This window comes from Syzygium oleosum, unplaced genomic scaffold (genome assembly GCF_021117445.2).
Source record: "Syzygium oleosum isolate NSW1041296 unplaced genomic scaffold, Sole_v2.1 Sole_v2.40, whole genome shotgun sequence".
NCBI lineage: Eukaryota > Viridiplantae > Streptophyta > Magnoliopsida > Myrtales > Myrtaceae > Syzygium > Syzygium oleosum.
This window is the reverse complement of record NW_026607524.1, coordinates 2,250,248-2,394,426: the sequence shown is the minus strand read 5'-3', so window position 1 is coordinate 2,394,426 and position 144,179 is coordinate 2,250,248. Positions and strand designations below refer to the sequence as shown.

The 144,179-nt window shown below is 39.7% G+C and overlaps 6 protein-coding genes, 1 long non-coding RNA gene and 3 pseudogenes across 10 annotated transcripts; 6 read left to right on the top strand and 4 right to left on the bottom strand.

Moving 5' to 3' along the window:
* Window positions 1–164: 164 nt before the first annotated feature.
* On the top strand, window positions 165–8,890 carry LOC115662536 (disease resistance protein RPV1-like; annotated as a pseudogene).
* Window positions 8,891–10,633: 1,743 nt separating this feature from the next.
* On the top strand, window positions 10,634–21,106 carry LOC115668174 (disease resistance protein RPV1-like). Its single transcript, XM_056305901.1, has 5 exons — window positions 10,634–11,492; window positions 14,671–15,790; window positions 15,889–16,167; window positions 16,220–17,792; window positions 19,852–21,106. The coding sequence occupies exons 1-4, from the start codon at window positions 10,969–10,971 to the stop codon at window positions 17,789–17,791; spliced, it is 3,495 nt and encodes a 1,164-aa protein (XP_056161876.1). The 5' UTR covers window positions 10,634–10,968; the 3' UTR covers window position 17,792; window positions 19,852–21,106.
* A 16,360-nt stretch (window positions 21,107–37,466) lies between these two features.
* Window positions 37,467–39,831, bottom strand: LOC130136002 (uncharacterized). The gene is made up of 2 exons (XR_008815098.1): window positions 39,705–39,831; window positions 37,467–37,777 (listed from the first exon to the last, which is right to left on the bottom strand). It is a non-coding gene; the product is annotated as an uncharacterized LOC130136002 (long non-coding RNA).
* Window positions 39,832–52,140: 12,309 nt separating this feature from the next.
* On the bottom strand, window positions 52,141–67,254 carry LOC115664516 (B3 domain-containing transcription factor VRN1-like). Of its 3 annotated transcripts, XM_056305869.1 has the most exons (5): window positions 66,691–67,254; window positions 66,498–66,570; window positions 53,172–53,601; window positions 52,858–53,021; window positions 52,141–52,641 (listed from the first exon to the last, which is right to left on the bottom strand). In XM_056305869.1, exons 2-5 carry the CDS (start codon window positions 66,507–66,509, stop codon window positions 52,393–52,395), a joined length of 855 nt encoding a protein of 284 aa, XP_056161844.1. In that variant the 5' UTR covers window positions 66,510–66,570; window positions 66,691–67,254; the 3' UTR covers window positions 52,141–52,392. The 3 variants fall into 3 exon arrangements, with proteins under 3 accessions (XP_056161844.1, XP_056161845.1, XP_056161843.1); XM_056305870.1 differs by having other exon boundaries at window positions 66,498–67,254; XM_056305868.1 differs by lacking the exons at window positions 66,498–66,570; window positions 66,691–67,254 and adding an exon at window positions 54,517–54,827 and having other exon boundaries at window positions 52,144–52,641.
* On the top strand, window positions 58,833–63,691 carry LOC115664440 (bifunctional aspartate aminotransferase and glutamate/aspartate-prephenate aminotransferase-like). The gene is made up of 9 exons (XM_030586370.2): window positions 58,833–59,055; window positions 59,141–59,234; window positions 59,367–59,470; window positions 61,765–62,013; window positions 62,107–62,220; window positions 62,378–62,461; window positions 62,785–62,955; window positions 63,048–63,161; window positions 63,317–63,691. Exons 1-9 carry the CDS (start codon window positions 58,864–58,866, stop codon window positions 63,455–63,457), a joined length of 1,263 nt encoding a protein of 420 aa, XP_030442230.2. The 5' UTR covers window positions 58,833–58,863; the 3' UTR covers window positions 63,458–63,691.
* LOC115664441 (B3 domain-containing transcription factor VRN1-like) lies at window positions 65,036–67,772 on the bottom strand (annotated as a pseudogene).
* A 20,216-nt stretch (window positions 67,773–87,988) lies between these two features.
* On the bottom strand, window positions 87,989–89,962 carry LOC115664629 (acyl-CoA--sterol O-acyltransferase 1-like; annotated as a pseudogene).
* An 11,808-nt stretch (window positions 89,963–101,770) lies between these two features.
* On the top strand, window positions 101,771–111,330 carry LOC115665915 (disease resistance protein L6-like). Its single transcript, XM_056305943.1, has 7 exons — window positions 101,771–102,127; window positions 102,746–103,330; window positions 104,540–105,647; window positions 105,748–106,020; window positions 106,108–107,484; window positions 109,605–109,606; window positions 110,223–111,330. Exons 2-7 carry the CDS (start codon window positions 102,837–102,839, stop codon window positions 110,392–110,394), a joined length of 3,426 nt encoding a protein of 1,141 aa, XP_056161918.1. The 5' UTR covers window positions 101,771–102,127; window positions 102,746–102,836; the 3' UTR covers window positions 110,395–111,330.
* On the top strand, window positions 108,241–112,506 carry LOC115663843 (uncharacterized). Of its 2 annotated transcripts, XM_056305940.1 has the most exons (5): window positions 108,253–108,376; window positions 109,328–109,417; window positions 111,337–111,456; window positions 111,644–111,941; window positions 112,089–112,506. In XM_056305940.1, exons 2-5 carry the CDS (start codon window positions 109,373–109,375, stop codon window positions 112,106–112,108), a joined length of 483 nt encoding a protein of 160 aa, XP_056161915.1. In that variant the 5' UTR covers window positions 108,253–108,376; window positions 109,328–109,372; the 3' UTR covers window positions 112,109–112,506. The 2 variants fall into 2 exon arrangements, with proteins under 2 accessions (XP_056161916.1, XP_056161915.1); XM_056305941.1 differs by lacking the exon at window positions 109,328–109,417 and having other exon boundaries at window positions 108,241–108,376.
* Window positions 112,507–121,729: 9,223 nt separating this feature from the next.
* On the top strand, window positions 121,730–132,207 carry LOC115663842 (disease resistance protein L6-like). Its single transcript, XM_056305942.1, has 7 exons — window positions 121,730–121,976; window positions 122,425–122,989; window positions 124,207–125,314; window positions 125,415–125,687; window positions 125,775–127,403; window positions 129,250–129,369; window positions 131,920–132,207. Exons 2-7 carry the CDS (start codon window positions 122,496–122,498, stop codon window positions 132,019–132,021), a joined length of 3,726 nt encoding a protein of 1,241 aa, XP_056161917.1. The 5' UTR covers window positions 121,730–121,976; window positions 122,425–122,495; the 3' UTR covers window positions 132,022–132,207.
* The last annotated feature ends 11,972 nt before the right edge of the window (window positions 132,208–144,179 follow it).

The following is a 144,179-nucleotide window of genomic DNA, read 5'->3' as shown; positions in this document are numbered from 1 at the left end:
CATGTGTTTACGGGCGTGTGAATTACGTACGAGCCATCTGTTTCCATATGGCCAATGTTGTACTCCAGCTAAAATTAACGTCTCCGAGACGACCTCCTCCCCTTCGAAGACCTTGATCAATTATTGCCTCAACTTAACCTCCTATTTTGTGCGAGTCTGAATGGTCTTTTTTACGTATGAAGGAAGGCTGGAGGTGACTTCCAGGCGAGCGTAGCGGAAGTAAGCGAGCGATCTCACTCGGTTGCATTTTGTCAAGTTGTTACAAGGATTAGACTCAGACTTCCCCAGTCACTGGGCGGACTGAATTCAGAGATCAATCTCTCCATTGTCCTCACGGAATGAAGAGAAAGAGGGAGGGAAAAGAAACGGAAATGGCACCTTCGACAAGCAGTAGCCGTGATGACGGATCAGGGAGGGGCTACGAGGTGTTTCTAAGCTTTAGAGGGCCCGACACCCGCTTGACCATTATTGATTCTCTTTACAATGACTTGATCCGTGCGGGGATCCGCACTTTCAAAGACAACGAAGAGCTCCGATTTGGTGAAGAGATTGAAGGCAGCCTCTTGCAAGCGATCAATGACTCCAGAATTTACATCCCCATTTTCTCAAAAACTATGCTTCAAGTAAGTGGTGTCTCCGTGAGCTAGCACGCATAGTGGAGTTATCAAGTGATAATGATGAGAAAGTGATCCTCCCTATCTTCTACGATGTGGATGTGAATGATGTCAAGCTTAAGACTCAGTTATATCGGAAAGCCTTCCGAAAGCACAAGAGTGACTCCTGGAAGGATTTAGCAAAGGAGTGGAAGAAGGCTTTAAGAGAGGTTGCCAAAATTAAAGGAAGGAATCTAAAAGATAATGGGTATTGTTTGCTTTTCCATTGACTTTTTTCTTATTGACATTTTCGATTTCTTGTTAACAATTAGATTTAGGTGGCTGCTGTCCAACCTTATGTAATGTATGGTTGGAGTTGACGCAATGAGGGAGCTAGAAATTTTGCTCAGAGGGCGAAGTTGTTTGCACAAATTGACTTTTCACTTTTAAGATCAAGTTTTGATAACAATTAGTGTTAAGGTATATCAACTTAATTAATTAATCCATAATGCCAAAAAACCAAGATATCCATGAAGATCTAAGATTTGATAAAATAGTAAGGCCATATATGTGTGAAAAAAAATTAAGTTTCTCAACTTCACTTGTATTCAGTACATAAAGTTAAGGACTTTGGGTGCAATTTCCCGACCCTATGCCTATAATGTTTTCCTGAAAAATTGGACTGAGTTTGATGTTAGATTTCCTTTTGTTAATTATACTAATGAAAGCTGAGGAAGAATTAGCCCAAAATAAGAGAGCTCAATAAGGAGCTTCTTTATGTGTTCCGAGCTATCAATGGTTGTAGTTAGTTCATACTTGTTAGTGTTTGATGTACTTTAGGGAGACGTAAAAATGCGCAGGAATCATAAAGAAATTATAGCATAGACTAAGGCTCCTATCGTTTCACGGAAAATAACTTCCAAGAAAACATTTTTCGAGTTTCCCGGCGTTTGTTTCACGAAAAATAAACTAGCCATGGAAAACATTTTCCCTCAATGGACAAATCACCTTCAAAAGCGAGGAAAATGTTTTCCTCTTTTTGAAAAGAGGAAAACATTTCCCCCCTCCTTCTTTCATCATTCATTATAATTATTTTATTTATTTATTTTTTAAATTCTAATTTTTTTTATTTTTTAATTATCTTTTTATTTTTCTTTTTTCTTTTTTATTTTTCTTTCTCTTTTCTATCTTCTTTTCCGGCTGGTTGCCGGCCATGGCAGCAGCTGGTGACTGGCAACAAGCGAGGTCGAGCCTCGCCGACCTCTGGCGATGTCGGGCGAGGCTCGAGCCTTACGCAGCTCGCCGGAGCCTTGCCACAGGCCGGCAAGGCTCGATCTCGCCTGTGGCCGATCGACGGTGGCCGGCGACCGGATGGAGAAGAAGAAGGAGGAGGAAAAAAAAGAAAAAGAAAAAAAGAAAAAAATTAAAATTAAAAATATTTTTTAAAAATAAAAAATTATTGAAATAGTGCAAGAAGGAGAATCTTTTCCATACCGAACAACAGAAAATATTTTCCGAGACTTTTTCATATTTCAGCCGAATATTGAAAAATTGTGCCATTTTCCAGTAAAATGGCTTCCCAGAAAACATTTTCGAAAAATGTAACATTTTTCGCGAAATGAATGGAGCCTAAGTCTATGCAATATCCAAGAACTTACGGCCAAGAAGAAGAAACCAATCCTTGTGGATTTGGTTTTGGCCTTATGGAATTCATATGCCTAGCTACTATTTCCCTTGAGGTAACCGGCTAATTATGGTCGCACCCCGGAGCTACACAAAAATAATAGAGCTTCTTTATAACGATAGTTTTACAAGCCCATAAGAGGAAGCTACACGTCATGGTTTTAATAACTTAACATATTGTTTACTCCACATTTCAAAATTACCAGTACTTTTACCAAATTAGTAACTCTAATACTCAAGGTAATTGCTTTGTGAGATTTTCTCTTTTACGTTAACCTTCAAACTCATCCCAAATGCTTGAAGAGATGATCAAGACGGGTTTATCGAGGACTTGATATTTAGCCCAATTTCTAGAGGTCTCGGTATCAGATATATGTGACAAGAAGAAACCAACTGGTATAAAAGAATAAAAATGAAATGGAGGATAATTATGAAATCTGTCCTAAATTAAAGTGTACTGATGTCAATTCAGTTTTAAACTTTTAGTTTTGCCAATATAGTCCTAAACCTTTGCGTGATATTCTACAACATTGGAATTTTATGTGAAGGTTTATGACTATATTGTTAATAGTAGAAAGTTGAGGACTAATTAGTATATGATAGAATTAAGAATGATTTGGTATATTTCCATGAGATGTAAGAGAATGGAATGGAATGGAGGTGCACAACCTGTTCAAACACAACTGCGCGTAGCACTAGTTAGGTGACAACATGCTGGAGCGACTTCTAGTCGAAGCCCAATTAGACCTTTAGTCACGAAATAACCTTTTCCCACCGTCTACTGGACCAAAGAACCCCGATTGCAGTAGCTTTCAATTGTGAATAAGGTCCCTCCTCCTCCTCTTGAATACATCTGTTTTTTCATTTTTTTTTTGTTTTCAAATGGCTCACGGCTTGAAAGATCACTTTTGTATGTTGGTTGCTTTTAAAGTAAATTACTTTAAACATGATGATGATCTTCCGTGCCACGTGATGCGTGCAAAGTTTCCATATATGTGGTTTTTGAATCAGAGATGGTTGCATGTTATGTATGTGGCAGCCTAGATGAACTTAAGAATCTCACGGTCAAAGAGGTTTCTAGTTTGTTATGGACTAGATGGACGGACGTGCCTGATCATTCGGTGGGAATTAAGGATCGGATGGATGAGATTATGAAGCGGTTAGATCCAGGATCTTTTGATGTGCGATTTATCGTGATTCATGGTATGGGTGGCATTGGAAAGACGACACTGGCCGAGGCTGTCTTCAGGAAAATCTCCCATCAGTTTCAGGGTCATTGCTGCTTTCTTAAAGATGTCCGGACCCATGATATAATAAACTTACAAAATAAATTGTTGTCCGACTTTCTCAAACTCAGTTGTACAAACCTCTCCTTCATTGATGAGGGGGCTGACGTGATCAAGACGAGGTTCCATGGTAAGAAAGTCCTCATTGTTCTAGATGACATCAACAACCGAGACCAAATCACGAGACTTGCTGGCGAGCCCAACTGGTATGGTGGGGGTAGTAGAATCATCATAACAACAAGGAATATTGAATTCCTAGTAAAGGAAGGTGAAGAGGACAATGTCCCAGCCTCAGATACTTCGCATTTTTCATTCTACACCATGCCGGAGATGAATTGGGATGATGCTCTTCAACTTTTCTGTGAGCGTGCCTTGGGATGTGCCAAGCCTCCACCTGATTACATAGATATTTCAGAAAAGGTAATCAATGCACTTGGAAGACTTCCATTGGCTCTCGATGTCGTAGGTTCCACACTCCGTGGAAAATGCCATAGTACATGGAAAAACGTTCTATATAAGTTAAAGAAGGTGATGAATGAGGATGTCAAGAAGAAGTTGATGATAAGCTACGAAGCATTGAACCCTAATCAACAACAAATTTATCTTGATATCGCATGTTTCTTCATTAATAAAGAGAAAACAACTGCAATTAAATATTGGGACGCAGTTTTTGGGTATCCCACCGAAATCGAAGTCAAGATCCTCACACGTATGTCTCTAATAAAGATCACGGACTACGATGAATTATGGATGCACGACCAACTTAGAGATCTCGGAAGGGATATCGTCCACCCAAAAAGCTGCAACATACGTCTAAGGGGTAGCAGACTGTGGTTACCCAAGGATGCCTTCCATGCAGTGCAGAGAAAAAAGGTAAACTTCTACCTCTAAATGTTTTCCTGTCCATCCATTAGTATCATTACCTTTTAAATCTAACTTCATGTCAAACCAACACCTGTACTCATTCGTTGCTACTTTTATCTTCTAGGGAACTAAGAACATAGTAGCGCTCAATCTTGGTACACCTGAACCAAATGCAACTTATAGATTTAAACACAAGGAATTTGGGAGGTTGGTCAATCTTAGATTCCTTCAATTGGACCATGGAAACTTCCAAGGAGACTTTAATGATCATTTCTCCGAGTTAAGATGGCTCTCTTGGAGCAATTGCCCTTGAAAATTCCTTGCTACCAACTTTGGGTTGGAGAACCTAGCAGTTCTTGAGCTTTCTGGGAATAACATTACTGAAGACTGGGGAGGATGACGTCAAATCAAGGTATGATATCATGATATACTTTTGCATTACATTTACTCTTCTTCTTTTCTGAGTTTCAACTTAATTGCTTTATAGGTAGCAAAACAGTTAAAAGTCCTAAAACTCATGGATTGTCCATTACTTAGAAAGACGCCAAAGTTCTCCGCAATCTTAGGATTGGAGAGATTGATTCTTAGATGCACTCAACTAGGAAAGATTGACTAGTCCATCGGCTATCTACAACATCTTGATTACCTAGAAATATTTTCTCAGGAACTGATAATGTTGCCTCACTCAATTGGTAATCTAGTGAATGTGAAGCATCTAATCTTGTCATGCTGGGAATTGCGAAAGCTTCCTGAATCTATTGGACAATTGGAGTCACTACTTGAGTTGGATGTCAAACATACTAGTGTGAGAGAATTACCTTATTCCATCGGGAACCTAGAAAGGTTGAAAATTTTTATGATCCCAAAATGGCTATTTAAAAAAGCTACCAGACTCGATTGGGAGGCTCCAGTCATTGGTCAAGTTGGATTTGAGTCTTTCATGCATAAGGAGCTTACCTGATTGTATTGGAAATCTCAAAAAGTTGAAGGCACTGAATCTGGATCATAGCCGCATAAGTGAACTTTCGAAAACCATAGGAATGTTGGAAAATTTGGAAGAGTTGAGTGCCTTATGCGAACACTTGGAGGGGGAAATTCCAAGTGAAATTGGGGGACTATCCTCGTTGAAAATTCTAGAGTTATCAGGTGGCTGCTTTAGTGCATTGCCAATAACCATCAATCAGCTTACAAATCTCCAAAAACTTAATTTATGGGATTGTAGGTCAATTCAACATTTGCCAGAGCTTCCTAAGAGTCTAAGGTCGTTAAGCTTTTCATTGGACTCACTGACCACAATCCCTAACTTCTCAAACCTAACCAATTTAGTTCATCTTGATATAAGCGGAACACTTGTACAAGCCAACTTAGAGGGGCTTTCGAGACTACGTGCTCTGAGGAAGTTGACCCTGTGGGTTGGAAAAATGACCTTGCCTCCAAGCGATTTGAGTTCCCTCTCTGAGCTACAAGAACTCTTTGTAAGTTATGTTGACCCCGATCTCTTACCAGGCTTCCATTCAGCCTTCAACAGTTGACTTTAATCGATGTCCAATCACCAATAGATTGGTCACTCTTTTCCAACTTGGAGAATTTGTCAAGGCTAATTATTGAAAGATATTCGCTAGGTGAGATTCGATTCGATGGATTTGGAAAGCTAAGGAGTTTCAATGAATTGAAGATGTTTGACTGTCCGTTGCTTAAGACGTTGCCCATTCTACCTTGTTTGAAGGAGATCCAGCATTTGTATCTACGCCAATTCCCTCAGCTAATTGAGATTCAGGGTTTGGGAGAATTGAAATTATTACGGACATTATGGATCTGGAACTGCAATTCCCTCAAAAGCTTAAACGAATCCGATCTATCTAATTTATAGAACCTAAAAAGATTGGATTTCAATCGGTGTGAATCACTGGAGAGCGTGTTGGGTGTGCCAAAATCTTGTGAACTCACTATAAGTTACTGCCCTAGGTTCAACAAAGATGGATAAGGTATGTATCATATGTTTGCTAATACTTTGCTTAATTAAAAGATTTAGGTGACTTAGCTGCCTTGTTCAGTTCATGAAATTGTTAATATGGAAACTTCTTAAGGTTATCATGGTGAGAAAAGGAATGAATAATTCCCTTTGATCCATAAAAATATTTAAGTAATGTCAGGTATAATAAGAAGGTATACAAAATTAGGTTTGACAAGAGGTATTTTGAGCAATCAACTAATTCAATTTTTCTCTACATCTTTTCTCTTTGATGTTCATCTCCAGAGAGAGTGAAATTACATTTTTCTTCTCCGTTTGTTTGCCATTCGTTCATTCTCTCCCATCTTAAATTACCAAACATAGTTATGGAAGATGTTGCAATTTGCCCGAGAAGTCATATACATTCTTGAAGTCTTATTTGTTGGGCTGATGACATGTCTTTTTCTTTTTCCTTTAATGCTTTGAGTTGGGTCTGGTAATTTGATGACTCTACCCATCGTCGATGGATTCAATAAGGCAAATGCTATAAGCTGGGTTGCTCACTTTTGTATCATTTTTGTTCCCTGCAGTTCCAGAGATTGAGCAGGGTTTATCTGATGCTACACAATCAAAGATCACTGTCAGCTTTACTCCACATTTGATGCCAATGGTTATAGTTGCAATTTTCATTCTTAAAGTTGAAGTTCTGCTTGTCCAGCTATAATTATTAGCTTTCTTCATTTATTTATGCCGAATCCTGGACTGCAGTCAACTATTCATGCTAAAATGTCTTCAAGTGTAACGGTGGGGATCTATTTGAGCAACTTAAAGTTGCTGGCTAGGCAAACTTTTTTCTTGCTAATAGCCTTATTCTGCTTAGGTATTCAATGGCTCAATGTACTAAGTATTAGCCTGAGCTTTTTTTTTACTGAAGTAGTTATTTTCAGTACTAATTAGGTTAATCAAAGTACATATTTATTTTAAAGATCTAGGTAAGTCAGTCAAGTAGTAAACATGTTAGGTGACTGAAACTTGAAAGATCCACGACTTCCTTTCATATTCTCAAGTGTGCTTCCCACATACTTCATGCTGTTTGATCGCTTAATTCACTTTATCATGCTGGATGAGGAAAATCTAGAAAAATTGTGTGCCTCAATGTGTGAATGCCTAGAGGGGGAAATTCCAAGTGAAATTGGGTTGCTATCCTCGTTGAGAATTTTAGATTTATCACTTTGTAGATGTAGTAGATTGCCGACAACCATCAATCGACTTACAAATCTCCAAGAACTTCGTTTAGCGCAATGTGATTGGATTGAACAATTGCTAGAGCTTCCTAAGAGTTCAGAGTTTTTAAGTTTTTTAGTTACATCACTGACCGCAATCCCTAACCTCTCAAGCCTGACCAATTTAGATTGTCTTGTAATGGACGGAAGTCCAGTGCATGAACCCAACATAGATTGGCTTATAAGGCTACGTTCTCTGAGGAGTTTGACCTTGGTTTTTGAAGGTATCACCTTGCCTCCCACCGATTTGAGTTCCCTCTGGCTACTAAACTACCTCTATATAAATTGTGTTAACCCCCAATCTCTTACTGGGCTTCCAGCCAGCCTTGAATATTTGATTTTAATAGATGTCCATTCACCGATAGATTGGTCACTCTTTTCCAATTTAGAGAACTTGTCAATGCTGTATCCCCCTAAATATCAGCTAGGAGAGATTCAATTCGATGTGCTTGAAAAGCTCTGGAAATTCGATGATTTCACAATGTGTGAGTGTCCATTGCTCAAGACGTTGCCCCTTCTGCCATGTTTGAGGGAGATCTCAAGTCTCTGTTTTTGGTGGAATTGCGTCAGCTATTTGAAATTCAGGGTTTGGGAGCATTGAAATTATTATGAACGTTATGTTTTGAAGATTGTGATTCCATTAAAAAGTTAACCGAAACTCGTTTGTCTAATTTACAGAATCTGAATATTGTGGAGATCTATGGATGTGAATCACTGGAGAGCGTGTCGGATGTGCCACACACGAAAACATCATGCTGTCTCGCTATAAAAGGATGCTTGAGGTTACGTGATTTTGATGGCCCTTACCAGCTCTACAGAGACGGATAATGTATTTATCATTTGTATGGCAAAGTCAGTCGATGATAGCATCTTTTTGCACCCAATTTGCGTGCATTTGAGATTGCTAAAACTTGGCTTAATTAAAAGAATTAAGTGACTGACTTACCTTGTTTAGTTCCGGATATTGTCAACATTGAAACTTCTTATGGGTTATCATGAATGGAAAATGAATGAATATAATTGTTCCCTTTAATCCATAAAATTATTTAAATAATGTCAGGTATACTAAGATAAGATGGTATACAAAATCTGATTTGAACAATCAGCTAACTCAAATTTCCTATACATTATTTCTCTTTAATGTTCATCTCCAGAAGAGAATGAAAATACATTATTCTTCTCTGTTTGTTTTCCTTTTCGTTCATTCCCTCTCCCATCTTAGATTACCAAACAGAGTTAGGGAAGAAGATGTGGCAAATTGCTTATTTTGCATTAAATGTAATGAAATATCTTGGAGAAATTTTAAAGTGCAGGGATTTATAAAGTGAGATCAATTAGTGTTTTCTATTATAAGGATGCATGTGTCACACTCGCCATAAACTTGATTAAAAAATCAATTTCTCCTCAAAAGACTAGGACCATGAGAATAATTCCATGAAAGCTAGATGAATTTCAGCTTAAAACTTGATAAAACGTAACCTCAATTTGAACTCAACCTTAATGAGACTTCATCTACCAAACATGGACTCCCAAAAGTTGCCGAGAAATGGTGCAAATATCCTCAAGTTTCGCACCAAAGTTCTGCGGGACAGCTTTGTCCCACCCTTTTTTCTCACTTTTTTCTCTCTAGTGGCCGGCCAAACCGAAAGGGTGAAGATGAATGGGTGGAATCCACGTGCCAAACTTATAGTCGCTAACTTTTCTTGAATAAAGGAAAGTGGTCGGCCACTAGTAAAATTTACAATTTGGTCTGCTGGAGGATCCAATTTTATGAGGCCTTTTTTCATTTTTGTCGGGTCAACTCGATCTTAGATGCGTAGGCAATCTTTCGTATCTCTGGGGTTGATTTACTGGATGATGAGGAGTGTGAACTGAGGTTATTCCCTCTGGAGCTTGTGATAATTCGAATCAAATTGACATCAAATCGGCCTAATTAATCCCTCAGTAGTAGTTCATGTCCATATTGCCACAGTTCGCATTAGAAAGTATAATACGTTCATGATACTTATGATGAGCTATGACTGGAATTGATCCATCAAGGAACCATTGAAGGGAAGTAGTTCATAGATCATGGTCCCTGGATCAGATGCAATTACATCCATTGATTTTTGTGATATCCATGTGAAATTTATTCAACTAATGATTTTGATAGATCCGATTTTACGGGGATTTGAATACTGACAAGTCTAATTTAATGAAGCCTATTTGAGTTAGGAGAGAAACTTCCTTAAGAAACAAAGATGAGCCTACCTTTTCTTTTTTGCTTATAATGTCCACAAGTCAATCCTCAAGTCTTTGTCCGACCCTCTTGTGAAGGCAAAAGAGAAAGCACCGAAGTATGTTTTGTCTAGTCAATTCACTCGTTATGCATTGGTCTGAATATTGACAAATTGCACCTCAAATAGGCTCGCAATTCGTGTGTTCACACTAGTACACACACAAAGCTATCAATACTTACAAGTTCCGATTGGAGATTGGCAACTCACTCGCACAACCGGCGAAGTGTGTTTTGAAATTTCGGGCCTTGAAAATACCAGGAAACTGAGGTTGATATTATAAAAAAATCATAAAAGTCACAACTTTGAGAATAAAATGTTTGAAAAATCTCAGCTTTACTGGAATCAATGTGAAGGAGGAACCACATTTTCTTCGCAATTTCCATAAGAGATCAATGTCCATTTAAACGAATATGAGTCCAATGCCAAATCAACCAATAAACATATGATAGAGACGAATCAAATCCTGACAAATCAGCATTTGATTTAAATATCAGTGCAATTTTATTCGGTGTACAATTTCAATCGGCAAGCAATTTCATTTTATCATCGTTCAATCTACCATGGAAGTGCAATCATAACGTGCAATCTTAGTCTATATTCAATTTCATGTAACTTTTTCGCAATAGCTAATAGTTTCTGAGTATGAATGGCTTTTTGGGTTCTTCTATTTATGAAGGAAGGCTGCAGGTGGCTTCCAGGCAAATGGCGCGTAGTACCAAAGTAATGGCAAGTGAAACTCATTTTAAGTTGTCCATATACATCCAACATCTAACCATTCATCAACACGCAACTCATATTTCCGAGACCACCTCCTCCTTTTCGACGACTTTCATCAATTATTTCCTCAACTTAGCCTGAATGCTTTTGTTTGCTTATGAAGGAAGGTCGCAGGTGATTTCCAAGCAAACGCAGTGGAAGTGAGCGATTTCACTCTGTTGCTTTGTCAAGTTGTTGCAAGGATCAGACTCAAACTTCCCGAGTCACCGGGCGGACTCAATTCGGAGATCAATACTCCATCGTCCTCTCGGAATGAAGAGAAAGTGGGAGGGAGAAGAGACGGCTCTGACAGCTCCGGCAAGTAGTAGTCGTGATGATGGATCGGGGAGGGGCTACGAGGTGTTCCTGAGCTTCAGAGGACCCGAAACCCGCTTAACCATCGCTGATTGTCTCTACAATGACATGATTCGTGTGGGGATCCGTGCTTTTAAAGACAATGAAGAGCTCCGATTTGGCGAAGAGATTGAAGGCGGCCTCTTGCAAGCAATCAATGACTCCAGAATTTACATCCCGATTTTCTCCAAAGACTACGCTTCAAGTAAGTGGTGCCTCCGTGAGCTGGCACGCATAGCGGAGTTATCGAGAGATAACGATGAGAAAGTGATCCTCCCTATCTTCTATGACGTGGACGCGGATGATGTCAAGCTTAAGACCGAGTTATATCGGAAAGCCCTCCAAAAGCACGAGAGCAACTCCGGGAAGGATTTAGCAAAGAAGTGGGAGGAGGCTTTAAGAGAGGTTGCCAGAATTAGAGGAAGGAATCTAAAAGATCACGGGTATTGTTTGCTTCTCCATTGACTTTATTTTCTTATTGACATTTTCGATTTCTTGTTCCTTCAAAGAATAATTAGATTCAGTTTGCTGCTGTCCAACCATGTGTAATGTTTGGTTGGATTTGACGCAATGAGGGAGCCCAGAATTTTGCATAGAGGGCGAGGTTTCTTGCACAAATTGACTTTTCATTTTTAATTCCGAGTTTTGATAATAATTAGTGTTAAGGTATTTCAACTTAATTAATTAATCTATAATGGAAAACAACCAAGATATCCCTGAAGATCTAAGATGTGATAAAACAGTATGACCTATGTGTGAAAAATAAAAAAAAAATTAAGTTTCTTAGCTTCAATTGCATACTGTACATAAAGTTAAGGACTCCTGGTATCTCGACCTTATGCCCATGATGTTTGCCTAAAAAATTAGATTGAGTTTGACATTAGATTTTTTTTTCTTTTGTTATACTAATGAAAGCTGAGGAAGAATCAGCCCAAAATAGGAGAGCTCAGTAAGGAGCTTCTTTATGTGTTCCGAGCTATTAATGGTTATAGTTAGTTCATTCATGTTAGTGTATGGTGTACTCTAGGGAGACGAAAAAGTGCGCGGGAAACTTACGGCCAAGAGGAAGAAATGATGGAGCTGACCCCCTTTGGGATTGACCCAGTGACGAGGACGTTCCCATACTTTTAGCTGAGGAACCGATCGTTGTGGATTCGGTTTTGGCCTTAAGGAGTTCATATGTTTTGCTACTGTTTCCCTTGAGGTCATCGGTCAAATACGGTCATACCCCTGAGTTACACAGAAAATAATGAAGCTTTTGTATGATGGTTTTTCTAGTTGGTTTGAGTATACAAGACCGAGCACTACAAAGATCTTGGCATCCCTTTATCCGAAAGAACATAAAAAAGATCTCTACCTGTTTTAGAGGCTCAATCCTCCGTTCTATTTCTAGTTACAGGAAACCTGAGTTAATTTGCAAAGGACTGACTTAAGTTTAGGAGGATTATGGATTTTGGGCTTTTACTTTCATCGTGGTGGGGCAGGAGTCATAGGCTCCTCTAGTGGCTGTGCATACGGAAAATCTGCGGCCTTAAATTGAACATTCTTCTATAGGTGATCTATATTTTGTCACCGTCAAACACCCTTTATGCTAGTAAAAAATTTAAAAAAAAATTTGGTTCATGCTCTTGCTTTAACCATGGAACTATTCATGGCCCCGGGTCTAAATTAGCCAAAAATTCACCTATGGGACTTCTGGGTAGTTATAGTTATGGTTAGACGAATCTAGGAACCTCCAGAAAATGGATAAGTAATTTAACAATTCTAATTACCTTGAGATATGTAGCTATTCTGTACCCTAGTTTGTGGTGGTTTTTCTACAAACCCTAGTCGTTACTCTCTGCTTACCAACATCCTTCTTCATTAATACTTACTGTTTCTGTTCTGCTCACTATATCCGCCAACATCATTGCCAATGGAGGAAGAAGAACGGGTGGATCCGAGAATGGGGAAGGGCAGGCCCATGACCGACCATGCCCAACCCGTGCCGTGCAAATTTTAAAGTTATCAATTTTAAATTACCAATTTTAATTTGTGCTTCACCAACTTCTTTTTCAATTATTTTACCAACTAGTTTTAACTTACCGTCTTTTATTTGGGTCATTTACTAAGTTTATTACATCATTTACCGATGTACAACTTTTGTACGACTTAACATATCGTTTACTTCACATTTCAAAATTACCAAGTCTAGTACCAAATTACTAACTCTAATATAAGTGTCGTATTAACTAATCTCTAAGTAAGTTACTAACTAGTCTAAGTTTTTATTTTGTCAAAACTAACTAGTTTAAGTTACTCATTCTTATTTGAGCCATTTATCATTATTTAAATTTGTTTCAAAATCACCAATCTTTATAATAATATTTGTTAATAATTCACCAACTTTTATTTGTAAGGTTACATTATTAGGCTCCGAATTCTGTTATTAAATTACCAACCATAATTTAAGTTACTTACCAATTTATGTCGATTAAAGTACCCAATAGTTTATTGTTATCAATAAAGAATTGGTAACCTCAAATTAGTTGTAACTTATTTGGAGATATGTTTGTTGGTAACTCAAATTAAGGTTGATATATATTCTAGAAAGTATTCCTCGTCGTCGTGTACATTAAGAAAAATGCTTTTGAGCTAATATTCTTGTTCCTTCAAGGTAATTGCTTAGCGAGATTTTTTCTTTTGCCACCTTCAAACTCATCCCAAGTGCTTGAGGAGATAGATGATTAGGACCGGGTTTACCAAGGACTTGATATCTAGGCAAACCTCTAGAGGTCTCGCTATGTGTGACAAGAAGAAACCAACCACTGTAAAAAAAGTATAAAGTGAAATGGAGGCATAATTATTGAAGCAATTCTAAATTTATTGTATGGAAGCCAATTCACTCTTAAACATTTCAATTTTATCAACGTAGTTATAAACCTTTGTGTAAAATTTCAATATAATCATTTTGGCCAATTGTTGCAGAAAAGTATTAATGTGGTGTCCAATCATCATTGGCCATCCTACGTGACACACTAACGTGAACAATTTTACTCAAAATGACGTCCTACGTAGATTGCCACATTAGTCATTTCTGAAAGAAATTGGTCAGAATGACTATATTATAATTTCATGTATAGTTTTAGGATCACATTATTAAAATTGAAAAATTTATGAATGAATTGGCATATGTTGAATAGATTTAGGAATGATTTGGTAATTTTCCCCTGAAATGGAAGGGAAAGGAATGAAACCGAGGTGCACAACCTGTTGAAACCCAACTGCGCGGCAATTATTAGGTGACAATATGTCGGAGCGACTTCTAGTCTAAGCCTAATTAGACCCTCAGTCATGAAATAACCTTTTCCCGCCATTTACTGGACCAATGAACCTTGATAGTAGTAGCTTTCAATTGTGATGAAGGTCCCTCCTCCGCCTCCTCCCCTTGAAAGAATCTGTTTTTCTGGTTTTTTGTTTTCAAATGGCTCACAGCTACATGATCACTTTTTCTGTGTTGGTTGCTTTAAAAGCAAATTACTTGGAACTTGATGATAACCTTCCAGTGCCACGTAATGCATGCACGGTTTCCATATATTTGGTTTTTTAATTTGAGATGATTGCATCTTATGTATGTGGCAGCCTAGATGAACTTAAAAATCTCACGGTCAAAGAGGTTTCTAGTTTGTTATGGACAAGACGGACAGACGTGCCTGATCATTTGGTGGGAATTAAGGGCCCAATGGATGACATTATGAAGAAGTTAGATCTAGGAGCTTTGGATGTACGGTTTATCGTGATTCATGGTATGGGTGGCATCGGAAAGACGACGCTAGCTGATGTCGTCTTCAGGCAAATCTCCCCTCAATTTCAAGGTCATTGCTGCTTTATTAAAGATGTTCGGACTCATGATATAATAAACTTACAAAAGAAATTATTGTTTGATATTCTCAATCCGAGCTGCATAAACCTCTCCTTCGTTGATGAAGGGGCTGACATGATCAAGACGAGGTTTCATGACAAAAAAGTCCTCATTGTTCTTGATGACATCGACAATCGGGACCAAATCATGAGACTTGCAGGCGAGCCCAATTGGTTTGGTGGAGGAAGTAGAATCATCATAACAACAAGGAACATTGAATTCCTAGTAATGGAAGGTGAGGATGAAAATGTCCAAGCCTCTAGAGGTGGACAATTTTCATTCTATGATATGCCAGAGATGAATTCACACAATGCTCTTAAACTTTTCTGTGAGCGTGCCTTGGGATGTGCCGAGCCTCCGGCTGATTACATAGATATTTCAAATAAGTTAGTCAATGTGCTTGGACGACTTCCGTTGGCTCTTGATGTCGTAGGTTCCACACTCCGTGGAAAATGCCATAGAACATGGGAAGCCGTCCTATGTAAGTTAAAGAAAGTGATGAACGAGGATGTCAAGAAGAAGTTGATGATAAGCTATGAGGCCTTGGACTCTTGTCAACAACAGATTTTTCTTGATATCGCATGTTTCTTCATTAACCAAGAGAAAATAACTGCAATTAAATATTGGGACGCGGTTTTTGGGTATCCCACCGAAATTGAAGTCAAGATCCTCACACGTATGTCACTGATAAAGATCATGGACTATGATAAATTATGGATGCACGACCAACTTAGAGACCTCGGAAGGGATGTCGTCCGCTCGGAAAGTTGCAATATACTTTTAAGGGGTAGCAGATTGTGGTCACCCAAGGATGCCTTCCATGCAGTGCAGAGAAAGAAGGTAATTTTTACCTCTAAATGTTTTTTTGTTTATTCAAATAGTAACATAACCTTTTCAATCTAACTTAGTACTCATTGGTTGCCACTTTGATCTTCCAGTTAACGGAGAACATAGTAGCGCTCAATCTTGGCATACATGAACCTGATGCGACGTACAGATTTAAACGCAAGGAATTTGCGATGTTGGTCAACCTTAGGTTCCTTCAATTGGACCATGGAAGCTTGGAAGGAAACTTTAAGGATCTTTTCTCCGAGTTAAGATGGCTCTCTTGGAGCAATTGCCCTTTGGAATTCCGAGCTACCAATTTAGGAATGAAGAACCTAGCAGTTCTTAAGCTTTCTGGGAATAATATTACTATGATCTCACGACATACTTTTGCATTACATTTACTCTTCCTCTTTTCTGAGTTTCAACTCAATTGCTTTATAGGTAGCAAAACAGTTGAAGGTCCTAAAACTCGTGGATTGTTGGTCCCTTACAAAGACGCCCCCATTCTCCACAATCTCGAAACTGGAGATATTGATTCTCACAAGATGCACTAAACTACGTATGATTGACGAGTCCATCGGCAATCTACAACATCTTAATCAGCTAAAAATAGAATATACAGATATCGAGTCACTACCAGAGTCCATTGGCAGTCTACAATCTATAACAAAGCTAATAATATATTCTCAGAGACTCTCGGTGTTGCCTTACTCAATTGGTAATTTAGTGAAGTTGAAGCATCTAATCTTGACATGCCATGAACTTCGAAAGCTTCCCGACTCTATTGGACAACTGGAGTCGCTGCTTGAGCTAAATGTCACATGGACAAGCATTAGAGAATTACCTTATTCCATTGGAAACCTAGAAAGGTTGAAATTTTTTATGATCCCAAGTTGCGGATTAGAAAAGCTACCAGACTCGATTGGGAGGCTCCATTCATTGGTCAAGTTGGTTCTGAAAGAATCAAACATCAGGATCTTACCTGATTGTATTGGAAATCTCAAAAACTTAAAAGTACTAGATCTGAATCGTAGCTATATAAGTGAACTTCCGAAAACCATAGGAATGTTGGAAAATCTGGAAGAGTTACATGCCTCCTCTACACATCTGGAGGGGGAAATTCCAAGTGAAATTGGGGCACTATCCTCGTTGAAAATTCTAAACTTATCCTTTAGCCGCTTTAGTGGATTGCCAACAACCATCAATCAGCTTACAAATCTCCAAACACTTGATTTACGGGAGTGTCATTCAATTCGACAGCTGCCGGAGCTTCCAAAGAGTCTAACGGTGTTACGCTTATCATCGAAGTCGTTGACCAATATCCCCGACTTCTCAAATTTAACCAATTTAGTTGAGCTTTCTATAATCGGAACATTAGTGCAAGAAGCCCAAATAGAGGGGCTCGGGAGATTACGTGCTCTGAGGCAATTGACCCTCCGCGTTGGAAAAATGGCCTTGCCTCCAACCGATTTCAGTTCCCTCTCTCAGCTACAACGCCTCCAGGTAAGTTGTGCCGACTCCCGATCTCTTATCAAGCTTCCATCCAGCCTTCGAGAATTGTCTTTAGAGGATCTCCAGTCACCGATTGATTGGTCACTTTTTTCCAACTTGGAGAATTTGTCAACACTGTGTATTAGAGGATATACGCTCGGAGAGATTCGATTCGAGGTCCTTGGAAAGCTACCGAAATTCAATGAATTGGGGATGTCCGACTGTCCATTGCTCGAGACGCTGTCCGTTCCGCCAGGTCTGAAGGAGATCCAGTGTTTATATTTGTTACAGTTGCCTCGGCTAACTGAGATTCAGGGTTTGGGAGAATTGAAATCATTGCGGACATTGCGGATCTGGACTTGCGATTCCATCAAAAGCTTAAACGAATCTGATCTGTCTAATTTACATAATCTGAAAAGATTGGAGATCTATTCGTGTGCATCACTGGAGAGCGTGCTGGGTGTGCCAAAATCTTGCCAACTCGACGTCCGTGGTTGCCCGAGGTTCAACAGAGACGGATAAGGTATGTATCATTTGATTGGCAAAGACAGTCGATGATAGTAAGTCCATAGGATTAGTGAGGCTTCTTAAGTAGACGGTCTTTGTTTTTTCTTTCAATGTGTTAGAGATGAAACCTAAATGTTGCTGCGTCCTGTTTTGTGAGTTTTCCTTTAGCTAACCTTTCATCTTTGTTCTGGAACCACCTCTTGTATTCATTCGTCCTGTTATCTCTGAGGGAAAATCCTTTTTCATGTTTGGTGAACATGCGATACTTTCGCTCACCTCGACGGTGGTGATTCTTAGTTGGTTTATGCTGCGCATCAGCATAATGTCGAGGTTGACATGCTTCACGGCACCTAACTTGTTGTAAGTTAGAGGTGGTTGAGAGTACTGGTCTCACCTTATGGAGTGTTTTTTTAATTTCACTCGAGAACAATCATGATTTGTGAGGAATGAAATATTGGAATTAATGCCTGGTTAGCGGAAGAGTGAAGCCTCAAGTCTTGAGTCACGGTGTGCTTTGTGAAGTCTCTTTCTCCATTCTATTATTTAGCCATTTATGCGTGAAATTTGCGCTAGGAGACCATTGATATTGGAGTAAACTGGTCGATATGGTCAAGCCACCATGTTGTTGAAGACTAGGTTAGTTGCATTGAATTGTGCATTCTGCAATTTCTGGTGCTAGGAATGAGTAACTTTGTGCCGTACAGGAAAATGTGAAAGAGATGTTCTTTGACATGAGCTGAAGGGGTTGTAATATGTTATGCTTCTTCGTCATAACTGTGGCATTATCCATACATGTTAGTTTTCAGTGCTAGAGGCTATGTACTAGTTTAAATGTGAATTTCAGTTTCGAAACAGACTATAGGGTCGTGCATTCGACACACTCCCATATTCATAAGATTTATCACCTGGAAAAATTTCAGATAGAATCTTTTTGCATTCAATTTGCGTGCACTTGAGTTTGCTAATACTTTGCTTAATTACAAGATTTAAGTGACTGGCCTGCCTTGTTCAGCTCCTGCATTTTGTCAATAACGAAACTCCTTATGGGTTATCATGGAGAGAAAAGGAATGAACATAATTATTCCCTTTGATCTATAAAAATATTTAAATAATGTTAGGTTTACTAAGAAGGTATACAGAATTTGGTTTGACAAGAGGTATTTTCAACAATCAACTAACTCAATTTTCCTCTACATCATTTCTCTTTAATGCTCGTTCTCAAAAGAGAGTGAAATCACATTTTTCTTCTCTTGTTGTTTGCTATTCGTTCATTCCCTCCCATCTTAAATTACCAAACACAGTTGGGGAAGATGTTGCAATTTGTCCATAAGGCATTTACATTCTTGAATTCTTATTTGTTGTGCTGATGACATGTCTTTTTCTTTTTCCTTTGCTGTTTTGAGCTGGGTCTATGAATTTGATGACTTTGACTCATCGATGGATTAAATTAGGCAAATGTAATAATTATTAGCTTTCTTCATCTATTTATGCAATCAACTATTCATGTTGAAATGTCTACAGGTGTAATGGTTGGGTATCTATATGAGCAACTTTTAGTTGCTTATAGGGTAGACCTTTTCTGGCTAACAATCCTATTCCGCTAAGGCATTCAGTGGCTTAATGTACCCAGTATTAACCTTAGCTTTTGTTTACTGGGGTACTTATTTTCAGTACTCATAATTAGCTTAATCAAAGTACATTATTATTTCATAGATCTTGGTAAGTCAGTCAAGTAGTAGACATGTTGGGGGACTGAAACTTGAAAGATCTGCGACTTGCTTTCATACTCTCGAGTGTGCTTCCCACATACTTCATGCTATCTATCGCTTAATTCACTTCATCTTGTTGGATGAGGAATTTGTTATTTTCTTTGAAAAAGGGGTTGTTCCTCATACTCAACATGTGCGAGGATCCTATTATTGTTTTATGAGTGTCTTTCCTGATCGAGTATCTGGACGAGCAATACTAATCTATGTCGTAGGTTCCCAAGTGTCTGTTTTTTGTTAAGTGCTTTACTTTTCGTGTAACATCAAAGTCATCTTTAGGTGGTAAGCTGTCTAAACCTCTTTTTGCAGATTGACAATCTAGCGAAGGGAGCTTATGGTCAGGCTCTGCAGAATCTCAATGAGATGAGGCTTAACTACCTACCATTGTTTCCCTGATTCATTCTTGTGAGTGAGCGAGATTATGCATGGATTTTGTTCAACAAAGTTTATTTAAGTGCATTGGTTTTGTCTGAGCTGTAGCTTTTGTTTATTCTTTCCGGTGACTCATTCTCTCTGTCTCTGCTAATAATGTGGTTAATGTTAACTTGTTAAATAAACCTACTCATCCTCTCTATCTCAGCTGATAATGTGGTTAATGTTAACTTGTTAAATAAACCTATTTGATCTTCGTGTCTATCATTCTTACATTTGCTGATGAAATGTTTTTGCACGAGCTCCTCTAAGGCCATGGTCAAATGTTTTTTTAAATGGACTTCTGGGCTTTGGCACGACACACATTGTTGGTGCTGCAGCAGCAGCTTGTTCTCTTCAATCCATCTCAGTGAAAGGCTGAGATGTTGAATAAGTACATTGGTACTTCTGAGCCAGCTATTAGAGGCTTCTTTTCAACTACACTTATGATGATTGAATTCCATTGTGCAATCTTGTATTAAGCTTTGTTATTTCCAAACACTTCACAATTTTGTGCTTTCTTCTGTTTGTTTTGGATGCATTTAATAGAGGTCCCTTCAGGTATGCTAGCAATCGAAATAGGATAACTAACAGGACCAATGAGGATCCTCCTGCTGCGGCCAAGGTGTTCTGATTAAATTATTTTCAACAACAGCAACGAGGATCCTCCCATAACCATTGACGTGGCCAAGTTAAAACGGTTGATGAGTTTCCTCACGCATGAATGAGAGGTTCCTCTATGACCATTTGATTAAGAGTGAGATTAAGATGTAAAATATTTGAAGCTTTTCTCTACTAGATATTTGAAATTGGTGATGAAATGTCTACTGGATTTTCTATTCTGCATGTTGATGGCATTGATCTTGTCAGCAAAATGGAGAGATTTTGAATATTTGAGAGTAACGACAATTAGAAAAATACAGGTTTGGATATATTCTCGAAGGCAGCAGCTGCAGCACCTTGCCTTCTCTTTTTCGATGAATTTGATTCCATTGCTCCAAAAAGGGGGCATGATAATATGGGGTCACTGACCATGTCGTCAATCAAGTTAGTTTCTTGCATTCAATGGCACTTATAAGGTGGTCATGTGAAATCTATCTAATGGTATGACTCACTACTGGTATGTTATTCTTTGGTGCAGTTTTTTACTGAATTCGGTGGTGTCTCAGTTTAACCGGTGTGTTTGTGTTTGCGGAAACAAGGTAATAATTTTGTTTTAAATGATAACAAAAAGTACTCTCTTCCAATAGCACACTAACTGTCAACTGCTATTGAAAATTGCATGGCCATTATGAATGCTTTGACAAACATTTTCTACGAAGCATGTAGTATGGATACTATGTAATAACCTTCAAGGCAGACTATAAAATGCTAGACATGACTTTTCCTTGATTTAGAACTGTTTAACTTCGGATACACAGTATTGGTTAAACTACATATGTATCAAAATGAAGGTAACAAAAGATGGGATTGCATGAATTACTTTTTAGTTGCTGAAGTAGCTTACAAGAAGTGTATTATCCTGGTCTTGAGCCTCTACAACGGCATCAACTGATGCTGATTGTTTGAGTCTTGTGACATCGAGCATGTGCAATTTCTCAGTCATCATGAAATCTCTGCTGCATGAGGTGCTCTTTTGTTTTGCTCAGGGTTCATCTATCTCCTAATAATTCTAATTCACTTTTCTTTCTAAGGATGCTTTTTCTTTATTTTCTTTCTAAGGATGCCAACTGAGTTGAATTTGATGTGAAGCAGTAGAGCGCACTTACTTGATGCTGCACTTCTGAGACCTGGCTGGCTCAACTTATGTTCTGTGATTTTCCTTCTATTCAGAAGAGGCTGGATATTCTTAGACTTTTATCCAGGAAGGTAGAAACTTAGCTTCCATCCATCTGCCAGTGCTTTTGCTTTTAGCATTTCATCTTTGACATGGTCTGAAATAGGTGGTACATATTGAAATTTATGGGATTACTTGTTAAAGAACTATATAACTGCAATCCTACTTTTTCAAGAAAGATGCATCGGAAAGATTACATATGAACAGAGAATTGCTTAAAAAGAAACAAAAAGAGTTAGAAACAGAGTCAATTTGAGCGGCTAAAGATCCTGTTTAGAACTTATGGCATCTGACAGAGTACATTTGGTGAAACACGTTAAGTTAAAGGTTAAAACCCCTTCTCCGATGGAGTTCTCTAAAAGTCCTTCCGCCCCAAATCACCCCAAACATTGTAAATAACAAGAGAACATTGTAAAAGGCGTTGTGGGTTGGATCTGCAACCCGCTCAGCTGAGGCTTGGGTATGTTTAGATGTCCAATAGTAAATCACTTTCAACCTCGAACCTTGAGACTGGTAGATTCAACATCTACTGATGTTGCTCAGAAAAAAAAAAAGAAAAAGAAAAGAGGAAGGCCTTTATAGCTGATTCCATGAAACGGGACTAAGACTTACCTTTGGGTATCATTTAGTATAACCTTTCTAAGACTTCGTCATCCTCTCCTTTTCTTTTCTTTTCGCTAATTAGGAAGCTATTGGGTGGATTCAATTAATTATATTAATCCGATTCTGTATAATCAGTCAGTAAAAATGGCAACCATTGGGCAACGCTGAGGTTTTGCTGAGTGTATGCTCTAATGCCCTTGTGCAGCTTCCTTTGGCTAGTGACGTGGACTTCGATGCTATAGCTCATATGACAAAAGGATTCAGCAGAGCTGATCTTCAAGCTCTGCTTCTAGATGCACAGCTTCAAGCTGTTCACGATCTTCTAGACAACAACGAGGGCGGTCAGCATAGGATAAAGCCAATTATAACCGACTCTCTTCCAAAGTCCGTTCCTTCAAAGGCGAGGCCATCAGCCTCAAATGTCGAGAAGAGAAGACTCCATACAAATTCTTTTCATCCGTCGAATTCTATCGTCTCTCCCCAAAAACATGAATTGGGTATCACCAATCAGAATTTCGACTTGGATTCTGATGGTGGCTTATTATCCCATCTGTTGTAGCTAGTCATTGCAGTGATCTCATTCTAGTATAGGATAATTCACCAGGTGGGTTTTCAATTGCTAGTCACGAATATCGACCGGTGAGCAGTTGCATCGCTTTGCGTTCGAAAATTGAAGAAATGGGGATGAAATGATTGCCTTTTGGTAGCAGCTGCTATTTCCACAGCTTCTTTGGCTTTGAGCACCGCATTCAAAGTGAGGAGACAATTTTACCCCTCAGCAAGAAATCGACCAAAGTTGTGGAACCCCATCTTTAAAACCTTTCATCTCTGATTATAATTAGCTTCTGCCCCTACCCAAATGTTGTTCATTTGAGAAACTACAAAGCCTAACAAATCGTGGGCTCAAGATTCGGCGATGAGGAACAATGGAAAATCATGAGCCTAAGTAATGCTAGCTTCGTAGAACAGTCTCTCCGCCAAGTCAACGGTATGGTCCACCATTTAGTTTCCAGAAACTGCATATCAATGAAATTCTAGAGAATCATCCGCACTAGATCAATTTCGCATGCTTTGGACTCCTTGGCCAATAACAGAGCAGAAAAGAGTACTTTGCTGTACGGCTTGAAGATGCCTACGGTGACGGTAGAGGTGGCCACGGGCCGGTTTTGGCCCGGTCAAACCCGGGCCCGGCCCGTTGACCGGGCCCGCGGTTCGGAACCGAAATCGGCCCGTGGCATACGGTCCCGGTTCCGGTTCCAGAAAAATTTGAACCGGCCCGGAACCGCCGGTTCCGGGCCGGTTCTGCGAAAAAAAAAAAAAAAAAAATTAAAAAAAAGAAAAAAAAAGCTGCAGGCAGGCTGCAGCACAGGCCATGCTGCAGCGCTGCATGGCAACGGGCCAACGGCCAAACCCAAAAAAAAAAAAGTTTATTCGCAGCCGGGCCTGCAGACGTGCAGGCCCTGCTGCGGGCTTGCACCTTGCGCCTTGCGGCCCGTTGGGGCAACGGCTACGCCCCAACGGGCGTTTTTATAAAAAACAAAAAAAAAGCACATAACCGTTGCAATTTTGCAACGGTTATGTTTTATTTTTTTTAATTCTAAATTTTCTTCTATTTTTTCCTATAAATTCTCTCAAATTCTCACAATACACACACAATTCTCTCAAATTCTCTTCTCTCAAGTCTCAAATTTTCTCAATACTCGAAATTCTCTCAAATTCTCCGAAATTCTCTCAATTTTCTCAATCCACGCAATTCTTTCTTAATTTTCCCAATTAATCCGCTCAATTCTCTCAATCCATTCGAAAAATGGCAAGTGGAAGTCGAGTGCCAACTGGCAAAGGCAAGAATATCGCGACGGAATCCCATCATTCTTTTGATCCTCGTGAATATGCAGATTTTCAAGATGATGAAATCAACATTTTTTACGATGTGGAGCGCGTCCCGACGCAAGAAAGTTTTCATCCTCCTGCTGAAATATCTACAACAAAGGAAGCGGAACGGGAATTTACGTCTGACATTTGGAATCACTTCACGAAAATGGAAAGGTTTGATATCGGTCAAAAAAGGTATGATATAATTTGTAAATATTGTGGAAAAATATATAAATATACATGTGGACAAGGATATGGAACATTTAAACAACATCTTATGAGCAAACATCCAACCGAAACGGGAATCGATATCGGGCAACAACAAATTTCCGGGTACGTCAATCCTAACACTTCCCCTTTATTTCGTTTTAATGAAAAAACTTATAAGGAAGAATTAGGCAAATTTATTTCCGTTGAGCATTTAGCATTTAATTTTGGAGAAAGATTTGGTTTTAATGAATTTGTACAAAAAGCATGTGCTCCACAAGCAAAACGTGTTCCTAGAAATTCAATTAAACGAGTAATTAAAGATCTTTACAAAAATGGAAAAAATGATTTACAAAACTTTTTTATGCAATTTAATGGATGCGTGCATATAGGTAGTGATATTTGGAGTGATCATTGGCAAAATCATTCTTACATGGGCATAACGTGTCATTGGATAGATGACGAGTGGACTATTCAAAAAAGAGTTATTGCATTTAGAGTTTTCGATGATCATCGTACGGCAAATAATATTTATAGAATAATTAGGCAAGTTTTAGAAGAATATTATTTGCTTAACAAAATTTTTTCAATTGGTTTTGATAATGCCGCAGCAAATACCGCTTCAATTGCCGAGTTAGAAAATATTTGTAAACCCTCTTTTGGCAGAAAATTTTTTCACATTAGATGTGCTTGTCATGTTTTAAATTTATGTGTACAAGATGGTTTGAAAACTCTTGATATTTTTCTTCAACCAATAAAAACGGCGATTCAATTTTTATGGAAACATCCCAAAAAAATGAAAGAATGGGGTAGATTTTGTAGAGATAATGGCAAAAAGCCAAAAAGATTTCCAAGAGATGTTCCAACTCGTTGGAATTCTACTTTCCACTTGCTTAGTGAATCTTTAGCATATAAAGATTTATTATGTGCATTCATTTCTAATAATATACCTGAAATTAATTTATACCCACAAGAGTGGCATATTTGCCAAAAAATTTTAAATCTTTTAAAGGTTTTTAATGATGCAACTTATACTTTGTCTGGTGTTTATTATCCTACTACACATTTATTTTTAGTAGAGTGTACTAATATTGTCGGAATTTTTTATGAATATGAAAATGATGTTGAATTACAACATACTATAGTTGCAATGAAAATGAAATGGCTTCATTATTATAGTGAAATTCCCATGATTTATTTAGTTGCTTGTGTTTTTTATCCGCGTTGCAAATTGGATGGCTTAAATGATTTTTTGCGTGCGTATTATCAATGTTTACATTATGATGTGACAAATGTTATAACCATAGTACGTGAGGTTAAAAACGTAGTAATAGAATTATATAATGAATTTTATACTAAATATAATTTAGGTGATATTAGATCTTCTCAATCTACGGAGATACAAAATGACAGTACAGGTAAAATTAGTAGAGGGTACCAACTTTTATTACATAGAAAAAAAAAACAAAAGGGAGTAATAGGAAATATTTCTGAATTAGAGAGTTATCTAACCATTTTATTTGAGTTTACTGAAGCCGAATGTGGTACAGATTTTTTTATTTTGGATTGGTGGAAGAGGCACGCAAGCCAATACCCAATCCTTTCTCTTATTGCAAAACAGATTTTTTCAACCCCTTGTTCCACAGTTGCGGTCGAACAAGCATTCAATGCGGAGGTAATATTTTGAACGAACATCGTTCAAGATTAGATCCAGGAATCGGTGGAGATGCAAGCTTGTGTTGCTGATTGGACGAAGGCTCAATACCGGCAACAAGAGATAGATCGGAATAATGAATCCGAATTCTTTAACGACGGAGATACTACCGCTACCAGTATCGGTACTGGAACGGGTAGTGACGATTGAGGGTAAAAGAACTATTGGAGTTGGCAAATATTTCGGGAACTCTTGTTTCTCATACCGGGTACGCCACGTGAGCTTAGGGAAACCGAAATATAATCCGACGATATGTGACCTCTCGTCCCCTAGCGCATGAGAATGCTTAGGTTTTGGGATAATTTTAGGGTATATATATTGTACTCCTTTTTTTTAAGATCGTTGTAACGAATTGTAATGTGCTTAATGATAATTTATTAAGTTGAAGCCCTCTCTTTCTCTCTTGTCTTTTTGTCCCCAAATTTGAGTACAATTTACATTTTAATCACAATTTATATTGAATAATGTTCTATCACAAGAATAGTATTTTTTTAATTTTTTTTTATTTTCATTTCTGTTTTTCCTTTTCTGTTTTTCTTCTTTTTCTTTTTCTTTTCCTTTTCTGTTTTTCCTTTTTCTCTTTTGTCTTTTTTCCTTGTTTCTGTTTTTTAAAATTATAATTTATATTTTATTTTATTTTTCTTCCTCCGCGGCCGCCGGCCGGCCATGGTCGGGGCCGGCGCGGAGGTCGTCGGCGTCCGGGCGAGGGGGCCTCGCGGGCGTCGGGCGAGGGCGGCCCTCGCACAGGGCCGGGCGAGGCCGGCCTCGCCCGACGCCGGCGAGGCGAGGCTCGGCCTCGCCTCGCAACCGGCGAGGCTCGACCTCGCCGGCGTCGGCGAGGCCGGCCCTCCGGCGAGGCTCAACCTCGCCGCCGTCGGGCGAGGCCGGCCTCGCCCAGCCCGGGCGAGGGCCGGCCTCGCCCGACGCCGGCGAGGACCGCCTTGCCTAGAGGCCGGCGACCTCCGCGCCGGCCCCGGCTATGGCCGGCCGCGGAGGAAGAAAAAAAAAAGAAAAGGAAAAGGAAAAGAAAAAAAACATAAAAAAATAGGAACCGGCCCGGAACCGGCCGGCTCCGGTTCACACTTGGCCACGAACCGGAACCGCCGGTTCCGAACCGTGGCCACCTCTAGGTGACGGCAATAACCACAATGAGTGGCCCGAAATTGATAGAAATAGATCTATGAGCGGATTTTCTGTGAACTTTTTGTAGCTGAAGAATAAGGCTTTGTTTTTATGTCCGACCCTCTTTGTTTTAGGATTTGATCGCACTTTTTGAAAGGTTTAGAATTCAATTACACTTTCGTGATAAATTTTAAGATCTAATCACACTTTTGTGATATGAAACTGAGAGGAAGGAGACGGACGAAGGGTAGCGATTGTGGCTGTCGCATGCTTAGGCCAGTGGTTGCTTTGCTGAAGACGGAGATGGCAAATGAAGATAGAGACCGTGGGAGCCATGGTGGCTATGGGAAGAGCTACAAGAAAAGGAGCAAAGGACGACAGTGACCAACACTTCGGAACTTTCAAGGGAGACAACTAAAGGCACCAATTTTTGCGGTTGGGACAAATCTGGCCAACTGTTATTTACTGTTCAAAAAATTTCTTTTCGTTGCTTTTTTTGCCCTTCACAGTTTGAGTATTTACATAATTGCCACTGGAGCTGTACATTCTTTAAGAAACCTAATTTTCATTCTTTCTTCGTATGAAAAATAAAAGAAACGTATCTAACAGTACATAAAGATAGTTCACATTAAGGCAGATACTTAGTTCTGGTGCTTTTTGCTAATCTAGATGGTGAAAAACATGCACTGAAACGATAAATGGATGGGTCACATTGATTTGTCTCCCAGCAAAAGTTAGAGTATACACTCCATATGCTAAGTTGCAATTATGCGAATTGTAGAAAAAGAAAATTATGCAAATTGTAGGTAATGCTCAAATGCTTTGGAAATTCTGGGGAAATAGTAGAAAAGGAGTAGTTTTTAAATGCTCTGACGAAATTACAGATTTGTGACATGCTGTTTTGACAGCTATACCTATGAAGTTTACATTTCAGTTTGGATAGAGTTGTTCAAAGAAGGAAGTTTCAAATTATGGCAAAGGAAAAACTTACCTTATAAATCTGGAAAGCCATCAAGTTATAAGGAAATAGACTAACCTTAACGATAAAGAGAGAATCAGAGCCTTTAAAAGGAAAAATGGAAGAGAACCTCATTGTCCTTTGGATTTTAGGGTTTTGGTTTTCATCTCGCATGTTAAATGACATGAGAGGACTAGAATTAGCCGCATAGTAGTGTAGAAAGATTCGTATATTTCCTTGTACCATTCTAGTTATAATTCTCATTGTAATTAATGTAATGTAACAAGTCGTATTGTATAATAATACAAACAATACGGGTGAAATATAGATTAATATACAGTATGCATCTTTTTTATATACATAGGATATGATACCGAGAGGAAGGAGAGGGACGAGGGGTGGCGATTGTGGTTGTCGCATGCCTAGGCCAGTGGTTGGTTTGCCGAAGACGGTGATGGCAAATGGGAGCCTTGGCGGCTATGGGAAGAGCAACGAGGAAAGGAGCAAAGAGCGACAACTAAAGAGCGAATGGTAACCATTCTGTTCCAGAATGAATTCCTGAAACAAAAATAAATTTTTCTATTTCTGTTTTCAGGATGAGTTTCTGAGAAAAGAAACCGTTTGATAACAATAAAAAATTTCTAATTCTGGAATAGAAACCCGTTTGATAATAGCATAAAATTTCTATTTCCTGAAACAAAAACCCGTTTAATAACAACACAAATTTCTATTTCCCAAAATAGAAATCCATTTTTTTTAGAAATGGAATAAAAAATTAGAAAATCCGGAAAATTCCTAAAAATCTCAAAAAAATTCAGAAAATCCATAAAAATTGAAAATTTCCAAAAAAAATCATAAAAATTTCCAAAAAATTAAAAATAGTTAGATTTCGGGAAAATGGGAAATTTGTTGAATTTTTAAAACAAATCAAAAAATAAAAAATTTCAAAACTTCACAGAATGGCTTTAGAATACCTGTGGCCACCCACTTTGAGTGAAATTTAAATTTTTTGAGGTACTCAAAAAAATAAAATTTTCAAAACTTCACATAATATCTTTAAAATATCTGTGGCCACCCACTTTGAGTGAAATTTAAATTTTTTGAGGCGCCCAAAAAAATCAAAAAATAAAAAATTTCAAAACTTCACAAAATGGCTTTAGAATACCTTTGGCCACCCACTTTGAGTGAAATTTAAATTTTTTGAGGTGCAAAAAAAAAAAAAAAAAAAACTTCAAAACTTCACAGAATGGCTTTGAATACCTTTGGCCACCCACTTTGAGTGAAATTGAAATTTTTTAAGGTGCCCAAAAAAAATAAAAAAAATAAAAAATTTTAAAACTTCACAAGATGGCTTAGAATATCTTTGGCCACCCACTTTGAGTGAAAATTAAGTTTTTTGAGGTGCCCCAAAATAATCAAAAAATAAAAAATCTCCAAAATTTTAAATTTCACTCAAAGTGGGTGGCCACAGGTATTCTAAGCCATTCTGTGAAGTTTTGAAATTTTTTATTTTTTTATTTTTTTTGGGCATCTCAAAATATTCAAATCTCACTCAAAATGGGTGGCCACAGGTATTCTAAGCTATTCTGTGAAGTTTTGAAATTTTTTATTTTTTTATTTTTTTTGGGTACCTTAAAAAATTTAAATTTCACACAATGTGGGTGGGCACAAGTATTCTAAGCCATTCTATGAAGTTTTGAAATTTTTTATTTTTTTTTTATTTTTTTGGGCACCTCAAAAAATTTAAATTTCACTCAAAGTGGGTGGCCACAAGTATTCTAAGCCATTCTGTAAAGTTTTGAAATTTTTTTATATTTTTGGGTACCTAAAAAAATTTAAATTTCACTCAAAGTGGATGGCCATATGTATTTTAAGCCATTCTGTAAAGTTTTGAAATTTTTGAATTTTTGAATTTTTTGAAAAAATTCACCAAATTTTCTATTTTCCCGAAATCTTACTTTTTTTTGGAAATTTTTATGAATTTTTCTGAAATTTTTATGGATTTTCTGAAAAAAAAATTGAGATTTTTAGGACTTTTTCCGGATTTTTTAATTTTTTATGAATTTTCTAAATTTTTTTATTTTTTCTGAATTTTCTAATTTTATTTATTTTCCCATCGGGAATGAACCGGACCGAATTGGTTCGGACCGGTCTGACCAAGTCAGATCGAGGCCAAATTTAGGAAGAGATGTGTTTTGAAGAGAGAAATAGGTTCTTTAGAAATGTTTCTCATTTTTGGTCTAGAAATAGAAAACCTACTTCTTTTTTTTGTTCTGATTTCTGGTTCAGAACTAGTTCTGGGACAAAAAGTTGTCCCAGAAATAGAAAAATGGAATTACGTTACCAAACGGATTTCTGGTCCAAAACTGTTTCTGGGAACAGAAAACTAGTTCTGGACAAAACCAAAACCGTTACCATGCGCATCCTTAGTTTCTGTTAAAAAATTTTCTTTTTTATTACCTTTTTTTTTCGGCCGTTCACAGTTTCAAGTATTTACACAATTGCCGCTAGAGCTGTATTTTCTTTAAAAAGCCTAACTTTCATTCTTTCTTCGCATGCAAAATAAAATAAACATTTCTAACAATTAAAGATGGTTAACATTAAGGCAGATACTTAGTTCTGGTGCGTTTGCTAATCTTGATTGCGAAAAACATGCACTGAAAGGATTATTGAATGGATCACATTGATCTATTTGCCAGCAAAAGTTGGAGTATATACTCCAAATGCTACGTTTCAATTATGTTAATTGTAGGTAATGCTCAAATGCTTTGGAAATTCTATGGAAATAGTAGAAAAAGAGTAGTTTTTAAATGCTCTGATGAAATTAGAGATTTGTGACATGTGCTGTTTTGACAACTTCACCTAAGAACTTTAAATTTCAATTCGGATAGAGTTGTTCGAAATTGTGGCAAAGGAAAAACTTTAGACCATATAAATCTGGAAAGCCGTCAAGTTATAAAAAAAAAAAAGACAAACCTTAAGGACAAAGAGAGAGTCAGATCCTTTAAAAGGAAACATGGAAGAGAACCTCGTTGTCCTTTGGGTAAAGCTTTCAGGGCATTTACTATTGTGTGAAGATGAGAGGGAGAGGAGAAAAGTCTATGGAGGAGAGAGAAAAAGAATTTGACATAGACCGTTTACTGATTGAAGGAATTCCCAGTTCAATTAGCTTGAGTATCAACAGAGACAAGATATGCAAAGATATCCATTGGAGATGCTCTTTCTTCTTTCAGATAAGTCGTGACAACATCTTGCCATTCTCTTTGAAGCATCGACTCTCAAATTCAGCTTTCATAAGTCGTGTCAAATGACCAAAACTAGTATCCTCAGAATGGGCTTGTGAAAGTCGCGCCGAAAGACAAGTGTGATTTATCGCAACATCTTCTCACAATCATGTGATAACGACATGTAGGGGATGTAACTCAGCATAAGAATGAGCACAGCACCTACTCTTCACTAGTATAGAAAGTTATCTGCACATGCATGGCTATATAACAATATGCAACTCGATCCCCTCGAGATAGACCTTAAGTTAATGTTCCTATAAAATCTCATTTCAATGGCAATTAGCAACGGCTGCAACTAAAAGGACTTGCTGCAGGAGCAGAAATGAAATGGAACGGCAACTCCTCTTTCATTCTGCGGTTTTCTTAGGTATACCTGGAAATGAATAACGTTCAAAGTTAAGAATAAGAATGAATTCGTGATACTGGTTTTTTTAGGGCATTCCCAATATCTTGGACTGTTCGAAAGGAAAATCTATGTCAGATCTCGACAAAACGCCAGAAGACCCCAAGTAAAACAGAGGAAATTATACTTCTAGACATCCACCGATTAATGAGAAAACCCAGTCACAAAAATTGGATAGAAAAATGGTTCGTCACAAGATTTCAAATCGATCACTCAAGTAGGACCCTTTTCTCGTTTTCTAAGACACTTTTGCTTATCTTCTTTTAGTTAATTAATAGTGTCACTAATTAACACATGTATTTTATTTGGGGTTGTTAACCATTATATGTAGAATAATACCAAGTGGATTGACAAATTGGCAATAGAAAAATGCTCTCTAGTTAGTTATTTACCATTCGAAGGTCGGTTTTATCTCCATTTATTTAGATTGATTACAAAATTAAAGATAAGATATCATTTGTGCGCTTTAGTCTGTTGTACTGCTACCTTAATATTTTTTCGTACAATTCTGAAATAACATTGGACTAGTGGAGAAAGACAGGATATTCTATCACGTTTAAAGTTTACATCCCAATAGATCTATAAGAGAGCTTTTGAATATTGACTCTCATTTATATTGTGTTATATTCTTGATATATAATTGATCATATTATTCCAAATGATAGTTTTATTTCGGCAAAAGGACACCAGAAGTGTCACAACTTGTGTACAGAGATTACTTTGGTGCCATAACTTTTTTTCGGATCACTTTTTTTTGTGAGGATTTTTCGGATCACTTTGGTGCCAACTTTTTTGAAAAACGATCATTTTAGTGCCAATGCTGACATGGCTCGCCGGAAATCCAATGTGGCGCTGACACGGCTCGCCGGAGAGGACCAGTCAGCATTAAAAAGCAAAAACAACGCCGTTTAGCCCGCTAACGGGTACTTTTTTAAAAAAATAAAATTTCAATTATATTATAAAAAAAAAAGGTTGCAGCAGCGGCGAGGGAGCCCTCGCCATTGCTGCCGCCAACCTACCACCATTGGAAATAGTCATGGCCATGAGCCGGTTTTGGCCCGGAACCGGCCCAGGTCAAACCCGGGACCGGCCCGTTGACCGGGCCCACGGTTCAGAATCGGAACCGGCCCGTGGCCTACGGGCCCGGTTCCGGTTCCAAAAAAAAAAAGAAAAAAAAGAAAAAACCTACTGCTGCACAGCAGCCCCACCCTCACGTTCCCACCCCCAGGGCCCCACCTCTAGTCCTCCTCCAAATCCCTCCTTCCCCCCTCTCCCCTGCGTCTCCTCCGGTCTTCCCCTTTTTTCCTCCGCCCACCCCCCGTCTTTCCAGATCTGACCCCTGCCGCCGTCGCCCCCGCCCATGGCCGCAGCAAACGACGCCGACGCCGATGCCCCCTCCTCCTCCCCCCTCGCTACCCTGCGCCTCCTTCCCTTTTCTCCTCCGCCCGCCCCCCGTCTCCCCAGATCTGACCCCCGCCACCGCCCATGGCCGCAGCTGCCGACGCCGACGCCCCCTCCTCCTCCCCTCCTCACGACCCCGCCCAGCCCCCAGAGGAGGAGGACCCCCTGCTCCTCCTCCCCGTCCCCGTCCCCGTCCTCGGCCCCCTCCTTCTCCCCCTCGCCGTCGCCCCCGTCTGCCGTTTCATCTCCTCGCCGCCTTGAACCCTGCCTCCGCCACCGTGGCCAAGGCCGCGAAGCCCGAGCGACGATCGACGGAGGACCAGGCCTGCAATTTTTATTTTATAATTTATTTTATTAATTTTTAAATTACGAACCGAAACCGAAACCGGAACTGGTCCGGAACCGCCGGTTCCGAACCGGAGCCGGAACCACCCCGTTGTGGTTCCGGTTCCTGAACCGTGGCCATGTCTAGTTGAGAAGGGCTGGCGGTGGTGGGTTGGCGGCAGCAGCGGTGAGGGCTCCCTTGCCGCTGCTGCAACCTTTTTTTTTCTAAAAATTAAAAAATTGGAAAACAAGCCACAAAATTTCCACGTGTATAAGTCGGATCATTTTTTTTAATATAAATGCCATGTCAGCTTTTTGGCCGGAGTCACTAAAGTGATCTATTTTCCTCCGACTTGGCACCAAAGTGATCCGAAAAAAAGTTATGGCACTAAAGTGATCTCCGTACACAAGTTGTGGTACTTTTGGTGTCCTTTTGCCATTTTATTTCTTTTAAATTCAGACTGAAAAAATAGAAAAAAAAATACGACAAAGTTAATAGGGTTTTAATTTGTCATACGACAACCGTACTCATTTATCTTACAATTCAAAAAGATTTGATTAATGAAAAAAAAATCATCTTCTACTACTTATTTCTTTAAATGTCAAATCAAAGAATCTAAAAACACATTAAGCTGATAATGCAAGAATTTATTGAAGAAGCTTACACATATATTGAAGAAAATGCAGAAGATCTTTACAATGTGTAGTAATGCAACTGATCAACATCAATAAAGTGCTTATTCAGATACATCAACAAGGGAAAATATCGTACTATAGCAAAAGATGAATGCAAGGCTGATCAAAAGAAAGACGACAATTATTGCATAATATGATTATTTCCCTTAGAACATTTATCAGGTAAATATTGCATAAATAAAATACTTTGCAAGAAAGTTACCTTTGCTATTTAGATTTTTTTTTCTGCACAACATTTTATTTTGTGAATATTATGTCCACTGCAAAAAAATAAGAATTTTGCCATGAATTTTGCCACGAAAAATTTGGCAAAATTCGTTGCTAGATGAATTTGCGACAAAAAAAATTTCAACAAATTTTGCGACGAATTCAGTTTGTCGCCAATTAGCGATGACCTTTTAACAATTCAACAAATAAAAATGTCGCAAATGTCATTACTAATTTTGCGACGAATTCTGTTTGTCGCCATTTAGCGACAACCCACCATATAAACAATCCATCGGAAGAAAATGTCGCAAATATCGTCACTAATTTTGCGATGAACACTATTTGTCGCCAATTAGCCACGAATAAGTTTTCGTCGCAAAAATAACGACGGCTTTTTTGCAATGATTAGCGATGAAATTAGCGACGATCCAAATCCAGTGGAAAATAAAATATCGCAAATGTCATCGAATAGTATTTGACTTGTTGCCATTTAGCGACGAATTTTACGATGACCTATTACATTAATAATAATAACAATAATAATAATAATAATAACAACAATAATAATTATGACGACAACAATAACATATGTCGCAATAATAATAATAATTACACATAATTAGTAAAAAGTATAAAAAATCATAATCTTCATTTTCATCTTCACCTTCTTCTTTGTCGTCTTGATCTTCATCTTTTTCATGAGCATCATCTTCATCCTCTGTCTCAAAATCAGATTCTTCAACACCTTCTAAATTTAATTCGCAAATTTCAATTGGATCCACATCTATCATTGCTCCACATGGATCTCGTAAAGTTGGAATGTTATATTCCTTAGTTCCAACCATGTTACAAACTTTCTCTTGTTGATATACTGTATCCTTCCGGTGTTCCTCGATTTTTCTTCGTGCTTTAGTTTTACATTCAGCCCACCAATCAGCTTTGTCACATTTCAAACTAGGATATGATGCATAATATACTTGAATTGCTTGTTGTGCCAAGACAAATAGTTCATATTTCATATATCTTTTCTTGTGATTTATTTAAACCAAATTGAACTTCGTATGCATATTTCATATATCATTCCTTTGATGGGGTCGAACCACATGCACTTAAATAACACAACCCGCATTAATGGTCCAGGGTACTCTATCTCTATGATTTCATCTAACAAGCCATAAAAATCATTTTTTCAACTGCCACCATTGGATGACCGAACACACACACACCACTATTCATTGTGGCTTTTTCCATTCCATATTCTTGAGTGTGAAAATTATACTCGTTTATGAAATATGCTGGCTAACTTCGTACTCTTGAATTTGGACCCCATAACAGATGATATAGCAATCCTTGCTCTTCAACTTGATCATGATTACTGTGAACCTAAAGTTACACACTCAAAGTCAATAATATATATTTTAATAAATGATGTATAAAATATTAATAACTTGGTTTTGGTCCATAGATAACTTACCTATGTTTTGAATCATGTTGCAAATTCTTGATCACATAAACGGTCAAACTCATTTGGTGGTAGTCCATATATTGAAGTTTGAAAAATCCTATTAACAAATACCATTTATATATTAGCAAATATTTGACACACAATACATATATTTGCAAATGTACACTTACTCGAAATACAGCTCTACTTCTGGATAGTTCAGTAAAATATATGTATGGGCTGCCCGCCATTCTTCGCATGTTAAGTAACGAAACTTACATGCGCCACTTGGTCGACCAAGATAATTGAAAATAGAGAATGATTTGCAATTGGAATCAATGGGGCCCTCATCATTTCTTCTTGTTCTCCGCCTCTTGCACTGCACGTGCGGCTCAAAATAGTGTGATGCAAATGTTGTCACTTCTTCCACAATATATGCATTACAAATTGAAGCTTCAATACATGCCTTATTCTTCACTTTTTTCTTCAAATGATATAAGAACCTAGTTGCAATAGAAAGAAGTTTATCAGAATATAATATATAATAAAGTAATTTGAAATTTATTAAAAAATATATATTACCTCTCAAATGGATACATCCATCGAAATTGGACGGGACCTGCAACTTTGGCATCATAAGGCAAGTGAACTAAGAGATGCTCCATTGAATCAAAAAAAGATAGAGAAAATATTCTTTCTAAGTTGCAAAGAATGATTGGAATATCTCTCTCTAGTTTCTTCATGTGTGATGCTTTTAACACTATTGAACAAATATCATGAAAGAAATTACTTAACTCTGTAATGGCGCCCCATACAAAGTTTGGTAGAAGTTGCTTGAAAGCTATTGGAATTAGTCTTTTAAAAAATATGTGACAAACATGACTCTTTAAACCTGTCAACTTGCATTCATTCAAATCAACACATCTCCCGAGGTTCGAAGCATATCCGTCAAGAAATCGCATAAATTTCAATCATTGACAAATAACCTGTCTATGCTCCTTGTCCAATGTATAAATTGCTTTTGGTTTGGTCCCCTGCTGCTTGCATCCACATCTAGTGTTGACGGATCACAAATATCTCTTATATCTTTTATTGCATTCAAGTTGTCTTTTGTTTTTCCAGTGACATCCATCATAGTATTTATGACATTGTCGAAAACATTCTTTTATATGTGCATGACGTTAAGATTATGATGAATAAGATGAGCCTTTCAATATGATAGATCTCAAAATATACTGTGTTTAGTCCATTTATGTGTATTTCCATACGCAATAGTTGTCACGCCCCGAACCCCCGTCGAGCCCGCAGCATCCCGTCTCCGGTCGAACAGAGTGCGACGTCCCAGGAACAACGTCGCCGACCCAACGATCCATCAGAGTTAACTCGCGGCGGAAGCAATAAAAAATCCCGGACATTAAAATTGGAGAACACCACGAAGGAACAAATCGTCAAACCACCAAGCATATATTACACTTCCAAATATTTACATCATCCGCCAATACAAACCACAAAATAATTTATAAGCACACCGAACTATAAACTCCAAACCACCAAAATATCAAGATCAGCTCTCTAGGTCAGCACTATCCAAAAATGGGGCGCATCCTCCTCCCAGAACTATCTCCTACGCCCTCTCGAAGGCGTCCACTCTGACTCACTGTCCTCGGCATCACCACCTGAATCCTCCGCAGCTATCTGCTCACCTGACGACTCCGAGTCGACCTCAATCTCGACATTCAGGCAGGGGCTCTGAAATGGTTTGGTTGAAACAACCATGAGATCACATCTCAATAAGTCACAACCTAAGCCCCACCTAGGCTATCACGTAATTCCAGACACATCCAAATGCGCAACCAAACAACCACACAACCAGCAATCAAACATTCACACATACCTGGACTCTCTGCATACGCACCATGCACGTTAGCCCACAATCCCAACATACAATTCTTGCACAAATGCCATCACACACTTTCCACATATCAATACACGCGCCAATCATACCACAGCAATACATCACAGCCGCGCGCGTGCCTCGATTATAAAGCAAAACCCACTTGGGCACGTCCCATACCATGCCTAGCAGATTTTACCCCATAATCGCGCACTGCATCACGCGATACAAACACACTCGCACACTAACTCACACCATGCATCACTTTCACAATCCTCACATGTCAAGCCAAATCCCGCTCGTTCTCAACCTTTCCACCACTACCGCGCCCGCGTAAAACGCATCAGGCCAACAGTCTTCTGACCTCGTCAGGCATCGATACCCCGTCGGGCCGGGCATCGTCACCTCGTCAGGGACGGCATCGTCCCGCGTAAACGAACACGCCTTAGGACGGAATCCTACACACACTTTCCTTCTACCGCGCCCGCGTAAAACGCATCAGGCCAACGGTCTTCTGACCACGTCAGGCATCGTCACCCCGTCGGGCCGGGCATCGTCACCTCGTCAGGGACGGCATCGTCCCGCGTAAACGAACACGCCTCAGGACGGACCTTACCCCGCGTAAACGAACACGCCTCAGGGTATCACTTTTCCCATCAATCCTACATTCCCGTACCTTCGTTCCACACTCTCCACACGTACCACACGGCCACACATACACACGGTCACACACACAAATTCACATATCGCACACACTATTCACAATTACCCATCCTCATCACGCGAACACCACACAAACACCCAAGCTTGGCATGCGAACTCAATGCGCAATCATGCCACCACAACTCACAGCCACACAATCACACATACGAGCTCATTCAAGCATCAAACTACCCATCAAAATGCCACGATAACACCGAATAATTCTCGAGAGAGAGAAAAACCGAGAATATGTAAAATCGGGTCCAAACTGGGCAGTTGCGCAGTGACAGAAATCCATTTGAAATAAATAGTAAAACAACTCCAAAAATTATGAAATTTTAATATGTTGTACAAAACATCTCAATGAACATTTTCCGTGAAGAACTAGAAACCCAGTTCAAACCATAAACACCTCTTTTTGACACTCAAAGTCAGACGAAATCCGGTTCGCTCGGACAGCCCCTCAGGCCATCAAAATACAACTCATTCAGTATCCAAATCATTTTGGAAAGCCTTGAAATTTTTATATGTTATAACCACAAATGTCCCCAACAATTTTGGTGAAGGAAGTATTTTGAAAATAGGCCTGGAAAAATTTGTAAAAATTCGAACAGACCCGAAGGTCGGGTGAACAGTAAATCGGGCAGTTTTATTTCGGTCCAAAGATGGACTTCCGAATGGCATCAAATGATTTCCAAAAATTCCCAAATTAAATTATGTTATACCTCAAGATGTTGGAAACAACTTTTATGAAGAAACTTTCCTCAAATTCGGCCCACAAAATTCTCTACAAAAATAGCAAACCGGCCAGGTACAGTAACCGCGAATCCGCGATTCACCCCTAACCTCACGGATTCAAACCCGAACCGATTCCTACCGAATTCCAACCGCCTAAACTCATTTCCCGACGTCTAATCCAACCCGCAACACCAGCTAACAGTCACGATCAGCCATCAACAACCACGATCAGCCACCAAAAACCATTATCGACACCTTAATCACCCTCTAAATCCTCTAAACCATACCCGAACGAGTCCGAAAATACCCGACGTCCTAAATAGGGATTAGATCGCGACTTACCCGAACTCTAGGCTAACTCGGCTAGAGCGGGAAGGGGGAACGGCTGGCTGGCGGCTCACGGCGGCACACGGCGGCAGCGACGGTCTCCCGGCGGTGATCGGCGTCCACGCGGCCGAGAGAGGGGAAGGGGAAATCGGTATGGGGGAGAGGATGGGGAAGGAAACTGGTTCTGTGAGGGGGAGGGGCTGCCGTGGAGGGAGAGTGAGAGGAATGAGGAGAGAGAGAAGGTTTCTTGACTTAAATAATCAAATTTGACCAAACTTTCCAAATTCCAATTTTGCCCTTCCTTACTTGGCCAATATTCTCCTAAGCCAAAATATCCAAGGGCATTTTGGTCCAATATTTTGGGACTGATATTTATCCACAATTAATCCCCAAATTTAATTTCCAAAATTCCCAAAATTCGGAATACCCAAAAATAGGCCTAGGGGCAAAGTCGTAATTTTCCGGTCCCAGGGCGAAATTCCAATTTTCGCACATACGTGTTCCATATGTGCGTGGCCAACATAATATGGCGTCAGAATCGCGAAATTCACTTTCTAAGTCCTCGAAAATCGACTGCGAAGTTCCGGGAATAAAATAATATTATTTTTCCAATTTTTGTCGAAATTCCAATTTTTGGCCAAAACCACTCTAAATGTGCGTGGCCACCCCAAAATGACCTTGGCCGCGAAAAATAACCTCAAATGGCCTCCGAATCCAGCCTCGGTGCCCACAAGGGCAAAACTGTAATTTCTGAGTTCTGGGTCGAAATTCCATTTTTCGACCGTACTTACCCCAAATATCATTGGCCACACTAAAATGACGTCATCCTCGTAAAAATAGTCGCGCACGACCTCGAAAATCGACATCCAAGTCCGGATCCAATTTCGCGATCAAAATCGCCCAATCTCAATTTTAGGGTCTCTCACTAACGGGCGGCTGTTTAGGGATTACGCGTATCGACCTAGGGTTATTCGAGTCATGGCGACCTCGATCGTCACCGAAGGTCGACTCATGATCGAGTTCTTAGGTCCACGTACATTTCCCTAGGTAGCCATTCCCTAAAGGTTAGTATCCCGAGAATGATCAGTTCCGGGCGAGACTTACTAAAATGAAATGAGAAATAACATCTATTTCATTGATTCCGGAAATAGGTCGAAATTCAGGATGTTACAATAGTTGTGCCATAAAGGTTTTTAACAACAGTTGGAAAGTCATGCATTCGCTCCCAAATTTGATCACCGGTCAACCTAAATGGTGGAGGTGTTCTTTCAATCTTATTCTTGATGAACTCTTTTTTATTCCTTCTAAATATATGATTTATCGGCAAAAATTGTCTGTGACAGTTAAAATAGCTGGCCTTCTTACCATGTTTTAATTTGAATGACTTTGATCTCTCCAGATATATTGGACATCCTAAGATCCCAGTTGTACACCATCCAGATAACATTCCATAAGCTGGAAAGTCATTAATCGTCCAAAGAAGAATAACATTCATTACAAATGTTTCATCAGTAGAAACATCATACATAACTCTGCAATTAATGGCTGCATATAAACATTTATCAACTTTTTCGAATTTTGCGGGCCAGTTACAATCAATGTCAAAAAATATAAGGTGTTTTCATGTACATATAAGGTGAAAGATTGTACGGAGTTAAGATAACTGGCCAACATGAATAACTTTTTTCTGATTTCCCAAATGGGGCAAATCCATCAGCACAGAGACCTAACATGATGTGTCAAGGCTCCATCACAAACTTAAGGTATGTTCTATCAAAATGTTTCCATGCCTTTGCATATGAAGGATGACACATTAGACCCTCTTCTGTTTCATGATTTGCATGCTAAGTCATGTGTTTAGCAGTGGCTTGAGACGCATCAAGCCTTTGCAATATGAGAATTAAGGGCAGATAAAACATTTGTTTATATGGTTTACACTTCTGATTATAACCCTGCCTCTTATTAATCTTGTACCTAGGTTGGCTACAGAATTTACAAGATTCTGCATTTTCATCGTATCTCCAATATAACATACAACCCCTAATACATACATCAATCCTTATAACTAGAAGACCTAAGTTATCCATTAACTTCTTCATATCGTAAAAATCACTTGGCATGATGTTATCACGAGGCATTGTTTCCCGCATTACTTTAACAAAAGAGTTGAAGCAATTCTCATACACATTATGCTCTACCTTGATATTTAACAGTCTTGTTGTCACTGATAACTTAGTGTGGTTATCACAACTTGCCCATAAAGGTTCATCTGCTTCTTTCAACACTTTCCAGAACTGATTAGATGGAAAAGTTCCATCACACTCATTCTCATCAAAACCTATTACTCCTACCTCTTCCAATTGTGATGCATGACTAGTACCCACTTGTTCAAGTGTAGGAGTAAAACTAGTACTTCCATGGTTCGATTCTGAAACAAAATTCTGACCAGCTGCATCAATCACCATCCTCTTGTATGGGTTCAATTGGTTATAATAGCTACATTCTTCCCTAACTAAAAATTGGTCACTTTTTTTTATATCTTTCATCAGATATAAATGGTTCACCATGGCAAGTCCATTTATAGTAGTTCGGAGTAAACCCAAATCTACAAAGACGTTCTCTAACTTTATCACACACATGAAATTTACCATTACTACACTTTTTACACAGACACCTTAATTTATTTCCATCCATGAACTCAAATTTACTACTAGCAAAGTCCAAAAACTGTTCCAACCCAGTACGAAACTCATTGGTCAATCCTCGATGTCTAGGTAAGTTCTTATTATACATTCAAGCCCTGTCTCTTTGCATTGTGTCCGTATAAAAATTAAAAAATCTCATAAAATATTAAAAATATAATATCTACTGTTTAATATTCTTAATTCAAACCATAAAATTCTAAAAATTAAAATTTTGTTTGTGACGAAACAATTACTTTGAAATTGGAAAAAACGAAAAAATTACCATGGCAATATTTTAATAATTTTCTATTTTTTTCGAATTTTTTTGACTTTTTTTTCTCTTTCTTTTTTTTTCCCTATCTTCTTCCCCGATCGTCGGTCCAACGATCGGCGTCCAGCAAGAGGCTGAGGCCAGCGAGTTCGACCTCGCCGGCCATGGCGAGGCCGCTCGACCTCGCCGTCGCCCAGATCTAGGCGACGGTGAGGTCGAGCAGCCATGGGCGAGGCCGTTCGACCTCGCCCAGATCTAGGGCGACGGCCGAGCGGCCTCGCCATGGCCGCTGCTCGGCCGTCGCCCCAGATCTGGGCAAGGTCCAGTGGCCTCGCCCATGGCCGGCCTTAGCCTCTCGCCGGTCGCCGGACAGGCGACCGGGGAAGAAGATAGGAAAAAAAAAGAAAGAAAGAAAAGTCAAAATTAACGACGAATTTAGCGACGAACCGTCTTCGTTGCCAATTAGTTACGAAATTAGCTACGACACTTACAGGCAGAAAAGCTTTACGAGATTGATTTGTGCGCGCGTGAAGAGATTTATCGAGACAAATGAAAGAGGGAGAGGGAAGGAGAACAGCGAGTGGGGATATGAGGAATCAGCAGAGAGAGCAAGAGAAATTGGGGGTGAGGGTGGGTAGATTAGCCACAAATAAGTTTTCGTCACAAAGTTAGCAACGAATTTTTTGTGACGACCAATTAGCAACGAATAAAGTTTGTCGCTGATTTTGCGACGAATTCTTTTTCATCGCTATTTCCGTCTCTAATTTTGCGACGAATTTGCTTTCATCGCTAATTTTCAATTAAGTTCGTCGCAAAATTTTTTATTTGCGGAATTAGTAAATTAGCGACGAAATTAGCAACGAACGTATTACATTAAAAATTCAGCAAATAAAAAATTTAGCGACGAATTTTGCGATGAATGTGCCACAAAAGTTATTTCCATCGCAAATTAGGGACGAATTATTTTTCGACGCAAAATTTTTTATTTGCGGAATTAGTAAATTAGCGACGAATAGTGTCCGTCGCTAATTAGCGACGAATGTGCCACGAAAGTTATTTTCGTCCCAAATTCCATCGCAAATTAGCGACGAATTATTTTCGTTGCAAATTAGCGACATATTATTTTTCGTCGCAAATTCTGTCGCTAATTTACTACGAATTCTTTTTCATAAAAAATTCCATCGCAAATTAGCGACGAATTGTTTTTCGTCGCAAATTAGCAACGAATTCTTTTTCGTCGCACATTCTGTCACAAATTAGCGACGAATTTTTTTTTCGTTACAAATTAGCGACAAATTCTTTTTCGTCGCTAATTTTTCGTGGATAAATCCTTGTTTTTTGTAGTGCCTCCATCAGCCTCCGTGATGGCTGACGGCAGTCGCTGGCTACCAGCGTGGGTAAGGCCTAAGACGCTCTCATCGGCCACAAGCGAGACCAACCCTCGCTGGCCTTTGGTGAGGGCCAGACGAGGCCACCCCTTACCAAATCCGGCGAGGGATGCCCTCGCCTAAATGAGGTCCCTCACCAACGCTAGAGGCCAGCGAGGCCACCCCTCGCCACATGTGGCCGGGGGACCCTGCAGCAAGGGCGGCCTCGTCCAGATGGCCAGGGGCCTCTTCCAGGAGAGGAGTGGCCTCGCCAGCCCTTGCTAGCCTTTGGCGTAGGGGAGGGGCCTCGTGCGAGTGAGGCTGGCCCTTGCTAGAGGCCGGCGAGGGCTTCTCAATGCTCGTCGGCTTTAAGCAAGGATCCCCTCGCCAAATCTGGTGAGGGACGACCTCGCCCAGCCCCCCTCGGCCCTCTCCAAAGGCTGCGAGGGCTGGTCTCGCCTATGGCCGGTGAGGCCGTCCCGAGCCTCGCCCTCGCCGACAGCCAACAATCGCCATCGGTAATTACATAGGCTGGCGGAGGAAATAAGAAAGAAAGAAAAAAAAAAAAAAAAGAAACGGAAAAAAAGAAAAGAAGGAAAGAAGGAAAAGAGAAGGAAACAAAGAAAAAGGAAAAATTTAAAAAAAACTCGAAAAAATTAGTAAATATTATTAAAAATGTCCACATCAGTGCCGATCGGCCGACTAGTGTCCACGTGAGCAAATTCTGGTCTAAATTGGCCAGATAGACTGAATTGGTATAAATGTTAAAATGTTTATGATTAAATTGATTTAATTAAAATGTTTAGAACTGAATTGGAACCGATGCAATAGGTTTAGAACTTTTTTGGTACTTTTCTAGTCATTTTTCTTGAGGACTGAGAAAAAAGATTTTTCTTTTAGTCTTCACGTTTTATTTATTCCAAAAGGTAGAAAACTTTCTGTTGTGTAAGGTTGCAAAGTAGGGTTCAGTGTTATAAAATACATTTTATTTTTTGGAATTATTTGATGGATGTACAATTGTTTTTGTTGTGCTTTCTGTAAAGTTGGGACCCGTGGTGTTTGAGATAGTTACTTATTCATGGGGTGGGGTGGGCAAGCATTTAACTACTTTGTTCTTAGTAAAATGCATATTATAAACCGAAAAAATGAGAAGGTGACGGAGCCGTTACCGGGAGACAAGCAACGGTGATTTCGTCATTGCAAAAGTTCATAGATTCTAGCCCATTATTACATTATTGTTCCTGGCCCATTGATCGTCTTTCGGTGTGAACAAAACTCGTCTTCCAAGTCGTAATTTTCAATACAAGTTCATGGTATCGAATATCCCACGGATCCCATAAATGGGGAAAATTCGAAAGCCTAATGCAGATTTCCCCGGCCCAAGAAGGAAGAAACTGACGATATCTTGGTCGAAATGGTGGAGGATTGTTAGCCTAGCCGAATAAGGAGTGAAAAACCAATATGGGCTTCTGGGGGGTGAGTTCTGGTCTGGTTGGTGAAGATACCGGCAATTCCCAGGAACATCTAAAATCCGCAGGCTCTCGATCAGGAGGCAGCGAGTTTTCAAGTTCGAAGAAGAGCAAACCTCTGATTCATTCTTCAAAAAACTGTGAAGGCATTGACTGTAATCAAGGATTATCAGTTTCATTGGTGTCATTTTCTTCTCTCGAGTTCTCATTTTGCACCCTTTTGAGACTCTACTTCTTGCCTTGTTTGTTCTTTGGTTCTACTACAATGTCCTCTAGGAGAGATTCTGTTGGTGAATGGAGGATCAGTTCCTGTGCTCATTCATCTATGAACTGTGGTTCAGGCATACAGTCCGTCATTTCCGAATTTGATGGATGTTCCTGATGATTCTTAAGACCTAACTGTAGAGGATCCAGTGGAAACTAACTTACAATAAACGCTCACTTGTTGAAGATCACTTGACACCACTCATTATTTTGGTTGGGAACTTCGCAAGACACTCTCTCCCAATGTTCACACAAGAGTGTATGCCTCACTGTTGTTTCCTCTTTGCGCGCTCTGCCACTCATAAGACACCGCGCGCACTCTTCCACACGCTCTTCCACACAACACTCTTTCTTATCCTCTCTACACACACATGTCAAGAAGGTGGGCTGCCTATTTATGGAGAGTTCCTCACCAAATACAAAAGTGGTGTACTGCAAGGGTTCAACGTGGACTCATGCAATACAAACTTCAATTACTCCCTAGGTGATTTTTAACCACACAACTTACCCAACGCTAAGGACACGCATAATAATCATTTTATTTTTGTTCAAAAACTATTTTTTTAATCCAAATTTGTTTTTGAAATAGAAATTTGTTTAGTAAAATAATTTCATTTTTTCTATTTCTAGAATAAATTTTTATTCCAGAAATAGGTTTGGAATAGAAATGAGAAGTAAAAATTTTCTACTTCTTTATTTCTGGAACATAAATGTGAAATAAAAATTCTTTTTATTGCTTGTCCTTGCTACTAGTCGATCACCCACCTCCCATTCGCCGCCACTGGTTGCCGCCGACCCCATTGCCGCTTGTCGTCTGTTGCCACCGGCCACCTCCCTCACCAGTCATCGTCAGCGCCGCCACTGCTGCAGCCTTCCGCCACCTCGGTCGATCGCCGCCGTTCACCACCACCACCGTCCACCCCGCCGCCATCTGCCGCCACCTATCGTAGCCAGCCCTGTCGTCGCCGGCCGCCCCCCTCGCCAGATGCCGCCATCCACAGCTGCTGCCACCGCCTTTCGCCACCACCACCGTCCGTTGCCACCTTCTGCCATCGCCGCCAATCACCACTGTCCGCCGCCACCGTTCGTACCCGACCCCGTCACCGGCCGCCCCCTTCGCCGGTTGTCGTCGCCATCATCGCTGCCGCCATCGCTTAGGAGAAAAATTTTGTGTCGTTATCAAATGAATTTCTATTCTGGGAATAGAAATTTTGTGTCATTATCAAACACGTTTTTTTGCTTAAACACTCATCCAAGAATAGAAATAAAAAAATCAATTTCTGGTCAGAATGGTTATCATTCGCGCTCTAAGAAACTTCAACACCACAGTTACTAACTAGCTATTGTATATATTTGTTTCTAGACAAGTAGAGGGAGAGGCGGTGATTCCTCACTAACTGCACATGAAAAACTTCGAAAGTACATGTTTTTAGGTTTGAATTGTTTACCCATGCTTCCTCCTAAGAATATTTGCCATGTCGTGTCCATGCCCTCAATTCATTTTGTTACGGCTGATCTTGGTTCCTCAAACTTAACTATAGAATGTACCTGCCAGATTTATGGGGAGTCATATCTAGAAAAGCTCATAGTTTGTGACGCTTAAGTATATGAAAAGATCACGGTCAGTGAAGTTATTCAAGCATTCAGAGAACTGCTGCTCTGGGAAATTATCTGAAGGTCGGTCCGTGTTCGCAAAGCAAACTTTTCCGGGAGAAGGAGACGCTCACGTGTTCGAACTGGTTGAGAGAAACCGTTGCTGTGACCGAAGTCTCTATTTGCAGGGGTTCTGATTACACTAAAAAAAGTGCAACAACCAGTATTCTGATTCGCATGATCTTTTGGAGAATGATAGTAGTACAGATGTATTATTAGCTAGAAGTGTAATCTTATGAAGTTTTGATTCTCCTTTTGCACTTTGTTGACGTCGAATCAGCCATTGTAGTTGTTAATTACCGTGCTTTTGGCCAATGAAAGTGGTTCTAAAGTTTCTAATCACTCTCTCTTCTTCATTCGCTCTTGGGGAAATTTTCAAAAAAGGGCCCGAAGTGCCCTGATTTTCTCAAATAATGGCCCGAAGTGGACCTTGTTTCAAATAAGTACATGAAGTACCATCACTTTTTCAAATAAGGGCCTAAAGTTCATCTTGTTTCAAATAAGGGCCTGAAGTAGTTATGTTTGTTTCAAATAAGGGTCTAAAGTGGCTATGTCTGTTTCAAATAAGGGCCGGACTTTTTAGCAGTCAAGGGCGTTTTCGTCATTTCTCCTTTTTTTCTTTTTTTTTTTCTAGTTCTTCTTCCTTGTTGCTGGGGTCGGCCAGCCGGCCACCAGTGATGCCCACAGAGGGCTGGGCGAGGTTCGCCCTTGCCCGATCCGGCGAGGGCCACCCTCGCCGGCCACAGGCGAGGGACGGCCTCCATTAGGTAAGCCGGGTCAGGCCACTCCTCGCGACCACCAGCAAGGGTCAGCCCTTGCCAAATCTAGCGAGGGTGGCCTCGCCAGCGGCCAGGGAGGGCTTGATGCCCCTCGCCTGCTGCCGGCGAGGGCCATCCGCATCCATCTGAATCTTCGCCTGGACCCCATCGCTCAAGCTTTGCACATCACCTGCCTATGGCTAGTAAGGGTGGCCTCGCCAGATTGGGTGAGGGCGACCCTCACCCAGCCCTTTGCGAACATCACCGGTGGCCGGCCGCCAGCCACCAACAACAAGGAAGAAGAACCAGAAACAAAAAAGGAAGGAGAAATGACGAAAATGCCCTTGATCGGTTGGAAAATTTAGCCGACCGGTGACCGGCAAAGTAAGGCCCTTATTTGAAATAACCATGGCCACTTTAGGCCCTTATTTGAAACAACTATGGCCACTTCAGGCCCTTACTTGAAATAAGGTCCATTTCATGCCCTTATTTGAGAAAATTAGGGTACTTCGAGCCATTTTTTGGAATTTTCCCTTCGCTCCTATTATGGTTTATCAGCAGAACTTATTTGAACAGGAAGGTGTATTTGATTCCAGATATCTGATTCCAATAAGAAGATTACATCTAAAAATTGTGCGTCACGCGCGGATACTTACTAATGGACGAATGCTGATCACACAGTTTTGGTCCTCTAAGTTTCACTGTTTAAACGATTCGACCTTTGAAATTTATTTCTATGCCAATTAAGTCCTCTTATCTCTTTTGATTTGTCCAATCAAGAAAATTTTTTTTTATCACTATGAGTAGCTGGCTTCTGATTTTGTGTACCTTCCAAGAAACTGATAAAATCATGGAGTGATACTGGAGATACCAAGACTCCCATTCACACAGTATGTTGTAACCAATGGGTATTAGGTTGACAAGTCGATTACAAGACACTATGCAAAGCTCTTGTCAACCTAGCAAGTTCCTTAGCAGGAACCACCTCCTCACTCCAAGCGCGGAAGGCTGCTACACCATTCTACCCGACAATAGCAAGTACCGTAGTATTGATGTGTATCTACCTTCACCACTGAAGTACCCCCTCCGTTCTGTTGGGAAAAAGAACAATATTTGTGGAGAAGGTCGGATAATTTTGCCACTACTATTTCTGTGAAAATTAAATAGAATAAAATATCGGATAAAAGCAATAAAGATGAATAGTAAATAACACTAGAATTTTAACGTGGAAAACCCTTCAAGGCGAAGGGAAAAACCACGGGACCGTAGTCCACTTCAAACTTCCACCATGATAAATAATGGGATACAACTTCACCCTATGGTGGATCTCTCACTGTCTTCAATTTGTGGATCTGAACCTCTCACAAACTGGATAACTCACTCAAAGATAGCTCTCTTGGAAGAAGAAGACTCTTTCTTCCGCTATGCTACACTGCCTTGCTTTTTGTGTATTCTTCTCCGTTGAGGACTCCTATTTATAGGAGCAAATGCAATCCCCAATTGGACTTGTACGATATGAAAATCACGTTGATTTATCTCCTAATCTCTCGTGATTTTCTAGATGTGGGAAGATGACTTAGATTTGTTTCCCAATCTCCCTTGATTTTCTGGATGTGGAAGATCATGTTGATTATCTTCCGATCTCTCTTGATTTAGTTTCCTCCTCCCTTTTTTTTTTCTTTTTCTTTTTACACACTCACCACTACACATATTCTACTATAGATATATACAATTGCGTTGGTCTCTCCAATTGGTAGTGACCTACTCAACACGTTCCTAGGTGGATCTTTTTCTTCCCCATCTAGGAGGAAATACGGAAGGTAACATTGCAAAATCTCTCACCCCATGACAGATCTCCTACCTGATTCTTCTCGCTTGAGCCTTTTAAGGACCTGCTTAGGTCCAAGCTTCTGATTTTGTGTACCTTCCAAGAAACTGATATAATCATGGAGTGATACTAGAGATAGACTCTCATGCTAATGGCTTTACTAAATGATGCGAAAAAGCATGTGATTATTTAAATTAGTGGGTCCATTTAAAATTCCGAATCCTATTAGTATATCAATTTGAATATATTTAGCATTGTTCAAATTAATCCCGTTGGTAGACAGAATGATGGTAAGAAAAGAAAACAGTTTGGGAAGAATTATGGCACTAACCTTCAAGTATTTTATGAGATAGACGTGTGTAACACTTTAAGTTCAATGGCAAACACAGGAAAAAAATTTCATGCCGCCTAGAGATATATGAGCCAATGAACTGTCTCAAATATTACTAGGAAATCAGTGTTCATACGAATAATCATCTTCACCAAACGTACCAGCTTTCGCCTTTTGAGAAGCCGAAGCTGATGCTGATTTCGACTTTTTCATCATTTTGAGATCGACATTCACTGTCATCGTATCAATGGTAAGTCTCCACAATCTCAAGGAGGATCTTCACTCCTGCCACTGAATAAGTCTGAAGAAACGTTTGAGGACGGATTCGAATTTAGCATTGTAAGCACGAGATGGAAGCAACATCGGCACTAGAGCATCCCCTCTGGGGCCTCGAAAAATCTCAAGACCCACTGGCAGGAGCAAAGCTAACCTAGGAATGGCCTCCACCCGTCACCCATTTGCACATAATTCTTCATGTCTCACCGAGAGCCCAATGCAAAGGAAAAGATATCACCCGAATGACCGGGTTCGGTTTGTTATAATAATTTTAATGTGATCCCACATTCAGTTTAAAATTGCCCACATTAGAATATTTATTATCTAAATCTAATTGTTGATAACTATGGAAATTGCCCATATACTAGAACTAGTCTTGATGGAATACTATATCTACTAGAATTTATATGGGCATTTGAATATAAATAAGTTATCTAAGCCAAACCCTCACGGTATTCTGATATATCCGATTATTCTGATTATCTGTGAATCGGAGAACACACCATCAATGTAGAGAGGGCAATTGGCTAGAAGTGCCTATTCTCGATCGTTCAAGCTTTGCGCATCTATTCTCGTTTTCATTAATGGTTGGAGGTTAGTACACAATGCTACACGTTTCCGCATTCGATCCCGATTATTGGGATCATGGTTTTCCACAAATTTATCTTACACAGTTCACATTCACAGTTGAATGAATGAGCAAGACTCTCTAGTACAAACAAGAGGTGATTGGTTTCGAAATAGGTAAGTTTCAGACTAAGAAACTGTAACCTACCCTCATAGACCGGTTCCCAGTTTTTGGAACCTGAAATTTACTTTGCTTGCACTGAAATCAATCTTTGATCCTATTCTGTTTTTTCGATTCGATTTCAAGGTCTATCTAAGAACCTATTTTTCTTTTATTTAGTGGCAAGAGTGAAATTCCTCCTTGAGATTGTGGAGACTTACCATTGATACAAGGATAGTGTATGTTGATCTCAAGAGTCTTATAAAAAAATGAAGCAAAAAAATTTAAAGTTTCCCATTGAAGAGTCATCCTAGTCATTTGTTGAGAGGTTAATTGAAATTTTTTTTTTAGTTTTCAATGCACGATCTTAATATGGTAGGAGCGTTGTATCCAAAGGCACTATACTTCATACTCTATTCCAATATTTTTCTTTTTTTGGTATAAAATGTCGGTATTATAAATCGAGTGAAGTACAACAGCTTAGGGGTATCCCCAGCATTACAAATGGTGCAAATAGTTCGAGAAGATGGAGGTAGGAAGTCTCCACATAGTAGCCAATACAACATTTGTCTGAGAAGGTCTAATGTTTTGGTAGAGTGAAGCTCTACCTCTTACATTTTTACGCACGTTGGCCAAAATAATATGGACATCAGTTGACTTGTTTTGAAACCGTCTTCGGTTGCACTCCATCCATATGCCATAAATGGTTGCTAGAAAGGAAACCTTAAGGAGTCTAGCCGCCAAATCTTTGCCCTTTGTTGCCCTAATCATCCATTGAAGAGAGAAAAACAATGTACAACTGAAGAAGATAGAGTAATTAGAAACTTTACAATCAATTTCATTCACCATCACCATAGCACAGTTCCAAAGCACATTAGAAAATTTTACAGTCACTTTCATTCACCATCGCTAAAGCCCAGTTCTTAGGACATTTCAATTTACAGATCCATCGGTCGTCAAAAAGAGACAAAAAAACAAGGAAAAAAAACTTGGTAACATTGTATGTCTAGTTGATTACACTACTGATATCATTCTCCAAAATGATGCCAAGCATAATGGTGGCAATAAACCACTTCTAAGTGTAATCAGAACTCCTGAAAATGGAGACTTCAAGCACGGTGGGACTTTGCTTAGTCAGTTCGAACACACAGACATCCCCTTCACACAGAGTTGCTCTTGCGAACGCGATCCAACCTTGAGATAACTTTCCTCGGTCCCTCGGAAACTTGATCAACTTCACCGGCCACAAATCCTTCTTGTGCTTAAGTGTCACGACCTGCATGCTTCCCTTGATATGAGTCCGCATAAATTTCACTGGTACATTCTGCATAAGAGTTTTATAAACCGATATTCGATATTAGCCTTCTCAAAGTAAATTGGTTCCATGATCATGTCAAAACATAAACATTCTAAGTAGGAGGATAAGGAAAAATAATAACCCAAAACATGTACTCTCCAATGTTTTCATGAACTGAGGAAACAACGCGGTCTCAGAGTTACACAGATGTCAATGATGAAACTAGGTCACCGAGAATCTCACCGCACAAGAATTTTTAAGATAACAAGGGTACACCACGAGTATGAACATGGGATGCTTCGATTTGAAATCTTGTGCCATTTCAAGAGCAGCAGGACATGGCACATAACATCTACGAGCAACCGGCGTAGCAGGGCTTGCTCTGCTTGCACACTTTCTGATCATGCCTGTAGATAGTTAATAAAAGGAAAAATATTTCATCTTAAAATCCAAAATTAGATGATACAATTCAGAAAGGATATGAGCCAATGAACTGACTCAAATGTTACTAGGAAATTGGTGTCCGTAGGAATAATCATCATTTTCACTACCCATACCAGAGTTCACCTTTCGAGAAGCCGAAGCCAATCCTGACTTTGATTTTTTCCTAATTTTTGGGCTAGGCTGACAATCCTCCGAGATTTTGGCCGAGATATCATCAGTTTCTTCCTTCTTGAGCAGAGGAAGTTCACATTCTGGTTCTGTTTTGTCCATAATCACAGGATCGGTGGGATATTCAATCTCTGAAGCGCTCATGTCAAAGATCATGACATGGAAGACAGAGCTCGGTTCGTATCTGAAAACTAGGAATTGGCCAAAACCAATGGAGTAATAGTCTGTGAACTTCTGCCAACCTTGGCCAAGCCGAGCCTTGCCACCACTCCACTCCAACTCCACTGGCCAAACTGTTGTGCTGCTCGGGACCTTGAGAAACACTGAACCAGGGAGGTCACTACCATGTCTCTGCAGAAACCTCTTTGGTATCTCCTATTGAGCAAAAGAAAAAAAAGCAGATTCAATAAATAGTTCAATCATTTTTTCACTTAAATTTATGATATTAAGGTTCTTGCTCAAAACAAGTAGACTCAATAACATAGTGAACCACAACCTTAGTTAACACTGTCACCAGAAATTTTTGGATTCAGGTAGTGAACAAGTAAGTTTTACAACTTCTTTTCAGGCTCCCCGCAAAAATATCTACGACTCCATCAGCAACTTTTTGTATGCAACATGCAAATGCAATTACCGTGTTCAGTAATTCTCAGTGTGACACAAGGGAATGAGCTTGTGATAAGAAGTACCTACACCACCCAATTAGAGTAACTTGGGTTGCCTGCATCCGGGGAATTAGTCACACTGCGGGCTTGGATACCAGTATTACTCTAAGGGGGCAAAAGAATTACCGGCCCTACATTTTGCTCAAATTCAAAATCACATAGAAGAAGCTTCAGTATATGATTCGCATATGAGCAAGCAATAGCATGAATTCTATTCTCCTTCACAAGAAACTTCTTCTCAGTTGAACATTGGTTCTGGTAAATTAATGTCATTTCCTGAACGAAATTCAACATAATTAGGAAAAAGAAAAAAACTCAGGAACATATTCTAATGGGTCGAAGTCATGCGGGTTTCAATCCAAGGACTAGTCCAGAGACTACACTGAAAAACAGAACAGTTTTCCTGCAAGTGAAACACCTTGCATGGATGTATTTTGCTCACTTGGTCACATACAACTGTCAACTCAGTCACACAATTAGCCAGTAAGGAGGACCCTTCACAGTCAAGAAATACATCGAGCAGCTGGTGGGCAAAGAAGAATAAAAAGAAAATCAAGAATCACTTGGAGAGAGAGAGAGAGAGAAGAGAGAGAGAGAGAGAGAGAGGGAGGGAGGGCATGCTCACAAGCTTTCCGCTCTGAAGGGTATCGGAGGAGAGTACGAACTTGAAAAAATGAGGAGACTCGGGCGGTTCAAAACCCTTCGGACGACGCGAAGTCATCCTCTTGAAAGAACCTCCGTTCAAGGTCATGCAGTCGCCGTTGTCTCCCCTGCTTCAGGAGTCGTGCCATCCACTGTCATTAGCGTTTTAATCGGTCAGAGCAACCAAACAGCTGCATTAGAGCAGTTTGTACTAGAGCTGAGCAATTGGATCAGTTCTATTTGAGAATCGGATTGGACCGGTCTGATTTCCGATTTTGAGTAAAGAACCGTTTGGAAACCGGACTGACTGGACCGAATTTAGAATTAGTTACATAAAGCCTATAAAGCCTAGTTTCTTTTGGCATCTTTTGTTTTTTCTATCTCCCTCTTTTTCTCCATTCTCTCTAACTTTATCCAGACACGCTCTCTCTCTCACTCGCAACTCGCTCGCTTGTGGCTTGCCCTCACTCGTTCGAGCCTTGCACCCCTCCTGATTCGCCTTCACTTGTTCGCCCACATTCATTTTTTACTTTGAACTGTTTTGTTACTCATATATTTTGCTGTAAAAAATAAAACAAAAAAAGGAATAAAAGAAAACAAGTTATTATATAGACTTTAAAACCGAACTAGAAAAACAGAATAGGTTCCAAGATTTGTTCCAGGACAAACAAGGCAGATTTCAAGTTCCAAAAATTGGGCACCGGTTCTAAAAGAGTAGGTTCCATTTTCCTAGTTTGAAATTTGCCCACCTTGAAACTGATCACCTCTAGTTTGTACTAGAGAATCCTGATGATTCATTCAACTGTGATATCTTTTCCTTCGCATTGGGCTTTGGGTGAGCGAAGAAGAATTGTCTGCAAATGGGTGACGGGTGGAAGCCATTCCTAGGTTAATTTTTGCTCCCACCAGTGGGATTTGAGAAAATCTTTGAGGCCCCGAAGGCGATGTTGCTTCCATCTCGTGCTTGCAATGCTGTGTCAAATCCGTCCTGAGACATTCCTTCAGACTTATTCAGTGGCAGGAGCGAAGATCCTCCTTGAGATTATGGAGACTTACCATTGATCCAAGGAGAAAAGTATTAGAAAAGCCCTAAACCTATTGCATTTGAGACAATTTAGTCCTAAACCTTTTAATTATGTCAATTTAATCATAAACATTGTGAACTAGTGTCAATTTAGTTTCCAACTTGAGGCTTGTTAGAGGGTCATGGGCTCACAATTAATCGAAGTTGGAGTCGTCTTCACCGGCCTATCCTTCTCCAGGAGTGTTTGCACCTACGAGAGCTACCAACGGTAGTCCCTCAAGTAAGGGCGCCCAGCCTGGTTACGTTATTTATTTTAACGTATCGGTACCCACTCGCCTCGCACCCCTTGTTCCAAGTTGTATATTTTTTTCCCCGACAAGGTGGGAATACCTCTGTATTTTACGTTCCAAAGTTCAGACAAAGCAGTTTAAGGACTTACTCAAGTCTAAAGAGAGACTTACCTTTGATCCAAGGGGAAATGTCAAAAAAGTCTCAAGTCTATTGCATTGGTAACAATTTAGTCATAAACCTTTTAATTGTGCCAATTTAGTCATAAACCTTTTGACTTAGTGTCAATTTAGTCATTTTGGCTAATTTTGGCTTGATATTGCTGATGTGGACGCTAGTTAGCTTATGTGGCATCGTCGGTGCTGACATGAATAATTTTTAATAATATTTTAATTATTTTTTTGATTTTTTGTTTCTTTTTTCCTCTCCTTTCTTCTTCCTTTTACCGGTGACTTGTCACCGGCCATAGTTGGGCGGGTTGGCCTTGCTTGGCCATAGTGAGGCTGAGCCCCGGCGAGGGTTGGCCTCGCCAGATTTGGCTTGGGTGAGGCTGACCATTGACTGGGCGAGGGTAGCGTCAGCGAAGGGAAGCCCTAGCGAAGGCTCTCCTCGCCAAATCTAGTGAGGCCAGCCCTCACCCAAGCTAGGGCAACCTCACCGGGGCTCGCCCTCGCCTAGGTGAGGCTTAGCAAGGGTTGACCTAGCTAGGCCAAATTTGGGGAGGCTGACCCTCATCAAGGCCAGCTCGCGCATCCATCATCTATGACTAGCACTGATCACAGGAAAAAGTAAGAAGAAAGAAGAAGAAATAAATAATAATAATAAATTGAAAAATTATTAAAATATTATTAAAAATTGTCCACGTCAGCGCCGACGATACCACGTAAGTCGGCCAACATTCCTATCGGCAATATTTTGGCCGGAAAGATTGAATTGACACAAGGTCAAAAGATTTAAGATTAAATTGTCATCTTTAAAAAATTTAAAACTAAATTGGCACCAATACAATAGATTTATGACTTTTCTAACACTTTTCTCTTGATTCAAGGATAGTGCATGTTGATCTCAAAAGTCCTATAGAAAAAAAAAAGCAAGAAATTTTAGAGTCACCCATAGAAGAGTCATCCTAGTCATTTGTTGAGAGAGTAATTGATTTTTTTTTATAGCTTTCAATGCGCGATCTTATAACAAGGCAATCCATAAAGCTCCAAAACAAATAAAAAAAACCAGAAATTAAGGTACATCTTAGAGTCTAGTTGGCAAATATAGCCACACACTCGTCCTTCAAGCATAAATCTATGACTGCAAATTGATAGGGTCGGAGTATGATTCCACATTACTTAAATGTGTGTGATAATGTGTCTTATATACACATAGTCTCCTCTGCTAGGCTTAAGGGTTAGAAATTCTAACATAGCATCATATCACAAGTCAATAGTTCGAAACCTGGCACTCCAGCTGGCTGACACAAAATAACATTTATGCCCATTGTATAATAACCGAGTTGAATCAAGGAAATGTAAGGGAGCGACTTACATTCGATGGGGAGCATTAATATAATCCCATAGTAGTAGTTGTGGCCTGCAACCATCGCGACAAATGTGACCACCACGACGATGGTCGCTGCAGACGAGCAACCACCATCATCGAGCCAACCATCACGACAATAGTAGCTGGCTCTGTTCAGCCACCCACAATTCCCTCCCTATGTTTTTTATTTCTAGTTCTTTTTCTTTTAATGATATTAAGTAGCTTTTTGATTTATAATTTTTATTTATTTCTATAGTTATATCTGACATGATATTCAATGTTTTACCTAACAAAAAATAAGTGATAACAATTCCCCGCATTCTTGATCCTATTTTATCATATCCTATTACTATTCTACAACCAAATGCAATCTAAAACTTTATCATATCATCTTTTTAATTAATTTTGTTTGGAGATTCTTTGCAACCTTCTTTGAATAGAACATTTTTCCAAGTCTACTTCTCGATGGACGCCCAGCACATTCATGGACTTGCCATTTTCAAATTACCTGCAAAAGAGTGCTTGTGCCCAAGAGCTCACTGTAATCTTCTGGGAATGACGGAACGGTTAGCCGGGTTCCTAGTTGTGATATGCATTTTACTTGGAAAAAAAGAAGTTAAGTGCTTGCCCATCCCATGAATAAATAATTAGCTGAAACACCTCGGGCCCCAACTTTTCACAATGCCCAACAAAAACAAACGTGCATATCCATAAACATAATTTCAAAATATGCCACCGCTTGAAAAGGTTGAGAACTCAAAACAGTAGTCCCCCAATTTCATAGTCTGCAAAGTCAGCTCCTCTGCTGAGCAAGCTGATCACTTGCTCAGCAGGTAAACAGATAACCTAAACTAAGTATTGGATGTATTTTCAGCAAAGATCCAGTAAATAATTTGGTGGCAAATTATAAGTAAAAAACTTAAGATTCGCTTTCCCACTAACTCCTCTAAATTCTTTATGAGCGAATATGATTAAAATGGTGCTTTTCCTTCACATTTGCACACAAATCCATCAACTGCACCAGCGAGCTCAAGCTGAACGCACCATTCTCCCATGGCTGCTAGTGCTGGTGCTCCCTCTGACATTGGCTTTTCACAGTCTCGTGCTCATCTGAAGCAGCTATCTCTTGGGTTTAGCTGTTCGATTACAAGCAGTGCCTCTAAGTTCGTTTCCTTCCCTTCCAATTTCTCCCTCAGGTACCTCTAGTTCATCTTTTGCTTGTCGTTTTCGCTGGGATATTTCTAGTTTTGATTCTGGGTTTGTGTAGAAACGCAATCATCTTCTGTTATATTTCGAAGTTGATTTGATCCTTGTGTTGTATGATTGTGGTTGGTTCTGGATCTCCTCCTGCAAATATGAATATACGTTTACTCTTGAAAACTTTCATCTTGCCGTATTTGAGTCATTCGGTTTCACTGCTGATGATCCTTGTCACTTGCCAGAGGTGTAGTTAATACTAAGGAATTCAAGTCGCCTAGACTAACTCCAATGGTGAAAGCACAAGGTGGTCCAGGACAAATGGACGTTGACCTCACTCTGAGTCCAAGAGTGAATGCTGTGAAGCCTTCGAAAACGTTGGCTATCATTGACCAGGCGACTGCTCTCTTAAAGGCTGGTGTACCTGTTATTTCCTTAGCAATTGGAGAACCTGATTTTGATACACCTTCTGCCATAGCAGATGTAAGAAATTTTCAGGTCCCTTCATCATCTGATATCTATAAGACCGAGAGAATTGATAATAGCTTCTTTCACTTTTGTTCCTAAGGCTGGAATTAAAGCTATTTTGGAAGGTTATACAAGATATACACCAAATGCTGGCACATTGGAACTCCGCACAGCGATCTGCCAGAAGTTAAAAGGTTTTTCTCTGTTACTCAGTTCATTAGCATCAGAGAGGGCTGACCAATGGGTTGACAGTAAGTCCTAAGCAATAGTTATGACAATTTCTGGTTATTGCTTTGCTTATTTTTGCTTTCTATATCTGTTGTAAGAGGAGAATGGGATCTCATATACACCGGATCAGATTGTTGTTAGTAATGGTGCCAAACAGAGCATTCTTCAGGCAGTTTTGGCGGTCTGTTCTCCGGGAGATGAGGTGTGCCCGCTGCTTAAGAAAATCATGCCAGTGAAATTTCTTTGATTATGATACATGTTCTGTTATTTCCTGTTTTAATTCCAATTCCAAAAGCCATAAACGTTGAAGCGTGGCAATTTTGCCTATTAGAGGAATCTATAGATATATTTGAACTGTTGGAGTCAAATAACAGTTGAGAGCAGCTTTAAGCCACATCTTGTTTCATGCAAAGTCTTCTGATAGGTGACTTGACTTTGCATCTGTGAGGTTGTTTTGAGTGATGACATCTTGGCTATATAGTCATAGTAGTTATTTATGAATCTGGCTGAAGAAATAATTCCCCACTTTTGTTATTGAATGTTGTAATTGAATTAGTGAAATTAACACTAACAGTCTCTAAACTTTGGCCCAATATGCAATGTCATCTTTGGACTTTTAATTCATCAAATGCGGTTTTTGAGCAATTTCTAAATGTTCAATCTAGTTTGTAAACTTTCAATTTGTTCAATCCAATCCCTCAACTTTACACAACAATGTGAAATCATTCTTTCATACTATTCACAAGTTTATGTAATTACACTATTACCCAAATTTTTTAATATTTTTTTCATTTCAATCCATTTCCTATATCAACAAAAAAATGTGCCATCTTTTTACTAACCTTGTACTTTTTGGTTTTTCTAAATATTACATTAGTTCCATTAAGATATATTTCAACTTTGATCTTTATGATAGTAAAAATAGACTCTAATCTCATGTTATATTAAGTTGACATTCATGTTGTTTTAGTAAAAAGTTTTTTCATAAGGAATTCTAACAATGATATTAACTATTTATAAATACTCATGCTTATATTAATGTAAATCTCCTAACTAGTTTTTTAGATAGATAAAATTTTCAAGTTTTTTGTATTTCTTGTTCTCTTAACTAAATTCAGTTAAATTTGTGAATTTGAAAATTAAAACAGCGAGAATATTTAGAGATATTGATGAGGTTCTACTTTTACTATAATAGAGTTCATTAACTAAAATATAATTAAATGAAACTATTATAATATTCACAAATACCAAAAAGGTAAAAAAAAGTAATACAAAGATAGCATATTTTTGGTTTATTAAGGAAATGGATGGACATGAAAAGGTATCATAAAATTCGAGCAATATTGTAATTATGAAAACGTGTGAATATTACTGAATGGCTTATTTGGCTTTGTTATTAATAGTTGAGGAATTAAATTGAAAAAATTGAAGGTTTAGGACTAGATTGAACATTTAGGAATAATTTAAGGACCACATTGAACAAATTAAAAGTTCCAATAATGGACAAAAAAAAGTTTCAATGATGAAATTGAACAATTGCTAAAATTTGAGGACTAATGATGTCATTTTCATAGTGGATTATAAACTTTTTGTCTTGAGTCTCGCTCCTGTCACCTATACATCCTCTTGAAGACATATAATTAGATCTCAACCTATGATTGAGCATGTCATGAATGGCCGGACATGGAAGTCTACTGCATGCTTTAGGCATGTGATTTGGCATAGTTTACTTCTAATATCCTTGCAGTTCTGTGAGAACTCTGTGATGTTGTTGGGTTTTCGTTTATCGATGAAAACTATATTCTAGAAGGATGTGCAATTGGGGCCTTGGCGTAGATCTCGTTTGCTGTGGTGCTGCAAGTAATGAATCAATCTATACTTCCATTTTTTAAATTGCAATGCAAGGTGATGAAAAAGGATAGTGGCAATGGCTATATGTTCATAGTAAGAGAAAGGTGTGTAAACCATGAAGTTTAAATAGTTGAATATGGTGGAAGTTCAATCTTATCAATTTCTCTGGTGAAGTTAGAGCAAAATGGCGGATACATATCTTGTATCAGTTAGGCATCAGAACCCTCATTTTCAATCATCCAGTCTAGGCAGCTACGCATTTAGTTTGATCCAAAGTACATGCATTCTGTTACTCTAATTCTTCTGCAATGCTCGGCTTTTTGCTTTGTATTTTGCCTGTCAATTTTGGACTTGCCACCATTATTTTCCCTTATAAACTCTCCATTGCTATCGTCTTGGCCAGTGCATTGATTTCATCAGCCTTTCTCCTTAAATCATGTTGATCATTCTAACCAATTTTTTCACCCTTGGCTATGGTTAAATCAGTTTGTTGCATCGTTATTTTTTTCATTTTCTTACACCTGTACTTTCGCACTTGCATAACATTTCCTTGCATAATGCTTCTTGGAGGAACTTTAAGTGCTGTTCTTCTAATTATGGTTGTGTTTTTCCCTTGTGTATTTACGGACCAGATTCTTGTCCCAGGTCATAATTCCAGCTCCCTGTTGGGTGAGTTACCCTGAAATGGCAAGGCTTGCTGACGCCACCCCTGTAATTGTTCCAACAAGCATCTCTGAGAATTTCTTGATGGACCATAAGCTTCTTGAAGCCACGCTTACTGAGAAATCAAGGCTTCTGATTCTTTGTTCTCCGTCAAATCCCTCAGGGTCTGTTTACCCCAAAAAATTGCTCGAACAGATCGCTGCAATCGTAGCAAAGCATCCCAGGCTTCTGGTACTAGAAGCAAATTAATATTTTTTTCCTGCTCCTTATGTATGTCAGATTGACTTGACAAGTTATGGAAAAATTCCATGGCAAACTTTTCAGGTACTGTCTGATGAAACATATAAACACATCACGTATGCCCCAGCTACGCATACAAGTTTTGCATCTTTGCCAGGCATGTGGGAGAGGACACTCACTATCAATGGGTTTTCTAAGGTAATTGGAAGCCTTTCCTTCTCAATAACTATTCGCATCCTAAATTTCGATCTCATGAAATTCATCTTTTTCAACTAGTTTTGCTTCTTTGCTAGACTATATTCTACCTCATGCTCGTTAAAAAATATCTAATTTTAAGATATTGGAACATCTGTAGGCCTTTGCAATGACTGGCTGGAGGCTTGGTTATATTGCTGGTTCGAAACACTTCGTTTCAGCTTGTGCAAAGATCCAGAGCCAGGTATGGTGCAGCGTCAAAATCTAATCGCGCAAATGATGAAGCTTTCAACAGAGGTTGCCTAGAGTTGACTGAAATTAAACTTGGTATAGAAGAAATTTTATGTCAATGAAAGAAATTTATATCTGGGAGAGAAAGCATTGGTTTCTGATGCCCAATATGTTGAAGTACACTAAATATTGGATGAAGCAAGTTATTAAGGTGAAACCAGCATGTGTAAACAACCTGTTGAAGTGATTGCTTTCTGATTCAATTTCCCGAGTTTTGTGTCTGGCACTATCTATCAGCGTTGGCCAACTGGTTGAATTTGTTTTGCGTTGTGGCAGCTTACTTCAGGTGCCAGTAGCATAGCTCAGGAGGCTGCATTTGCCGCTCTGTCGATGGGTTATGCTGGAGGTGAAACTGTCGCAACTATGGTAAAAGATTTTAGGGAACGGCGAGATTTCTTGGTTAAAAGCTTTGGGGAACTGGAGGGTGTGAAGATTTCAGAACCTCAGGTACTAAATCAGAGATTGACCCGGCATACAAACTAATGATTCTCATTTGGTCTTCCATCGCAATTTCGAATTCCACATGCTTCTATATGCAGGGAGCCTTCCATATTTTCATCGACTTCAGTTGTTACTATGGAGCTGAGGTCAAAGGCTTTGGTGTAATCGACGGCTCGGAGTCACTTTGCCGCTACCTGCTTGACTTGGCGCAGGTATGCATCATTGAAGTGCTTGTTTTTATCTTCCTCTAGATGCAGGAGAAAAAGAAAAGCTCTTGCAGATGTGTTCGTACCAACTTCCTTTGTCGTCCCTCACCAAAACTTTAACATCTCATATGCTGAGATTGTCAATGCTATATCTTGTGTAGGTTGTGTTGGTCCCAGGGGTTGCATTTGGGGATGACACTTGCATCCGCATCTCTTACGCCGCTTCCCTCGCGACTCTAAAAGAGGCTTTTGGGAGGATTAAGAAAGCACTTGTCACACTGAGACCCGCCGCCCCTGTTTGATGGTCACAATGCTGCCGCAGCATTGGGGACACCTTACTCCAATTAGCCGCCGCTGTTCTACTTCCTATCATACTTATTTGTTTGGATAGACTCTGTCATAGTAATTTATTTGTGCTTGTCTCCTTGTTTTGTTCATCATAATCAGCAAAGACGAGAGCAATGATTAGATGCAGATTTACGATATATTTCATTCCAAAGGAAAATATCAATGCGAATTGTTATTTCATTGGTTTTTATTGGGAGCAGCCCAACATGTTCGGGAGTCGATTTGAAGTATCCAGATAATTGCTCATTAAGAATACCTAATAGAAAGGAGTCCTATTATGGTAGGAAAAATACCAGGACGGAATCAATTTTGGTGATTGCCCAAATGAGAGGAATACCGGTCAATTAGGGAGGATTCCTAACTTGGATGGAGATCTACCACTATAAACAAGAGGGCTTGGGTACCCCAAGCCAGACCCATAAGGGTCATGTGAAATAGTGAACATCCATCATATTCTGAAATGACACAATGTATGCCTGTACCACAAGTTCATAGATGAATGAGCACATGAACTGATTGATAAGAGCTCAGCACATCCGCCTTTCAATTACAAAATCTCTTCTTGAGGACATTGTAGTAGTACCAAAGAGCAAACAAGGCAAGAAGTAGAATTTCAGAAGGTTGCAAAAATAGAACTCGAGAGAAGAAGATGACATAAGTGAAACTGATAATGCTTGATCACAGTCACTACCTTCACAATTTTTTGAAGAACTAATCAGAGGTATGTTCTTGTTTGAACTTGAGAACTATCTGCCTCCCCGATCGAGAGCGCGTAAATGTTATGCGTTCACGAGAATTGTTAGTATCTTCGCCAACCAGACCAGAATTCGCCTTCCCAGGAACCCATTTCGGTTTTTCACTCTTTACTTGGCTTAGCCGACAATCCTCCAGGATTTTAACCGAGATATCATCAGTTTCTTCCTTCTTGGGCAGGGAAAATTTGCATTCAGCTTTCAATTTATCACCAATTATGGGATTCGTGGAATATTCAATCTCTGGTGAACTCGTATCGAAAATTACAGCTTGGAAGGTGGGGTTCTGTTCGCATCTAAAGAGCATCGATTGACCAGGAACAATAGAGCAATGATCTACGAACTTTTGCCATCCTTCCCCAAGCAAAAGCCTGCCATCACTCCATTCTAGCTGTACTGGCCAAATTTCACCATCTGGAAACTTAAGAAAACACTAAGCTCGAGAGGTCATTTCCATGCTTTTGCAGAAACCTCTTTGGTATGCCCTGAGGAAGCCTTTCAAAATCTATCACTAGAAATGAGAAAAGGATTAGTATAGGTTATGATTAACTAATTGATGCCATAGGTCCGTTAGTCATCCCAAGGCATTTGCAAAGTGATGAATGGAGAAAAGTTTGCGATCAAAAAATAAAAAATTGAGAAAAGTTTGTAATTTTTCAATACATGGTTTTATATGATATGAGGGTTGTATCCCTTAAGCACTATATTGTATTTTTTGTATTTCAAGTATGATCAAAACTTAGAAAGAGAACAACAAGAAACAACTAAAGAAGATAAGAGTAGCTAGAAGTTTTTACTATCACCTTCATTCACCATCGCTGAAGCTCAGTTCGTAAGACATTTCAATTTACAGATCCATCGTTCGTCAAAAAGAGACAAAAAAACAAGAACGAAAAACTTGGTACCATTGTATGTCCAGCTTATAACACAACTGATATCATTTTCCAAAACGATGCCAAGCATAATGGTGGTGATAAACCACTCCTAAGTGTAATCAGAACTCCTGAAAATTAAGATTTCAAGCACGGTGGGACTCTGGTTAGTCAGTTCGAACACACAGACGTCCCCTTCACACAGAGAAGTTGCTCTTGCAAACACGAACCAACCTTGAGATAACTTTCCTTGGTCCCCCGGAAACTTGGTTAACTTCGCCGACCACGTATCCTTCTTGTGCTTAAGTGTCACGACCTGCACGATTCTCTTGATATAAGTCCGCATAAATTTGACTGGTACACTCTGCGTAAATGTTTTACAAACCGATATTCGACATTAGCATTCTCAAAGTAAATTGGTTCCATGATCATGTCAAGGCATAAAAATTCTAAGTAGGAGGATAAGGAAAAATAATAACCCAAAACATGTACTCTCCAAGGTTTTCATGAACTAAGGAAACAATGCAACTAGGGTACACCACGACTATGAACGTGGGATGCTTCGATTTGAAATCACGTGCCATTTCAAGAGCAGCAGGACATGGCACATCACATCTACGAGCACCAGCGTAGCAGGGCTTGCTCTGCTTGCACACTTTCTGATCATGCCTGTAGATAGTTAATAAAAGGAAAAATATTTCATTTTAAAATCCAAAATTAGATGATACAATTCAGAAAGGATAAGAGCCAATGAACTGAATCAAATGTTACTGGGAAATTTGTGTTCATAGGAATAATCATCATTTTCACTACCCATACCAGAGTTCACCTTTCGAGAAGCCGAAGCCAATGCTGACTTTAATTTTTTCCTAATTTTTGGGCTAGGCCGACAATCCTCTGAGATTGTGGCTGAGATATCATCAGTTTCTTCCTTCTTGAGCGGAGGAAGTTCACATTCTGGTTCTGTTTTGTCCATGATCACAGGATCGGTGGGATATTCGATCTCTGAAGCACTCGTGTCAAAGATCACAACATGGAAGACAGAGCTCCGTTCATATCTGAAAACTAGGAATTGGCCAAAACCAATGGAGTAATGGTCTGTGAACTTCTGCCAACCTTGGCCAAGCCGAGCCATGCCACCACTCCACTCCAACTCCACTGGCCAAACGGTTGTACTGCTTGGAACCTTGAGAAACACTGAGCCAGGGAGGTCACTACCATGTCTCTGCAGAAACTTCTTTGGTATCTCCTATTGAGCAGAAGAAAGAAAAGCAGATTCAATAAATAGTTCAATCATTTTTTCACTTAAATTTATGATATTAAGGTTCTTGCCCAAAGCAAGTAGACTCAATAGCATGGTGAACCACAACCTTAGTTAACATTGTCACCAGAAATTTTTGGATTCAGGTAGTGAACAAGTAAGTTTTACAACTTCTTTTCAGGCTCCCCGCAAAAATATCTACAACTCCATCCACAACTTTTTGTATGTGACATGCAAATGCAATTACCGTGTTCAGTAATTCTCAATGTTACACAAGGGAATTAGATTGTGATAAGAAGTACCTACCTCACCCAATTAGAGTAACTTGGGTTGCCTGCATCCGGGGAATTAGTCACACGGCAGGCTTGGATACTGGTATTATTCTAAGGGGGAAAAAGAATTACCGGCCCTACATTTTGCTCAAATTCACATTCACATAGAAGAAGCTTCAGTACATGATTCGCATATGAGCAAGCAATAGCATGAATTCTACTCTACTTCACAAGAAAATTCTTCTCAGTTCAACATTAATTCTGGTAAATTAATGTCATTTCCTGAACAAAATTCAACATTGTTAGGAAAAAGAAAAAAAAATCCAGGAACATATTCTAATGGGTCAAAGTCATGCGGGTTTCAATCCAAGGACTAGTCCAGAGACTAAAAACTGAAAAACAGAACAGTTTTCCTGCAAGTGAAACACCTTGCGTGGCATGGATGTATTTTGCTCACTTGGTCGCATACAACTGTCAACTCAGTCACACAATTAGCCAGAAAGGAGGATCTTTCACAATCAAGAAATACATCGAGCAGCTGGTGGGCAAAGAAGAATAAAAAAGAAAATCAAGAATCACTTGGAGAGAGAGAGAGAGAGAGAGAGAGAGAGAGAGAGAGAGAGAGAGAGAGAGGGAGGGAGGGTATGCTCACAAGCTTTCTGCTAGGAAGGGCATCGGAGGAGAGTATGAACTTGAAAAAATGAACAGACTGGGGCGGTTCAAAACCCTTCGGACGACGGGAGGTCATCCTCTTGAAAGAAGCTCCTTTCAAGGTCATGCGGTCGCCTGTGTCTCACCTGCTTCAGGAGTCGTGTTGTCCACTCTGTTATTAGCTTTTCAGTCGGTCAGAGCAGCCAAACCGCCGCCTTAAAGTAGTTTGCACTGAGGCTGGGCAATCAAATCGGTTCTACCTAGGAAATGAATTGGATCATCCTGAAAACCGGTCTGATTTCCAATTTTGAGTAAGAATCACCAGAAACCGAATTAAATTTGGAATCAGTTACATAATGTCACACCCCAAAATCATTACGAATGGGGATGACACGATCGTCCTTCCATCCGAAAGACACAACCTCAAACCATCAAAATCCAACTCTCAAAAGTCCCATCTTCGCTATCACTCTCATACTACTTATCGCTCATTGAAAGAACCTAAAAAAAATTAGAAAATAAAGGGGTGAACAACCACAGCTCAGTGAGTAATGCATCGCTTCAAAGTGGATCGAACATTCACTATGCACATTTATAAACACGATATCACTATTTATCAATCCCAAAAGCAAGAGTACTATATACACAAAATATCAAAAGTAGCGTATGAATCAATAATAATATCAATTATCAATGGTTTATTTCATTGGTTAATCTCATTTAACTACACACTAATGGTCCATTCAATCGACTAATCTCAAATTGCATGTCAATAGTCTCCTCCATTGACCAAATCCAAATCACATGTCAATGGTCCACTCTATTGACTAAACTCAGCTCAAATATCTAGCCATGGTCACAAATAACGCCCCATGACAAGGCGACCAAGATTCCTCCCTTGATTAGGTCTCCAACTATTATTAGCCGGTGGCTCGACTCACAAGAATATTTTATACTAGTATGCGTATACCAACAAGTCCCTCACTGGGCTCACAGCTATATTAAGCATCAATACCAACCCATAACAACATCCTCCATCGTATTTACAAAGCCAAATTCAAAAGTCATTTCATATATCACTAAAAGCTTTCGCTATTCAACTCATCCGCTATAAATACTTTTAATAAAATATTCTCAAATCATTTCAAGGCTCGTCCAATAAACTGGTTTTACAAATCGAATCACATCAAATACATGTCATAAAGCATTTCCCAAATCGATATCATTCCATAAACCGTACTCAAAGTCAACAGCTTTTCATAAGAAGGTTTTGCAAACCCAAAGTATATAATACTTCTTAACTTTGTTCATCAAACAAAATACAAGTTTCCACCAAACAATTCTCGTACCATTCACAAATACGAAAATGTAATAGATGCTCAAACCAAATTTTATGCAACAAACATGCTTATTCATAACTCATAATATCATATCTTTATCATCTTGAAGACATGAGTTTATAAATTTTTAGAAAAGATAGCACCACTCACCTCGGAACGACAATGACCAAACAAGCGTTACTCGAATCGTTGAACTCGCGACCCTATCAAATAAGTGAGAAACAACGTTAAAATTGAATAACGCACGACTTCAACTACGAAATGGCTATACTATGCCACTCCTACGCACTAACGAATCGCATACCCCAAAGCGATTATTCAAGCTGTTCGTTACACGGAGCTTGAGCGCGAAACTTTGTCACACCTTAACTCTTTTCACTGAATCTCGTTCCAAACATACTTGTAGTCAAAAGAAGCTCTTTCAACGTACTACAAGAACCCTTACTTGACCCTTCCAAAATCAAGCAAAAAACCAACGAAATATGGCCCCGAATTAACTGGACATGCACTGATCATCGCGCGCAAGAAACTTTAAAATTTTGTTACGGGCAAACCGTAAACTCAAATTAAGATCTGTAAGATCCTACAGCTCCACAATACCACAAACTATCATTTCTATATAAATACGCAGCTCAACGATTCAAAAATTGGACTTCGCCGCTCGAATCTCCAATAATTATGAATTTCAAGCCCTAAATGCGAAACTACTCCGATTGAACAAATGAGGGACACAAGCGATACGGTGTTGAGTTGGCTTGGCGAGGCTCCCATGATGAGAATGCATGAAGCCCTCTCTCTTTCCTTTCTTTTTCTTATTCTCTCCTCTCTCTTCTTATCTTTTGCCCAAACGTGCTTCTTTCTTCTCCCTTTATCTCCTCCTTTTTCTTTTCCTTTCTTTTTTTTCTTTCTTTTTCCTCTCTCCCTGAAAGCTCTTAGTTTATGCTGAAGCTTCCACTCTTTTCCTCTTCTTTTTACCGTTCAACTCTCCTTTTTTCTTTTCTTGACTGGGTCAAAAACCCATATTTTACACATAAAGCCTAAAAAGCCTAGTTTCTCTTGGCATCTTTTTTTTTCTCTCTTTTTCAATTCTCTCTAACCTCATTCACACACTGTACCACTCTCTCTTGCTCGCGACTCACCCTCCTTGCTCGTTTGTGGCTCGCCCTCACTCGTTCGAGCCTCCCAAACCTTGCTTGTTCTGACTCATCTTCGCCCTTGTTTATCTTTTACTTTAAACTGTTTTTTTCCTCATATTATCTTGCTGTACAAAATGAATCAGAAAAAGGAATTAAAGAAAAAAAACGTTCTTGGATAGACCTACCGGACCAGAAAAATAAAATAGGTTCAAGATTGGTTTCAAGACAAGCATGGTAGATTTCAAACTCCAAAAACTGGGAACCATTTCTAAGAGGATAAGTTCTAATTTCCTAATTTGAAACTTACCCACCCTAAAAGAAAGGATAACTTTTAGTTTGTACTAGAAAATCCTGCTCATTCATTCAAACTGTGAATGTGAACTGAACTCAGTCATCCCAATGATATCTTTTACTTCGCATTGGGCTCTCGGTGAGAGAAGAAGAATAGTCTGCAAATGGGTGACCGGCGGAAGCCATTCCTAGCTTGGTCTTTGCTCCAGCCAGTGGGTCTTGAGAAAATTATCGAGGCCCCGGAGGTGATGCTGCAGCGGCGACCTTGCTTCCATCTCGTGCTCCCAATGATGTATTCGAATCCGTCCTCAAACATCCCTTTGGACTTATTCAGTGGCACGAGTGAAGATCTCCTTGAGATTGTGGAGACTTGCCATTGATCCAAGGATAGTGCATGTTGATCTCAAGTCGTATAAAAAAAAGAAAGAAATTTTAGAGTCCCCCATTGAAGAGTAATCCTAGTCATTTGTTGAGAGATTAATTGAAATTTTTTTTATAGTTTTCAATGCACGATCTTAATATGGTAGGAGGGTTGTATCCCAAAAGCACCTACGATCAATACTCCATTCCAAAAATTAATTTAAGCATGCTTAAAGAGAGAGAAACAAAGTACAACTAAAGATGGAGTAACTAGAAACTTTACAATAACTTTCATTCACCATCACCAGAGCACAGTTCTTAAGCACCCTTGAGTTTACAGATCCAGCGAATGTCAAACTCATAAAATTGTATGTCTAGCTGTTAATACTACTAAAACAATGGATTGTGATAGCTAATTGTGATTGTGGTGGCTTAATTATACTTAATCTCTATTTAGTTCTAATTATTGAATTAAATTGGTTTATGTTAAATTATGCTATTAGTCTTGAGCTATGGCTAATTTGCTTATAAGTGTGGTTTAATTAAAGCAATGGTGGTTTTGTATTAAATAATGGTGATTATGTATTTTTGGATATTATTGATAATTATCTATTTATTAATAATTATTTATTTCTAGTAAATAATAATTATTAAATAAATTTAGAAATTATTGGGAACAATTATTTGTGAGTAAGAAATTTTTATTTATGTGGAAAGTTAATTGGTTAATTATTTTTATGGAATTATATATTTTTTGGAAACTAATTAATTATTATGGGATGATAATTAATTATTTATTTTGAGTAATAATTGAATTTCGAAAATTGGAAATTAATTATTTTGTGAGAGAAAAATAATTAATTCCTTTTGGAAATGGAAATGATTAATTAGTTTTTGGGCAATAAATAATTAATCATTTTGGATGAGAATTCATTAGTTAATTGAGTTTTAATTAATGAATGATTTTGACGAAAAGTATTATTTTTGCAAAGTAAATCAGGAATTACTTTGAATAAGAATGAGTTATTTTTAGTGGATAAACGATGGTTCACCTTGGAACGTTATCCAGTTGATAGTTCTATTGGGTTGCTCGTATTTGATTATTTGAAAGGACAAGAATTACGATTGAAATGTCAATTGGATTGATTACAACTTATTCACTGTCAAAAGAGATGGTTTCTGCAAGTTAATATGTGGTCATTATGTTTGGCATGATCATATGGCCGCATGGGAAGTATTCTGGCATTGTGCATGTGAAAGATGCAATAAATTGTCATGTGCAAGCACGGATCATGTCTGCATCAGCTAAAATGCAAGATAATGAAATGATCATGAGTGATTGATGTGTTTGCGTGATCAATTAATCTACCGTCACCTAGTAGGAGATATGTGGTGGACGAAGTCCGTTTTAACGGAAACTGAATGCTTGATCAATTAATCTGTCGTCACCCAATGGGGATCAGTGGTGGACGTAGTTCGTTTTAACGGAATCCGATCCCGGTGTTTGATCTGGAAGTCGAGTCGTGGTAGAGGCCGGACCGATGCTTCTGCTCCATATGAAATGCAGTGGGCGGGTGTGACATCCTGAAAAAAAATTAGTCCATTTGGGATTTATGAAATACTGGATTTTATGAATGTACTCGTAGTCAGTTCTCACCCGGAACTGATCATTCCTGGGAATGCTAACCATTAGGGAAAGGCTAATAGGGGAAATTAAATTCGCGCGACTAAAGGAAATTCGATCGTGAATGGATTTCGACCATTAAATCGCGGAAGTGATATTTTGAGCTACTGTTGGCCGATCCAAGGATAGTTAGGGGTCAGTTCGCCACTGTCCTAGTAGTGGATCGCGGGTGATTCTGTTGGACCACGAAACGACTTGACGAATGATTCTGAAATTATACCGAACGATCGTACCCCTCGGATCAAGTGATTGATCTTCGCGATTTTAATGACAACCGAGGTCGTCACGCACCGAACGGACTTGCACGTGACTCGATTTAGTATCAGTCATGAGTCGATTTCGCGAATTTCCCCAGCAAGCCGCCCGTTAGCTCGAGAAACGCTCGAGTTGCGTTTAATAGAATTTAATTATTGAAATTTTGCCCAAATTGGACACCGGAAAATTAGGAAGTCACGACGGAACGTTAGGACGACGTTGCACGTGACACGTGCGAATTTTTGGTGCGCTCAAATCCTTCGGAAAAATTCGATTTGGACAAGAAACGGAGAAAGTGACCAAAATACCCCTAGGATTTATTAAAGGACAAGCTTTAAGGGTAAAGGGCATTTTGGTAATTTTTGCCCTCAAATTTTGATTGGACAATTTTACCCTTGGATATTTTGGAAATTACAAGTATGCCCTTGGATATTTTTGTGCAAGAATCGATCTTGGCCGTCGGATCAATATAAGATCGAATCGGGACCATCAGATCAAAAATGTGAGAAAGGGGCATTTTGGTAAATTGACAAAAAGTGGTCAAATTGGACATATTATCTTTGACCCATTCCTTCTCTCTCCTCCATTTCTCTTCCCCTTTCTGCCGTGAGCATCCCCCCAACCGTAGACACTCTCTCTCTCTCTCTCTCTCTCTCTCTCTCTCTCTCTCTCTCTCTCTCTCTCTCTCACGTGAGGCAAGACCCACGGCCAAGCAAGCCCCTCGCCGCGGCGCAAGCCGGACCGCCCTCTAGCCGCCGCTTAGCCGTCGTACCAGCCCCAAACCACCACCACCAGCCACCGTTTCTCTCTCTTTTCTCTCTTTCCCCCAAGTGGCCGTGAGCCCAAATCAAGAGCCGGACCGCCGCCGCAAGCCGATCGCCGTCGCCGAGCTTCGCCGCCGTCGCCGCCGTGTCCGTTTAAGTGCCGCCGCTTTCCGTTCTAGCCGCGATAGTCTAGAACGCGGGTAAGTCGCGCTCTAAACCCAATTTAGGACTTCGGGTATCGACGGGCGATTTTGGGCGAAATCTGTATAAAGCTAGGTGCGGAATTGTATGAATTGGTAGTGGAAATTTTATGGCGGGCCTTGGGATTTAATTCGGGCATTAATTATTGGAAATTAGAAAATAACAGTGGCTGTGATCTACTGTTCATGGGGCCGTGATGGGCCGATCGGGACGCAAGTTGGATTTTTAGAACCAAGAAATTATGGTGAAAAAGTCCCGTGAAGGACCGGAATCGATTTGACGTCGTTTGGTGGAAGAAAAATAATGATTTCGGTATTAATGGACTAGTGTTCGGCAAATTTTGGGGTTTGTTTCATGGACGAATTTATCGAGTTCATCTTGGGTGAAATTATGGCTGGAATTATGATGGTTTGGGGGTTATTTAGAGAGTAAATAAGGGCTGCCTACGAGAAGTATACATGCTGGAATTTGTGGTTCGGAATAATGTGTTTATGGCTTGATTTGCGATGTATATGTGTCGGATTGTTGTGTGATATCGTGGCTGAATTGTGAGGGTCCCTGTGACTGAAATTACTCGCGATTGTGATGGTTATATGTGTGTTTATAAGCTGCGAAATACTGTTCACAAGCTGTCATTTACTGTTCACGGGGCTGTGATGATTTGTTCGGGACACAAGTTGGGTTTTTAGAACCGGCATTTAATGGCGAGAAAGTGTCGTGAAGGATCGGAATTGATCCGACGCCATCTAGTTAGAGAAAATTGGCAATTTACATGTTTTAGGCGTGTTTGGAATTATTCTGGATGGAGTTGATTTAATTGGGTGCTTAGTTGTGTAATTATATAATAGAATTATGCATGTTTGGTGCACGCGTGGACCAGATTGAATTAATTGTTGACAGTGGCCATGTGAATTGCTGAGTGAGCGTGTTTTATGTGTGAAGTGATGCGTGCACGGGCCACGTGTGATGGGCCAGTTGGGTGTGGTATATGCGTGTCGAGCATGCGCATGAGTAAGAAAGAAATGTGGTGTGGCATGTGATTGTGGAATTTATGTGAAGGTGTGGAATTACGAGTATTGGGATCGGGCCGAGTATCATAAGCTCGGGCAGCGATCACGTAGGTCTGCTGCATTTGGCACAGGCTGAGGCTTGAAAAAGCAAGGTTGAGAATCGGTCCGAGGCACGATCAGCTCGGGTGAGACCGGGATCGGACCGAGGCATTATAAGCTCGGGTTTCGATCATGTAGGCCTGTCGCATTTGGCGCGGGCTGAGGAAAGTGTGAATGTGGGATCGGACCAAGGCGTGTGATGCTCGGGGCGCGATCGAGTGGGAATGTGGGATCGGACCGAGGCGTGTGATGCTCGGGGCGGGATCGAGTGGGAATGTGGGATCGGACCGAGGCGTGTGATGCTCGGGGTGCGATCGAGAGGCCTGAGGCGTGTACGGGTACGCGGGCCGAAAGTGTGGTGATGAATGGTCGCAGTGTACCTGAGGCGTGTACTTCAACGCGGGTCACTGGCGAGGAATGAGAAAGAGGAAATGAGAATGGAAGGAATAGTGGAATGAGAATCGGTACACGCGTGTGTTGCATACGGCGTGATTGTGATTGAGTACGGGTGTACGCATGTTTGAGTTTGACTATATTATTTGAGGTGCCTGCGATGTGATGACTTGATGTGTACGAATGCACGTGTGTCTGTGTGATTGTCTGGAGGTACGTGATAGCCTAGGTGGGGTTTAGAGGTGTACTTACTGAGAAGTGTCTCACGGTTGTTTCAACCAAACCATTTCAGAGCCCCCACCTGAGCCATGATCATATTGAGGCTGACTCGGAGCCGTCGGGTGAACAGACAGCTGAGGAGGATTCATGTGGTGATGCCGAGGACAGTGAGTCAGAGTGGACGCCTCCGAGAGGGCGTAGGGACTAGTTCTGGGAGCGAGGCAATAAATTGAGAGGGCCCCATTTTTGGATAATGCTGATCTAGGATGCTGATCCTTTTTGTATTTTGGAAGTTAATAATTACTGGTTCGGTGTGCTTGTAATAATAATGGATATTGTAAATATTATGGTGTAAGTTTGGCAATGAGAACGAATATGTTCATTCTCCCTGATTGATTCCCTAGTTTTAATTGTCCGGGATTATTTGTTAGTATCCGCTGTGGTTGTAAATCTCTGATGGTTATTTGAGGTCGGCGACATTCCTGGGACGTCGCACTTATCGACCAGGTAAGGGGTGTCGCGTGCCCGTTGGGGTTCGGGGCGTGACATCCCTGTTTGAATTGGTATCAGAGCAAGGTCAGCTCGATCTAGAATTGGTCGAAACTTGGAGTGATAAGGAGCGGAAACCTTGGGGTAGTAATTGGGGAGATCTTAGTGGGGTGTAGGGTAGAGTGAGCTACACGTGCCTCCAGATTGTTTGTTATGATTGTTTGTGTAAGTCAATTGTGTGTGGTAATTGAATTGCAGGCGCGTTTGGACTTGAGGTAAGTGTTCAGACTTTGATGATGGTGATTTCGCGATGGGTAGTGGGGAAATGCTTGCTGAGCGAGCTTTCGTGTTAATTTGCTGCTTAGAATTTAATTGAGCTAGTTGGTTTAGACCGTAAATTCCTGAGTGGAATTACAGCAGGTAGGAGAGTGGTAGAATTGCAACAATGAGCAGTGAAGAAAGAGGTGTAGGAAGAGTCCCAAGAAGGGGCGCTGGAAGAGGAACGAGAGGTCGAGGTCGTGCTCGAGCTAGGGCCGTTGAGGACCTCGGAATGGGTGCTAGAGCAGTAGAGAATCCAGGAGTGGATGTTGGAGCTGCAGTGGACCCTAGAGTGGAAGTTAGACGTGTTGAGGATCCTCGAATGGAAGTCGTTATTAGGACGTTGGAACGGATCGGAAATTTGTTGGAACAGCAGACTCAGGAAAGAGCTGCTCCGATTGCCCAAGCTGCCGAGGCCGTTGCTGCTGTCAATCATAATAATGAGAACCAAGGGCAGGGGCAAGTGGTTGTAAATAGACCGATGCATCAACTGGTAGAGCAGTTCATCAAGCTTAAACCGCCTAAGTTTGCTGGGAAATGTGACCCTGAGGCTGCACCTCGATGGGTAGAGGAACTTGATAAGGCTTTTGAGGTGCTAGAGTGTACTGATCATGAGAAAGTAACGCTTGAGAAAGTAACGCTGGCGGTTTACCAGTTGCAGGATAACGCGAGCGATTGGTGGAAGGCCACCAAAGATCAGGTTTTTCCGGAAGGTACAGCTCGGACTTGGGCTGTTTTTACTGAAAAGTTTTATGAAAAATATTTCTCGGCAAGTGCTAGGGAGAAGAAACTAGCAGAGCTTATGAGACTCCGCCAGGGTCAGATGACTGTGGAACGATATGAAACGGAGTCCATTTAACTGGTTGAGAATCCACGGGACAAGGTTCAGAAATCCCAAGACGGACTGAAGTCGAATCTCTGAAACCTAATGATTTCACTGAACATCAGCAATGATGGGGAAGTGTATGAATGAGCTCAAGTGATAGAGCGAGATCAGTTGGAAAGTGCAACTACTTCTGGATAGTGATTTGCTCAAATTAAGGATAATCGCCGCCTCGAGAAGAGGCAGATGGCGGGGAAACAGGCGATTCGTCCCACCGGTTAGGAAGGATATTAGAAAGCCGAATCGTCAAACGAGCCGTTTTGAGGCTTGCATCGAAAGTGGGAGTCGGAACAACTAGTTAAACTAGATGGGATTGAGTCTGTTGTGCTTGAGTCACGTTTGGTGTGACGATTCCTCGATTGATAAGGTGATGGTGTCGTTAAAGTATCTTAACTGTGAGATAGTAATCGAGAGTAGAGAAAAGAGTGTCAACTTGACAGTATTGGTCAGGTGCGATTTTGAGTGGGGAATTGAAATGGATTAGCTAATAAGACAGAAGGCCGTTATGGACTGCGACTAAAGGATGATCCAGTTCAACCCAGTTGAACGTCTTAGGTTTGATCTTCAGGAAAATCGAGGAGGAATCTCGATTCCTTGAATGCCTTCGTTTGAGGTGACTAGATATCCGATGATAGTTGTGAAGGATACGAGGTGAATGTGGTTGACTCGACCGTGACGGAATTAAAGTTGAAAGAGTAAACGAGGTGTGTAACCTTTCGAGGTCTTTCCTCAGGAATTGCCGGGTTGCCACTAGAACGGGAAGTGGAATTGTGAAAGAATTGGCCCCGAGATGAAGCTGATTTCGAGGGCGCGATGTTAAATGTTCTTATTGAAAGTTTAAGGAATTGAAAGTCCAAATGTACGGACTCGTGGATAAAACTTTATCTGCCCTAGTGTGTCTCCATGGAAAGTTCCTGTATTTAGTATGAGGAAAAAGGACAGGACATTGAGATGGTACGTAAATTACCGGCAGCAGGACCAGGCGACAAAAAGGAATGAGTACCCATTACCGAGGATCGATAGCCTGTTCGATTGATTGCAAGGAACTTTAGTGCCCTCTAAGGTTGAATTATGAACGGATGTCACCGGTAAGGAATTCAGAAAGCGAATGTTCCTAAGATTGTGTTACGGATTGGAAATTTTCCGTTAAGGACATGAAAAGCGGATGTAATTACGACTGCTTAACAGACGAGGTATGGGCACTAGGCATTCATAGTAATGCCCATTGAGCTAAGGGATGCCTCGCTGCTTCTGTAGACCTAATGAACCGAATGTTCCAAGAATTATGGGATTAGTTCATAACGATCTTCGTTGATGATGTATTGGGAGACTCGAAGAGCCTGGGAACAAGAAGCAAGTCCGACTAAGGTGCTGCGAATCTTGAGAGAACACGCACTCTACGCCAAGTATGGCAAGTGCGAATTTTGGCTCAATAGAACAATATTCCCTGGACATATAATCTAGGGGAAATGGAATTACAGTGAACTCGACTAAGGTTGAGGTGATGACTAAGTGGCCAAGATTAATGCCAATAGCGGAGGTTGGCAGTGTCTTAGATTTGGCTGATGATTATCGATGTTTTGTGGAAGATTTTTGTCGATAGCCGTGCTATGGGCACGACTGATTGAGAAGGAAATCCGTTTGAATGGAAATGTGACATGATCCCAAGGATGTTGTAGTAGGATCAAAGGGGAGCCGGAGAAAACCCGATTCCATCAGAATAGCAATTGATAAACTGACTAAGTCAGTGCGCTTTCTGACATTGTGAACGGACTTTGAGTCGGACAGATAAGTAGAGTCGTCAGAAAGGTCACCCGATCGAAGACGACGACTTTTAGAGCTTGAGATTGGGAACTAAGTGACAGCACAAGTGTTCCTCAATGGAAAGATTATCCTAATTTGACAGAAAAGGGAAGTTGAGCCAAGGCATGTCAAATTATTCGATATTCGGGAAAAGATCAGAGATATGATCTAACAAATTGCCTCGTTGCCTAATCTGTCCTAAGTATATGATGTATCTCGCGTGACAACGTTGAAGAAGTATGAGCCAAATATGACCCACGTTAAGGGAAAACGGACGTGGACGATAAAGTGTCGTACGTGGAAAGGGCCGATGAAGCTTGAGGACAAAAAGGATCATGGGCCGCATAATAAGTCAGTCCCAGTGATCCAAGTGTATGGGAGCACCGAAGGACAAAAGGTGCCATTTGGGAAAGCGAAAAGATGATGCAACGTCAATACCCCCAGCTATTTGAGCAGTAGTAAGATTGTAAATCTTGAGTAGTGGTGGGATTTGTAAATTTCGAGGACGAAATTTTTATAAGGGGGGAAGATTGTGACATCCTGAAAAAAAAATTAGTCCATTTGGGAATTATGAAATACTGGATTTTATGAATGTACTCGTAGTCAGTTCTCGCCCGGAACTGATCATTCCTGGGAATGCTAACCATTAGGGAAAGGCTGATAGGGGAAATTAAATTCGCGCGATTAAAGGAAATTCGATCGTGAATGGATTTCGACCATTAAATCGCGGAAGTGATATTTTGAGCCACTGTTGGCCGATCCAAGGATAGTTAGGGGTCAGTTCGCCACTGTCCTAGTAGTGGATCGCGGGTGATTCTGTTGGACCACGAAACGACTTGACGAATGATTCTGAAATTATACCGAACGATCGTACCCCTCGGATCAAGTGATTGATCTTTGCGATTTTAATGACAACCGAGGTCGTCACGCACCGAACGGACTTTGCACGAGACTCGATTTAGTATCAGTCATGAGTCGATTTCGCGAATTTCCCCAGCAAGCCGCCCGTTAGCTCGAGAAACGCTCGAGTTGCGTTTAATAGAATTTAATTATTGAAATTTTGCCCAAATTGGACACCGGAAAATTAGGAAGTCACGACGGAACGTTAAGACGACGTTGCACGTGACACGTGCGAATTTTTGGTGAGCTCAAATCCTTCGGAAAAATTCGATTTGGACAAGAAACAGAGAAAGTGACCAAAATACCCCTAGGATTTATTAAAGGACAAGCTTTAAGGGTAAAGGGCATTTTGGTAATTTTTGCCCTCAAATTTTGATTGGACAATTTTACCCTTGGATATTTTGGAAATTACAAGTATGCCCTTGGATATTTTTGTGCAAGAATCGATCTCGGCCGTCGGATCAAGATAAGATCGAATCGGGACCGTCGGATCAAAAATGTGAGAAAGGGGCATTTTGGTAAATTGACAAAAAGTGGTCAAATTGGACATATTATCTTTGACCCATTCCTTCTCTCTCCTCTATTTCTCTTCCCCTTTCTGCCGTGAGCATCCCTCCCCCCAACCGTAGACACCCTCTCTCTCTCTCTCTCTCTCTCTCTCTCTCTCTCTCTCTCTCTCTCTCTCTCTCTCTCTCTCTCTCTCTCTCACGTGAGGCAAGACCCACGGCCAAGCAAGCCCTCACCGCGGCGCAAGCCGGACCGCCCTCTAGCCGCCGCTTAGCCGCCGTACCAGCCCCAAACCACCACCACCAGCCACCGTTTCTCTCTCTTTTCTCTCTTTCCCCCAAGTGGCCATGAGCCCAAATCAAGAGCCGGACCGCCGCCGCAAGCCGATCGCCGTTGCCGAGCTTCGCCGCCGTCGCCGCCGTGTCCGTTTAAGTGCCGCCGCTTTCCGTTCTAGCCGCGATAGTCTAGAACGCGGGTAAGTCGCGCTCTAAACCCAATTTAGGACTTCGGGTATCGACGGGCGATTTTGGGCGAAATCTATATAAAGCTAGGTGCGGAATTGTATGAATTGGTAGTGGAAATTTTATGGCTGACCTTGGGATTTAATTCGGGCATTAATTATTGGAAATTAGAAAATAACAGTGGCTGTGATCTACTGGTCATGGGGCCGTGATGAGCCGATCGGGACGCAAGTTGGATTTTTAGAACCAAGAAATTATGGTGAAAAAGTCCCGTGAAGGACCGAAATCGATTTGACGTCGTTTGGTGGAAGAAAAATAATGATTTCGGTATTAATGGACTAGTGTTCGGCAAATTTTGGGGTTTGTTTCATGGACGAATTTATCGAGTTCATCTTGGGTGAAATTATGGCTGGAATTATGATGGTTTGGGGGTTATTTAGAGAGTAAATAAGGGCTGCCTACGAGAAGTATACATGCTGGAATTTGTGGTTCGGAATAATGTGTTTATGGCTTGATTTGTGGTGTATATGTGTCGGATTGTTGTGTGATATCGTGGCTGAATTGTGAGGGTCCCTGTGACTGAAATTACTCGCGATTGTGATGGTTATATGTGTGTTTATAAGCTGCGAAATACTGTTCAGAAGCTGTCATTTACTGTTCACGGGGCTGTGATGATTTGTTCGGGACACAAGTTGGGTTTTTAGAACCGGCATTTAATGGCGAGAAAGTGTCGTGATGGATCGGAATTGATCCGACGCCATCTGGTTAGAGAAAATTGGCAATTTACATGTTTTAGGCGTGTTTGGAATTATTCTGGATGGAGTTGATTTAATTGGGTGCTTAGTTGTGTAATTATATAATAGAATTATGCATGTTTGGTGCACGCGTGGACCAGATTGAATTAATTGTTGACAGTGGCCATGTGAATTGCTGAGTGAGCGTGTTTTATGTGTGAAGTGATGCGTGCACGGGCCACGTGTGATGGGCCAGTTGGGTGTGGTATATGCGTGTCGAGCATGCGCATGAGTAAGAAAGAAATGTGGTGTGGCATGTGATTGTGGAATTTATGTGAAGGTGTGGAATTACGAGTATTGGGATCGGGCCGAGTATCATAAGCTCGGGCAGCGATCACGTAGGTCTGCTGCATTTGGCACAGGCTGAGGCTTGAAAAAGCAAGGTTGAGAATCGGTCCGAGGCACGATCAGCTCGGGTGAGACCGGGATCGGACCGAGGCATTATAAGCTCGGGTTTCGATCATGTAGGCCTGTCGCATTTGGCGCGGGCTGAGGAAAGTGTGAATGTGGGATCGGACCAAGGTGTGTGATGCTCGGGGCGCGATCGAGTGGGAATGTGGGATCGGACCGAGGCGTGTGATGCTCGGGGCGGGATCGAGTGGGAATGTGGGATCGGACCGAGGCGTGTGATGCTCGGGGCGCGATCGAGAGGCCTGAGGCGTGTACGGGTACGCGGGCCGAAAGTGTGGTGATGAATGGTCGCAGTGTACCTGAGGCGTGTACTTCAACGCGGGTCACTGGCGAGGAATGAGAAAGAGGAAATGAGAATGGAAGGAATAGTGGAATGAGAATCGGTACATGCGTGTGTTGCATACGGCGTGATTGTGATTGAGTACGGGTGTACGCATGTTTGAGTTTGACTATATTATTTGAGGTGCCTGCGATGTGATGACTTGATGTGTACGAATGCACGTGTGTCTGTGTGATTGTCTGGAGGTACGTGATAGCCTAGATGGGGTTTAGGGGTGTACTTACTAAGAAGTGTCTCACGGTTGTTTCAACCAAACCATTTCAGAGCCCCTGCGTGAGCCATGATCATATTGAGGCTGACTCGGAGCCGTCGGGTGAACAGACAGCTGAGGAGGATTCATGTGGTGATGCTGAGGACAGTGAGTCAGAGTGGACGCCTCCGAGAGAGCGTAGGGACTAGTTCTGGGAGCGAGGCAATAAATTGAGAGGGCCCCATTTTTGGATAATGCTGATCTAGGATGCTGATCCTTTTTGTATTTTGGAAGTTAATAATTACTGGTTCGGTGTGCTTGTAATAATAATGGATATTGTAAATATTATGGTGTAAGTTTGGCAATGAGAACGAATATGTTCATTCTCCCTGATTGATTTCCCAGTTTTAATTGTCCGGGATTATTTGTTAGTATCCGCTGTGGTTGTAAATCTCTGATGGTTATTTGAGGTCGGCGACATTCCTGGGACGTCGCACTTATCGACCAGGTAAGGGGTGTCGCGTGCCCATTGGGGTTCGGGGCGTGACAGCGGGAGCCCCATGACGTCCTATTGATTGCTCCATTGCTCCCTATAATTTGCCGTCTGGGCGAGAACCCCATGACGTGGAAATGGAATGCCGTGCCCAAAGGTTGTGGGACGACGCCCAGCTATGCTGAAAGATAGTACCCCCCCCCCCCCCCCCCCGCGCCTCATATGTACAGTAATTAATCGGAACATGACTGAATGCATTATGCATGAGAAAGCATATGACGTGTTCTGGTTAAATGTCTGATGTGCCTTTGCATTGAAATGTGCCATGAGATAGACTGTATCATGCAGGTCGTGTATGGCAAGAAAGGGTAAGGACGCCTGTGATTGCATTTACTGGTTGTAAATGACTGTGTCTGGGGCTATAGTCTCTATGTACATTAAATAATGGCAAATTGAGTATTCATCACTGATGATTTGTTGCCGCTAGAAAGGATTGCACGTTTAGGGCGCACCTTAGGCGAGTTGGTTTCCTAGCCGAGGTTTAGGACTTGACTTGCTGAGTTTATCTCAACCCGTCGTGGTTAAACATTTTCAGGTCCATAACATGGAAAACCAGCTCGTGGTGCAGTTCATGGCTGTGTTAGGATGGAGTAGATTAACCCTGGCCTTACTGGTTTTATTGGCTTGTTAGGAGGTGCCCGTTTGAAGGGCTCGTACTTATACACTTTCCAGGGATTAATCAGATATGAAAAAGGTGGTGCTTTTGGAATGTATATGTTGATGTCTTTCTACTATCCCTGTTATTGATATTGGTCAGGTGATGTTTGAATTGCTTCCGCATGTGTTTAATACGAAAGATAAAATGAATGGTCGGCGACACATCCTGGGATGTCGCATTCAAATGATCGAGTTGAAATGGAGGTTGTCGCGTGCTCGAGGGTCGGGCGTGACAAAGTTGATGAGACCATATTAATTCAAGTTTTGAAGCAAAGGCCATTAGAAACAAGGATTAATACCATTAGAACTCCAAATCGGTATATCTTTGACAAATTTACCCCAAATTGGTACACTTACGACCAATTTATCCTCCGTTAGTTTCCGTTAAATTTTACTGTTAAATTGCTGAGTTTGATGACCCATGACATTAGTGTGTCAGTTTGGGATTTTACTTTCTGTTTGTCATAGTTGTATCAATTTGGTGGCATTAATCCAATTTAATGGAGGGTATATTTGTCACAAATGTACCGGTTTTGGGTTTTTAAAGGTCAAAAAAATAATTTTGGGATAAATTTGTCACATGTGTACCAGTTTGGATTTTTTATGGTTATTTGGAGTAAATTTATCACAGGTGTACCGGTTTGAGATTTTTTGTGGTAAAAGAATTAATTTGGAATAAATTTATCACAGGTGTATCGGCTTAGAGTTTTTTATGGTATTAACTCTATAAACAAAACAACTGCGTAGGAAAAAAAATTAGAGGGTTTAAGGTTGTTCTGTCCATCCAATTGTGATGTGATCTCTTTTTTTTCTTTTCCGCCGCCTTAAACTAATAAAACAAACTCATTTGTCGTTTGCTGATGATTTTATCTTTTTGGTGAATTTTCAAATGTAGTTGTTATGTTAAATCAATATTATTATGCCACAGGTCATGTTATTAATCTGAATAAGTCAAGAATCCTTTTCAGCTCAAGATGCCCTAAGAGATTAAGCCAAAATATGGCCCATGCATTGTGTGCTTTGGAAATTGGCAAAACAAAAAAAACATTTGGGAATACACCCAGCTTGATTGCGTTACTTATTTTAACGTATCAGTGTCCGCATGCCTCACATCCCTTGTGTTTTACATCCTATAGCTTAGACGAAACAATTTAGGGACTTATTTAGGTCCGAAACTCATTTGTTGTTTGCCGATGATTTTATCTTTTTTCGTCAGTGAATTTTCAAATCTAGTTGTTATGTTAAATCAATATTATTATACCATGGGTCAGGTTATTAATCTGAATAAGTCAAGAATCCTTTTCGGCTCAAGATGCCCTAAGAGATTAAGCCAAAACATGGCCCATGCATTGTCTACTTCGGAAATTGGCAAAACAAAAAAATATTTGAGAATGCGCTCAGATTAGGGAGCATCAGATAAACAAATGATTGCGTTGATCCTTGCTAGGGTGAATATAAAACTGGAAGGGTGGGAATAAAGTTTGACATTAAAGGCAGGAAAAGAAGTCCTACTAAAGGCGGCGATTCAAATTTTACCATAATATGCCATGTCGATCTATAATTCCCTTATCCATATCTCATGCTATAGAGCAAAATACTTAACTGCTTTTTAGTATAAGAATGGGGGACCGAAAGTTGGAATACATTGGAGACAATGGGATTTACTTAAAATAAGGAATGACAAAGGAGGCTTGGGCTTCAAAGGCTTAACCACCTTCGATAAGGCCATGCTGGGTAAAAAGCTTGGAGAATTGCCCAGTCTTTATTAGCGTAAGGGAGCAAACTCATGAGCTCCATTTGTTTCGTGAAAAATATTTTTGAAATTTTTTTTCTCATTTTCTAGTATTTGGATTGCTTAGGAAAATGAATCAATGGAAAACCTATGTTTAAATTCAAGAAAATGACTTCCTCTTTAAAAAATCGAAAAACCCAAGTCACATGGGTTCCTGAAAAGTTTGTCGATTATTGAGCATTTATGTCTTTGATTTGTTGGTGATACAATGACTTGGAAGATGTCATCGAGAGACTTGGTGACTACAAAAGGAGTTGAAGAGGGGATGTGGTCTAATGGCTTGGTTAGTGATGTTAATGTGTGACATTCAATTAATATGGTGTCCAATAGAAGCCAAAGATATCATTGGAGAGCCGAGCTCCTCAGTTTCCGGAATTTCCGTGTTAGATATATCATGTCAGGAGAGGATGTGACCGTAATGTCTGTAATTGTTAAGCGTCATTGAGCGTTGGGAGAGCTAAGATGGATAATGGGCACTATGCCGTGGCTTGAACGTAGAGCCAACATGGATATTGTTGAGACTACGTCTTTAGTTTGAGTAGGTTTCCTAGTTTGAGTAGATTTTCCTAAAAAAAAGTTTTCTATTTTGGCTAAGAACAACATATCTACTCTAATATTAGCTACAATAAAACAAATAAGAGGAGTATCAGATTTTCTCACTATTATTTTTCTGAGTGAGTTTTTTTATGATAATTTGTGAGAAAATACTTATGAGTTTGTTTTGGGCTTAATCATGGTGTGGAAAACACTCGATTGTATGAGCGATTGTAACCCTGTAATTTTTCGATTGATTAATGGGTTATTTGCTGCTGGCTCTTTCTGTGGAGTAGGTATTAACTATTAACACTCGAACCGACCACATAAATCTCCAGTATTTTTTATTGTTACTCGTTTATTTCTCTAGTGATTTCGTATTAATTTAATTGCAAAATCTGTTTGCATTTCCGCGTTATATCACACCAGTTTTAAACGAGTATTCACTTCCTTTTTGAAATCTTTTAGATGCAAAGATTACCTATAACAATTGACACCGAGCAGGTATCAGCACTTCTTCCACTCCTTCCCTCCTATTTTCTTCTCTGAGTAATCATTTCACCTAACTTGCTCCATTTTCCTATTTTTCACTGCATAAATGCACATATTACCACCTTTCTTCCTTGTTTTAGCACACATGTCATGTGGGTGCCTGATGGAACCTTTTAATCTCAGGATTAGGCCTAAATTTCCCTGAAGGCCCTTACGACAGCAGAGATATATCAAATATCGTTTACTTTCAAATGAATAAGAACATGATTTTCGCATGGTCAATATACGTTCTTCATAATTCCATAATCACACCTATGTTTTTCCTATTTATACTCAGTAGAGCAGTAAAAGAAGTAGGGGGTAAGATTGGCTTAGACTTGGTGTAAGATCAGTTTAACACAATATTTCACTTATACAGAGCTCAAGTTGTAAGCCATAATAAAATCTCTTATCAAGATTATTAATCTTACTTGTACTATGTTTTACATAAAAGACATAGTATGAGTAGGGATTAATGATCATCGCAATGGAGAGATCGCGGGGCTGAGTGGCGTGGCTGTGGCTATGGCTGTGTTGGGCTTGTTATGGTGGTTGGGATGACAGCAAGCAACGACTGTGGCAGCAGAGCGCACTGGAGGTTGCTCAGAGGGAGAGGAGAGAGATATTGGGAGCAAGTGTTTTAGGCTCCATTTGTTAACGCTCCAATTTTTCTGTTTTTTTGTTCTTTAGAATAGAAAAAGAATAGAAATCCATTTGGTAACGTCAGGTAGTGTTTCTATTTCAAAGAATAGAAACAAGAAGTAGAAAAAAGTAGTTTCTTATTCTTGGGAACAATTTCTAGAAAAGTGTTTCTTTTGTTTTTCTTTCTCTTCGACTGTCGGTCGCCGCTACTCGTGCCCACCGCTCGCTGCTCGCCGTAGGTTGCCGGCCCCCTTGTCGTCCGTTGCCGATCGCTAGTCCGGCCACCAGCCGCCGGCGATCGCGATGACCGGTGTTCGGCAGCGGTCGTCGGACATTGGACGCCGATTGCCAGACGCCGATTGCCGAACGCCGAACGTCGAACGTCGAACGTCGGACGACGGACGCCAGCCGCCGGTCACCGCCGCTACCGAAAGAAGAAAAGAATAGAAAATTTATGGGTCGTACTAAACGCATTCCTATTATTTTTCTATTCTGAAAATAAAAAAATTTTGTAGTTACCATACACGTTATTTTACTCAAAAATTGTTATAGGGAGTAGAAACAGAAAAGAATTATTTCTGAAAAAAATTATTCCCAAGAGTAGAAATGTTATCAAACGGAGCCTTACTCAATGGGCATGTGATTTTCAAAGAATGTGGGAGCATTTTGGTAAAGGCGAGCATTTTTGGGAGATGTGGGCTGATCTAAAAAGCGCTCAATTGGGCTGCCGAGGTATCCGTACATAAAGCAGGGTTGAATTTAAGATGTAAAATTATTCCTAATTTGGATGATCTGACTCTAAAAGGTTAATTGGAAAAGGACGTCTCGAATATTTATTGTATACTTTGACAACAATTAGCTAAGCGAAGCATCTAAATTGCTACATTACTATTTATCTTACCTCCCTACTTTTTCTGGGGAGGTTGAAAATGCTGCGATTGCTTTTGTTCAAGAAGTTTCATTTGACTTGGTTTGGTTAAGAAATTAATACACATTTCTAGTAGTATATTTTATTTATTGTTGGGAAGGCTACTTCTACTCTAGTATTAGAATAGAAATGATCGATCCTATACTAAAAAATTTCCTTATCTTAAAATAAGAACCTTTACAATCAGTACATTCACCTACTCACTATCATAATGGAACCAAATCTCACAACACTCCAAGTCTCCTTCACAAAGTCAATGACCGCCATTGCCTCTCCACGTGCCTTGTCCGCAGCGTCGCACCTCAATAGGGCCGGTAGGAATAGCCACAACGCTGTCGCGAGGATGAAACTAATAGCCATTGGTCTCGAAATTGCCCTCGATAGACGGAATTTTCCAGCGAACACTTTCTTGGCCGCAATCTTGACGGCCACGCAGAGGCCGTGCACAAGGAAGAAGGAGGTGACCACCCACCTCGGCTCCTTATGTCCAATGTAGTAGAAAAACAGCTCATGCATGAGGCCCGAGACTAGGAAGCATGCGAAGGATGCTGGCAATGTGGCCCATGTCCTCCCGATCACACGACTGGAAATGGACATGGTATAAGACAAGGAGGCGAATGCATCATATACTGAATTCTTTTTAAGGCTTTGCTAGCATAACAGTTTTTGGGTTACTATGAGAATAACAATATGTTGTGAGTCACAAATTCTTAAAAGGAATGGACCTCATAACAATTTATAATTATTTATTATTTGATTTTTTATAATTCAGAACAGACTGTTATTCTCACAGTAAATTAAAAACTGTCACCCCTTCTCTTCTTTTTATACTAAGATGGGTAACCATATAAAGTGTAGAGCTTTGACAAATCGCGAGTGAATATTTAATAAATGGGTCAAGCATCGAATGAGAATTGCTACTTTGTGAGCCTTTTTTTTTTTGGTATGAAGTCTTAGTTTGTCTGACTTTTATGGAATTTTTTTATAGTCCATTAGATAGTATACAATTGTATTATGTAGTTAACCGTCAATGTTTCATACGTAAGACTTGCCTTTCTTTTCTTTTTTTTTGGTCGATAGGTAAGACTTGACTTACATGTATGTAATTAAATATGACAGACATAAATCTATTGTAGTATAGAAAGTATTTGGAACTACGTATTTTTTCCCTCATGTTTGACTCAAACTTAGTCAAAGATTATTCAAGGAAAAATATACATATAATACCAGTAAAAGCTAATTGATCCATACCAAAACTGTTCTATGAGCGCCGATCCATTGGATATTCATATATAATACCAGTAAAAGCTAATTGATCCATATCAAAATGATCCAAAAGTCAATTCAACATAATAATGAACGATGAAATTATTTTGGATCTTAAAAAAAAACTAAAGAAAAATAGTATCTCACCTGACAGGTAAATATAGGCAAGGCGAAGTATATTTGTGACCATGAGGTTCCTATCTCCTCCCCCAAAAGTCTTGTAGCGAGGTCGAGAGATATGGCTCTTCGAATTGTGGCTCAAGCCTGATACCAACAAGTGCTCGGACCATGGCTCTGACCATAGCTAGGGACACCTCCAATGCGACATACACATGCACACAATACATCAAGTTAATCATCACCGGATGAACTCGATCCTTCCTCTCATAGGTGGGCAAAAAGGCAACTATCACCAAGCACTTGATGACATAATTCATCACCGACTTGAGGCCTCTCTTGTTGATTTCTGAACATGGGTGTTCGTCATTTTTGGTGCTCTCAATTGGGTTATGAATCTTGATAGGCAGGCAAGCAATGGGAATGAAGTATGCCAACGAGCAAGATTGGCTTGAAGACAATGGGCCTTTGTCATAGGCGAAGAGGATGAGCTTAAAATTGCAAAGCCAGGCAACGAAGAATGAAGTGAGGCCTCCGAGAGAGATGGTAGTGAGGCTCAGAGGGAGGATGAAGAAGAGGCCAATGACGGGTGAAATGCCCAGGAGCCTCTAGCTTGTTTCGACTAGGGACGGTTTGACTGATGGTGTGGCAATAGGTGAGTGATATCACCACCAAGGTCCATACCATGATAAAGTTGATGATCTCTCCCTCCATGTTTACTCACTAGAGGCACACACTTGCGGTAGCGAAGCTTGTGTAAACAGTTAGTGTTGTCCAGGTGAAGTTGTGTCATATGATTGAACTCTAGCTCTCTCTTTGCTCGAGAGACTGGTCTTAAATTTGCATTTATAAGGAGTTGTTGGGAGGGTTGATGCGGGGCATGTTTTGAAGAATCGGAAATTAAATTTAATGAGAACTATTACCGGAAATAAATTAATTGCTTTATATGTTGGCAGTCCAGCGATTCTATTTCCTAGTCAATGCCGGCCATGATGAGAAAGAAAAAGTACGTGGCACTGCAAGATTGACCGTTTCTAATTGCCAACGTGGTGCGGGGTGAAAGGGCTTCATCAATTTTGAATCGGCCCCATTTTTAAACTCAGTCAATTCCATATTATAGTTTTTAGTACAAAATAAATTATTTTGCAATCATGTATGCATTCAATCGAAATTAATTGATTTATGAAAAGTATTTTTTTTATTTATTCTACTCTGTCTCTCAATTTATTTTCAAACTTTTACTCTTTCTCTATACAGAATGAGGCAGTTGAAATGCACACCTAAAATTTCCAACTCCCTCTGAAAAAATTATAAATGAGATAATGACTTAAATTATTCATGAATTTTAATTAAATGTGCAATGTTTCCTCACACCTCTATCAATTATATAAATGATTATTTATTGTTTATTTCCTGAGTGGATGAGGTAGTCCGCAATTTGCGGGGTCTTCGATTGTCCTGCCTGCGGGAGGTCTTTTCTTCGACAATGTCAAGGAGACTATCGTCAGCAGCTCACTTTTCAATATTTCTCATCTTTGAAAATAACTTATGCAGATTCTGAGCCGCTAAAATCCAAGAGCAAAAGCGAATCAAAAGATTCCAGTCAAATTTGGTGACAGACTTAAACCACACCCATATTTTCAAGTCTTCCTAAGAGAAAAGTCACTTGAGGCATACTCAGGAGTCAACAATGGAGTAAATACCACGTATGTTCCAGAAGAATTGCTCACGATGCGTTTTAACCATAATTTCTTGGGGAAAATAAGCATGGCCAGTTTCATGCATTCCACGTAGGTGCCTTTGTATACATGTCAATCATTCACTAAAAGGATGATGATACAAATGGTCCATGAACTTTGACCCAATGTTAAATATGGTCCAAGAATTTTTAATTTGTTCAATGTGATCCGTGGACTTTTGATACATGTTCAATTTAGTCCATGAATTATACAAAAACGTTCAATGTTGTCCTCTCAATAATTTAAGTTCAAGGATAATATTGAATATGTTCATATAGTCTAGGAACAAAATTAAATATATACTAAAAGTGCATGGACCACATTACACAAATTAAAAGTTCGGAGATTACATTACATATTGGGTCAAATTTCAAGGATTATTTGTGTCATTTTCCCTTCACTAAATATAAAAAAAGAGATGCCATCCAAGCATAAAAAATTTGATGAACTCGTACTTATTTCAAAGTTTCAAGGCATTCAAACCTACATAGCTTACCATTTCTTTTATACTGTGAAAATACACCTTATGTAATAATAATGCCCAGCCTAATTCATTAAAAACCCTTCAACTTTAGATCCAATCTCAATTATGTTATGAACTTTTTTTTTAAAAAAAAAGTCACTAATTTTCAATCTAGTCCCAAATCTACTCTGTTAACTCATCATCCAAAAATTGCCATTGATTTTTTCAAAATTATTACATAAAGAGGCTATTGTTGTTCTATATGAATGTGAGGGTGTTGATGAAGACACGGATTCTAATAATAAACATTTACATGGCGTTGATGTTGCCATTTTTCGATGTGTGGGCATTTTTGCAAGTAGAATGAAAGTTGGTGATCTCTGTTTTAAAAAAAAAATGTTGAGAGTAAAATTGGGAATGGAACTAAAGTTGAGAGTTTTTTTTAAGGGAATTAAGCCAATAATGCCCATCAAGGTGCAGCATAATTCCTCAATAAATTAAAACCCTCACATAGTCAGGTCTACTGCTTGTGGAATAATTTTTCGAGCTATATATACGAATACTTGCCATTAAACTGCTTTGGAGCAATTACCTTTAATTAATTGACATTTTATTGGAAGAAGACACACTCAAAAGTAAAAAATAACAGTGAGATGACTAACAAGTAATAACGCTATGAAACGACAAATCACATGTAATAGGTGAATTTGAGTGTGTCACCCATCGATTAAAGGTAAGCAGGGATGCAAGTACGGTTCACATGAACAACATTGATCTTCCCATGTAACGAGTTCGTTTTGGTGTTCCTTCGTACGAGGACTCGTTGCTAAGGAAAAGGCCACCGGGACTCATCCTTATAAAATATGTGGAACCATGGAAGATTATATGATGCCTGGGGTCTCACTTTAATTACCTCCGCAAATTTGCTATACTTCTTCCCTAATATATTGCCTTACCATGTTAACGAGTGATCCTCATGTGGGAAAAGTTATCAAATCGGTATTAAATCTACTGTACGGGTATCAATTCAGTTATAAATATTTTAATTTAATCAATGTAATTTTAAAACCTTCATGCAACACTTCAATGTAGTACCTCTAGCCAATTGCTGACATTATGATCCACATAAGATGTCGTTTCGAGTAACCTTGTCCCTATCATGTACCATGTACGATGACAGGCGATGGCTGGACACAATGTCAACAATTTTCCGCAACAAATTGACCAAAAGGACTATATTAGAATTTCGCACAAATGTTTCAAATTATATTGATAAAATTGAAAATTTTATGACTGAATTGGCATTTGTACAATAAGTCTAACATTGATTTAACAATTATCTCTCTTACCGTGGGTGGATTTGGTCAGGTCATATAGAAATAGTATTTCAAGATCAATTCCGTATCCTAGGCATTTTCTTTTTCTCAGCATCCATTATTTTGGCACAAATACCTCTTGTTCTCAACAAGAAACACCCTGAGGAGGTTCATTTGTCTGATATGAATTTGTAAGTTTGCAGATTTCCAATATCAAGTTCGTAAAAAGAATCAAATTATTGTTCTGACAATTCAATCATGTTATATATGATAAATAATTATTAAAAGCTTGTTGCTTGTATTCTATTCCGGATGTCGATGTTGAAAATCGCATGACTCGCATTCTAGTCATAGCATGTGTATTCTGAAGAATATTATAGGACTTAATCCATTTCTTTTTCGAGCCAAATTCGAGTGACATCACTATATCCCTCTTGTGAGATTGAAATGTCATCTAATGGATCAATAGTTTTATATTCTAATAATGAATAACATCTAAAATTCAACATATACTGAACATAAGATAAGTAAGTTGAAAATAGAAAGCAAGGGATTACTCCTTATCTTCTTCTTAGTCTTTTCCTTCACACAAGAAAGGGTTCTCCTCATTTCATTCTCGTGTTGACCTAAAAGCGTTTTTCTTATCCTATTCATTAAAGATGACTCCGTTAGTATTAAATTCTTCTAGGATTATGAAAACCTATTTTTTTATATTTATTACGTATACATATTGGTGACACCTGATTTTTAGTCAACGCATCATTAAAGGCAAAAGAATTTTTATTAGTGTTTCCGATCGTGATGGAACTTGTTTCTCAATAAAAAAAAATGTTGTTTTGCATTGGCCCTTATTCGTACCTTATTTCCATTTCATTTTCATCAAAATTCCAAAAAGTCAAAGATTTTACTTTTGAGTTTGACTTTTTAATTGATACTTTGACCAAAAAGTCAATCCCGAGTCACAATTTTGCTTTTTACACAAAAAATTTCAAAAGGACCTCAATTTCACTTTTGCATTGTAAATTTTCAAAAAAATCGAAGTTTGACCCATTAATTGATGTTTTAGTGATTAGTCACTAAAATGTTGACTTTTTGGCCAATACTTTGACTAAAAAAAGAAAAATTTCAAAATCCTCAAATCATATTCTTTTTGCTTCAATTTAACTTTGGCGTAAATTTTTTTACAAAAATCAATTAAGAACCTAGTTTTCCAAAAAAAAATTTCAGATTTAGGTTTAAAATTAGCCAAAAATGAAATTACTTTGTTTTTAGTCATTTATTAGCATAACTTTATTCACAACATGTGATCTAGAGGTCATCCCGCTTCCAATCGTTGAAGCAATTTTGGAATTTTCCATTTGGGATAAAAATTTCCAATTTTTAGCCCTAATCAGGGGTCGCAATTAATTTTTCATGGTTTGAGCAATTATACCCTTAATGAGCTCATTTCCTTAGTGGCAATTCGAATCCGATATCAATTTTGGCAAATTCATGTTGGAACTTCTCAATTTGACAAATTTGGTTCAACCGAAAGTTGCAAAAATCAAGCTAGTGTGGTTCGATTGAGCCGATTCAACTTGGCCCATTATAGAGTAGAGTTTAATTGAAGTAGTTGAGCTTCAATTTGGTCAATTGAAGTACAATAACAACATAGGTCTAGCTTGCGGCCTCATTTCAATAGGAATTCAATAAATCTAAGCATTTCGTGCACAATTAATCAACCTGGGATGATCCAATTGCACTTAAATTGATCCAATTAACATAGGAAAATTTTAATTTCATTTGAATTGGACAAAATTAGAAATCTAGGACGAAATTTGTAATGACCCCAACTCCATCTCCAGGGTCTTGATTGACGGGGGTTATGTTCGAGACATCCCAGTCTCGTTATCATCTCGATTCTTTTTATCTTGTTAATAAGCACATGTAGAAGACGTGAACAAACAAACTCCCTAGACAAACAACAGCTGAAATACTGGTATATACATCACACAGAACACACTACTTTATATTACAATAGTATATTTACAAGCCCTTTCTCTACGGGCTCTCTTTCCTGTTTAAATCACACTATAAGTATCCAGATAGATCGGACGGTTTCTATCTCCTCTAGCATGACTGCAGCTCCCAAAATTGATGTGAGACTTCCATGCCTACAACTCTGATCGATAAGGGAGTGAGTCAAGGGACATAGTAAGTAAAATTCCTAGTTCTCTACTAGGAAAGCATCTCAGCATCAAAGTCTAGCACGTATAGTACTTGCAAACAGTGTTGATGGCATATCAATAGCAAATTAAATGCTACGCCTTGACTATGTGCAAGATTCTCAGGCAATTTACTTTCGGCTTATCAATGAAGACATCAACACATCATATTTATGCATACCCGGCACACATAAACGATTCATTTAACTTCATCCTGGCTCAACCAGGCTCTCTTGGCTCAACCGAGACTTTCAGCTTCATATTGGGCATCATGGCTCAACCGAGACTTTCAGCTTCATATTGGGCATCGTGGCTCAACCGAGTCATCTCGAGGGCTACCTTATTCGAGACATCCAGGCTCAAACCTAGGCATCCGGTTGGCATGGGGACATCCTCACCACCTCAAGTGGCGATGAAATATCTGATGTAATGATGATGTCGATCGTAATTGATCTATCTACTGAGAATTTCACCTGCGAGTTTGAGCAATAGGTTGAAGGTCCCTACGATGAGATAGTAAATGGAGCAAGAATATTCTCAAAAGATTAATTGTGGTATTATTTTTCAGGAATCAAGCTCTCACGGGACTTGTAACTATTTTAAAAGCTTAGTGAAGTTTGATGACCACTAGCGTCATTCTTGTTGGCATGCAGGGAACAAAGGATCATATTATTTACTGGGCCAATGCACTAAAGAGTCTAAGATTAGGTATTGCATTAAATAAAATAGCCGTGAAGGCATAATCGAGCTATAAATAGATTTGAAGTAGTTTGTTGATGCAAAGTTTTACTTGAAATTGATGATTTGATATTGAACTGTTGAGTATGACAAAATTTGGTTTCTCAACCCCATGCATGAATTTAAATCTAGGTAGTATACATGTTTAAGATTAAACTCAATTTGTTTCAATTATTAGAAACTTAAAAACCAAATCACGATGCGAAGCTTGAACTTCATCACAAGTTCTCATAAAAATAAAAGTGAAGGTAATATTTTCCTAACATCCTTTAAATTATTAACACGGTTTGCAAGCCATATCAATGTAGTACTACAAATTATGACTCCTACAACATGGCAAATCATATATATACACACACACATTGTGAGATTTTCATTGGTTCTTTCAAAGGATTTGGCACTACGTGTGATCTTCAATTATGTAGTGATAGAGAGTTCTACTGTATATTAAATTCATCATTCTAATAGAGTAAGTTATCTTTAGATCGCTATATACTAACACTCCTGTCGAAGATCATATTATATCCCGTATCTATTATCTAGAGATAGAGATTTAACGAATACTTTCTATTTATGCGCTAAAGTTGAAGATTCTTTTTTTTGGTCTTCGTAGGTGGACAGCAAGAGGAAGTTTCCTTCTGATGAGGGCCTTCCCTGGGAGTCCGCCTTGCAAGAAGAGAGTGGCGCCTTGTAGGGATGCAATCTTTATTTTTACTTGTCGGTGCCCGCAAGCCTCATCCCCCCTTGTTGGAAGTGAATCTTTTTCATCCCCACTTCTGGGGATTACTAATGATTGTCACAATGCAATGAGCCTGAATGTTGGCAAGCTCATTCACTAAATCATCCTCACGCTAGGTTCTCTCTGGAGGGTTATTAACTTGTGTAATCTTACGGGTGTCAACCTAGCCACTATCTTTTTCAAGGCGTGGGAGTTGTCTCTACCCTTCTTAGTTTTATGCTGGAAGGGAACCACAGGGAGGGATCGACGCCTATCAGTTGACTATATCCCACCATAGGATGCAGCCACATCCTTTAGGAGTCTTACGGGCATTAACCCAGCCACTATCTTTATCGAGGCATGGGAGCTGCCTCTACCCTCCTTAGTTTTACGCCGGGAGGAACCCTAAGGTGGGGCCGGCACCTATTAGCTGACTGCATCCCACCATAGGATATGGCCCCCTCCTTTAGGAACAAAAGTATAAGGGGTCATTCTCCCCAAGAGAGTTCTCTCCTCTATTTTCCCGTAGGCCTTTTAAGGACCTGCCTAGGTCCGAAAGTTGGAGATTCTAAGGGTGGGCATGTCAAATCAATTTGAAATTGAAAATAACGACGCTAGCTAGCTATATTTTTACAGATTTTTTATTATTAAGTTAATATTACGAAAAACCCCAAATTGATACACTTGTGATAAATTTACCCAAAATGACCACAAAAAACTCCAAATAGATATATTTGTGATAAATTAATCTCAAATTAATTTTTTGACCGCAAAAAAAAAAAAATCCAAACCGGTACATTTGTGACAAATATATCATCCTTTAAATTGGATTAATACCACAAAAAATCATAAAACTGATACAACTGTGACAAACGGAGCGTAAAATTTTAAACTGGTATACTAGTCAACTGTCAGTGTCATCCAACTTGGTAATTTAACAGTAAAATTTAATGAAAACTAACAAAATAAAATTGTCGCAAGTGTACCAATTTAGGCTAAATTAGTAAAAGGTGCACTACTTTGGGGTTTTTGGAGGTCAACAAATTAGTTTTGGGTAAATTTGTCACAGATGTACCAGTTTGAGATTTTTTTGTGGTATTAACTCTTTATTATATGATTAACATTTGCAATATAACCTGTATAATTTCTTTTTCATTGATATCGCCCTTCCATCACCATTCATTTGAGTAGTTATTACAATTTAAAAATATAATTACTCACATCAATGAGGGTAGTTGGCACTCACCTTGGCCGGCAATCGTTGGCCGATGACCTCGCTAGCCCACAGTTGGGAAAAAAAACAGAGAAAGGAAAGAAATGAAAAAGAAAAAGAACAATAAGAAAAGAAGAGAAAAAAGAAAAAAAGTAATAAAATTCAGAAAAATAAAAAATTGTTCACATGAACACCGGCCATGCCACGTAAATCGTCTAGCCTCAATGTTAGTGATTTTCGGTCAAAATTGGTTGAATGGACTCCATTGGTAAATTGTCAAAATATTTATGATTCAATTAGCAAAATTGAAAGGTTTGAGACTGAATTGGCACAAAAATAATAAGTTTATGACTTTTTTGGCATTTTTCCCCTAATATCTCACTTATACTAAGCTCAAGTTGTAAATCAAAATAAAATATCTTATCAAGACTATTAATCTCACTTATACTACATTTTACATAGAAAAAAAAATCATAGTATGAGTAGGGATTAGTAAGCATCACAATGGAGAGAACACGGCGCTGAGCAGTGTGGCTATGGCTATCTTGGTGGCAGCTAGGCTTTTCACGGTGGTTGGGACGACGGCGAGCAATGACAATGGCGGCACAGCGCGTGGAGGTGGCTCAGAGGGAGAGGAGAGAGAAATTGGGAGCAAGAGTTGTCCTTAATGGGTGTGATTTTTAGAGAATGCGGAGGCATTTTGGCAAAGGTGAGCATTTGTGGGAGAAGTGGATTGATTTAAAAGCCCTCAATTGGGTTGCGGAGGTATCCGTATATAAAGCGGAATTGAATTTAAGATGAAAAATTATTTCTAAATTTGGATGATATGAATTCGAAAGGTTAATAGGAAAAAAGGCGTCTCAAATATCCAATGTCTACCTTGACAACAATTAGCTAAGCCAAGCATCTAAATCACTACGTGACTATTTACCTTGCTTCTCGACTTTGTCAAGGAGGTTGAAAATACTTGTGATTGCTTTTTTAGAAGTTATTATTTGATTTGATTTAATTTAGGAATTGATAGAGATTCAAAGCATTGTTTTTTTTATTTGTTGTCAGGAAGGCTACTCTGAACTAGTATTAGAATAGAAAGGATCAATGCCAGACCTCGGAATTTCCTTATTAAAAGTAGAACATTTATCGGTAAGTAGTGATTTTAACAGCATCAAATATCTAGCAAGTGCGCTTTATGTCAACAATCAATACAGTCACCTACTCACCATCAAAATGGAGCTAAATCTCACAACACTCCAAGTCTCCTTTGTAAAGTCAAAGATCGCTATGGCCTCTCCACATGCCTTGTGTAACATCCTCAATTTTAGTCCATGGGAAATGGCTATGGTTTAAGTTTGGTAGTTTTTCAATTGGAACCAAATTTTTACTCTTGTTTTGAAAAAACCAGTTTTGGATCCTTGGTACCCCTTCGTTTTGTTATTTTTGGGAAGACTTTTGTGATTCGAATTTCTAAATACTTCCTTTTTGAAAGTTTCTCCAAACATCTTGAAGTTTTGTATACTTTAATTTCAGAATTTTTGGACTTGATATGAGTGGTACGATGGCCTGATTTTCAGACCTTGTAAAACTACCCAGAATGGGTATTTCGGTGATGTTCACCCTTCCTTTATTTCTACAAGCTTTTCTGGGCCGATTTTGGAAAAGTTTCCTTCACAAAAGTTGTTGAGAACTTTCTTTTCTATAACGTATATAAATTTGGAAATTTTTCGAGATGATTTGGATTCTGGACAGAGCTTGCTTTGAGAGACAAGAATTCTGTTCCAGCGAACTATTTTTAGTCTATCTTTGAGCTACTAAAAATGGTGTTTACAGAGAGATTCAGATTTCGTGTTCTCATGAAAAATATTTGTTAAGGTCTTGTTTATGACATATTCAAATTTGAGAATTTTCGGAGTCCATTTACTATGTTTTCAAGTCCGATTTCGTGAACAGTGCAAAGTTGTCCGATTTTGTCAGATTTCAAAGATTTATCAATTTCTATATGAGAACGTTGGAATCTCGACTTGATGTCTTTTGGTGATATTTGAGGACATTCCCGCGCCGAACCTCGGGTTGAACAAGATTATTATACATGTTTTGTCGTGGAAAATCCTCGGAAATCATTGAATTTATTATGATGCGGGTTTGCGACTTAAGTGTCGATTAGTTGTTATTGTGCAACCCGATGGTGCTAAGTTATTATGAGCCGAACCGACATTTCTAGTAGGCCAAAATAGGCTCTGCGTTTGTTTTGTTGGGAAGAAACTAGAAGATAAGGCTTTGACATGGTCAAAGCTTCTCCTTCAAGCTTCCATCATTAAGTTTCATTAATGCCATTTAATGGCCCTTGACTTAGAAGCCCTATTTCATGATGACAAGTATAAATGATCTTAGACTTTGGAGGCCCTATTATTATGGGGCACAAGGCAAGGCCATTCGCCCAAGCCAAGGGGAAGTCGAGAGAGAGAGAGAGAGAGAAGCCAAGGGATAAGATCCAATTTAATGCCCTTAATTGCTATATATCATGACTTTTAACTATTGTGCATTACTGCACATTAATGCTTGGCTTCTTCTCCAAGCCTATTTGGCTATAAAGAAGCAAGAAGCCTTCTTACGTGAAATCCCCACACTAAAACCAATCACTTTTCTTGCCTTCTTGCTTCCTTGTTCCTCATTCACGCCCAAAGAAACACACAAGCCAACCTCGTTCTTCCTCCTTGCTCGTTTGGCCAACTAGGAAGTAACACCCGATACTCGCCCAAGGCCCCGTTTTTCCCCAAAATTAAGCTTGTTCCGTGCTCAAGCCAAGCTACCAGCCACTTTTTTCCTTTAATATCTCGTGTTCTAGTGGTTGTTAAGTAAGTGAATTCCCTAATATCGGGAAAGGAAGTTGCAATACGTTGTAACATGGGTTGCTTGGCTCGTTTCTTGGTTTCATGGTTGTTCGTTCTTTCTTGACTAACGATGTTCACGTGTGGCACTCACGTTTGATGTTTGTTTTGTTGGTTTCGTAGCATGACTTTGCTATTTGAATTGCCATCGATGCCGATACGGTAATAGTCGACTTGTGTGAACGACAATTGTCTCGTCATCGCTTGATATTAGTTTTTTCACTTGCTGAGTCTCCCCGACTCATCCCCCGTTGTTTCCCTTTTTCAGGTCTATAGGATGGCATCTCCCCTAGCCCGCGTTGGCAATCCCGTGGAGCAGAGAGCCGAAGTGCTCACCGTGATAGATGTTAGAGAAGACCGCGCCTACCGCCGAATCACGACGCTTGTGATGTTCGATGAGGGCCTAATGGACCTGGTGCCTCATCCGTACATGGCGTGGTATTGCTATGCGAACGGAGAATGGGTTGGATCTTTATGTGGGTTCAACGGTGCTTTGGTAGTGCGGGCGGCCGGCTCCGGAATAAAGTCACGGGTGGGATGTGAGATGACCTAGCGGACGGGACCGGGGTGGAGGTGAAGAAGCGAGGAGCGAGAAGCCGTATTGGGTATAGGATAACCCAAGTCAAGTTTTGTTATTCATAGTTTGTTATGAAATATGTATTGTTTGCCATAGCCCGAATGGCTTGTTAAAACATGTTTGCATGCATTGTAAACATAAGGTTTGCTCATGATGCTTCTTGTCTTATTCCGCTGTGTGCATTGATTGTGATTGTCAGAGAAATGCTTCTGTTTGTGTGTAAAGAAAAATAATAATGAACGGGATGTCACATGAATGACCCCGAGGTGGGGGCGTTACACCTTGTCCTCAGCATCACACCATAATAGAGCTGGCAGGAATAGCTATAATGCTGCTGTGAGGATGAAACTGATCGCCATTGGTCCCGAAAATGCCCTCGGTAAATGGAATTTGCCGGCGAACACTTTCTTGGCGATAATCTCGACGGCCACGTAGAGGCCGTGCACAAGGAAGAAGGAGGTGACCACCCACTTTGGCTCCTTATACCATCTTAGCAATATTAAGATATTTACTTGATTCTACATATCTCTCAAATTTATGCATATATCTCATTTGATAGTGCATATCGTTGATTAATTATATTTAATATTATATTTATCTTCTCACCTTTAATAATTATTTAATAAATATATAAATAAGTTCATGTACTATTTATCAATACATTAAAATATATTGAAAATTTCCATTTTCTGTCTTTCATGTTATTACATTTTAGAGTAAACATATAAAGAGGCCCGCTGGGAAGCATGAATGATGCCGGTAGTGGGGCCCACGTCCTCTCAATTCACCTGGCTGGAGGGCCCATGCACCGTGCATACAGCTGGAAGCCACGCTCAGAGCGCTTGGAAGACTTCAAAGTCTTCAAGCTCCGTTTCCTCGCTCGACCCGGCAAACACTTCTTTGAGAGCTAGGCTTTTTTCCGTGTGCAGAGCATGAGGAGGGCCCGACCTCCTTCGCAAACCCAGCGATCAACGTCCCCCCCGTCGTCCCAAGCGACTACGGCAACCGACCCCTCCGACGACTTGGCTAGCCAGTACCAGGAGCCATCGATATTCATTTTCACGAAGCCCTTTCCCGGCAGCGACCACGAACACGGTTCGATTCTTATCGACTTATTCTGAATTTGCCCTGAAGAGTTCGGTTTCATGAGATCCTTGCTCAGAATGAGTGGGTTGTCCACAATCGAGGCCAAATCTGGTCGTCGGGACTATAATACCCATTTGTATTTTGTCGCGTTCCTTCCTGTGTAATTGGGACCAAAAGTCTCCCCGATCAGCTTTTTAACAAGAATAGACGAGTGGATTTATGAAAAAGATTGTGGGCTAATCTCAAGCCTTCCCAAAAATTTAAGTTTTTTTAGAAGAATCCGTGATTTAGCATTTGATTTCATAATACTAGTTATTGTACATGTTTATTTTTATATGTTTGAATTGACTTTTGTTTTTTACTTTTTGAGTTTTTGGTTTTCTTAATTCTTGCGGATCGATTTTGTTGATTGTTGGTCTTTTCCAGTTTCCTAGATTCACATAGCATGGACTTACAAAATCAATGTTATATGAGAGTTTCATAGCATGGACTTACAAATGATATGGATCATTGGGTCTTTGAATATAATATGATCATCTAAATTCTTGCCTTTTGTTTTATTGTCATTATGTTTCTGAATTTATACATTGGTAATCTCACTCATGATGTATTCACATGATATGTTAGTGGTTGAAACCTTCAGTCAGCCAAGGGCAAAGGCCTATCTTGTTCGCACGCGAGGGAGACAGGGAGAGAGCTGCTAAAGCTAAAGTTTAAAATGGGGAGCTCAGAGGTAGGAACATCATCCGGAAGCGAGTATCAAGTGTTCCTGAGCTTCAGAGGACCCGACACTCGTTATGGATTTACCGACTGCCTCTACCATAACTTGACCGATGCCGGCATCTGTGTCTTTCGAGATGATGAGGAGCTCCATGCTGGTGAAAGAATCGATGAAGCGCTCCAGGGAGCAATCGACAACGCTAGGATCTACATACCCATCTTCTCTCGAACCTATGCTTCGAGCAAATGGTGTCTCCGCGAGCTTGCACAGATTGTGGAGAACACCTCTAAGTCGAATGGGAATAAAGAGATCCTACCTATTTTCTTTAAAGTGAAACCTAAAGATGTTAAGCTGAAAACCCAGTTATATAAGAATGCCATTTCCAAGTTGGAGTGCGAGGAGCAGTTGAGCACTGAACAAGTAGATACCTGGAGAGAGGCTTTGAAGGAGGTTGCTGCAATGAAGGGTTGGGAAGTCGAGAAACGCGAACGGTGAGCTAGCTGCATTCTAAGATCCTTATTTTTCCCTAATATTTTTTTCTTGTTTGCAAAAACTAAGTAAATAATTCATAGATAGAAGGAACATGTTAGATGCAGGTAGGAGGAGAGAATTAAAAAACATAAAAATTCATGCTAGAGCTACTAAAATTGTTAGTGTTCTTGATTTCACTATAGGCACTTTCATATGTCTATTTTTATTGAAGAAATAAAAATAGAAACGAAAGCTCATTTTTTTTCCTTTGGTTGATGGTCTATATAAATTTTGTTTCCATTTTCACCTGTCATTTAGTAAGCAACTCTTAGTAAAATTCTAACGCTTCTAGAACTACTACTCAAAACTTAATAACATAGATGTATCACCACAATTGAGGTGGGACTTCCACGAATGATACTAAATGGTATGCGTGTGTAAAAATTTGAAAATGTTGAAGAAAAGGCATTTTATATAATGGGTGATAAAGTGGAATAATTGAGTACCATACACGTTCCTGTCTAATAATTTGATCTTTCAATTAATGCATCAGACATTTCTCCTCCTCAACATATAATGTACCACTTCTAAGGTTGTCCCATGAATATAACTGATAAAATGCTAATTCGCAATGCATAAATAGTTGTACAGTTATCTTGCTCAAACAAGATTAACATAATTCAAAGATTGCTAATTACATGCTGGGTCAAGTCAATTTTTGGGTGTCATGACACAATGCGACACGTGGCACCTAGCAATGTGCATGAAAAGCGCGTTTGAAAGTGATGTAGATTCATATTTTTTATGGTTACATAGAATTAGCTATAAAAATCAAGTCAAAACCTTTAGGGGTCGATTCCATCTTTCTCATCAAATGTTTGTGTTATGCATGCTTGGTGTTATTTTGGAACGTTACACGATCAAGTACATGTAAGGTTTGCACAACAAATCAAATGACAAATGTTAAGTTATCAAAAGCAATAACTAAGAAAACCTTACAATCAATATGAAATTTGAGAAGACATGTCTTGATTGTTGATGTCCGATCAGTAATTGAAGTATTGCACAGTTAAGCAGATTCAATTGAATAACATCAACTCCTAAGAAACGAAAAAAAAAAATGAGATTCTGTCGAAGTTTGATGGAATTGTATCACGAATGAAAATTAATTAGTAGATTTTTTTTTTTTCGCAATTTTCCCCTATTGAAACGGTCTTCCTTCATGACAGCCAAGGCAAACTAATCAAGTTTGTCGTTGAGGAGGTTGTGGATAAGTTGAAGATGAAGGAAAAGCCCGTGACTGAACATTTAATTGGAATCGATGATCGAGTGAGAACAGTAAGAAATATGTTAGACGTAGACTCTGGAGGTGTGCGGTGCATTCAAATTTATGGCATGGGGGGTATCGGTAAAACGACCCTTGCCAAGGTCGTGTTCAATCAACTTTCTACCCACTTTGGAAGGTGTTGCTGCTTTCTTGAAGATGTTCGAGAAAAGTCGTCAAGAACGGATGGCTTGGTTGAATTGCAAAAGAAGTTATTATCTGAAATAGGAAATGCTGCAGGAACAGCAAACATCGATGAAACTGACAAGGGAATGAGGAGGATTGAAGAAACACTTAGCAATAAGAAGGTCTTCATTGTACTGGATGATGTTGATAAAAGTGAACAAGTGGAGAAACTAGTTGGAAAAGGTGCTTTGTGTTCAGGGTCTAGAGTACTGATTACTACTAGGAACATTGATGTTTTGCGAATCACTGGACCAAAGTACGATATATTAGATTATGAAATGGAGGTGATGAGTAGTGATTATGCGCTTCAGCTCTTCAGCAAACATGCATTTAAGAAGGACTCTCCTTCGGATGATCGTTATGATATTTCAAAGAAAATTGTATCTACTACCGGAAGACTTCCTTTGACTATTAGAGTAATTGGTTCATTTCTGTTCACACAAACTCAAGAACTATGGGAAGAAACATTGGACAAATTAAGCAAAGCACTTCCAGAGGATGTTTATAAAAAGTTGAGGATTAGCTTTGATGCATTGACTTTTGAGCAACAACAAATTTTTCTGGATATTGCATGCTTTTTCATTGGTGAGGAAAAGACAAATGCAATTCATATGTGGAGAGATTGTGACTTTTTCCCAATTAGTGGAATTGCGGTCCTCAATAACATGTCCTTGATAAAGATTGTAAAAGACAATAAGTTTTGGATGCACGATCAACTTAGAGATCTTGGAAGGGAAATTGTTCGTCAAGAAAATCTGACGAATCCGGAAGAGCGTAGTAGGTTATGGATTCAAGAGGAAGTCCTTAGCGCAATAAGTTCAAAGAAGGTAGAATGCTTCACGAGAGAACTAATAGATTCTCTTTTTTCCATATTATCCTCGAGGATATAGAATGCTGATAATCGCTCATTCTTGCTCTCAATTGCAGACGAAGAACAATGTTCGAGCAATTGAACTCAATCTTCATGTCCCTATCAGAAGTGAAGAGATTAGAAGGTTTAAAGAACTACGGTTCCTTAAATTAGATGGAGGAACCGTTGTTGGCGACCTAACTGATTGTTTTCCCGAATTAAGATGGATTTATTGGAGATATCCTTCTTCACCGTGTGAGATGACCAATATGCGCTTAAATAATGTAGTCATTCTTGAATTTACTTCAGTTCACTTTATAGATGATCAGAAATTATTTGACTTAATAAAGGTGTGTCATATGCTTATTTCTATTCTTTGTCCTTGAAAGCAACATTTGAATTGCTCTTCCTTTGGATAATGCATTCACTTTTTACAGGAGGCAAGAAAATTGAAAGTTCTTAGTTTTGAGAATTGTCAAAAGATAACCAGAATGCCAGATTCATTAGGATGCTCAACTTTAAAGAGGCTGACTTTTGGGTATCGCCATGGTTTAGGGAAGATTGACGGCTCTATCGGAAAGCTTGAGAATCTGGAAGTGCTTTGGGTTAAAGGAAATTTGAAAGGTCAAATTCCTTATGAAATTGGCTTGCTTCCGCGGCTGCAAAAACTGGTGTTAGAAGAATGTTATGAAATCCGAGAGTTGCCGGCACTCCCAATAAGTCTAACCCATCTGATAGTGCCATCTACGTCATTGCAGGTTGTTCCGGACCTCTCAAACTTGACTAATTTGGTTGAGTTGGACCTAAGTGACAACTTTCATATGGGCGGAATTTCTACCAGTGACTTGAGGTGGATTGGGAGGTTCTCTAACATGGGCAGACGAGATAGAATTCTTACCGGTGACTTAAGGTGGATTGGGAGGTTATCCAAACTGGAACAGTTGAGATTGGGTCTCCCCCGTGTCCCTGCTCCCACTGAGTTGGCTTCCCTTCCTAAGCTTAACCGACTCCTTTTGTCTGGATTGGACCTGCAAACCTTCACGCAAGTTCCCTCTTCTCTATTAGAGCTAACCCTTGAGAATTTCAATTCAATCGCGTTACACTCCTTCGACCTGAAGAATTTGTCAGATTTAAGGCTCTTTTGCTCTCAAATGCAAGAGATTCAACTCGATGGGCTTCATCTTCCAAATTTAACAATGCTTTACGTTGAAAATTGTGGACCCCTCGAGAGATTCATGCTATCCAGCATGAGGAAGCTAAAAGAGGTCGCCATGAGTGAGTGCCCAAAACTAGACGAGATCCACATCGCCGGGGTGTTGGAATCGTTGGAAATATTGGATATTTTTGACTGTGAGTCCTTCAGAAGGTTCGTGTACGTCGACACACATTGGGAATCTTCTCATGAATCTTCACTAATCCTTGCATCGAGAGTCTTCAATAAGTTGTGGCGTCTCTCGCTACAGAGTTGCGATAAGATACTCAGTATTCAAGTTGTTGGTATGTCGGAATCGTTGGAAGAGTTGGCATTTTCTGGTGATCATTTGCAAAGTGTTTGTGGTTTGTCAAACTTAAAGTACCTCAAGTCCTTCGAAATAGATTCCGCCCGTGAGCTACGGATTGTCAAGGGCCTCGATGAGTTAAAGTTCTTGAACAATTTGGAACTTATGCTATGCTGTTCGTTGGAAAGTTTGATTGATGTATCGACCACCCAATTGCCAAATGATTGCCATGTATATATCTTCTGTTGCCCGAAATTACGTGGGCTAAAGCGGGGAATTTTCTCTGGCTCCATCCAGAGTTTCAAGCATTACAAGGTGAGTCAAAAAAACCATCCACAAACATGAATTCGATTTTAGGCAGATTTATAATAATCGTGGAAAATAAAAAAACTATCATACAAACATGAATTAAACTTGGTCTCGCTTACTTTATAAGCCAATTGACACGTGATGTTTTCTCTCTCTCTCTTTTCCCATTTTTTGTATATGAGAATGTTTCATAGTTAAGAGAAGTCTAGTTTTTATCACAAATGTTTGGAAAACTTCATATTGTAGGAGATATATATAAAGAATAGCTTAGAGCCTATTATTAAAATGTTTTCTCGTTTTATACGAAGCGAATGGTTTTACTTGGCTTTTTTTCTATGAAATGTACTTCACTTTTTTGTCTATATATTTTAATTAATACCATTCATTATGAAGATGAATTCCGTGATTTGCGATATTTACGACAAGTGCATCGTAAGTCCTAATACTAGTCGAGAAAGTGTAATTGAGTACTAAAACTTATTAATTTGGTGCAATCGAGTCTCTTTCTTAACTTCGTCCAATTTGGTTAATAAAAAATGCTGAAGATGTATTTTTTATTAATTTCACTCTCCTACGTGGTATAGAGCTTAGAAGAAAAGGTCTGCCTGCAAAAAATGTCTGTCCGTTCAAGGTTTGCCCCAAATTTCCAAGCCCTAATTTAGCTTTCTTCTCCAGTTTTCTTTCTTGACTTCTCCTTATTCGTCGGGTTTTCTACTCAAGTTCTCCTCACCTCTTCATCGGTCTTTCTTCGTGGAGTTCGCTGCTTATTTGTCGATCGTCTTGTTCTTCGTCCGAGTGTCCCCCTTCTTCTTCTTCGTCGAGTCCTCGCACAACTACTCGATGAGAACAACGATGAACGTCAAGTCCTCTTCTTCCGAGCCCGACGGCATGAACAAAGGTGTTAAAATCCCCTTTTCTTGTATTTTACTTTCGTCCCCATGGAGATATGGTAACTCATTTTGAGGTGTTTTCTCTTGTGGACTACATAGGTCTGAAGTTTGGGAATGATGTCAATGAGTAAATGCAGACACAGAAAGTTCTTGCGATCTTACTAGTCTTAGCAAAATAAAAGATGGGATTGTCCAAAACAAAACGAAAAAAAAGACACGAATTGTTTGCACGATTTTGTTCGGGTTAATTAAGGTGGGAGCAACTATATTTAATGCTCAATTTCGCGGTTTTCTGCTTCAGAAACATGCTAAAAATTATTGGGGATTTGGCTTCATTATCTTGCATAACGCACTTTGAAATTTTTTGAAAATTCAATTTCAAATTATTATGAATACATCTTTTGGCCTGGGGAGTCAAAATCAAGGTGTCGTCTTTAGTTCAAGTGCTATTTGTTCACTTAGAATCTCCAGAATATCCAATTATTGTGCAATTCCTTTAGTATTGTATTTGGGACATTTTCAATTTAGAGCTTGAATTAGCCTACATAATTTATTTGACTACCTAAAGTGTTAATTATTTTTGGAGTGCCAATTTTCAATGACAATCTGGTCTGAGGTGCTGAAACTTCTACTGGTACAGGACCATTTGTGCTTTGGGTAAAAAAAGCATGTTTTTGTTGTTACAATCATCAGCATTAGATAGAGACTTAGGGAAGACGGTATTCCTTTTTCTTCTTTCGCGTTGCCAAATTTGTTGCTTGGAGCCCTTCAGGCAATGTGACTAAAACCTGGATAAAATGTGTTTGTTTAGGAATCTTAAAATTGGTCTAGTCAGTTCTTTGTCAATTCGAATTTGAGTAAGGCCAACATGTGGTTATTAGTTGTCCTTCCTCTGGTGAGGCCGCAAAAATGGTGATATACAATGCCACGGGTTTTGTTAATGTCTCTGGTTTTTTCAGGAGGAAGAGAGTGTGCCGGTTGCAGAGGGCAGCGCACAAGAAGGAATGCACGTACCAGGAAATATGGAGGAACTCCTGGCTCCATCTGAGGTAACTTCGCGTCGGTAGACTAGCCGTATGCCTGAAGTTTGAACACATGGTTTGGTTGCATTCAGTGGGGACCGTACTGAAGTGTAAATGCTTGGTTTATTAGTATTCCTCCTCACAGCCAAGATGGTGGAATATATTTGGTTTATCAGTGGGGACTGTACTGAAGTTTAAATACTTGGATTATCAGAGGTCACCAGGTTTCTGTTGCTTACTTGGACTCACTTACTTTAAAAGCCAGTCGACGCATGTGGTGTTTTCTCTTCTTCTTTTCTTCTTTTTTTATATGAGAAAGTTACATAGTTGGAGTAAGAGAAGTTCAGTTTTTGTTACAAATGTTTGGAAAAACTTCATATTGTTGGAAATATATATAAAATAGCTTAGAGCCTATTATCTAAATTGTTTTCTCGTTTTACATGAAATGAATGGTTTTGTTTAGCTTTTTTTTCTACGTAATATACTCCATTTTTTTGTGCATTTCTTACTTAATACCAATTATTATGAAGATGACTTTCATGATTTACGATATTTATAGTGAAGAGAGAACATTAAAGGGAGACTTACAAATATTGTAATTGAGTGTCTTCTTTAACTTTGTCTAATTTGATTAATGGAAAATGTTGGCGGCGTATTTTTTATTCATTTCTCTCTCCTAAGTGGCATAGAGCTTTAAAAAAGGGTTTGTCTCCAAAAACGTCTCCTTTTAAGGATTTCCCCATATTCCAAGCCCTAATTGAGTTTTCTTCTCAAGGTCTCCTCACCTCTTCACAGGTCTTTCTCGTCCATAGTGTACTTCTTGTTCGTGGAGTCCGCTGCTTATTTGTCGATCCTCCCGTTCTTCATTCGAGTGTCCCCCTTCCTCTTCGTCGAATACCCAAATTTCCTCTTCATTCGAGTGCGATGACGTCGAGTCCTCGCACAAGTGCCCAATGAGGCCGACGACAACGTTGAGTCGTCTTTGTCCAAGCCCGACGGCATGAATGACGGTGTTGCAAGCCACTACATTGAGCTTAATCCCATTTCTTGTATTTTGCTTTCGTTCTGATGGAGATATGTGAACTCATTTGAGGTGTTTACTATTGTGGATTGATTAAATCTGAAGTTTAGGAGTGATGTCAATGGGTATATGCACAAACACAGAAAGCTCTTGTGATCTTACTAGCCTTAGCAAAACGACACGGATTGTTCGCATGATTTTGTTTGGGTTAATTAAGGCGGGAGCAAACTATATATAATGCTGGATTTCGCGGTTCTCTACTTTGGGAACATGCTAAAAAAATTGGCGATATGGCTTGATTATCATGCAAACTGCCCCTCCGAAAGTTTTTGAAAATTCAATTTCAAATTATTATCAATACATCTTTTGGCCTGGGGAGTCGAAATAATGGTGTCATCTTTAGTTTAAGTGCTATTTGTTCATTTAGAATCTCCAGAATATCCAATTATTGTGCGATTCCTTTAGTATTGTATTTGGGATATTTTCAATTTAGAGCTTGAATGAGCCTACATAATTTATTTGACTATCTAAAGTGTTATTTATTTTTGGAGTGCCAATTTTCAAGGACAATGTGGTCTGAGGTGGTGAAGCTTCTACTGGTACAGGACCATTTGTGCTTTGGGTAAAAAAAAGCATGTTTTCGTTGTTACAATCATCAGCATTAGATAGAGACTTAGGGAAGACGGTATTGCTTTTTCTTCTGTCGCGTTGCCAAATTTGGTGCTTGGAGCCCATCGGGCAATGAGACTAAAACCTGGATAAAATGTGTTTGTTTATGAGTCTTAAAATTGGTCTGGTCAGTTCTTTGTCAAGTCGAATTTGAGTAGGGCCAACATGTGGTTATTAGGTGTCCTTCCTCTGGTGAGGCCGCGGAAATGGTGATATACAATGCCATGGGTTTTGTTAATGTCTTTGGTTTTTGCAGGAGGAAGAGAGTGTGCCGGCTGCATTCACAGACGAATTGATGGTTTGGCATGCAGAGGGCAGCGCACAAGAACAAATGCACATACCAGGAAAGATGGTGGAACTCCTGGCTTTATTTAAGGTAACTTCCTGTCGGTAGACTAGCTGTAGGCCTGAAGTTTGAACACTTGGTTTGGTTGCATTCAGTGGGGACTGTACTGAAGTTTAAATGCTGGGTTTATTAGTATTCCTCCTGATGGCGAAGATGGTGGAATTTACTTGATTTATCAGTGGGGACTGTACTGAAGTTTAATTACTTGGTTTATCAGACGTCACCAGGGTTGGAAGAAGACCATGAAGCAGGCGAGCAAGCAGCAGCCCCTGCAACAGGCTCAGCAGCGGTAGCGGCAGCAGCAGCAGCCTATCCTGCAGAATACGTCGGGGAGCTTGAGTTTCAGCAGCAACATGTCGCTGTTGAGGGAGGAGGGCGAGGAGGTGTCGAGTTTGGCTCTGTCCACTTTCAAGGCCAAGGAGGAGGAGATCGAGAGGAAGAAGATGGAGGTCCGTATCCTCTCTCACTTGGGTCGGATCAAGGGAGAGACCGAACGCATGACCACTATTCGCAAGGTATGAAACATGAAATCCCCACATGAAAATGGTTTAATTGGGGGCTTTTTCTTTTCTATGTTATGGTAATAGCAATTAAGAGGTGAGGGGTTTTTGTGGTTTTATTCATGGAGAGTTTTTTGTTACTTTGTTTTGCGGAACGAACAGAAAAACGGCAGCGGAGATGACGGTGGCCAGGATGAAGCTGTTGAGGAACAAGAGATAGGCAGTGCTGAAGCAGATGAGGCGCGACATCACGTTGCTTCTTCAGTCTGGTCAGGACGCCACAGCTCATGTCCGGGTACATCTAGTTCTTCCACTACGATTTGCATTTGGTTATTGCATTGGCAGTTGGTGTGGTTTTTTGTATTGGACGGAATTCATGTCTGTTGAGAAATTGGTCTTGAGCAAAAAGGTTTACTCTCAAATTTCCAGTGGTTTTTGTACGTCTAATTTATAATGAGAATGCTTTGAGAGTGCTGAACTTGAAATAATCATATCGGTTTTTGGTTGCATTCAGTCATTTGTATCACTCGGAGTGAAAAAATAAAAATTCATATTCGGATGAATCTTTGAGATTTTGAATCTGCATCTTATTTGATTCATGAAATGCTCTTCACATAACACGGACTTCTAGAAGACTTAACATTCAAGTAGGAATGCTTTTATATCCGAATCAATCACCCGAGACTTCGGCATTCCAATCGGCGAGGCTAGTAAAAAAATATGGGGGACCTACCTAAAAAGCCTAAAGGTGGCTTGCATATGTGAGGACACAAGTATTTAAACCTCTGATAAGCCGTTGGGATGAGGAAATGAAAACAACGAGGCTTCATTTTATTCCTCCTGCTCTGACCATTCAGGGTCAAATTTTTAATCACTGACTATGGTGGAATGTTTCCTGCTCGAGGGGGTTGTCATTTCAGTGTCTCGCTTCTGGGGCACCTCTGATAGAACCCAGATCAGCATGTGCAAGTTACACCTGGTGACCAGCCGGCAATTCATGGATATATTAGACTATACATGAGGCCAAAGCTGTTAAGTTCCCTAGAGAATTTTCGTAACAGAATGAGAAGGAATCAGAAGTTCTCCAATAAGAATGGGAAGAACGATGAAAGCTTTCTGTCAGATTGCCAAACAGCCAACAACTTTCCATTAGAATATCTAGTTTTCAATAGTAAAGCAACTCTGAAGCATGAAGCGGGAACAAGTACTGAAGATGAGGGAAGTAGGATTTTCAGTATTTCAACCCGACACCAATGGACACACCCGCCTCCATAAACTATGGAAGGCTTAGAAACTTCCCACCAACTCTCGCATTAGACACGACCAGCATAATGACACAACAACTGCATAGAACAACTGACAATTAATATATCAGATTTTCTTTCTTCACTCGTGTGAGCTCTTCCTTTTAACAGTTATACTTCCCCCATTGAGCCTTGATTTCAGCTAGAAGTTAGCTCATGTCGACCTTGTCGCACCTCGATTGGCTTGATTCGCACGATGCTTGATTCCTTGAAGGAAGTCGGCTATCATGTCCCTTGCTCGATCTGGTGTGTTCTGATCAACCCCACGACTTACCACAACCATAAAAGCAATTCCTACATTTTTCCATGCCTTTGCTATGAGAATTGGTGATTGAAGACCACAAGAGTAATTAAGCTCTGAGTCAATCTCATTAGGAGTTACACCACTTGATTTAGACGTTGGCGCCCTCTATATTCTGGCCGCCATTCTTTGATTTGGCAATTGAAATTCTACTAATTGCAACAGAAGCAACAGAAAAATGCTCCAGAAGAAACGTATGTTGACTATCAGGTTCATATCAATAATTCTACTAGGGGCTTCTTCACTATAACAAGACAATGCAAAGCAAAAGGAAAAGCATCCGCATAAAAAAGAAGTGGGCTTCGTTGTTGCAAGAAGAATAATGAATTCACAGACATGACCATGTATAACCTGATCACAAGAGCATCGAAGAAATTGATGGCATTTAAGAACAAAGTGTTAGCTGCATTACAACTCAAGTCATGTGAAGGTAAAGTGTAACTCCCGTTTTGGACTATAATAATGCTACGAAGAGATTGGTCATCCCAGAACCTTCACATCTTGCAAGAACTTTGAATTCTGTCTCATTTTCTTTTTCGTGCTCTGACTTTTATTCCTTACTGGGCTGCCATTACGGGTGTGTTTGTTAATGTACCAAATAGTAACTGATTATATTCTTTTATTCTCGGGAATAGATTTAGAACATAAATCCGTTTGGCAAATTTTTTGTTCCCAGGAATAGAATAAAAAAAAATATTCCTCGAAATATATTTGAAACAGAATCAAAAATAAAAAAAAAGTTGATTCTTGTTTTCGAAAACAACTCCACAATCATTTTTTCTTCTCTTCTCTTCTCTTTCTTCTTCTTCTCCTCTCTTCTTCTCTTTTCTTCTTCTTCCCAGCCGGTTGCTGAACTGCCATCGGCAGTCGCTAGCGACCAGCTGGACGAGGTCCGGCGAGCTCGCTAGAGGCTCGCCTAGCCACCGGTGAGGCTCCAGTGACCTCACCCTAGCCTGGCAAGGCTCCAGCGAGGTCGCTGAACCTCGCCCAGTCGATAGCCGGCCGACATTGTGGCCAGCAACCGGCAATGAGGGAAAAGAAGAAGAAGAAGAAAATAAAAGGTGGAGAGAAAAGAAAAAAAGAAAAGAAAAATATAATAAAATATTAAAAGAAATTATAGGTCACAAAAAAACTTAAGGGTCATACCAAATGTATTTCTATTCTGGGAATAGAAATTTTGGATAGTTATCAAACGCATTCAAATGCTCAGAAACTCGTCTAGGGAACAAAATAAAAAAGAATCATTTTTTATTAGAAATTGTTTTTAGGAAAAGAATCATTACCAAACGCATCCTATATGTGGGTGAAATAGAGAGAATCTGTTACAAGAGCTCGCCAAATTCTACATCAGTGACTACCAAAAGACAAACATAACAGGAACACAGACGTATGCAAGCCTCGCCGAGGAGCTGCAAAGCGAGAGATGTAACTGCCCATGAAAGACAGATTTTCTTTTCTGTTTCCTAAGCGTTGTCTCAAGATTTATAAAGCAAATCAGAACTGGAGCTAATAAAAGAGCGGATAACACAAATGATGATGATTGCAATTAGAGATCATGACGCTAATAGAACGGTACCCATAGCACCGGATGCTCACAAGGAATGACCGAACAACAGCAGCCACTTACCAGTAGAACGAACGAAGAAGGAAAGGAGATATTCATTCTTTTAGTCGTGAAGGTTTCATGTCGGGTAGAATATAGTGTCTACTTCTGCTTCTCATTTAACTTTTGATGCCTAGGTTGAGTCTTGTTTTTAGCTTCCACTATAAATTAGTCGATTGTGTACGTGAAAAATTCTTAATTTAGCTGGATTGAGAACAAAACCAGTTTTCATCAAAGTTGTGATAAAATTAACAATACACAATGTATTTATGTGTATGCAAAGATGAAATTTAATTAGCTTTCCTAACTATGCTAGAAAGAAAGGGGGAAAAAGGAGGAGGGAAAGCATTATCTACTTTTCGTTCTTTGGTCGAAAGACTTTATCTACTTGATTTGTAACGAACCTTTTTTCATTTTCCGGTAATAAGATATTGCTCTCTTCTAGAAACTTATATCTTAGGCGGCTAAGACGTCAAGCCCATTGACATATGTTACTATTCTCGTCGACCACGTAGGGTATGAGGCAAAGATTAGGTTAATAGTTTTGGTATAAAATTGTTTCCATTTGGTGGTGTGAGAAATTGAACTCATGTGATGGGGCCAATCCGCATACACAATCCCGGTCTTTAATGACTACACGAATACCATAATATTTACGATATTTTTTTTCACATGATATTGTTTCCTCTTATATATTGATCTTTTCTCATATTTTAATATCAATGACTGCAATTAACCTGCAGATTGACTTTCGCCAGTATCTATTTGAGGAATTTGAACATCTTCTATCTAATTTCTTGTATATAGTGGATCAATCCGCTAAAAGTGTCTAAAATTAGGTATCTTATTATAATAAAAAAAATGCTATTAAGGCACAATCGAGAAATTCATTTGAAGTAATTTGTTAGTGCAAAGTTTAACTTGATGTTGATGGTTTGATATTGGACTATGAGTATGACAAAACTCGGTTTCTCAATCCATGTTTGATATAGATTAAACTCAATTGAACTCAATTATTAATAACTTATAAACTAAATCACAATGTGAAGCTTGAACTCCATCTCAAGTTCCCATTAAAAAAAGAAGTAATATCATACTATAAATGATATTGATTATAAAGGTTGACTAATAAAGTTAAATGAAAACTCTTTCAGCTCTATTGCGTTTTAATTCTATGTATATATAACTCGATACTTTTATCTCGATTTTTTTTTTTGTGTTTTATGCTATAAATGATTGCCAAGAAATTCTTGGGGAAGATGTGGGACTAGTCGGACCAACTAAATCCGTAACAAGATTCCGAGTGGTGCAGTATTTTCAGACAAGTAAACGGGCTCCTGCCCATCCCCAGCCCAAAACTCCATTGGGCTCAAACACATAGCGAGGCTTGCCTATGCCACCAATTTTCTTGGTTAAGTCTGCCCATGATCATGGTCTATTAGGGTGCATATGGTAACGTTTCTATTTCTGGGAACAATTTCTTTTCAGAAATAGTTTTTTCTATTTCTATTTCCTGGATGAGTTTCTAAGCAAAATAATGCGTTTGGTAACTGCACAAAATTTCTATTTCTAGATCAGAAATGTGTTTGGTAACTGCACAAAATTTCTATTCCTGGAATAGAAAAAGAACAGAAATGCGTTTGGTAACTGTACAAAATTTCTATTCCCAATTTTTTGCGTTCAAATCTATATCTTTTATTTAACTATAAGTACAAGTTATAAGTGAAAAAAATCAATAAGCATGATTTATTGGTTTGTCTAATCCTTTTTAGGGGTTTAAAACCCCTTTTAATCCCTAAACTAAGGAATCTTCAAAAATACCACTTGGGCACCTCAAAAATTTAAATTTCACTCAAAGTGGGTGGCCACAGGTATTCTAAGCCATTATGTAAATTTTTTTATATTTTTTGGAGTAAAATTTATTAAAATTTTTTTCTTTCCCTAAATCTGTTTCTTTTTATTTTTCCGAAAATTTTTTATGAAATTTTTCTAATTTTTTCAATTTAGGGATTTTACAAATATTTAAGGGTTTTCTGAGTTTTTCTGATTTTTATGGATTTTCTGAGAATTTTTCTTATTTATATGAATTTTGGGATAATTTTCTAATTTTTTATGGGATTTTTCTGAAATTTTTCTAATTTTTATGAATTTTTAAATTTATTCTAAGCCATTATGTGAATTTTTTATTTTTGATTTTTTTGGGGAAAAGTTTATTAAAACTTTTTACTTTCCCAAAATTTGTCTCTTTTTATTTTCCAAAAAGCTTTTTTTGATTTTTTTAAATTTTTTCAATTTCCGAATTTTGCAAATTTTTATGGATTTTCTGCGAATTTTTCTGATTATTATGAATTTTTGGAATTTTTTATAATTTAATTAATTTTTATAATTTTTTTTATTATTTTGGCCGAGAATGGACCGGACCGGTGCTTTGTGACGGTTTGCAGACGACGGAGGATGGAGGAGGAGCTGAGGTCGCAGCTTGAGGACCGGACCTTTTTATTTCTATTTCTATTTCTGGGAACAAAGAAGTAGATTTTTTCTACTTCTTATTTCTGCTCCAAATCTATTTCTTGGCCACTTTTCTATTCCAGGAAATAGAAAAATAAAATACGTTACCAAACGGATTTATGTTCTTTTTTTGTTCCAGGGAACAGAAAAACAGAAAAATAGAAAAACAGAAGCGTTACCAAACGCGCCCTTAGTAACTTAACAAGCGCTCCATAACACGTTGGCAAAATAATTTAATTTTTTTTAAATAAGGTCAATTAACTGAATACATGCACATGCGAATGCAATATAAGCTAGCTTTGTCGATGGGTTGCTTTCCGATGCTTAGGAAACCTTGTGCATGAAACGCAAAAAGATGCTTACGCTCAACTGTTTCCTAAAGTAAAAGACGAGAGCGGTTTTCTCCGATTCAGCCTCTTCATTTTTAGTCCTGGTTGACGACATTTGAAGTGGAAAGACCGTAAGCCTCTCTCTGTATATATATTTATCTTGATTTTGCATGCTACGGAGGATTCCCAAGTTCATATCGAAGAAGTTCAAGGAGGCGAGTGTATTACAGCTTCATGCTTGGTATACAACCAACTTCAGATGGTGGAACTCTTACTGAACTTCCTAATGATTATGTTTTCCTTTATAAAAGCAACCAAGTCACAAGTCACAACAAAAGGCAAATACTTCTCGCGGATGGACTTTATCCTTCTTCTCGCGATCCGGAAAAATTGTCTAGACATACCGGAGGATGACGGTCAATTTTTCCCCAGCCTCCATAATTTATCAGACTATCTAGATTGCGCTATGTACAGTACCAATGCAAGAAAGGGATAATTAAACAAGGTGGGTTCAGAGAGGGAGAGAGATACCTTATGTCCGAGAGAGAATTGCTGCAACAAAAACACTAAGTTGTTGTGTTTTTTTTTTTTTTGCATTTTGAAGCAATTTTAACAGCAGCTTAGACATACAGCTGCAGATCGCTAACATAAGGTTCGACTACACATAAAAGAGGTCCTATCTTGGCTAGAAAAATTTTTCTAGCCTCGTCGTATCTTGAAGATGTGGGAATCATAGTAGTTCTTCCAATGAACTTTCTTCAACAAAGAACACAAGTAGTTTGTTTTGCTCTTCATTGTTTGCTGGACCTAGGACATTTATGTCAAAAACGAATAGTTAGAATGCGGGCTCGACAATGATCACTATACCTTTGATGATAACACTAGCCTCATCCCTTCGAGTGTGGGTCATGAGTCGACAATGGTGAGCACAAAATGATGTTTGGAGATCTCTATTGGGTGTTATGATGGTACATCATCTTACAAATCATATGAGTGTAGGAAAGGACTAGGCATAATCGGCGTGAAACCAGCACAAGAAGTAGAGATCACTTGAACATCCCACAATTAAACCTTCAATAATTTGGATTGGAGAAGGATTTAGAGAAAAGCTTAGATCACAGAAAGTAAAAAAATTAATGAGCAGAGGGGCTCATAATATATCTGTAAAGCATATCAAATCATAGACAAGATATTACGTAATTGCTCTAAAAGCTTATTTCTTAAAACAGAATGAGCAAAACGCGATCAGCCACGTCTTCCATCACTTGAAAAAAAATGCAGAGACGTGAATAGAGGAGCTCCATTCACTTCGTTGCGAAAAACATAGTCGTGAAGTCCATTGACACAAACTCAATGCTGTGTGGCCCAAGCATCTAATAAACACTACAGCCAATATTGAATGGCTGTAAACCCAAAGGCAGAGTTCACAAATCACAATCATTACTGTAGTCCGGTAAACTTGAGAAGTTCAATTATGAAAATAGAAGCCTAACCTTGAGAGCAAGAAGAAAACCCATACATCAACAGAGGCCATTTCCAAGCATTTGATTGTGTCCCTCAACCACTCTCGAGTGCCAAAACGGGCAACATTTCAACTTCTCTTCAATATAAAAGATACCACAACACTCCAAGATCTATTCAAAGAAGGAAAAGAGAGCTCAGCAGTGACTAATAAGGGCAATCACTTGTATACTTAAAAATGAACAAAAAGGACAAAGGCATAATGCAAGAGAAGTAAACTCAAAACATGATTTAGTCACAGCAAAAAGAAAAAAAAACATGGTTACACCAAGCTACATTTGTATTCCACTTTCAAGTTCCGTTGAAGCACTCCTCATGCCAAACTCATGTTTCAAGTCTATCCACCTATATTCTCTTTAAAACCACCTTAGCGTCCAATATCCAGGTCACTCGGCATTTAGTAAATAAAACACCTTTCACTATTTTAACATTCAATGAAATTAGTCACACCTCATGGCTCATGACATACTTACCTCGTCCAGATCTTATGAGACCACTTCAAGTCCTCCGCATGCTAACAATTCTGTTTAATAGTAGACATCTTATTGAGCCTCTACCTCTAACTCTTGTGCATCTCCATTTGTCTTTTATAATTGCTCTTTTGTTGGTTTCAGTATTTCCTTCAACTTGTAAATCTCTTCATTTTTCTCATTCTCGGACCTTAAGTTCTCGGTTGGAAGACAACTAAATTCCTTCAACTGACCTTAAGTTCTCGGTTGGAAGACAACTAGATTTGGAGGCCCCAAATCATTCGAGCATGAGCTATGCCCTAGCAGCGGACACGTCCAGGTTTCTCTTTTCCTAACATTAGAGAAATAGAATTTCAAGCTCGTATCGCTCTTTCCAAGTTCCAAATATACCTCCATGAGATCATTCATACTTCCCTGCAGTTTAGCAACTTAAAAAAACTTATTAAACCAATGATACAATTTTTTGGCGAGCACTTTTAAGCTGAATTCATAAATACGCACGATTGCCTTTGATTCCTAACTCAGCTTCCGATCATGTGCCAGAACTTGCTTAGTCAGCAGAACTGACTTTCCTGTGAAACAAGAAAAGATGTCCAGAGATATCAAATTGAAAAAGCAATCACATTAATTCTTCCTTTCTGTAGTTGTTCCTTGCTGATTGTTATATGACTTGTCATCCACCAAAATCATATGAAAACACACACTAGGAAGTTAGACTGTTGGTTTTAATTTTAGACTATTTATTCCAGCTTGCCTTCTTTTCTTGATCCTTTGTCTTCTACTCAGGTAACTGTATAAATTCCAAATACGTTGCAGCAGCAATATTGTCATTGCCGAGACTGCATAACATTTGCTAACACTAGATGAACTATATTGAATGGCTTTACAACAATTGTGGGGACGTGTACATGCATGTGAAATGGCACAGCTAAGGATTGGGTATTTTAGGGCTGCAGTACTTCTCTGTTTTTCAATCTCCCTCATTAAACCAAACTGCACTCACGTTAGCAAATTACTGGAAAATTGTATAGATTTCGTCATCTATAATTCACTTTACAGCTCTAGTTGCTGCACAGCTGTTTTATTAATGTTGGTGACGTATCATGCTAGATAAACCTGAACCAAGTTGTGGATTGTGTAGCAAATCCAAGTCACAGAGCTAAGGGAATAACAAGATATCAATGCAGGCGCTAAGAACATAGACAATCTTAGGGAGGCAATTCTATAACACATCCTATGTTTTCTTCCTGTGACAACTGCTGTTAAAACATGCGCATTGTCGGAAAAGTGGCAAGTACCTCTGGCAATCTTTTCTTAGATACAAAGATGTATCAGCTCAGCAGAATCTGTTCTAAAGCGAAATTATTGATTACACTGGATATATCACTTATAGGGAAACACAAAAATTTAAGGGGAAACATGAGAGTCCCTTTACTGCTGTTATTCTAGCAAAATTTTTGTTCCCGAAGGTGTGTTGTATCTTTTGTTTTGCTCTGTTGGCCTCCTTATTTGCGTCACTCAACGTCTGCAATAAAGAAAAAAAAACAAGGTTATCACGAAATAGTCAATAACGCGAAAATGTAGCAGAAAATGTTTATAGGGATAAGAACCATCTCCAATGGGCTTTTACAATCCAATCCGTTACTTAGCTGGCTTCACGGGGGCGGTGGACGATTGAAATTCCTTTTAATTGGGCCAACATGCTTTTCCATTCCTAAATGCATTGTACATATCAGCTTGGAAGCCACCACGCTCAGATCACTTTGGAAGACTTCAAAGTCTTCAAGCTTCGTTTCCTCACTCGACACGACGAACGCTTCTGTGAGGGCTACGGTTTTTCCCTGTGCAGAGCAGAGGAGGCCACGACCTTCTTCGCAAACCCAGCGATCAACGTCCCCCCGGTCGTCCCGAGCGACTCCGGCAACCGACCCCTCCGACGAATCGGCTAGCCACGACCAGGAGCCATCGATATTCATCTTCACGAAGCCCTTTCCCGGCAGCGACCCCGAACACGGTACGATTCTTTTCTGACTTATTCTGGATTTGCCCTGAAGAGTTCGGTTTCATGAAATCCTTGCTCAGAATGAGTGCGTTGTCCGCAATCGTGGCCGGATCTGGTCGTCGGGACTGAAATACCCATTTGTATTTTGTTGCGTTCCTTCCTGTGTAATTGGGACCAAAAGTCTCCCCTATCAGCATCTTAACAAGAATAGGCGACAAGTGGATTTATGAAAAGATTGCGGGCTAATCTCAACCTTTCCAAAAATTTGACTTACAAATGATATGGATCATGGGGAGTTTGAATATAATGCGGTCATTTACATACTTGCTTCTTGGTTGTTATTCTGTAACTGATTTATATAATAGTCCGTGATAGTATTTTTGATGCTTTTCTCTAATCATTGGTAATCTCACTTATGATATATTTATGCGATATGTTTGTGGTTGAGACCTTCAATCAGCCAGGGGTAAAGGCCTATCTTGTTCACCCACGAGGGAGACAGGGAGAGAGCTGCCAAAGCTAAAGTTTAAAATGGAGAGCTTAGAGGCAGGAACATCGTCAGAATATGAGTATCAAGTGTTCTTGAACTTCAGAGGACCCGACACTCGTAAGGGATTTACCGGCTGCCTCTACCACAGCTTGATCGATACCGGCATCTGCGTCTTTCGAGACAGTGAAAAGCTCCATGTTGGTGAAAGAATTGATGGAGCGCTCCAGAGAGCAATCGACAAATCTAGGATCTACATCCCCATCTTCTCTCGAAACTACGCTTCGAGCCAATGGTGTCTCCGCGAGCTCGCGCAGATTGTGGAGAGCACCTTCAAGTCAAACGGGAATAAAGAGATCCTACCTATTTTTTTCGACGTAGAACCTGACGTTGTTAAGATGAAAACCCCGTTGTATGGCAATGCCATTCTCAATTTGGAGCGCAAGAAGCCGTTGAGCACCGAAGAAATAGAGTCCTGGAGAAAGGCTTTGAAGGAGGTTGCTGCAATAAAGGGATGGGAAGTCGAGAAATACAATGAGTGAGCTTGCTGCATTCTAAGATCCTTATTTTTCCCTAATATTTTTTTTCCTGTTTGCAAAAACTAAGTAAATAATTCAAAGATAGAAGGAACATATTAGATGCGGGTAGGAGGAGAGAATTCAAAGACATAAATCATGCTAGAGCTATTAAAATTGTTAGTGTTCTTGATTTCACTAGAGGTGCTATCATATGTCTGCTTTTATTGAAGAAATAAAAATAGAAACGAAAGCTTTTTTTTTTCCCTTTCTTTGATAGTCTATATAAATTTTGTTTCCTGTTTCACCTGTCACTTCGTAAGCAACTCTTAGTAAATTTCTAATGCTTCTAGAACTACTTCTTCAAACTTAACAACATAGATATATCACCACAATTGAGGTGGGACTTCCACTAGTGATACCAAATGGTATGTGTGACAAAAAATTTGAAAATGCTCGGAAAAAGGCATTTTATATAATGGGTGATAAGTGGAATAATTGAATACCATGCACGTTCCTGTCTAATAATTTGATCTTTCAATTAATACATCAGACATTTCTCCTCTGAACATATAATGTCCCATTTCTAATGTTGTCCCATGAATATAACTGATAAAATGCTAATTCCTGATGCACATATAGTTGTACATTTATCTTGCACAAACAAGATTAACATAATTCAAAGATTGCTAATTACATGTTGGGTCAAGTCAATTTTCGGGTGTCATGACACAATGCGACACGTGGCACCTTGCAATGTGCATGAAAAGCACGTTTGAAAGTGATGTAGATTCATATTTTTTATGGTTACATAGAATTAGCTAGAAAAATTAAGCCTGAAACCTTCAGGGGTCGATTCCATCTTTCTCATCAAAATGTTTGTGTTATGCATGCTTGGTGTTATTTTGGAACTTTACAAGATCAAGTACATGTAAGGTTTGCACAACAAATAAAATGACAAATGTTAAGTTATCGAAAGCAATAACTAAGAAAACCTTACAATCAATCCGAAATTTGAGAAGACATGTCTTGATTGTTGATATCCCATTAGTTATCAGAGTATTGCACAGTTAAGCAGATGCAATTGAATAACATAAACTCCTAAGAAACGAACACAAAAAAAAAAAAAGAGATTCTGTCAAAGTTTGACGGAATTGTATCACGAATAAAATTTACCTAGTAGATTGTTTTGTTTTTGTTCGCAAATTTCCCCTATTGAAATGGTTTTCCTTCATGACAGCCAAGGCCAACTAATCAAGTTGGTCGTTGAGGAGGTTGTGGATAAGTTGAAGATGAAGCAAAAGCCTGTGACTGAACATTTAATTGGAATCGATGATCGAGTGGGAACAGTAAGAAATATGTTAGACGTAGACTCTGGAGGTGTGCGGTTCATTCAAATTTATGGCATGGGGGGTATCGGTAAAACGACTCTTGCCAAGGTCGTGTTCAATCAACTTTGTACCCACTTTGGAAAGTGTTGTTGCTTTCTTGAAGATGTTCGAGAAAAGTCGTCAAGAACTGATGGCTTGGTTGAATTGCAAAAGAAGTTATTATCTGAAATAGGAAATGTCGCAGGAACAACAAGCATCAATGAAATTGACTATGGAATGAAGAGAATTGAAGAAACACTTCGCAATAAGAAGGTCTTCATTGTACTGGATGATGTTGATAAAAGTGAACAAGTGAAGAAATTAGTTGGAAAAGGTGCTTTGTGTTCAGGGTCTAGAGTACTGATTACTACTAGAAACAAGGATGTTTTGCAAATCACTGGACCAAAGTACGATATATTAGATTATGAAATGGAGGTGATGAGTAGTGATTATGCGCTTCAGCTCTTCAGCAAACATGCATTTAAGAAGGACTCTCCTTCGGATGATCGTTATGATATTTCAAAGAAAATTGTATCTACTACCGGAAGACTTCCTTTGACTATTGAAGTAATTGGTTCATTTCTGTTCAGACAAACTCAAGAACTATGGGAAGAAACATTGGACAAGTTAAGCAAAGCACTTCTAGAGGATGTTTATAAAAAGTTGAGGATTAGCTTTGATGCATTGACTTTTGAGCAACGACAAATTTTTCTGGATATTGCATGCTTTTTCATTGGTGAGGAAAAGACAAATGCAATTCATATGTGGAGAGATTGTGACTTTTTCCCAATTAGTGGAATTGCGGTCCTCAATAACATGTCCTTGATAAAGATTGTAAAAGACAATAAGTTTTGGATGCACGATCAACTTAGAGATCTTGGAAGGGAAATTGTTCGTCAAGAAAATCCGACGAATCCGGAAGAGCGTAGTAGGTTATGGATTCAAGAGGAAGTCCTCAGCGCAATAAGTTCAAAGAAGGTAGAATGCTTCACGAGAGCACTAATAGATTCTCTTTTTTCCATATTATCCTCGAGGATATAGAATGCTGATAATCACTCATTCTTGCTCTCAATTGCAGACGAAGAACAATGTTCGAGCAATTGAACTCAATCTTGATGTCCCTATCAGAAGCGAAGAGATTAGAAAGTTTGAAAATTTGAGGTTCCTTAGATTACATTTGGGAACCTTTGTTGGTGACCTAACGGATTGTTTTCCCGAATTAAGATGGATTTATTGGAGATATCCTTCTCCACCATATGAGATGACCAATATGCGCTTAAATAATCTAGTCATTCTTGAATTTTCTTCAGTTCACTTTATAGATGATCAGAAATTATTTAACTTAATAAAGGTGCGTCATATGCTTATTTCTATTCTTTGCCCTTGAAAGCAACATTTGAATTGCTCTTCCTTTAGATAATGCATTCACTTTTTACAGGAGGCAAGAAAATTGAAAGTTCTTAGTTTTGAGAATTGTCAAGAGATAACCAGAATACCAGATTCATCAGGATGCTCAACTTTAGAGAGGCTGACTTTTCGGGGTTGCCATGGTTTAGGGAAGATTGACGGCTCTATTGGGAAGTTAAAGTGTCTAAAAGAGTTAAAGTTTGATGATTGCCCTCAGCTTAAAGGTTTGCCTGAAGAAATCATGGACCTACGGAATCTAGAGCGCTTCTCTTTAAAGTGTTTTTTTTTTGGTAAGTGTTGTGAAATGAAGGAACTACCAGATGCCATATTTAAGTTGAAATCATTACGGAAGTTGAAGGTTTCAATTTTAGGTCCAGTGGGGTTACTGGGTGCTATCGGAAAGCTGGAGTTATCGGGTGCTATCGGAAAGCTTGAGAATCTGGAAGTGCTTCGGGTTAAAGGAAATTTGAAAGGTCAAATTCCTTATGAAATTGGCTTGCTTCCGCGGCTGCAAAAACTGGTGTTAGAAGAATGTTATGAAATCCGAGAGTTGCCGGCACTCCCAATAAGTCTGACCCATCTGACAGTGCCATCTACATCATTGCAGGTTGTTCCGGACCTCTCAAACTTGACTAATTTGGTTGAGTTGGACCTAAGTGACAACTTTCACATGGGCAGAATGTCTACCAGTGACTTCAGGTGGATTGGTAGGTTCTCTAACATGGGCAGACGAGATAGAATTCTTACCGGTGACTTAAGGTGGATTGGGAGGTTATCCAAACTGGAACAGTTGAGATTGGGTCTCCCCCATGTCCCTACTCCCACTGAGTTGGCTTCCCTTCCTAAGCTTAACCGACTCCTTTTGTCTGGATTGGACCTGCAAACCTTCACGCAAGTTCCCTCTTCTCTATTAGAGCTAACCCTTGAGAATTTCAATTCAATCGCGTTACACTCCTTCAACCTGAAGAATTTGTCAGATTTAAGGCTCTTTTGCTCTCAAATGCAAGAGATTCAACTCGATGGGCTTCATGTTCCAAATTTAACAATGCTTTACGTTGAAAATTGTGGACCCCTCGAGAGATTCATGCTATCCAGCATGAGGAAGCTAAAAGAGGTCGCCATGGGTGAGTGCCCAAAACTAGACGAGATCCACATTGCCGGGGTGTTGGAATCGTTGGAAAAATTGAATATTTTTGCCTGTGAGTCCTTCAGAAGGTTCGTGTTCGTCGACACACATTGGGAATCTTCTCATGAATCTTCACTAATCCTTGCATCGAGAGTCTTCAATAAGTTGCGGTGTCTCTGGCTGCAGGATTGCGATAAGATACTCAGTATTCAAGTTGTTGGTATGTCAGAATCGTTGGAAGACTTGAGATTTTATGGTCATCATTTGCAAAGTGTTTGTGGTTTGTCAAACTTAAAGTACCTCAAGTCCTTCGACATAGATTCCGCCCCTGAGCTACGGATTGTCGAGGGCCTCGATGAGTTAAAGTTCTTGAGCAATTTGCGACTTATGGCGTGCTTGTCGTTGGAAAGTTTGATTGATGTATCGACCACCCAATTGCCAAATGATTGCCATGTATATATCTTCTGTTGCCCGAAATTACGTGGGGTTAAGCAAGGATTCACTGGCTCCATCCAGCGTTTCAAGCGTTACAAGGTGAGTCAAAAAAACCATCCACAAACATGAATTCAACTTTAGGCAGATTTATAATAATCGTGGAAAATAAAAAAACTATCATACAAACATGAATTAAACTTGGTCTCGCTTACTTTATAAGCCAATTGACACATGTGATGTTTTCTCTCTCTCTCTTTTCCCATTTTTTGTATATGAGAATGTTTCATAGTTAAGAGAAGTCTAGTTTTTATCGCAAATGTTTGGAAAACTTCATATTGTCGGAGATATATATAAAGAATAGCTTAGAGCCTATTATTAAAATGTTTTCTCGTTTTATACGAACCGAATGGTTTTACTTGGCATTTTTTCTATGAAATGTACTTCACTTTTTTGTCTATATATTTTAATTAAGACCATTCATTATGAAGATGAATTCCGTGATTTGCAATATTTACGACAAGTGCATCATAACTCCTAATACTAGTCGAGAAAGTGTAATTGAGTACTAAAAGTTATTAATTTGGTGCAATCGAGTCTCTTTCTTAACTTCGTCCAATTTGGTTAAAAAAAAATGCTGAAGATGTATTTTTTATTAATTTCACTCTCCTACATGGTATAGAGCTTAGAAGAAAAGGTCTGTCTGCAAAAAATGTCTGTCCGTTCAAGGTTTGCCCCAAATTTCCAAGCCCTAATTTAGCTTTCTTCTCCAGTTTTCTTTCTTCACTTCTCCTTATTCGTTGAGTTTTCTACTCAAGTTCTCCTCACCTCTTCATCAGTCTTTCTTCGTGGAGTCTGCTGCTTATTTGTCGATCGTCTTGTTCTTCGTCCGAGTGTCCCCCTTCTTCTTCTTCGTCGAGTCCTTGCACAACTACTCTATGAGAACAACGATGAACGTCAAGTCGTCTTCTTCCGAGCCCGACGGCATGAACAAAGGTGTTAAAATCCCCTTTTCTTGTATTTTACTTTCGTCCCTATGGAGATATGGTAACTCATTTTGAGGTGTTTTCTCTTGTGGACTACATAGGTCTGAAGTTTGGGAATGATGTCAATGAGTAAATGCAGACACAGAAAGTTCTTGCGATCTTACTAGTCTTAGCAAAATAAAAGATGGGATCGTCCAAAACAAAACGAAAGAAAAGACACGAATTGTCTGCATGATTTTGTTCGGGTTAATTAAGGCGGGAGCAATTATATTTAATGCTCAATTTCGCGGTTTTCTGCTTCAGAAACATGCTAAAAATTATTGGGGATTTGGCTTCATTATCTTGCATAACGCACTTTGAAATTTTTTGAAAATTCAATTTCAAATTATTATGAATACATCTTTTGTCCTGGGGAGTCAAAATAAAGGTGTCATCTTTAGTTCAAGTGCTATTTTTTCACTTAGAATCTCCAGAATATCCAATTATTGTGCAATTCCTTTAGTATTGTATTTGGGACATTTTCAATTTAGAGCTTGAATTAGCCTACATAATTTAATTGACTACCTAAAGTGTTAATTATTTTTGGAGAGCCAATTTTCAAGGACAATCTGGTCTGAGGTGCTGAAACTTCTACTGGTACAGGACCATTTGTGCTTTGGGTAAAAAAAGCATGTTTTTGTTGTTACAATCATCAGCATTAGATAGAGACTTAGGGAAGACGGTATTCCTTTTTCTTCTTTTGCGTTGCCAAATTTGTTGCTTGGAGCCCTTCAGGCAATGAGACTAAAACCTGGATAAAATGTGTTCGTTTATGAGTCTTAAAATTGGTCTAGTCAGTTCTTTGTCAAATCGAATTTGAGTAGGGCCAACATGGTGGTAATTAGGCGTCCTTCCTCTGGTGAGGCCGCGAAAATGGTGATATACAATGCCATGGGTTTTGTTAATGTCTCTGGTTTTTGCAGGAGGAAGAGAGTGTGCCGGCTGCATTCACAGACCCATTGATGGTTTGGCATGCAGAGGGCAGTGCACAAGAAGGAATGCACCTACCAGGAAATATGGAGGAACTCCTGGCTCCATCTGAGGTAACTTCCCGTCGGTAGACTAGCCGTATGCCTGAAGTTCGAACACTTGGTTTGGTTGCATTCAGTGGGGACTGTACTGAAGTTTAAATGCTTGGTTTATTAGTATTCCTCCTGACAGCCAAGATGGTGGAATATACTTGGTTTATCAGTGGGGACTGTACTGAAGTTTAAATACTTGGTTTATCAGAGATCATCAGGTTTCTGTTGCTTGCTTGGACTCACTTACTTTAAAAGCCAATCGACGCATGTGGTGTTTTCTCTTCTTTTTTTCTTTTTGTATATGAGAAAGTTACATAGTTGCAGTAAGAGAAGTTCAGTTTTTGTCACAAATGTTTGGAAAAACTTCATATTGTTGGAAATATATATAGAATAGCTTGGAGCCTATTATCTAAAATGTTTTCTCGTTTTACATGAAACGAATGGTTTTATTTAGCTTTTTTTCTACGTAATATACTCCATTTTTTTGTCCATTTCTTACTTAATACCAATTATTATGACGATGACTTGCATGATTTACGATATTTACAGTGAAGATAGAACATGAGACTTACAAAAACTGCAATTGAGTCATTAAACTTGTCAATTTGATATAATTGAGTGTCTTCTTTAACTTTGTCCAATTTGATTAATGGAAAATGTTGGCGGCGCATCTTTTTTTCATTTCTCTCTCCTAAGTGGCGTAGAGCTTTAAAAAAGGGTTTGTCTGCAAAAACATCTCCTTTTAAGGATTTCCCCAAATTCCCAAGCCCTAATTGAGTTTTCTTCTCAAGTTCTCCTCACCTCTTCACCGGTCTTTCTCGTCCATAGTGTACTTCTTGTTCGTGGAGTCCGCTGCTTATTTGTCGATCCTCCTGTTCTTTGTTCAAGTGTCCCCCTTCCTCTTCGTCGAGTCCCCAAATTTCCTCTGCATTCGAGCGTGATGACGTCGAGTCCTCGCACAAGTGCTCAATGAGGCCGACAACAACGTTGAGTCCTCTTCATCCAAGCCCAACGGCATGAACGATGGTGTTACAAGCCACTACATCGAGCTTAATCCTCTTTCTTGTATTTTTCTTTCATTTAGATGGAGATATGTGAACTCATTTGAGGTGTTTACTGTTGTGGAATGAATAAATCTGAAGTTTGGGACTGATGTCATTGAGTATATGCACAAGCACAGGAAGTTCTTGCGATCTTATTAGTCTTAGCAAAAAGACACGGATTGTTTGCATGATTTTGTTTGGGTTAATTAAGTTGGGAGCAACTATATTTAATGCTCAATTTCGCGGTTCTCTACTTTGGGAACATGCTAAAAAAATTGGGGATATGGCTTGATTATTAGCATACCGCCCCTCCGAAATTTTTTGAAAATTCAATTCCAAGTTATTTTGAATACACCTTTTGGCCTGGGGAGTCAAAATAAAGGTGTCATCTTTACTTAAAGTGCTATTTGTACAATGAGAATCTCCAGAGTATCCAATTATTGTACGATTCCTTTAGAGCTTGGAAAAAGCCTACATAATTTACTTGACAATCTAAAGGGCTATTTATTTTTGGAGTGCCAACTTTCAATTACAATGTGGTCTGAGGTGGTGAAGCTTTTACTGGTACAGTTACGTTTGTGCAATGGGTAAAAAAAACATGTTTTCAGTGTTACAATCATCAGCATTAAATCGCGACTTAGGGAAGCTGCTATTCCTTTTTCTTCTTTCATGTTGCTAAATTTGTTTCTTGGAGCCCTTCTGGAAATGAAACAAAAACTTGGATGGAGTCTGTTTCTGCTACTCATTTATAACTTTTGATGCCTGGGTTGAGTCTTGGTTTTAGCTTCTACTATAATTTAGTCGGTTGTGTACGTGAAAATTTCTTAATTTAGCTAGATTGGGAACAAAACCAGTTTTCATAAAAGTTGTGATAAACCTAACAAGATTGAGTGTATTTATGCATACGCGGATTCACATAGATGAAATTCATTAACCTACTTTCATAACTGCACTAGATAGAAAGGGGGAAAAGGAGGAGCAGAGCCTCTATCTACTTGATTTATAAGTAACCTGGTCATTTTCTGGTAATCAGATATTGTTTCTCTTTCCAAGGAACTTATCTAGAGCAGATAAGGCGCCACGCCCATATCATATCTTACTAATCTTACGGACCAAGTAAGGTGCAAGTCGAAGATTGGTGAATGGCTTAGTATAAAATTGTTTGCATTTGGTGGTGCGAGAAATGGAACTCATGTGATTGTACCGAATCTGTACACACAATCTCTTTCCTTAATCACTATTTTATTTATCTTTCACATGATATTGTTTCCTATCATATATAGATCATTTCTCATATTTTAATCTCGAGGAATGCAGTTAACCTATATATTTGACTCTCGTCAGTATCCTTTCGAGGAATTTAGAACATCTTCGATCTATTCCTTGTATATATTATACAATGACAAATAGATTGAACACAGTAAACATAAGTTGATAGGCATTATTGCTTGATTTGACAGCATAGTTTAATTATGCTATTTTTATTCTGAAACTTACTCGAAAGATTGATTGTGATTTTATTTGTCAGGAACCACAGGAGCCAAGCTCTGTCGGGACTTGTACATGTTGTGGAGGCTTGTTTTTCTTTTGGTCGAAATTTGGAGGCTTGTTTTGTTTTAAAGACCACTAGCGTCATCCTTGTCGGCATGCAGGGAAGGAGGTAGCATATTATTTAGTGGGCCGATGCACTAAAGAGTTTAAGATAAGGTATTTCATTAAATAAAATAAAAAAACCATAAAGGTGCAATCGAGCTATAAATTGATTTGAAGTAGTTTGTGGATGCAAAGTTTAACTTGAAATTGATGATTTGATATTGAATTGTTGAGTACGACAAATTCGGTTTCTCAATGCCATGCACGAGTTCAACTCTATATAGTCTACATGCTTGAGATTAAACTCAATTTGTTTCAATTATTCAAAACTTAAAAACTAAATCACAATGTCACGCCTTGCACCCCGAGCACGTGACAACCCATATTCACTTTGGTCATTTTCACGCAACGTCTTAGAACTCATCGCTGACCCATTGATTTTAAATCCAGAGATGCGCAAGCGGAAGCAATATGTTGAAAACACATCCTTGACACATCAAAAGGGATATAGCTAGGAACAACAGCAGCACTTCATACGAATGCATCCGAGTTACAAACATAAAGGAACCCATTTTTACAGCTCAAAAGAATTAGGGGTTGGGTTAGCCTAGCGCCTCTACTCCAGCGGGCGTCCAACACAAAAGATGGGTATGGCCCACCCGGCTTACCACATTAGCCAAACTGCTACCACAGAAACCCAACATCAAACTCCCTGGTTTGAACCTGAAAAAGAGGTTAACAACGACGAATGAGATAAAAATCTCAATGAGTAATTCCCCTGAGCCTCGACTAGGAAAGCAATTTGCCTCGGGCTTCTATCGTACCGTTCAATCTCTCACATGCCAATCTCAATCTCGCGTGTGCCAACTCATGCAAGGCATTAAAATCACGATCCGACACGTACCATATTAGGTACTCTAGTCACGACGACATGCCAGACGACCTCACAGGCTCTCAAGCCAGAACAGCATGCAGGGCCCATCACGACAGGCACACGAGCCAAACCGCACGCACACCATGCGCTCAACCTAGACACTTCCACAACGCAATTCATGCGGGGTACTCAATCACACGTGTCCAGATTATTATTATGCCAACCCATCACGTTGTTTGGCCTTCCGGCATGACCGGCATCGTCCCGCTCCTTCGGCGACGGCAATATCCTGCGTTCAACTACACATCAGGATGGCTTTCCCCTAAAGGGACTACATTTCGAAATCCATCCGCAAATGGCATCATCGTCCCGCTCCGTCGGCGACGGCAATGTCCCGCATACATCTACACATCAGGACGGCATTCCACAAAAGGGACTACGTTCCCAAATCCATCTGTGAACGGCTACCGAAAACTGTTCGATCTACCGGATCTCTCCTGGCATCCCGTACCTCGTAAACTGTACAAGTATGGCTTCACTTAAACTGATCACACGGGCACACTCATACCCAAGCCCATTATTATCTCCAGTCTTAACCAATGCAGGGTGTTCAGTGCTCACGCTAAGACCATCTATTTCGCACGCGAAATGGTACATATAAATCACACCAGGCCTACCTTTGCCTTTGCCTTTGCCTTTGCCATTCCAATATCCACATCATGGCACTCAATAATCACCACAGACTATCCAAAGCATAATCAAATGCTAATCAAGCAGTTCGCACCATCCAATGCACAGTCAATTCTCATATTTATCACAAGCACTGATGAATTTATAAATAAAATCCAACAATCATCATATATTCACATAACCATGCAATTCTCATCCAATCAACCATAGGATTGAGACCAATTCGTTTCCAATTATCACGTAGAAGATATCTTAATCAATCGTACGCGAACCTAATTAGAAACTATGCTATAATCTATAAATTTGTCCCATAAAATTTAATATTTAATAAATAAATTATTGACAGACTAATATTAAAAAGGGATATTAATAAATCATTTTCCAAGATAAGCTATCCACAAATTCATTTAATCAACCGATAAGTTGTCATTATAGTAGTAACTAAATCCGATAAGCTATCTATGATAGGCTATCCGCCTAATCTAAGCCATTAGCTCCGCTTATCGCATTTTTAAAACAAAATATCTCCTTAATTAACTCCATTGAACAATACCATAAACAATAATACGCGAACCTAATTATAAATTAGGCTTTAATCCATAAATTCACCTCGTCGATTTAATATTAGTAATTAAACTAATTACCAAGGTAATACTAAAAATATGTTAAAACGGACATAATTAATTTAATTATCCAAAACTAGCTAACTAACCACCTAATTAATCCACCTTATCCACTTAGCACATATAACCTAGTTTAACCATATAAATTAACCCATAATCTCATATTAGCACATATTATGCATTTAAATTAAATAAACTAACTAAACGCAAATTAACCGTCCTAATCCAAGACTAGGGGGTAAACTCACGGTTAGTCCACGCAAAGCTCTGGCGACGGCACGGCGACAACTTCGGCGACTGCAACGGCGACGACAACTCTCCGGCGAGGCCTGCGACTCCACGAGGGCTCGGCATGGCGAAGAACACCGGCAACCAGCTGCTGTCCACGGCTATTCCGGCGAGGGACGGCGACGGTTGGCCGGCGACGGCTTCGACGACGCATGGCAGGGCCCACGGCTCCACGAAAAACTCGTCGGCACGACGAAACGACACGGACGACGGCTGGTCAAGACCGAGCAGCGAGGAGAAGAGCTGCGGCGGCGTCGGCTGGTCGCGGTGGCCGGCTAGCTCGCGGTTGAAGCGGCGGCGAGCGGCTGAACGGCGGCCGGCGACGCACGGGGGACCAGCAGCAGCGGTTCACGGCGGCTGAGTGTCCACGGCTGAGGGGGAGAAGGAGCGAGGGAGAGAGACCGAGGGAAAAACGGCGGGGCTGGCGGCGGGCTATGGCAGCGCGGCGGAGGGCGACGGGCGACGCACGGCGAGCGGCGGTGGACGGCAGCAGCTGCGGCGGCGGCAAGGCGGAGGCGGCGGCGGCGGCTTGCGGCGAAAAGAACAGCAGCTTCCCGACCAAAGAAAGAGAGAGAGACGGGGTGGCTGGGCTGCTGGTCTGACGGCGAGCCGGGGCGGTTGGCCGTCGCGCAGCTCGGCTGGTCCGCGGCGGAGGGCGACGGCGAGCTGAGGCGGCGACGGCGAACGGAAAGGCAGAAGCGGCTCGTCGTCCTCAATCCGAGAAGACAGAGAAAGAGAGAGAGCAAGGGGAGCCGAGACGAGGGCGGTGGCTGGCCGGCCGGCGACTCGCATGGCGGCGCCCAGCTGAGGCGGAGGCTGCAGCGCGACGGCGAGCGGCGGACGGTGGCAGCACGGCTTCGGTTCGCCCAGCAACCGAAGAAAATAAGAAGAAGAAAAAAGAAAGGAAGAAGAAGAAAGGGAAAAAGTGCGTGCGGGTGGAGGGGCCGCACGGATGGGAAAGGAGGGGAGGAGAGAGAAATGAGGGGGAAAGACCAAAGCGCCCTTAGTTCGAATTTCAAATTACTAGGGCCAAAAATGCAAATACCGAAAGTTGATGGGCTAAAATGGAGAAGGAGGGGCTTCAAGGGCAGAGGCACGAAGTGAAGCAGCTTTCCCAACCCAAGACATAGTTTAAGAAGCGGAATGGGGCAAGGCCGTGGAACCGCCATCTCTTTTCATTTGTTTTGGCTATTACCAAACCTAGCCTAGCCTTCGTCAATCACACTAAAGCGGAGCACCCAACTATGGCAAGGCCCCATCCTATAAGGGTTAGGTTAGTCAATTTGGCTCAAGAAGCGTTCGTTGACAAAACCGCCGTAGGAATGGAGACCTTTAAAAGGCATTTTGGGTTGGATCTACAACCTGCTCAGGTGAGGCTCAAGTAAATTTAGATATCCAATAGTGTAAATCACTTCCAACCTTAGACCTTTAGACTGGTAGATTTAACACCTACTAATGTTGCTCAGAAAAAAAAAATGAAAAAGGCCTCTATATCTGATTCCATAAAACAAGACTCAGACTTAATATTGGGTATCATTTATAATAACCTTTCTAAGACATTGCCATGTCTCTCTTTTTCTTTTTTTTGGGATTTAATTAGGAAGATATTGGGTGGATTCATTTAATTATATTAGTCCTATTCAGTATAAGCAGGCAGTTCAAATGGCAACAATTGGGCATCGCTGAAGTTTTGCTAAGTGTCTGCTTTAATGCCCTTATATAGCTTCCTTTGGCCAGCGAGGTGGACTTGGACGCTACAGCTCATGATGTGATCTATCTAATCATAATCAGCAGTTCTTCAAGCTCTGCTTTCAGATGCACAGCTGCAAGCGGAGAGGGATCAACATGGGAAGAAGCCAGTTATAACAGACTCTCTTCCGAAGTCTGTCGCATCAAAGGCGAGCCCATCGATCTCAGATGCCGAGAAGAGAAGACTCCATACAAATTCTTTTCATTCTTTGAATTCCATCATCTCTCCCCAAAACTACAGTCGCGCATCTCCAATCAGAAAATTCAACTGGGGATTCTGATAGTTGCTTATTATGCATCTTTGTACATCAGTAGATCATTGATGAGCATACCTCCTCTGAGTAGTCTACTTGGCCTCATAATTTATATGACTATTAACCTTGTGAATCCAATAATGTGCTTAATCCTTGCAGTAACATTCTCGTAAGGGGTTGTTGATGTTTAGAGTCAGAGAGAAAACAACGACAAAGTGTTTATGGTGGCTCAACCCTAATTAGGGTTGTATGATATGTATTTATAGGAGTGACTAATTACAGAAAGGGTACACATATAAACATAATTACATAAATACCCCATAATACATATAATTATACATTAATACTCCCCCTCAATCCGAAGTAGGTGTAACAATTGAGAGATTGGATCTTAACAACGCGTGACGCGGACTAGGTAGTCCCTTGGTGAAGATATCTGCCAATTGATCTGTTGTAGGCACGTAGCGGACATGGAGATCTCCGGAAGCAACCCGTTCTCGAACAAAATGGTAATCCAACTCAATGTGTTTGGTGCGAGCATGAAACACAGGGTTGATAGCAAGATAGGTGGCAGAGATGTTGTCACAATAAACGGTGAGAGGATTATAAAGGGGGACCCCAAGCTCACGAAGTAAATGACGAATCCAAATAGTCTCAGCAACACAGTGAGCGACAGCACGATACTCAGCCTCTGTACTAGAACGGGCCACGGTGGGTTGCTTCTTGGCACTCCATGAAACAAGATTGGTGCCTAGAAAAACACAAAACCCGGAGGTGGACCGTCTAGTATCGGAGCATCCAGCCCAATCTGCATCCGCATAAGCAGTCAAGGAAGTGGGAGAACCCCGCTCAATGAGCAAGCCATGGGTGGAGGTGCCAGCTAAATATCGGTATATACGTTTGACGGCCTGGAGATGAGGTAATCGTGGTTGATGCATGAATTGACTAACCAAATTAACAGCAAAACTAATATCTGGTCTGGTCATAGATACATACTGTAGAGCACCAACCATTTGTCGATACAACGTCGGAGAAGCGAGAACCTCACCATCATTAGCAGACAATAGAGTCTTCGAGGCTAGAGGAGTAGATACAGGCTTGACCTTAACAAGGTCAAACTTGTGCAAAAGACTATCAACATACTTGGCTTGAGATAAAAGCGTACCGTCAGAACGGTGATGAGCCTCAATGCCTAGGAAATAGTGAAGTGGTCCAAGATCCTTCATAGCAAATTCCTGTGAGAGTCGAGTAATCAAAGACCGTAATAACTCAGGAGTATCACCGGTGACAAGGATATCATCAACATACAGCAGGAGATACACACGGCCCCGAGAAGAAGCATAGACGAATAATGAAGGATCGGCCTTACTCGCCATGAAGCCCAAAGATAATAAAAAACTGCTGAAGCGATGAAACCATGCACGTGGAGCTTGTTTTAAACCGTAGATGGCTTTCTGGAGACGGCACACATGATTCGGGAATTCAGGATGAGAGAAACCGGGAGGTTGGCGCATGTAAACTTCCTCACAAAGGATGCCGTGTAAGAAGGCATTCTTGACATCAAGTTGACGTATGGCCCATCCCGAGCAAATTGCAATAGAGAGAACAACCCGAATTGTAGTGGGTTTAACGACTGGGCTAAAAGTCTCGTCATAGTCCAGTCCAGCTTGCTGCTTAAATCCCTGTGCAACGAGGCGAGCTTTGAAGCGTTCCACAGTTCCATCAGATTTTTCCTTAATCTTAAAAACCCATTTACAACCGACTAAATTCTTAGAAGGATCAGGTGGTACAAGATCCCACGTGTGATTGGTGACCAAGGCATTAAATTCATCTGCCATGGCCGCTTTCCAACGAGGGTCAAGAATAGCCTTAGAATAGCAAGTCGGTGTCTCGTCATGAAAAGAATGAGAGAGATTAAAAATTTTCCTCTGTTTAGAAATTCCAGATTTGGCACGAGTCTGCATAGGATGAGTCGGAAGAGAGGAAATGGAAGTGGTAGAGCTGGATAGAGATGTAGAGGGGATTTGCGGGTCTGTTATGGGAGGAATTTTGTCGGGAGAGGAGTGAGGTTGAGACATAGTGACTGAGTTCGGAGAGAGGGGAGGTGGAGGTGAAAAAGAATTGGAAGTAGATTCGGTAGTTCGAGAGGAGGAGAGAGGCAAATTAGGAGGTTGGGCTTGAGAAGTAAAAGGAGGCGGATGAGAAATTTGAGGGCCAAAGGAAGTAGAAGGAAGAATAGATTGATTGGAGTAAACAAAAAGTGAAGAAGGTGATGTAGAACAGTGGGGTACGGGACTATAATTTGAAGATTTTGTTGAAAAGAGAAAATTCTCCTCATCAAACCGAACATGACGACTGATAAAAACACGACCACTTGACCGATCAAGGCAACGATAGCCTTTGTGATTTGACGCGTACCCAAGAAATACACATGCACAGAATGAGGTGCCAGCTTATGAGAGACACGAGACGGAAGAAAAGGATAACAAGCACACCCAAAAACCCGAAAGAACGAGTAATCAAACTTGAACCCAAATAAACAGTGGAAAGGAGAAATATTAGATATGACAGGAGTGGGAAGTCGATTAATGGTGTAAACAGCAGTGAGAAGAGCATCGACCCAATATGAAGAAGGCATATGAGCATGGATTAATAAGGTTCGAGACATTTCAACTAAGTGTCTGATTTTGCGTTCGGATAAACCATTTTGAGATGGGGTTTGTGGACAAGAAAAACGTTGAATAATACCATTTTCACGTAAGTATGTTTGAAACGCATTGCTGGTATATTCACCTCCCCCATCAGTTTGTAAAAATTTAATTTTGGCATTGCACAGATTTTCGATAAAACAACGAAAGCGATGAAAGTGTGTAGGCACTTCAGATTTATTTTTCATGGGAAATGCCCAAGTGAACCGAGAATAATCATCAATGAATAACACAAAATATTTGAAACCAGAATTAGAGAAAATTGGACTCGTCCATACATCAGAATGAATTACAACTAAAGGAAAAGATGCACGATGACTAACAGACTCAAAAGGCAATCGATGAGACTTGCCTACAAGACAGGACTCACATGATATCAACTTAGAACTAGAATTGCAAACACGACTCAAAACTTGTTTATTTGGATGGCCAAGACGAGCATGCCAGCGAGTGAGTGAAGCAGAGGAAGCCACGATAGGATGCGACTGAGATGACACCATTGAGTTGGAAATCGGATAAAGACCATGAGAAGAATCAGCTTGGAGGAGAACTTTCCCGGTTTGTTTGTCCTTCAAAGAAAAGGATGAACCATTAAAATCAATGGCACAAGAATTTTTATGGCAAAGTTGAGCAACGGAGAGAAGATTGCGAGCAAGATTAGGAACATGATAGACGGGAGATAATAATAAAGATCGAGAACCAGTATGTAAAAAGGCTTTACCGACTTGCTTAACAGGCAATAAACGACCATCACCAACCGAGACTTTTGTCAAATCGTAAAAAGGTCTAGGATTTAGGATGTTACCAATATCACTAGTCATGTGTGCCGACGCTCCACTGTCAAGATACCAAGATGAATCAGAGGTCTCACCAACCGAGAGAGCTGAGAACGAGTCCGACAGATCAGTAGTGGTAAAAGCATGGTTGAATCGTTGTCGACATTGTAGTGCAGTATGCCCAACTCCGTTACATATCTGACAAGTAAGATGAGGCCTAGATCCGAGAATACCTCCCGGTGTGAAAGGGGGAACATAGGGCTTCGAACCACCACGAGACCGACCAGAGGAGGTGGAGGAGGCATAGGGAGCCGATAATGATTGCGAACCAAACCGATCATAGGAAGATTGCCAATTCGATTTATCACGCGAGAATCGTCCACCTTGTCCCCGACCAGATCTACGACCTCTAGAATTACGTCCACCTCGAGATCCTCGAAACGGTGGACTGGGTGAAGTGGTGTGACCAATCAAAGCATGATGAATATCAGATGAAGATGATGCATTGGATTTTCGGAGAAATCGTTCTTCTTGGATGAGGAGACGTGACCGCAGATCACCGAAGGAGAGAATTGTAGGGCCGTTTGTGACCATAGTGACAAAAGGATCATACTCAGATGGGAGCCCATTGAGGGCTTGAATCACCAAGTCCTTGTCAGAGACGGAGCAATTGATTGCGGTGAGAGAGTCCGCAATTGACTTCAGATGCTGGAGATAATCAGACATTGACTGATCGGGTTTCTTCACAGTATTCTGAAAATCCAATTTTAGTCCAATTTCCTTGGCCGCGCAGCGATCGCAAAAAACGTTGTCCTAGAGCAAGCCAAATCTCCCGAGATGTCCGAAGGTCGTGAACTTCACGGAAAATTTCGACTGTGAGGGTCGAATTGATCAAACTACGAACGCATTGATCTGTCTTCACCCAGGTAGAATAGGAAGTATTGACCACTACAGTGCCAGTCTGATCATTGATAAGCTTCGGCGGACATGGAAAAGAACCATCCACATAGCCCAGCAGATCGTTACAGATTAAAATAGATTCAAACTGAGATTTCCACAGAAGATAATTGTCTGCATCGAGTTTGATGGAGACGAGACTTGTGATGTTGGGAAGAACAAGCGACGACGAGGATGATTGCACAGCCGTAATTTGAGTAGCAAGCAGAGATCGGAGCGGCAGTGAAGAGTGAAGAAGAGGGGAAAGTGGGCGCAATATTATCGGGAGGCGATGGGAAATTGGGATTAACAGAAAAAGAAGATGGTGGGTAAAGAGATGGTAGAGAAGAAGAAAAATTTAGAGATGTATTGGACATTGTTGAGATAGTAATTGGAGCAAAGGAAGTGTTGATTTGGGGTAGGGATGTTGAAGAATTCGATTTGTTTTCCTGCTCTGATACCATGTTGATGTTTAGAGTCAGAGAGAAAACAACGACAAAGTGTTTATGGTGGCTCAACCCTAATTAGGGTTGTATGATATGTATTTATAGGAGTGACTAATTACAGAAAGGGTACACATATAAACATAATTACATAAATACCCCATAATACATATAATTATACATTAATAGGGGTAATGCGACATGTATAGGATATTCATCTTGGTGAGCAAATTAATAAGATGGCATGCACAGGTTGGCTTTTCAACTACAGTCACAAATTTCCAGCAGCGAGCAGTTGCTGGAGCGATCCCTTTGCATTAGAAAATCAAAGAAATTAGGATGAAAAGATTGCCTTTTGACAGCAGCTGCTATTTCCACAGCTTCTTTGTCTTTGAGCACCTCATTCAAAGTGAGGAGACAATTTATCCCCTAGCAAAAATCGACCAAATCGACCAAAGCTGTGGAACCCCATCTTCAAAACCTTTCATCTCTGATTTAACTTCTGCCCCTACCCAAATGTTGTTCATTTCAGAAACTACAAAGCCTAACAAATCGTGCACTCACTATTCGGCATTGGTGAGGGACATTGAAAATTATGAGCCCGAGTAATGCTAGCCTGGTACAACAATCTCTCCGGCAACTCAACGGTACGGTCCACCATCTATTTTCCAGAAACTCCATATTAATGAAATTCTCATGAAATCGTTTGCACTATTTCAGTCACGTTATTTGTTATCGTAAAATAAAAGCGTTTGATGAATTGTGCTCAGATGTACAACTTGTCAGTATTGTCACAGTGAGTCTTTCTCGAGTCTTTTTTCTTTCTTTAGCTTGGAAGAATCTTTCTATAAGGCTTGTCTAATCAGAGAAACTCAAATAATCATGAATATGTTGAGGCACAAGAGTACATGTTATAAATTACGTAATAACATGTTCAGGACCTAATAACATGCACAGGCTTGTCTAATCGGAGTAATGTTAGATTTCAAACATGGTGCCCACCTTGAAAATAACATGATAATATGTTCAGGACATGATAACCTTATAAATTTGCGTGTGCGCGCATGGTTGCGAACAATATGGACAAATGGATAATAAATCTAGACCCCACACAATGGAGCTAGAGATGTGTCAAGTTCTAGAGGCAGAAAATTTAAGATGTAAATTTACCTCCCTAAATGTAGAGAATCTTAATCCCTTATCATATTCCATTATATTCTATCTTATTTTGTTTGGTCGAATATTTTGGACAACCAATCGCAGCTATAGTATAATGGTATCAAACACTCAAGGCCATCGATCCATTAGAGCCGTCGTCACTGGGATTATATTCCTTAAATTGGCGAAGAATAGTCGATTTAACCATAATTAACTTAAGGTTTGGGCATGGCATTAATAAGAAAGAAAATTATGCTAACGAAAAGAAGAAAATATATGAAGGAAGACATTGAGAACTCTTTGGTCCTTATACGGATACTTCTACAATCTTTCGAAAAAGCATTCTAAAAAAGGGCTGGAACTGTCGAATCACAAAACCTTGACTTCAAAACTTTTCAACTTTTGCATATAACTACGGTTAGCATTAGAAAATATGATAACTTGCGCATACTTACAATATACTATTACAAGAATTGTACCATCAAGGAATCATAGAAGGGAAATAGTTGCATGGATCATAGTCTATGAACCATATGCAATAACATCCATTGATTTTTGCGAGATCCATGTGAAATGCATATGATTAACGGCTTTGATAGATCCAGGTTATTTGGATCCGAGTACTGGCAAGTCTAACCCCATCGAGCTGGTTTGAGTTAAGAGAAAAAATGAACTTCCTTGAGAAACAAAGATGGACCCGCCTTTTCTCTTAGCTTATAATATACACAAGTTCATCCTCTAAGTCTTTGTTTGACCCTCTTGTGAAGGCAAAGGAGAAAGCACGGAAGTATGCTTTTGTCTAGTCAATTTGCTTGTGCTGCATTGGTCTGCACATAGACAAATTCAATGACGAATAGGCTGGTAATTTCATGTGTTCATACACATACACACACGCAAAGATGTCAACACTTACAAGTTTCATTTGGAGATTGGCAACCCCCCGCAAGACCGGCAAAGCGTGTTTTGAAATTTCGGCCCTTCGAAAATACTAGAAAACTCAGGTTGATATCATCAAAAAATCATAAAGTCATACCTTCGAGAACAAGACGTTTGAAAAATCTCAACTTTGTTGGAATTATTGTGAAGGAGGAACCACATTTTCTTAGCAATTTCCCTAAAAAAAAACAACGTCCAATTAAGCGGACATGAATCCAATGCCATATCAACCAAATAACAAACAACAAAGACAAATCAAATTCCGGACAAAATTATCATTTGATTTCAATATCACCATTCAATTAATGATAGCATGCAATTTTATTCAGTGTCCAATTTCAATTGTCGAGTAATTTCATTTTGTCATCATTCAATCTAGTGCCGAAGTGCAATCATAACATGCAATCTTACTCTATATTCAGTTTTATGCAACTTTATCGCAATAGCGAATAATTTCGAAGTTAACATGCAATTTCCAGGCATCGTATGATTTCGCAGCAGTAAGCAATTTTCAAGACAAGCGTTTATTCGTGCAATCTTTATAGGGGATTTTCGAAGTCTAATTGAGGGGAGCCTTGCACAACTATAACTAGTTGTATAAGAATTTAGTCCGATAAATTACTTATTTTATGTCAAACAACTTGAATTAGTGTTCTGGACGTAGGAACAAAGTAATGACAAAGGGAACATGCGATTGTTCATCAATATAATAACAATATATTTCCGAGAACACCTCCTCCTCTTCGACGACTTTCATCAA

Bases quoted from the DNA above. Each gene is read 5' to 3' on its own strand.
- LOC115664516 (XM_056305868.1), bottom strand. From the start codon at position 54,642: ATGACCTTGAACGGAGGTTCTTTCAAGAGGATGACTTCGCGTCGTCCG. The intron at 53,022-53,171 runs GTATGGGTAGTG...AACTATCTACAG, and splicing joins TTCTCGAAAGGTGAACTCTG to GCATGATCAGAAAGTGTGCA. The intron at 52,642-52,857 runs GTGAGATTCTCG...ACTCTTATGCAG, and splicing joins ATCTTAAAAATTCTTGTGCG to AATGTACCAGTGAAATTTAT.
- LOC115664440 (XM_030586370.2), top strand. From the start codon at position 58,864: ATGGTGAAAGCACAAGGTGGTCCAGGACAAATGGACGTTGACCTCACT. The intron at 59,471-61,764 runs GTGTGCCCGCTG...TTCTTGTCCCAG, and splicing joins TCTGTTCTCCGGGAGATGAG to GTCATAATTCCAGCTCCCTG. The intron at 62,956-63,047 runs GTACTAAATCAG...TTCTATATGCAG, and splicing joins TGAAGATTTCAGAACCTCAG to GGAGCCTTCCATATTTTCAT.
- LOC115665915 (XM_056305943.1), top strand. From the start codon at position 102,837: ATGGGGAGCTCAGAGGTAGGAACATCATCCGGAAGCGAGTATCAAGTG. The intron at 103,331-104,539 runs GTGAGCTAGCTG...CCTTCATGACAG, and splicing joins GAAGTCGAGAAACGCGAACG to CCAAGGCAAACTAATCAAGT. The intron at 105,648-105,747 runs GTAGAATGCTTC...TCTCAATTGCAG, and splicing joins GCGCAATAAGTTCAAAGAAG to ACGAAGAACAATGTTCGAGC.
- LOC115663842 (XM_056305942.1), top strand. From the start codon at position 122,496: ATGGAGAGCTTAGAGGCAGGAACATCGTCAGAATATGAGTATCAAGTG. The intron at 125,315-125,414 runs GTAGAATGCTTC...TCTCAATTGCAG, and splicing joins GCGCAATAAGTTCAAAGAAG to ACGAAGAACAATGTTCGAGC. The intron at 125,688-125,774 runs GTGCGTCATATG...CACTTTTTACAG, and splicing joins AATTATTTAACTTAATAAAG to GAGGCAAGAAAATTGAAAGT.
- LOC115668174 (XM_056305901.1), top strand. From the start codon at position 10,969: ATGAAGAGAAAGTGGGAGGGAGAAGAGACGGCTCTGACAGCTCCGGCA. The intron at 11,493-14,670 runs GTATTGTTTGCT...TGTATGTGGCAG, and splicing joins AGGAATCTAAAAGATCACGG to CCTAGATGAACTTAAAAATC. The intron at 15,791-15,888 runs GTAATTTTTACC...TTGATCTTCCAG, and splicing joins ATGCAGTGCAGAGAAAGAAG to TTAACGGAGAACATAGTAGC.
- LOC115663843 (XM_056305940.1), top strand. From the start codon at position 109,373: ATGCACGTACCAGGAAATATGGAGGAACTCCTGGCTCCATCTGAG. The intron at 109,418-111,336 runs GTAACTTCGCGT...TGGTTTTTGCAG, and splicing joins AACTCCTGGCTCCATCTGAG to GAGGAAGAGAGTGTGCCGGC. The intron at 111,457-111,643 runs GTAACTTCCTGT...TTGGTTTATCAG, and splicing joins AACTCCTGGCTTTATTTAAG to ACGTCACCAGGGTTGGAAGA.